At 41.2% G+C, this 109,226-nt stretch overlaps 1 protein-coding gene, 19 non-coding genes and 11 pseudogenes across 20 annotated transcripts; all 31 read right to left on the bottom strand.

The window, feature by feature from the left end:
- Positions 1 to 12,067: 12,067 nt before the first annotated feature.
- Positions 12,068 to 12,186, bottom strand: LOC140869038 (5S ribosomal RNA). The gene has a single exon (XR_012146431.1). It is a non-coding gene; the product is annotated as a 5S ribosomal RNA (ribosomal RNA).
- A 349-nt stretch (positions 12,187 to 12,535) lies between these two features.
- LOC140868718 (5S ribosomal RNA) lies at positions 12,536 to 12,654 on the bottom strand. Its single transcript, XR_012146122.1, has one exon. It is a non-coding gene; the product is annotated as a 5S ribosomal RNA (ribosomal RNA).
- Positions 12,655 to 13,054: 400 nt separating this feature from the next.
- LOC140869709 (5S ribosomal RNA) lies at positions 13,055 to 13,172 on the bottom strand (annotated as a pseudogene).
- Positions 13,173 to 13,522: 350 nt separating this feature from the next.
- Positions 13,523 to 13,641, bottom strand: LOC140868679 (5S ribosomal RNA). The gene has a single exon (XR_012146085.1). It is a non-coding gene; the product is annotated as a 5S ribosomal RNA (ribosomal RNA).
- Positions 13,642 to 13,991: 350 nt separating this feature from the next.
- LOC140869083 (5S ribosomal RNA) lies at positions 13,992 to 14,110 on the bottom strand. Its single transcript, XR_012146475.1, has one exon. It is a non-coding gene; the product is annotated as a 5S ribosomal RNA (ribosomal RNA).
- Positions 14,111 to 14,510: 400 nt separating this feature from the next.
- Positions 14,511 to 14,629, bottom strand: LOC140868932 (5S ribosomal RNA). Its single transcript, XR_012146329.1, has one exon. It is a non-coding gene; the product is annotated as a 5S ribosomal RNA (ribosomal RNA).
- A 402-nt stretch (positions 14,630 to 15,031) lies between these two features.
- Positions 15,032 to 15,149, bottom strand: LOC140869312 (5S ribosomal RNA). The gene has a single exon (XR_012146691.1). It is a non-coding gene; the product is annotated as a 5S ribosomal RNA (ribosomal RNA).
- A 400-nt stretch (positions 15,150 to 15,549) lies between these two features.
- LOC140869753 (5S ribosomal RNA) lies at positions 15,550 to 15,668 on the bottom strand (annotated as a pseudogene).
- A 400-nt stretch (positions 15,669 to 16,068) lies between these two features.
- LOC140869495 (5S ribosomal RNA) lies at positions 16,069 to 16,187 on the bottom strand (annotated as a pseudogene).
- Positions 16,188 to 34,166: 17,979 nt separating this feature from the next.
- On the bottom strand, positions 34,167 to 34,285 carry LOC140869416 (5S ribosomal RNA; annotated as a pseudogene).
- A 399-nt stretch (positions 34,286 to 34,684) lies between these two features.
- LOC140869221 (5S ribosomal RNA) lies at positions 34,685 to 34,803 on the bottom strand. Its single transcript, XR_012146606.1, has one exon. It is a non-coding gene; the product is annotated as a 5S ribosomal RNA (ribosomal RNA).
- A 9,790-nt stretch (positions 34,804 to 44,593) lies between these two features.
- On the bottom strand, positions 44,594 to 44,712 carry LOC140869797 (5S ribosomal RNA; annotated as a pseudogene).
- Positions 44,713 to 45,111: 399 nt separating this feature from the next.
- LOC140868911 (5S ribosomal RNA) lies at positions 45,112 to 45,230 on the bottom strand. The gene has a single exon (XR_012146309.1). It is a non-coding gene; the product is annotated as a 5S ribosomal RNA (ribosomal RNA).
- A 786-nt stretch (positions 45,231 to 46,016) lies between these two features.
- Positions 46,017 to 46,135, bottom strand: LOC140869609 (5S ribosomal RNA; annotated as a pseudogene).
- Positions 46,136 to 46,534: 399 nt separating this feature from the next.
- Positions 46,535 to 46,653, bottom strand: LOC140868259 (5S ribosomal RNA). Its single transcript, XR_012145685.1, has one exon. It is a non-coding gene; the product is annotated as a 5S ribosomal RNA (ribosomal RNA).
- A 402-nt stretch (positions 46,654 to 47,055) lies between these two features.
- Positions 47,056 to 47,174, bottom strand: LOC140868776 (5S ribosomal RNA). The gene has a single exon (XR_012146177.1). It is a non-coding gene; the product is annotated as a 5S ribosomal RNA (ribosomal RNA).
- Positions 47,175 to 47,572: 398 nt separating this feature from the next.
- Positions 47,573 to 47,691, bottom strand: LOC140868011 (5S ribosomal RNA). Its single transcript, XR_012145448.1, has one exon. It is a non-coding gene; the product is annotated as a 5S ribosomal RNA (ribosomal RNA).
- A 502-nt stretch (positions 47,692 to 48,193) lies between these two features.
- On the bottom strand, positions 48,194 to 48,312 carry LOC140868108 (5S ribosomal RNA). Its single transcript, XR_012145541.1, has one exon. It is a non-coding gene; the product is annotated as a 5S ribosomal RNA (ribosomal RNA).
- A 399-nt stretch (positions 48,313 to 48,711) lies between these two features.
- LOC140869498 (5S ribosomal RNA) lies at positions 48,712 to 48,830 on the bottom strand (annotated as a pseudogene).
- Positions 48,831 to 49,716: 886 nt separating this feature from the next.
- Positions 49,717 to 49,835, bottom strand: LOC140868975 (5S ribosomal RNA). Its single transcript, XR_012146370.1, has one exon. It is a non-coding gene; the product is annotated as a 5S ribosomal RNA (ribosomal RNA).
- Positions 49,836 to 50,228: 393 nt separating this feature from the next.
- Positions 50,229 to 50,347, bottom strand: LOC140869145 (5S ribosomal RNA). The gene has a single exon (XR_012146534.1). It is a non-coding gene; the product is annotated as a 5S ribosomal RNA (ribosomal RNA).
- A 258-nt stretch (positions 50,348 to 50,605) lies between these two features.
- LOC140868930 (5S ribosomal RNA) lies at positions 50,606 to 50,724 on the bottom strand. The gene has a single exon (XR_012146327.1). It is a non-coding gene; the product is annotated as a 5S ribosomal RNA (ribosomal RNA).
- Positions 50,725 to 55,109: 4,385 nt separating this feature from the next.
- On the bottom strand, positions 55,110 to 59,717 carry LOC140862445 (uncharacterized). Its single transcript, XM_073265467.1, has 2 exons — positions 55,698 to 59,717; positions 55,110 to 55,499 (listed from the first exon to the last, which is right to left on the bottom strand). The coding sequence occupies exons 1-2, from the start codon at positions 59,715 to 59,717 to the stop codon at positions 55,110 to 55,112; spliced, it is 4,410 nt and encodes a 1,469-aa protein (XP_073121568.1).
- Positions 59,718 to 67,919: 8,202 nt separating this feature from the next.
- LOC140868535 (5S ribosomal RNA) lies at positions 67,920 to 68,038 on the bottom strand. The gene has a single exon (XR_012145948.1). It is a non-coding gene; the product is annotated as a 5S ribosomal RNA (ribosomal RNA).
- Positions 68,039 to 68,435: 397 nt separating this feature from the next.
- Positions 68,436 to 68,554, bottom strand: LOC140869647 (5S ribosomal RNA; annotated as a pseudogene).
- Positions 68,555 to 68,955: 401 nt separating this feature from the next.
- On the bottom strand, positions 68,956 to 69,074 carry LOC140870314 (5S ribosomal RNA). Its single transcript, XR_012147280.1, has one exon. It is a non-coding gene; the product is annotated as a 5S ribosomal RNA (ribosomal RNA).
- A 400-nt stretch (positions 69,075 to 69,474) lies between these two features.
- LOC140869792 (5S ribosomal RNA) lies at positions 69,475 to 69,591 on the bottom strand (annotated as a pseudogene).
- A 359-nt stretch (positions 69,592 to 69,950) lies between these two features.
- On the bottom strand, positions 69,951 to 70,069 carry LOC140869765 (5S ribosomal RNA; annotated as a pseudogene).
- Positions 70,070 to 70,469: 400 nt separating this feature from the next.
- Positions 70,470 to 70,588, bottom strand: LOC140870415 (5S ribosomal RNA). Its single transcript, XR_012147378.1, has one exon. It is a non-coding gene; the product is annotated as a 5S ribosomal RNA (ribosomal RNA).
- A 400-nt stretch (positions 70,589 to 70,988) lies between these two features.
- LOC140868001 (5S ribosomal RNA) lies at positions 70,989 to 71,107 on the bottom strand. The gene has a single exon (XR_012145439.1). It is a non-coding gene; the product is annotated as a 5S ribosomal RNA (ribosomal RNA).
- Positions 71,108 to 71,499: 392 nt separating this feature from the next.
- On the bottom strand, positions 71,500 to 71,618 carry LOC140869737 (5S ribosomal RNA; annotated as a pseudogene).
- Between the last annotated feature and the right edge of the window lie 37,608 nt (positions 71,619 to 109,226).

Raw genomic sequence — 109,226 nt, 5'->3', positions numbered from 1 at the left:
TCCGTTGGAATTTATTTCTGAAGGCAGATTATCGATCACAGCAGTGAGAGCTCTGTTATATCGTAAGTTTTTCTACGATCGGATACATTCTAGTTTTTGGATGTTGTTAGAATCGTTCTAGATTCGAGTTAGTTGTTCTCTACAGAGTTCTGATCGTTTATTATCTGTCAGTTTTGAAATAAAGCGACGTTCGGATTTGTTATGATTTTTGGAAGCCATTTTCAAAAATCATGGTTTTGAGATTTGTTGGTTTTGTCTTGTTGTTGTTGTATTAGCATTGAATTGAGTTGTTATCAGTATTGAACTGCTGTCTGCGTTGCCGGTTTGTTCAGTTATAGCCGTTATGCCGTCGGTTTGAGTTTTTGGAGATTTTGAACCGTTTTTGAGTTTGAACTTGGCTTGTAATTTGATCGTGGTTATTGATCAATCATCTCTTGTATCTGAACAGATTCGTTTAGAGTTGTCAAGCCCAGAGTTAGCAGCTGTTTGATCGTTTCAGAGAATTGGACGAAGAACGGTATAAAGAGTTTTCCTTGAACCGTTGCCTTGTTGTTGTTAGATTGTGTAGTTGTTTATACAATCTCTTTTGTAGCTTATCCAGAGTTGGAGCTACTGCATTGAAAGGTAAAAGCAGTCATCGTAGCGGGATAGCATACTCGGGACTGTGGTTCTCGAGTTTTCCCTTTTGAAATCACATACTTGCATCTACACTTGTTCTAGCATGAGGAACTTGTGTATTGTTTGATTGTATTGGTTTTTGTTAAAAGGATTATGTTTTATGTTTCTGTTATGCATTCATCTTGAGCCAATCTTGTTTCAGCGGGCAGAACCGCCCTTTTTGTTTAGACATTTGGGAACTATGATTGAGTGGCCCAGGTCATAGTCATTTCGTCTGGTCCTAGCATACTCATTATAGTTGCTCAAAGTCTAGAGGAGTGAGATACGTGGCACCACCTCGATTCGGAGAGTCGGTGAGTTGTTACGTGATCTTATCCTCAGGATCCCAAAGGCACAGCAGCAATCCCTCGTTATCAGATTTGATATCCCTGTTTAAAGACATGCATTTCATTACGATGTTATTGATTTCGTTATTGTATTGAAAGCATGTTTGTTACTTGTATTACTTGTTATGTTGCTTTTACTGGGAATGTCGTCCTCACCGGTTATCCGGCTGTTGCTTTGTTTTGTATGTGTACTTGGCAACAGGTGGGGCAGGAACAAGTCAGAAGAGGCATGGTTAGCTTCGAGGGCAAGTAGTAGAAGTGAGACTCGGTTTAGAAGTTGAATTAGCATGTTTATCTAGTTTAAGATTGAAGCATGTTAGAACTCGAACTTGATATGTTTTGTTATTCGAATTAGTGTGTATTCGGATTGTAATCTAAAATCGAAGTATGTTGTTGTTGTATCGATTTAGACCTCTGGTTGTTTTTAGGCCTTCTGAAAGCATGACTTGTTATGGCATGTTTCCCTACACCCTGTTATTGCATATGTATTTGAAGGCATGTCGGACCAAGCGCGGAATCCTTTCTTTATTTTCTGCAGCCTGAGCATTTTCTGCCCGGGCCTTCCGCGCGTGGGCGAGGCGTTCCTCGCGCGCGCGCGAGGCCTCCGTTGGGCCTCTGAATTGTTTGCCCGCGCGCGCGCGAGCTTGGTTCCTCGCGCGGGCGCGAGCCTTTGGTTGGTCTCGGTTGTTGAAGCCCGCGCACGCGCGAGCTTGGTTCCTCGCGTGGGCGCGCGGCGTTTAAAAAAAAAAAAAACCTTGAATTGTTTTACTCTTGGATTCTTGTTCGCTTAATTGTTGTTTAATCCGAGATTAGTGGTTTAGAATCGAGGTCTCACACTTTCAATCATGCAAGTATGTGATTTCTTCGGAACACTCGAATAAAGTCTAATTCGAGTTAATCGTTCCATTCAATTCTAAGTCGTCTTTTACCTTATTCTCTTCGAAGGTACTGAAATCTGAAAATCAATAATAAGGATAATAATCAATATCCAAAACAAATTCATTCGAAACTCAATCAACTTCTTCAATCGATAAATAAGAAAATCGATACTATACCGACTTCAATCTTCCAACTGACCAAAGATGCTACTGCGCAACTCTGCTGACTTCAATTCAATCTATCATAAGAAGTCAATAGGATCAATATCGACTTCCAAAAGCTCAATCAAACTTGATACGATCAAAATATTGAACGATATCCAAAACTCAAACTGACGGCATAACGGCTATAAACTAATCAAACCGGAAACGCAGACAGCAAGATATCAATTCAATAAACTCATAATCATCACAATATCATCAAAAAAAATTCAAATCCTTCAAATCTAAAATCTCCAATTTCAAAATAATCTTCCAAAAATCAAAACAATTCCGAACGACGCTCTATTTCAAAACCGACAGAGAATAAACGATCAGAACTCTGTCAAGAATAACATACTCCAAACTCAATCGATTCTAACAACATCCAAAAATAGAAGTCTAGCTGATCGAAGAAAAACTTACTATAGAACGAAGCTCTCGCAGTCGTGATCGCTAATCTGCCTTCAAAAATAAATTCCAGCGGACGGATCGAGCTCGGGGAGAAATTTGAAAGCTTGAGAAAGCTTGGAGTCGGCTCTAATGGAGGAAGAGGCGATGGAGGTGATGAAGAGTGAAGAAAAATCAAGTCAAACATGCTTAAATATCTAACAAATCCAATATTTGCATTTTAGTCCCTGAAAATTCCAAAAATTGCATTTTAGTCCCTGATCAAAATCGAATCGGCCCTCGACTTCTAAAATCTCTGATTATCTCAAATAACATCCATTAAGATAATTTTGGGGCGTTACAATTCTTCCCCTCTAAGAATCGATTTCGTCCTCGAAATCAATCACTGTTCTATCACAAGGTCGAGGATAAAGTCAAAGGACTGCAATAAGAATTTACATCTCGGAACTAAGTCCAGAATCTGCTTCCAATCAAACTCTGAATCGTTCGTCTCAATTAGTTCGACATCTCAATCAATCAGAGAAGTCAAAAACTCTAGTCGAATACTTCATCAACACTCCGTCCGTCTATCAAAAGTCAACTCATCGTCGTCAGAAAATTCTTCTAAACTCAGTCACAATTCGAATCATCTTACGTTCTAAACCAAGAGACAAAGGGAATTAATCTCAAAATTCAATTCGATCATCGTCTACTCTCGCACGACTTCTATAATGTGCCTCCAATAACTCGTCAAACTCTGTCGTTGCACAAAATTTCCACAAACATCAAGAATTCTATCAACTAGTGCTAAGTCGAGCACTACTACTCAATGCAATTCTTCTAAAGTTCGACTCATCTGATCTGGCTGTTCGTCGTTATGAGGGTATCGAATCGAAAGTAGTTGAATTCAACAACAAATTTCTCTTCGAAGTCTATGCCGAAAGGACAATTACAACAAGGATCTCTATCTAGACTGACAGACTTCGGCAATTACAGACATATGACAACCTCTGACAAGATCTCAATTCTCTGTTCTTCATCAAAATCTTTCTGTACAGAAAATTGTAATGGATCCTATCTATCGGTCAATCAAAATCAGACAGTAGATAAAATAAGAACAAATTCTTCGGTTCTAAACATCAATTGCTGCATTCATTCCTTCTGCTAAAAGATTCAAAACAGAAATCTCAAAAAGAAGAAAACTAAGTACTGCAAGATTGTCAGTACTAAAACTCAGAATACAGAAGAACGAATAATCAGAAATTCCATCATCAGATAAACAGATCAAAGAAATTCATTCGGTTCAATCATAATTTCAAACATCATGATTAGTAAACAACTGATCGGCGTAAAATTCTGAAAAGATTTTTGAAAACTCTGTACGATCAGTACAATTTTCATAGCCAGAAAGCAAGAAATTCATCAATAAGAATTCCTAATTTCAACTAACACTTCTGAGAGATTTGGTCAACAGGAAATTCTTCATCAATACCGGATTATTCATCAAAACAAACGGCCTGTCAAAAGTTCAAACGGCCATACCTCAATTCGGAAACGATTCTGAGAAAGTTCTCCTCACGATCTTCCTGAAGATAAATTCGGATCCCCAATCAGTGTCGAACTCGTTCTGACAATCGGGACCAAACTAGAAGTTCATTCTGAACAACTTCAGTCGTTCAATAACCACTGGCACATCAACCAGTTCAGGTTACAATTCAAAACATCAACTGTAAAGCTTCGAGAGTTCGTTCATACTATTCTGTAACAACAGTCATTCAACAGAATAAATCAAGAATTCTTAGAATCGAGAATTCTTAACGGAGTATTCCATCACTCGCTCAACGATACTCAGATAACATCTCATCTCGAACTCAACAAAGTAGTCTTACTACTAAAATCAACGAATTGTGATCCCAACTCCATTCTGAATCAGAATAGACTGTACAACAGAAAATTGGATCGTTCTTTTTCTGACTGCTGACAGTTCACAACATCAGAAACTATACTTCTAATCTCATACATCATCATCCTCTATTCAATCTGATTCCTCAATTTATCAACAAACATCTTCCGATCATCTAGAAGAACTCTGAATAAACTTCAAAGTGCAAAACTCCTGATACTCTGTCTCAACCCGAAACATCTGGCACAAAAAAAGTTATTCTCTAAAAAGGCATCAATAAAAACCTGAAACTCAGATTATACTCAGATCTGATCTATCTTCATCTGATTCTGAAAGGTCGAATCAGATTCCTCAATCAACTCTAGTTCGAAGTCGAATGAAGGAGTCAAGATAAACGTTCCATCTTATCCAGACTCTAATAAAAGTGCAGCAATCATTTGTCAAAGAAGACAACTGAAGTAGATAAAAATAAGATCAGATCATACAGCTTACCATTGTAGCTGTTACCATCAGTTCCCCGGATAACAATAAAATTCGCAATCAGATTAATCGTCCTCTAAAACTCTCTTTCCCAATTCATAATCAGTTCGGACTGCGACAATAAAAACTTCTATCTTCCAAGATCAGAATAGATTACTGAAATCTTCCAAGCAAATAAAATGATGCTAAATCTTCTGAGCAATAAGATCTCTGTGAGACTCAAATCGGAAACTAATATAGCATCTCAAGCGTCTTCAACTTCTCCGATACTCAAGATAATACGGAGTTATTCTGAACATAAATAAGTCTCAACTCTCAATAAAAAGAAGTGCAAAGCACCGAAAGGTCATCAATACCAAAGAAATCAATAATACTGAGGTTCTATTCAATCTCTCCTTCAATTCAATAAGAACTGGTCTCAAGATACAAACTAAACAGAAGAACATAATCTGCTGAGTATTTGTCTAATCAACAATAAGAATTCTTCAAAGTATTCACGATAGAATTCGCTAAATCCAAAAATCTTCAAATTCAGATAAGGACGTCGATCCAGATCAATTGATAACAGTTCTAGTCTTGAGGTATTCAATAAAATTCCATCTTCTTAGAGAAAATTTATCGAGGAAAAGACAACTCGTTCTCAACAAGATTCAGACATCAAAAGAATAGCATAATTGATCGACATGCAAGTCTGCGAACAATTCTTAAATAATCTGAAAGATCAATACGGATCTTCGAAGGATAAAAGATTCATCGATAAGAATACTCAAGAACTCATCTACAAACCTCTGGAAGATTCGGTTCAAAGGATTCATAAACATTGCAGATGCAATTCCAATTCAATCTGTACGATAAAATTCAAACCGGTCGTACCTCATTCCAAACTCAATCTCTGAAACTTCTTCCCTTCAGATTATCAGTCGATGATGTTTGATCTAAAATAAATGTTGAACACATCATCTCGACTCGGAGGCAAATCTGGAATCTCAACTAGAACAACATCAGCAAACTCAACAACTTTGTTAAATCAACCAACACGGCTGATTTAAGACATCATCTGCATACCTCAAACATTCCTCCGCACCTTTCTGTAACAAACGGTAATCGACAATTAATAAGAAAGGAATTCTTAACTCAGGCATTCTTACCGGAGGAAAAATCCACTCGTCTATCATCTCGGATCCGAATCTGGCAACAATCTGAAATCAACCTCGGTTGCCCTGTACTCGGTTAATATACTACATCGATAATATAATCAAATCTGATAACCGAAGTATAGTACTGTTCAGTACAATCAACTCCCATCGAATCAAAGTTCAAAAATTCAAACTAAACTCACCGCAACTAATTCAGATACTCAAATGTAGAGGAAGTATTAATCTAACTTCTCAATAAGAAGAAAAAGTTGCATCAATATCTAACAGCAAAAGAGTCGAAAGACTAAAATCGAACAATTACCTGCTTCATCATCGTCAAGAGCAGTTAGAGTCTGTGAATCCTCGAGCAAGTACTAAATCCTTGCAGTTGGTAACCAACTAACTGAATCCGTCGTTCGTCGTTGTAGTTTAAAAGAATCAAAAAATTGATCGATCTCTTCTAATCAGCTTTCACACCCAAACTCATTCTCAGAACTCCTCAGATTTGAAGGGTTAACAGACTGAAATCTCATCAATAATGCTTCCATCAGTTCAGTCACAAAACAAATCTATACAATCGGGTTCGCTACTAGTTGAATCCTATTCAAACTTGCCGAGTAGAAAATCTGATTCAAGAGGATTAGGACACAACATCTCAAATACATCTATCCGGTTTCCAACAACCTCAGCTCGACATACTCATTCGATCTCTAGAGTATACAATGTAACCCGAAACAGTTCGTATCTCAATTAATTCATGCTTTAAAATTTAAATCACATATCCAAGTAATTCAAATAATTCTCAATCATAAAGCATGCTCGCATTGAATTTAATAAATCAATTAAATAACTCAAACACATGCGAGAAGCCAATTCAAGCAGACTCGATCTACCCGCTCACTCTAGTTCAGTCCAAGAATCTTATCTCTCTGATACCATTTAATGTGAGGCCTCGATTCTAAACATCTAATCTCGGAATTAAACAACAATAGGGCATTCAAGATCCAAGATTAAAAGTAATAAATTTTTTATTTTTTTTTTAAACAGTGCTCGCTCGATCGGTAGAACTTTACCGATCGAGCGGTCCATCTTAACCAAGTCTCTGCCGAGACTTACAAAAGCCTGCCGCTCGATCGGTAAAAACTTACCGATCGAGCGGAAGAAAAAATCCAAACTTCCTGCCTCAAAACAGGGGTGCTCGCTCGATCGGTGAAAGTCTGCCGATCGAGCGAGACACCTGCCCAGAAAATTCTTTTGGTTTTTCTTTCTTCAAAATCAATCCTCAACTCTTCCAAACATACAACAACATGTATAAATTCATTCAACATGCAATAACAATACCAGGTAGTTCTAAAGTCATACATTCAACCAACTATTAGAACATGCTTCAATACTCGATTACAATACCACAAAATACAAAAGAGTTTGAATGTAGTTCAACTCCTAAAACCAAGGGCCTCACTTCTATTCTCTCAACCACCTAGCCATGCTGCCTCTGACTTGGTCCTGCCCCACCTGTTTCCAAGTACACATACAAACAAAGACAACAGCCTGATAATCCGGTGAGAATATAATTCCCTGTAAAGGAGACAATCATGAAGTATCAATCAAACATATCAATCATGATACACAACAATTCCATCTTATATATCAACTTCAGATATAAATCACGTCAGAATTTCCAAATATCTATCACCTCAAGATCAATTCAAGTAATTCATCCAAGTACTGGAGTAAAATGATATGCATGTCTTTAAAACTTCTAGATTATCAGACTCAGATAATCAAATAGAATTCTTCTTTCTTTCTTTCTTCGGTTTGGGATCCCGAGGTTAAAATATCCAACAATCACACCGAACTCCCTCTCGAGGTGGACGAGGCATATTTTAATCCTCTAGACTCCAGAGCATTATATAGAGTTTATTTGACAAGGTATAAAATCTCCAACCAAGTCACTCAACTACAATCTCTAGATCGTCTAATCAAATTGAAATGAATCAAGGCTCAATATGAATGCATATGTCATCTCATGCATTCTAATATCATTTCAATCATCAGTTCATATAAGCATTCAATCATGCTTTCATTCATCAATTCAAATAATCATTCAAACATGATTTCGTCAATATAAATGCATATATAATCTCATGCATTCAAATAAACATTCAAATATGATTTCAATTAAGCATTCAATCATGCAAGTATGTGATTTCTTCGGAACACTCGAATAAAGTCTAATTCGAGTTAATTGTTCCATTCAATTCTATGTCGTCTTTTACCTTATTCTCTTCGAAGGTACTGAAATCTGAAAATCAATAATAAGGATAATAATCAATATCCAAAACAAATTCATTCAAAACTCAATCAACTTCTTCAATCGATAAATAAGAAAATCGATACTATACCGACTTCAATCTTTCAACTGACCAAAGCTGCTACCTCGCAACTCTGCTGACTTCTATTCAATCTATCATAAGAAGTCAATAGGATCAATATCGACATCCAAAAGCTCAGTAAAACTCGATACGATCAAAATATTGAACGATATCCAAAACTCAAACTGACGGCATAACGGCTATAAACTGATCAAACCAAAAACGCAGACAGCAAGATATCAATTCAATAAACTCATAATCATCTCAATATCATCAAAAAAAATTCAAATCCTTCAAATCTAAAATCTCCAATTTTGAAATAATCTTCCAAAAATCAAAACAATTCCGAAACTCAATCGATTCTAACAACATCCAAAAATAGAAGTTAGCTGATCGAAGAAAAACTTAATATAGAACGAAGCTCTCGCAGTCGTGATCGCTAATCTGCCTTCAGAAATAAATTCCAGCGGACGGATCGAGCTCGGGGAGAAATCTGAAAGCTTGAGAAAGCTTGGAGTCGGCTCTAATGGAGGAAGAGGCGATGGAGGTGATGAAGAGTGAAGAAAAATCAAGTCAAACATGCTTAAATATCTAACAAATCCAATATTTGCATTTTAGTCCCTGAAAATTCCAAAAATTGCATTTTAGTCCCTGATCAAAATCGAATCGGCCCTCGACTTCTAAAATCTCTGATTATCTCAAATAACATCCATTAAGATAATTTTGGGGCATTACAATTGTCAGCCTCTGCCTGCTCCTGGTTAAGCGCAAAGACCTGACCCTAGGCACATGGCCGCAAAGAAGAATGACTCCGAGAAGGAGTCTGAGTAGGCTATCGCTGAGACTGCTGCGGCTGCTAGTGCTGATAAGAATACTGCTGCTGATATGGTGGCTGCTGGTACTGAGGTGGCTGGACAGATGCCTGAGAACCTCCTGAACCACTCGCTGCCCCAATCAGCATCGGACAATCCTTCTTCATGTGACCCTCCTGGCCACACTGAAATCATGCATTGGTCAATTGACCACACTGTCCTGGGGGATGCCTGCGACTGCACTGACGACAACGGTTCGGTCTCTGACCACCAAAATTATGCACTCCACCAGATCCAGATGAAGAAGAAGAAGTACCTCCTGGCTTCTTGAAAGACTGTCCTTTCGGACCCAAAGTACTGGCACTCGCTGACCTGGAACAAGAAGAGAAGAGTCCCCTGTTCCTCCGGATACTGTCCTCCGTCTGGTGACAACAGTCCACCAAGCCCTCGTAGGTCATATCACTGCCCACAGCAACCATCTGATGAATCTCAGGTTTCAGACCCTGAAGGAAATGGTCATACTTCACCATAGGACTATCAGCAATGTGAGGACAATAAGATAGCAGATCAAAGAACTTCTGTTGGTACTCCTCGATCGTCATCGAACCCTGTCGCAAACTCAGTAACTCACTAGCTTTTGCCCGTCGTAGAGCTGGAGGAAAATACAGTCTCTGAAAAGCAGTACAAAACTCAACCCACGTAGCTACTCCTCTCGCTGCTATGAATGGTGCGAAAGTAGATCTCCACCACTTCCTCGCTCGCCCCTCAAGCATGAAGGCAAGAATCTCCATCCTATCCTCGTCTGTTCAACGGAAATCCTGAAAACAGTGCTCCATCCTCTCGAGCCAATCCTCGGCCTGCTCAGGAGTCTCACCTCCTGACAAAGGCTTCGGGATAACCTCCTTAAACCTGTGCATTCTTACTCGTTTGCGCTCCTCAGGCTGTCCACGACGACGTCTGCCTCTGCTATCGTGGCTCTCATCGTAATCTTCCATCTGTTGCATAAGAACAGATAATTACTTAATCCGCTTTACAAAATTCCCAGTGCAATGCGCTCTGATACCAAAAATTGTAGTGACCCATCCCGGATCCACTAATTAATCAGAGTTATAAATAAAGCGCATGCAATAATACTTAAAGCTTAAGGAGCGGATAATTAATATACAACAAATCCAATCGGCAGAATTCAACCGACGATAACACAAGTGTATAAATATCATTATACAACCAAATTGAAGGTTCAAGGTAACAAATCCCTAACCTCTAACCTCGCATTCTCGGATCCTCAATCCTGTTGAGAGCCGCCAGGAACGTTCAGACTCAAACCTGCCCCGCCACAAAGTACACCACAATACCCAAACACAGGGGCGTGAGCGACAACGCTCAATACATAAGCAATGATATATGTACAAATATGCGCACACTGATGATTTAAAATCTCAGGTAAAACACTTGCTCATGGCGCCAGGAATATACAGTACCGGCTAGAGAGCGACTCCGCGGGGTACTCGTATATTCTATATCAGGGCTGAGCCAACCCCATCCTAACCCGAATCCAAAATAGGATACAGATCCCATATGGAAACTGTCATACCTGACTCGAGTCCAACATGAGATCATTGTTCCCTATGGAGACTGTCAATGACTCACATCTCTCAGGAAGCAGTCATACGTAAAATCATGCATGTGCTAAGGCGGTAAAACATGCTAAAACATGATAAGACATATAGCACATACTCATGCAACATACATGCAAATATATCATGCCGGATATCTCGGTCAGTACTTACGTACCTCTAACACTGCAGGTCAAAACCTAGCTCCGCTGGTCTAGACTCCAAGCCTACTAGTCTAGTCTACTTATACTTCAATGAAATTACCCATGCATCAATAATTAAGCTCTAAAAGCCTTAACTAAGCTATTGCATAATCCTAAATAATTTTAGGAAGCTAAATCTATACCTGCGTCCGTCGTTAGCCCTTTTCTGTCGACAGCCTCAAAACTAGGCCACAGCTCCGCTACGACGTCTAGATCGCTATGCCACTTCCGGAATCCGGATAGGACGCCTAGATCTCCCTAGATCTGAGTTAGAAGGCCTAGGAATAGAGAGAGAAGAGATGAATAGGTGCACCTCAAATGAAGTCTCGGCCCTCATATTTATAGGCAAAGTTCGGACCGTCCGAACCCTGTTCGGAGCCTCCGAACACGATCGGATCATCCGATCCTAACTTCGGACCCTTCGAAGTCACATCAGTGATGTCATCAATGATGTAATATCTTAGGACAACTGGCTGAATACTGTTCGGGCCGTCCGAACTGACTTTGGACCCTTCGAACTCCTCGGCCCTCTGATCTATGGCTCTGGTCACGTTCGGATCCTACGAACCCTGTTCGGAGCGTCCGAACCTTCCAAACCAAACCCATCATTTTCGGGTGTCCTGGATCTATTTTCGGACACCGTTAATCCATTTGGAATCTTCTTAATCATGTTTTACTTAATCTTAACATAATAACATGATTAATTACTCATTAATCATTAATTCTGGATACGGGTCACTACACAAACGGACATAACTTTCGATCGGTTGAGAGTTGCTGGAGCTTCAGCCTTCTCACACGAAGCTCGTCTCGATACCTATAGAGCGCATCTCGGTCTAAGAGAAAGAGAAGCACAAATTCCAACCCGGAGATGGTCTTTTGGGTCGTTTTTTCCGTAGGGCACGCTAGGACCCACCGAAGCGGCCCGCGTCACCCAAATCGCATGTCCACGTCGTGTTATTAAGTCTATTGCATATTTTCTATCCGCGGATTGGACTGAAAGAGTCGGAAATAGGACGGCGAGGATTTGGAGAAACAAAAAGTACGAGTAATAAAAAAAATTAATGAAAAAGGGCTGCAACACGAGGATTTCCCAGGGGATCACCCATCCTAGTACTGCTCTCGCCCTAGCACGCTTAACTTAGGAGTTTTGATGGGATCCGATGCATTAGTACTGGTATGATTGCACCCAACAATGAATGAATTCTTTATTGTTTTGTCTCTCGAATTGCGGATCGAAGGAACAGGCGCTGCACTTTCAAACGCGAAGCTCGTCTCGATACCTACAACGCAAATCTCAGTCTAAGAGACGGAGACACTCAAATTCCAACGCAGAGATGGTCTTTCGGGTTGTTTTTGCCGTAGGGCACGCTGGGCCCCACCGAAGCTGCCCGCGTCACCCATATCGCGCATCCACGTCGTGTGATTCTGTCTATTTCATCTTTTCTATCCGCGGATTGGACTGAAAGAGTCTGGAGTAGGACGGCGAGGAATCGAAGGAACAAGAAATACGAGTAATAAAAAATAAATTAATGAAAAAAGGGTGCAACACGAGGACTTCCCAAGGGGTCACCCATCCTAGTACTGCTCTCGTCCAAGCACGCTTAATTTCGGAGTTCTGATGGAATCTGGTGCATTAGTGCTGTTATGATCGCACCCAACAATGAATGAATTCTTTGTTGTTTTGTCTCTTGAATAGGGGATCGGAGGAACAAGCACTGCACTTTCAAATGGACATAACGTTCGATCGGCTTAGAGTTACGGGAGCTTCAGCCTGCTCACGCGAAACTCATATCGATACCTACAGGGCGCATCTCGGTGTGAGAGACAGAGGCGCACAAATTCAAACTCGAAGACGGTCTTTTGGGTCGTTTTGCCCGTAGGGCGCGCTAGGACCCAACAAAGCGGCCCGCATCACCCAGGTCGCACGTCCACTTCGTGTGATTCAGTCTATTGCATCTTTTCTATCCGAGGATTGGACTGTAAGAGTCGGGAATAGGACGACAAGGAATCGGAAGAACAATAAGTACGAGTATTAAAAAAAGAAATTAATGAAAAAGAGGTGCAACACGAAGACTTCCTAGGGGTCATCCATCCTAGTACTCCTCTTGCTCAAGCACGCTTAACATAGGAGTTCTGATGGGATCCGATGCATTAGTGCTGGTATGATCGCACCCAATAGTGAATGTATTCTTTATTGTTTTGTCTCTCGAATTGCGGATCAGAGGAATAGGAGATGCACTTTCAAACGCGAAGCTCATCTCGATACCTACAATGCGCATCTCAGTCTAAGAGACGGAAACACTCAAATTCTAACCCGTAGATGGTCTTTCGGGTTGTTTTTCCCGTAGGGCGCACTGGGACACACCGAAGCGGCCCGCGTCACCCAGATCGCACGTCCACGTCGTTTGATTCAGTCTATTGCATCTTTTCTATCCGCTGATTGGGCTAAAAGAGTCGAGAATAAGACGACGAGGAATCGGAGGAACGAGAAGTACGAGTAATGAAAAAAGAAATTAATGAAAAAGGGGTGCAACGCGAGGACTTCCCAGGGGGTCACCCATCCTCATACTGCTCTCGCCCAAGCATGCTTAACTTTGGAGTTCTAATGGGATCCGGTGCATTAGCGCTGGTATGATTGCACCCAACAATGAATGAATTCTTTATTTTTTTATCTCTCGAATTGCGGATCGGAGGAACAGGCGATGAACTTTCAAACGCGAATCTCGTCTCGATACCTACAACACGAATATCAGTCTAAGAGACGAAGACGCTCAAATTTCAACTCGGAGATGGTCTTTCGGATCATTTTTCCCATAGGGCGTGTTGGGACCCACCGAAGCGGCCCGCGTCACCCAGATCGCAAGTCCACGTCGTGTGAATCAGTCTATTGCATCTTTTATATCCGCGGATTGGACTGAAAGAGTCGGGAATAGGAAGGCGAGGAATCGGAGGAACAAGAAGTACGAGTAATAAAAAAAGAAATTAATGAAAAAATGGTGAAACACGAGGACTTATCAGGGGGTCACCCATCCTAGTACTGCTCTCGCCCAAGCACGCTTAACTTCGGAGTTATGATGGGATCCGGTGCATTAGTGCTGGTATGATCGCACCCAACAGTGAAAGAATTCTTTGTTGTTTTGTCTCTCGAATAGCGGATCGGAGGAACAGGCGCTGCACTTTTAAATGGACATAAATTTCGATCGGCTGAGAGTTACGGGAGTTTCAGCATTCTCACGCAAAGCTCGTCTAGATACCTATAGCGCACATCTCGGTCTAAAAGATGGAGACGCACAAATTCCAACCCAGAGATGGTCTTTTGGGTCATTTTTCCCTTAGGGCGCGCTGGGAACCACCAAAGCGGCCCGCATCACCCAGATCGCACGTCCACGTCGTGTGATTCAGTCTATTGCATCTTTTCTATTTGAGGATTGGACTGTATGAGTCGGGAATAGGACGGCGAGGAATCGGAGGAACAATAAGTACGAGTAATAAAAAAAGAAATTAATGAAAAAGGTGTGCAACACGAGGACTTCCCAGGGGGTCACCCATCCTAGTACTGCTCTCACCCAAGCACGCTTAAATTCGGAGTTCTGATGGGATCCGGTGCATTAGTAGTGGTATGATCGCACCAAACAGTGAATGAATTATTTGTTGTTTTGTCACTCAAATTGCGGATCGGAGGAACAGGCGCTGCACTTTCAAACTGACATAACTTTCGATCGGCTGAGAGTTACGGGAGCTTCAGCCTGCTCACGCGAAGCTCGTCTCGATACCTATAGCGCGCATCTCGGTCTAAGAGATGGAGACACACAAATTCCAACCCGGAGATGGTCTTTCGGGTCATTTTTCTTGTAGGGCGCGCTGGGACCCACTGAAGCAGCCCGCATCACCCAGATCGCACATCCACGTCGTGTGATTCAGTTTATTGCATCTTTTCTATCCGCGGATTGGACTGAAAGAGTCGGGAAAATGGGACGGAGAGGAATCGGAGGAACAAGAAGTACGAGTAATAAAAAAAGAAATTAATGAAAAAGGGGTGCAACACGAGGACTTCCCAGGGGGTCATCCATCCTAGTACTGCTCTCGCCCAAGCATGCTTAACTTTGGATTTTTGATGGGATCGGTGCATTAATGCTGGTATGATCGCACCCAACAGTGAATGAATTCTTTGTTGTTTTGTCTCTCGAATTGCGGATTGAAGGAACAAGCGCTGCACTTTCAAACGGACATAACTTTCGATCGGCTGAGAGTTACGAGAGCTTTAGCCTGCTCACGCGAAGCTCTTCTCGATACTTACAGTGCACATCTCGGTCTAAGAGACGGAGACACATTGATTCCAACCCGTAGATGGTCTTTCGGGTTGTTTTTCCCATAGGGCGCGCAGGGAGCCACTGAAGCAGCCGGCATCACCCACATCGCACGTCCACGTCATATGATTCAGTCTTTTGCATATTTTCTATCCGAGGATTGGACTGTAAGAGTTAGGAATAGGACGGCGAGGAATCAGAGGAACACTAAGTACGAGTAATAAAAAAAGAAATTAAAGAAAAAGGGATGCAACACGAGGACTTCCCAGGGGGTCACCAGTCCTATTACTGCTCTCTCCCAAGCACGCTTAACTTTGGAGTTTTAATGGTATCCGGTGCATTAGTGCTGGTATGATCGCACAAAACAGTGAATTAATTCTTTACTATTTTGTCTTTCGAATTGCGGATCGGAGAAACAGGCGTTGCACTTTTAAATGGACATAACTTTCAATCGGCTGAGAGTTACGGGAGTTTCAGCCTACTCAAGCAAAGCTCGTCTCGATACTTGTAGCGCGCATCTTGGTCTAAGAGACGGAGACGCACAAATTCCAACTCGAAGATGGTCTTTCGGGTCGTTTTTCCTGTAGGGCGCGCTGGGACCCACCGAAGCAGCCCGCGTCACCCAGATCGCATGTCCACGTCATGTGATTCAGTCTATTGCATCATTTATATCCGCGGATTGGACTGAAAGAGTCGGAAATAGGACGGCAAGGAATCGGAGGAACAAGAAGTACAAGAAATAAAAAAATAAATTAATGAAAAAGAGGTGCAAAACGAGGACTTCCCAGGTGGTCACCCATCCTTGTATAGATCTCGCCCAAGCACTCTTAACATCAAAGTTCTGATGGGATCTGATGCATTTGTGCTGGTATGATCGCACCCAACAGTGAATGAATTCTTAATTGTTTTGTCTCTCGAATTGCGGATTGGAGGAACAGGCGCTGCACTTTCAAACGCGAAGCTCGACTCGATACCTTCAACGCACATCTCAGTCTAAGAGACGGAGAATCTCAAATTCCAACCTGGAGATGGTCTTTTTGGTCATTTTTCCCGTAGGGCGCCCTGGGACCCACCGAAGCGGCCCGCGTCACCCAGATCGCACATCCACGTCGTGTGATTTAGTCTATTGCATCTTTTCTATCCGCGGATTGGACTGAAAGAGTCGGGAATAGGACGACGTGGAATCGGTGGAACAAGAATTACGAGTAATAAAAAAAGAAATTAATGAAAAAGGGGTGCAACACGAGGACTTCCCAGGGGGTCACCCATCCTAGTACGTGTAGTGACCCAACCCGGATCCACTATCTAATCAGAGTTATAATTTAAGAGCATTCATAAAACTTAAAGCATAAGGAGCGGATACTTAAAAGTACAACAAATCCAATCGGCAGAATACAACTGATGATAACACAAATGTATAAATACCATTATACAACCAAATCAAAGGTTCAGGGTAAACAAGGTACCTTCACTCCTGCTGAGAGCCTCCTGGACCGTCCAACCTCAAACCTGCCCCGCCACAAGGTATACCACAAATACCAAACACAGGGGCATGAGCGACAACACTCAATACGAAGCAATGATATGTAAACTAATATGCAGAAAACAAATGATTTAAAATCACTGGGTAAAACAGTCTACTCAGGGTGCCATGAACACACAGTACCGTGCTAAGAGAGCTACTCCGCGGGGTACTCGTGTATTACCCTATCCACTATAGCATCTACTCCATCGTCGTGGTCGCTCCTAGTGATAGCAAAACCAGGGGCTGAGTGTCCCCAGACAAGAATCCATAAGGAGTAACTCATCACCGATGGAAACTTGTCATGACTCACATCATACCAGATGCAGTCTACCGTAAAAATATGCATGTGCTAAAGCCGTAAAACATGGTAAAACACGTAGCACATAATCATGCAACATATAAGCATATATATCATTCCGGCTATCTCGGTCAGTACTTATGTACCTCTAACACTACTGATCAAACCTAGCTCCGCTGGTCTAGACTCCAAGCCTACTAGTCCAGTCTACTGCTACTACAATGCAAATACCCATGCATCATTAATTAAGCTCTAAAAGCCTTAACTAATCTAATGCAAACTCCTAAATATTTTTAGGATGCCAAAGTTATACCTGCGTTCATCGTTAGCCCTTTGCTGTCGATAGTCTCAAAACTAGGCCACAGCTCCGCTACGATGCCTAGATCACTGCGCCACTTTCGGATTTCCCGTAGGACGCCTAGATCTCCCTAGATCTAAGTTATAAGGCCTAGGAGTAGAGAGAGAAGAGAGGAATTGGTGCACCTCAAATGAACTCTCGGCCCTCATATTTATAGGCGAAGTTCGGGCCGTCCGAACCCTGTTCGGAGCCTCCAAACACGATCGGATTGTCCGATCCTGACTTCGGGTCCTCCGAAGTCCCATCAGTGATGTCAGCCATGATGTCACATTGCTGACGTATTCGATGACGTAAGCCCTAACCCTGTTCGGGCCCTCCGATCCTGCCGAAGGACCGTCCAAACGCGATCGGAACCTCCGAACGTCACTTCGTATCGTCCGAACGTCTTCAGATCCTCCGGCCTTCTCATCGGGCCATCCGAACATTTGAAATTTAAATATGATTAATTTACTTAATCTCTTTTTTGGGTTACGGTTTACTACATTCTCCCCCACTTAAAAAATTTCGTCCTCGAAATTAAAGTTAGAGGAAAAGTACAGAATTCAACACTAATGTTCTTTATTACAATTGAACAAGTACAAACTTGATATAAAGAAGTACAAAATCTCAAAATAAATCGGGGTGCTTGACTCGCATCCAGCTCTCTAACTCCCAAGTAGCTTCCTCTGTACCTCTGCGTTGCCACTGTACCATCACCAATGGTATACGCTTGTTACGAAGTACCTTGTCCTTCCTGTCTAGAATCCGTAGGGGTTTCTCCACATACGACAGATCCTGATCTAAATATACCTCGGTCGGATGCAAAATATGTGACTCGTCCATCACGTACTGTCTCAACAAGGACACGTGGAACACATCATGGATCCCCGAAAGATCTGGTGGCAAAGCTAGATGATAAGCCACGTCCCCAACCTTCTCGAGAATCTCGAAAGGACCAATAAATCTCGGTGTCAGCTTACCCTTGCGACCGAACCTCCTCACCTTCCGGAAAGGTGACACACACAAGAATACATGCTCTCCTGCCTCGAAGTGTAACGGCCTCCGGTGAGCATTCGTGTAACTCGCCTGTCAATCCTGGGCAGCCTTAATCCTGCGTCGGATCAACTCCATTGCATCAGTCATCTGCTGAATCATCTGGGGACCCTCAACCTGACGTTTTCCAACCTCGTCCCAAAACAAAGGTGTACGACAACGACGTCCATAAAGAACCTCAAATGGTGCCATGCCAATGCTGCGATGGAAACTATTGTTGTAAGCGAACTCCACCAATGGTAAATGATCATGCCACGCTGGACCAAAATCCATCACTGTCACGCGAAGAATATCCTCTAAAGTGCAAATAGTACGCTCGGACTGTCCATCTGTCTCGGGATAATAAGTCGTACTCAGGCTCAAAGTAGTACCATGGGCTCGCTGGAAACTACCCCAAAATCTCGAGGTGAATCTCGGATCTCTATCACTGACAATGCTCAACGGAATTCCATGCAATCGAACGTTCTCCCGCACATACAATTGTGCCATCCTATCAAAGGTATAGTCGCGGTTATAGGGAAGAAAATGCGCTGACTTCGATAATCGATCCACAACAACCCAAATAGCATCAAAATTCCTGGAATACATAGGCAAGTGGGTGACAAAATCCATCGTCACATGCTCCCACTTCCACTCAGGAATCTCTAAGCTATGAAGTAACCCTCCGGGTCGTCTAAACTCTTCCTTGACCTGCTGACACACAAGGCATCGCAATACAAACTGATAAACGCTGCGCTTCATCCCTTTCCACCAAAACAGTGTGCAAAGATCCTTATACATCTTCATGCTTCCTGGATGTATAGAGAATCGACTGCAGAGAGCTTGCGATAAGAACTCATCCCTCAAAGTAGAATCCTCGGGTACCACAACTCGACTAGAAAGACACAACAGAACCAAGAGTATTATCACCCTCAGCCAAAGGGGCCAACTTCTGAGTCTTCAGATCAGAATTCTGTGCTTCTCGGATTCGTTGATACAATGCTGGCTCTGCAAGCACAAAAGAAACACGAATCCCTTGCTGTTCTTTCTTATGACGGAATGTGAATCCCAAAAAACAACACTCCTCCACCGCCTTCGAAACTGAACTGGTACGAAGGGAACTCACATAGACCTTGCGACTAAGCGCATCAGCAACGGGGTTTGAAGAACCTGGATGGTACTTGATCTCACAGTCATAATCTTTCAGCAGATCCATTGAACGACGCTGTCGCATGTTCAACTCAGCCTGAGTGAATAGATACTTCAAACTCTTATGATCGGTGAAGATCTCAAATCGCTCTCCGTACAAATAGTGACGCCATATCTTCAGAGCAAAGACAATGGCTGCAAGCTTTAGATCATGTACGGGATAGTTCTCCTCGTGAATTTTCAACTGTCTGGATGCATACGCGATCACGTGGCCATTCTGAGTCAACACACACCCTAAACCCTGGAGAGAAGCATCAGTGTAGACTACAAAACCACCTGATCCAGACGGCAAAGCATGAACTGGAGCTGTCGTCAAACGACATCTTAACTCACAAAAACTATCTTCACAAGCATCTGACCACACAAAAGAAGCATCTTTCTTCGTCAACCGAGTCAAAGGCCTAGCTATCTGAGTGAAGTTTTCCACAAAACGCAGGTAGTATCCTGCCAAACTAAGGAAACTACGAATCTCAGAAGCTGTAGTCGGACGCGACCAATTCAGAATTGCCTCTGTCTTGCTGGGGTCAACAGATACGCCCTCCTGAGAAATGACATGACCAAGGAACACAACTCGGTCAATCCAGAAGTCACACTTGCTCAGCTTTACGTACAACTGTCTTTCTCTCAAGACCTGAAGTACAGTGTAGAGATGGTAGGCATGCTCATCCATGCTGCGAGAATACACCAAGATGTCATCGATGAACACTACCACAAACTTATCTAGGAAGTTGCGGAATACCCTATTCATCAGATCCATGAAAATAGCTGGAGCATTCGTCAGACCAAACGGCATCACTAAGAATTCATAGTGACCATACCGCGTACGAAATGCTGTTTTAGAGATATCCTCATCTCTAACCCTCAACTGGTGATATCCTGACTGAAGATCAATCTTCGAATAGACAGAAGTACCCTGTAACTGATCTAAGAGATCATCTATCCGCGAAAGAGGATATTTGTTCTTAACTTTCACTTGATTCAACTGGCGTTAATTGATACAAAAACACATCGAACCATCCTTCTTCTTGACAAATAGTACTGGGGCCCCCCATGGCGAAACACTAGGTTGAATATAGCCCTTATCAAGAAGATCTTGCAATTGCTTCTACAGCTCTTTCATCTCTGACAGTGCCAAATGGTTAGGAGCTCTGAAAATCGGTGCAGTCCCTGGCACTAACTCAATGCCAAACGCGATCTCCCTCATTGGTGGTAAGCCTGGAATCTCCTCCGAAAACACATCGGGAAAATCACAAACCACTGATATCTCCTGGATTTCTGGCTCTCCTAAGGATGCTTCAATGGCGTAGATAAGGTAGCCTTCCCCGCCAGACTCTAAAGCATGCCGGACTTTCAGAGCAGAAACTACTGGCATCGGGGGTCGCGCTCCCTTACCATAGAAATACCAAAACTCTCAATCCTCGGGACGGAACTGAACAAATCTTTGATAGCAATCCACTATCGCTCGGTAGGTAGTCAGGAGATCTATCCCAATGATACAATCGAAATCCTCCATGGCTAGAATCATCAGGTTAGCACTAAGCTGATGCCCCTCAAAATCCAAAACACAACCCACAACTAGACGCTTGGCTAAAACCTCGCTACCCATAGGAGTAGAAACTACTGGCAAGACGTCTAATGGAATAAATGGAAACTTATACTTCTTATCAAAACGTGCTGATACGAAAGAATGTGATGCACCGATATCAATAAAAACATATGCAGGAAAACCACATAAACTACAGATACCTGCGATCATCCGATCACTATCAACCTCTGCCTGTTCCTGGTTAAGCGCAAAGACCTGACCCTGGGCATGTGGCCGCAAAGAAGAATGACCCTGAGAAGGAGTCTGAGCAGGCTGTCGCTGAAACTGCTGCGGTTGCTGGGAATACTGCTGCTGATAAGGTGGCTGATGGTACTGAGGTGGTTGAACAGATGCCTGAGAACCTCCAGAACCACTCTCTGCTCCCATCAGTAACGGTCAATCTCTCTTCATATGACCCTCCTGACCACATTGGAAACATGCCCCACTCAAAAGAGGACATGGGCCTGCAGGATGCTTGCGCCTACACTGAAGACATCGGTTCGATCTTTGTCCACCAAAGTTATGCACTCCACCAGATCCATATGAAGAAGAAGTACCTCCTGGCTTCATGAAAGACTGTCCCTTCGGACCCAAAGTACTAGCACTTGCTGACTTGGAAAAAGAAGAGAAGAGTCCCTTGTTCCTTAGGATAGTGTCCTCCGCCTGGCGACAACAGTCCACCAAGCCCTCGTAGGTCATATCACTGCCCACAACAACCATCCGATGAATCTCAGGGTTCAGACCCTGAAGAAAATGGTCGTACTTTGCCATAGAACTATCAGCAATGTGAGGACAATAAGTTAGCAGATCAAAGAACTTCTGCTGGTACTCCTCAATCGTCATCGTACCCTATCGCAAACTCACCAACTCACTGGCTTTCGCCTAACGAAGAGCTGGAGGGAAATACAGTCTCTGAAAAGCAGTACGGAACTCAACCCACGTAGCTACTCCTCTCGCTGCTATGAATGGTGCGGAAGTAGATCTTCACAACTTCCTCGCTCGCCCCTTAAGCATGAAGGCAAGAATCTCCATCCTATCCTCGTCTGTGCAACGGAACTCCTGAAAACACTGCTCCATCATATCAAGCCAATCCTTAGCTTCCTCAGGCGTCTCACCTCCTGTCAAGGGCTTCGGGCTAACCTCATTAAACCTGCGCATGATCACTCATTTGCGCTCCTCAGGCTGTCAACGATGACGTCAACGATCATTCGGATCGCCCCATCGACCTCCACCTCCGCTATCGTGGCTCTCATCGTAATCTGCCAACTGTTTCATGAGAACAGATAATTACTTAATCTGCTTTACGAAATTCCCAGTGCAATGCACTCTGATACCAAAAAGTTTAGTGACCCAACACGGATCCACTATCTAATCAGAGTTATAATTTAAGAGCATGCATAAAACTTAAAGCGTAAGGAGCGGATACTTAAAAGTACAACAAATCCAATCGGCAGAATACAACCGATGATAACAAAAATTTATAAATACCATTATACAACCAAATCAAAGGTTCAGGGTAAACAAATCCCTACCCTCTAAAACTCCACACTCTCGGGACATCACTCCTGCTGAGAGCCTCCTGGACCGTCCAACCTCAAACCTGCCCTGCCACAAGGTATACCACAAATACCAAACACAGGGGCGTGAGCGACAACGCTCAATACGAAGCAATGATATATAAACTAATATGCAACAAACAAATTATTTAAAATCACTAGGTAAAACAGTCTACTTAGGGCGCCATGAACACACAGTACCGTTCTAAGAGAACTACTCCGCGGGGTACTCTTGTATTCCCCTATCCACTATAGAGTCTACTCCACCGTCGTGGTCGCTCCTAAATATAGCGAAACCAGGGGCTGAGGGTCCCCATACAAGAATCCATAAGAAGTAACTCATCACCAATGGAAACTTGTCATGACTCACATCATACCAGATGCAATCTATCGTAAAAATATGCATGTGATAAAGCCGTAAAACATGGTAAAACACGTAGCACATAATCATGCAACATATAAGCATATATATCATGCCGGCTATCTCGGTCAGTACTTATGCACCTCTAACACTGCTGGTCAAACCTAGCTCCGCTGGTCTAGACTCCAAGCCAACTAGTCCAGTCTACTGCTACTACAATGCAAATACCCATGCATCATTAATTAAGCTCTAAAACCCTTAACTAAGCTAATGCATACTCCTAAATATTTTTAGGATGCCAAAGTTATACCTGCTTCCGTCGTTAGCCCTTTGCTGTCGATAGTCTCAAAACTAGGCCACAGCTCCGCTACGATGCCTAGATCGCTGCGCCACTTTCGGATTTCCTGTAGGACGCCTAGTGTTGGAAAACTGGCGAGTTCCCAGACCAATTACGATTGATACCCGGTGCAGCGGAAGTTTAAAAATTTTCATGGAACGTTTCCATGGTATGGGTATCAACCGTTCATCGATTGAATTACGTGTGTGTAAAATTCAAATAACAATTAAATAAATTTTACCTCAAATCTCGCAACGAGATTAATGGACACCAACAGAACAATTCTGCTCTTGTTGTCTCTCCCTGGAACCGATGAACGCCTTCAATCAGGTCCACGAACAGAGGTTTAATCCCTCTGATAGATTGCACTAGAAAATCTATCAGAAGTTTTCTGCGAAGAGATTGAACGAATCTGATTCGTTATTCCTTACTGCGATTCAAAATCACAGACCGGAATTTTCTCGGGCAGAGCAAAGGGAGGGGACGGCCGATCGGTTTTGAGAGGGTCTAGGGTTTTCGAAATTTGCTCTCAAAATTTATGACCTGTTGTGTGTAATTTCTGTACTGAAATAACTTATTTATAATGCAGGCCACTAACACCTTAGGGCCCATTAGTCATAAGCTGGGGCCCGACAAGCAAAGCCCACTCGTTCAGAAATTAATATAAAATTCATCGTGACTCCGATTGATGAAACGATTTCACCAATGTGCACAGAAACCATTTCTGCACGTTTTAAAGTCAAAATAAATTTTCCTGAATCCGAATTCAGTGGTTTCCAAAAATGTCCATCCCTATGTCATTTTAGGAAATCCTACTCCCTTACTCTTATTTAAGAAGTCCAACTCCTTAGTTCATTAAATTTAACTCTTTAAATTTAACTATCTCAACGGGGATTAAAACTCCATTACACTGTGTGACCCTCAATGGTTCAGGGATACAGCTAGCCGTGGGCTCACAACTCCTTGTGACTCGGAACAACACTTTCCGACTTGCCCAACGAATCATGGTAAAGCGCCTAGCAACATCGCCCCATGATTCCCTAGGTATCACTGATAGTGCCTACAAGAACCAGTAGATTTTGGTTAACGTACAGTACGGTCCCTTCATCCATATATCCCGATCGAATCAACAACCATTGGTATATCGAGAGTCGCTCAAGATTCGATAACTATGCAATGCATCTTGAAGATCAAATTAGTGACATCGCATGTGCTACTAAGAAACCATTTCTTAAATCACATCAAGTACTCTGGCCAGAGATTTGTCACACTAATATCTCCTCAGATCGCATAGGATATCCACACTCGCAAGTATGTGGTGAATCCTTGACAACAATGCATTGACTCCTATATGTGTCGTAACTGTACCCAATCTCGACACCTGATGACCCCCTCAGAGTCGGTAAACGAGTCAAAGCACAGTACTAGCATATAGAGTCTCCATGATGTTTCAAGTCGTAAGGACTAATGGTGTACAACCAAAACCGCGGACTTTATCCACTCGATAAGTGATAACCACTTGGAAAGTCCGGATAGGGTAGTTCGATTATTCATCCTATGAATATCCATTTGCATGCTTCGAACATCTCCATGTTCCCTACCAATGAAACGTGGTACTCCGCATCGCAAATGCTAGTCTCAAACTCGAGCGATCCTTATCCTTATTATCGGACGGCTCAATCGACTAGGAACGGTTTTAGAATATACAGTGACTATAAGATGTATTTCATGATAGACATCTCCATGTTCTACCACATCTTACATACACTATAGTATATTCAAGGTCTTTATCAAAACAACAATAGTTATCATAATATAACAATATGAAGTAATATAAAGTCATTGCCATAAAAGTGTAAATAATATTAAACAAAAGATTGTTTATACAAAGAGTCAACAAAGCCCATAGCCACACAGTTGGCTCACTGGGCACCCACTCTTACAATCTCCCACTTGCCCTATAGCCAACTAGTCATACTACGTAGACCCATTGCTTCGCGATGTTTGTCAAACAATGGTCCTGGCAAAGGCTTAGTAAGTGGATCAGCGATATTGTCTGCAGAGGCCACTCGTTCGACACTGATGTCTCCTCTTTCCACAATCTCCCGGATTATGTGGTATTTCCTCAGTACGTGTTTGGATCTTTGATGAGACCTTGGTTCCTTTGCTTGAGCAACGGCACCCGTGTTGTCGCAGTACACCGGGACTGGACCAACAAATTCAGGAATGACGCCCAACTCTTGGACGAAATTCCTCATCCAAACGGCCTCTTTAGCAGCAGCTGATGCTGCAATGTATTCAGCCTCAGTGGTGGAATCCGCTGTGGTGTCCTGCTTGGAACTCTTCCAAGAGACAGCACCGCCATTGAGCATGAACACAAATCCAGAGGTTGACTTCGAGTCATCCACATCACTTTGGAAGCTAGAGTCGGTATAGCCTTCCAGTTTGAGTTCTCGTTCTCCATAAACCATGAACATATTCTTAGTCCTTCGCAAGTACTTAAGAATGTCCTTCACGGCTTTCCAATGCATCTGACCAGGATTAGACTGATATCTGCTCGTGACACTCAGAGCAAATGCTACATCCGGTCTGGTAGATATCATCCCATACATGATACTACCTATAGCTGACGCATATGGTACATGTGTCATATTCTCTATCTCTGCATCAGTCTTGGGACACATAGACTTGGATAGAGAAACTCCATGACACATGGGTAGATGTCCTCTCTTGGACCCATCCATTGAAAACCGTTTCAATATGGTATCGATGTAGGTTGATTGAGTGAGTCCTATCATTCTCTTAGATCTATCCCTATAGATCTGTATCCCAAGAATGTAGGATGCCTCACCCAAATCCTTCATCGAAAATCTACCTGATAACCATATCTTTGTTGACTGCAACATCCCTACATCATTCCCAATGAGTAGGATGTCATCAACATAAAGTACTAAGAATGTCACCGCATCCTTAACTACTTTCTTGTACACGCAAGGTTCCTCCGGGTTCTTGATGAAACCAAAGTCTTTAATTGTTTCATCAAATTTCTGGTTCCAACTTCTTGATGCTTGTTTTAGACCATAAATTGATCTCTGAAGCTTGCATACCTTATGCTCGCTTCCCATGGATGTGTACCCCTCAGGCTGCTTCATATAGATTTCTTCCTTAATGTCTCCATTAAGAAAAGCAGTCTTCACATCCATTTGCCATATCTCATAGTCATACCATGCAGCTATGGCAATAAGGATTCTTATGGACTTGAACATTGCAACTGGTGAAAAGGTTTCGTCATAGTCAACTCCTTGCCTTTGAGTATAACCTTTAGCCACCAATCGCGCCTTGTAGGTCAATACCTTACCATCAGGCCCAAGCTTTCTTTTGTAGATCCATTTACACCCTATTGGAACAATTCCATCGGGAGGATCCACTAAAGTCCAGACTTGGTTAGTATGCATCGAATCCAATTCTGACTGCATAGCTTCAAGCCATAAATTCGAATCCGCATCAGAAATTGCTTCCTTGAAGCTTCTTGGATCACATCCAATGTCGGGTTCATCTTGACCCTCTTCAAGAAGAAGACCATATCGAACTGGAGGTCTAGAAGTCCTCTCGGATCTTCTAGGTGCAGGCGTGTCCAGCAATGGTTCCTGAGGTGTGGGATCGTTATTTTGTATTTCGGGTTCTTCTCGAACTTCTTCGAGTTCCATCATCTCGCCTTTCTTATCCAATAAGAACTCCTTCTCCAAGAAGGTGGCATTCCGTGAAACAAACACCTTTGTTTCAGCAGGATAATAGAAATAATATCCGATTGAATTCTTCGGATACCCTACAAAATAACACAAGCTGGATCGACTATCCAACTTATCTCCCACTGTCCGCTTCACGTAAGCAGGACATCCCCAAATCCTCAAGTACGAATACTTAGGAGCTTTGCCATTCCATAACTCGTATGGTGTTTTGTCCACTGCTTTAGTGTGGACGTTGTTCAACAACAATACCGCCGTTTCAAGTGCATAGCCCCAAAACGAAGGTGGAAGCTCAGTGAAGCTCATCATAGATCGAACCATGTCCAACAAAGTTCGATTACGACGCTCCGATACACCATTAAGCTGTGGTGTCATAGGAGGAGTCCACTGAGAGAGAATCCCATTCTCTTTCAGATAGTCCAAAAACTCGGTACTCAAGTATTCTCCACCTCGATCCGATCGAAGTGCTTTAATACTTTTACCTAGCTTGTTTTCTACTTCAGCCTTGAATTCTTTGAACTTTTCAAATGCTTCAGACTTATATTTCATTAAATATAAATACCCATACCTTGAATAATCATCAGTAAAGGTAATGAAGTAGGTGTGGCCATGTTGAGTCCCTACTCTAAATGGACCACAAACATCTGTATGGATCAAATCCAACAGATTTTGACTACGCTCAGGTTTCCCCTTAAAAGGGGATTTAGTCATTTTCCCTTTTAGGCAGGATTCACAAGTAGGTAGAGAGTTAATATCAGACATATCAAACATGCCCTCTCCCACTAGCTTGTTCATCCTCCTTGAGGAAATATGACCTAGTCTAGCGTGCCAAAGGTTTGCCGGGTTTTGACTATCGTTTTTCCTTTTGTTTGTTGTCGCCGGTTTGTCAATACAATTTACTGGAACGTCTTTTAGTTTTAAATTATATAGATCGTTTTCAAGTTGTCCATTTCCAATTAAACATTCATTCTTGTAAATACTGCAAATCCCATTCACAAAATTACAAGAATAACCATCTCTATCAAGCATAGAAATAGAAATAATGTTTTTAATTAAATCTGGCACAAATAAAACATCTCTCAACAATAATTTAAAACCATTCTGCAAAATCAAACAAACATCTCCAATGGCCGTAGCTTCAACTCTGGAACCATTCCCGAGCCTCAGCTGGGTCTCACCCATTCTAAGCCTGCGACTTCTTGTCATCACCTGCAAATCATTGCAAATGTGAGAACCACATCCGGTATCCAATACCCAAGAAGTTGTATTAAGTGACATGTTTATTTCGATATAGAACATACCCTTTGCAGTTCCCAACTGCTCAAGATACTCCTTGCAGTTGCGCTTCCAATGACCCGGCTTCTTGCAGTAATGGCAAACATCCTTGGATTTTCCATCGTTTGAAGCCTTTGTCTTTTGCTTCTTCTCGGGTTCCACTTTCTTGGGTGGGGCAGAACGTTTCTTGCCCTTCATACTTGGCCCCTTCTTAGCAGAAGATGAGGAGCCCACCAAGAAAGCTGGCTTATCCTTCTTAAGTGTGGATTCATATGTAACGAGCATATTGACCATCTCTTCAAGGGTGGCCTCTATCTTGTTCATATTAAAATTTATCACGAATCCATCAAATGAAGAAGGAAGAGATAGAAGCAGCAAGTCCACATTGAGTTCATGCTCCAACACCAAATCAAGGGTCGCTAACTTCTGTATGAGCCAAATCACTCGTACCCCATGATCACGGACCGAAGTCCCTTCACGCATGCGGCACGTCATCAACTCCTTAACAGTAGAGAACCTTTCAGCCCTCGACTGAGCCCCAAAAAGTTCCTTGAGTTGCGTGTGAATGTCAGCAGCATTCACCGTGTCCTCAAATCGCCTCTGGAGTTCATCAGACATCGAGGCTTGCATATAGCATTTGGTCTTGATGTCATGGTCGCACCATGCATCAAGTTTGGCCAATTCCTCCGGACTTATGTCAGCTGGTGCTTCCTTCGGAGGTGCTTTCTCTAACACGTAGAGCATTTTCTCCGAAGTTAAGACAATCTTCAACTTCCGGAACCATTCCGTATAGTTGGCGCCAGTCAGCTTGTTTTGTTCGAGGATCGAGAATAAAGGATTTCGCGAATTCATTGTATGAAATACTGAAAAGGAAAAACAGACATATATCAATGATTGTTTAACAATTTACTAAGACATAAAATAGGCGAATTTAATTTTATGAATCTCACTCCCACTATTTTAACGATTTCACCACCCTCTAGTGAAAACGGGAAACTTTTTCCTTAGTGAGAACATGGAGTCCAATTGACAAACTTATGGTCCCGAATAATATCAGCCAACCATAATTCTCAAAAGGTAGAGCCCAATTGCTTCCAAAGCAACCCCATTTATTTACCTCATGTCCAATAAGGGCCCAATAATATGACGCCGTTTAAAGTGACATGTCAAGATGACCCATCAATATTAAGTTGTGATGGACGGTCGCCATGTGGATCCCCCAATAATATGAGCCGATCCCATGGGAGTTCCACCCAACTTACAACATTTGTCGATCCAATGTACAGCTTTCCGACGGACGGGCCCCCCCAATAATATGAGCCGGACCGTATCCGCGGGTAGCATCACATACATTGACCGTTGATGGAAGGTAGGAACATTTAAACAATATTTAAATTTCCTTTATTTATCTTGATATAAATTTTAAATCATATTTAAAATGAGGGATTTTTATTTATAAAAATATTTGTCTCATCATATTTAATTTATTGCATGCATTGCCGGATTCACGCAATTTATGTCTAAACATGCATACAATCATAATATCACATATTATATAGGATGATCGATTCCATTTCTAATTGACCCGTGGTTGCCAATCACGGGTCTTAGTCCAATCCTAGGTAATATGCAGTATGCAAATGCAATCCTATTACATATGCTTCCAATTTACATTTCTTCAGTCTTCATTGTCTGCTGGGCCCACCATCTTCAAATCTTGATCTCCCACTATATCTAATGTATTTACAATAAATAACAATGACAAGTAGGGGATACATTTTTAGGGGGTGGGAACGGGCTATAAACCAAGCCCACTTTTATTACATATGACATTCATATCGGGCCATAAACCAGGCCCATTAATAAAACCAACAACAATAAAGACAAAATGTAAATTCCTAACATACACCTACAAAATTGGTCATGGCAATCGATCATCCTTATCCAATAACATTTAATTCAAAATTAATTTATTGGATAACATGCTGTGGCAATTCAAATTTAAACAAGATAAAATCATATTTTATATATAAAATCACATTTCACATATAAAATCATATTTTATCTCCATATCAAATAAAATCATATTTTATCTTATAAAATCCAATTTTACAAATAAAATCATATTTTATCTAATATATCATAAGATCATATCTTATCATCAATTGTACCAAAATAATTGATTTCAAAATTCAATTTACGGATAAAATATTAAAATTTTCCAAAAATTCAAATTTATCCAAAATCAATTTTAAAATTTACGGACTCGAACAATTCGATCCGAAATCTCGTGAACCAATCAAAAACAATTTTTGACCGGACCAAAAATAAAATTTTAAATATTAAAATTAAAAATATAATTTTTTCCCGCGGGCCGCCCGGGACACTCCCGGGCCGGCCCGCACCCGGGGCGCGGGCCGGGGCAGCCCGGCTGCCCCCTTAGGGCAGCAACGTTTGCTGCCCTGGCGGCGCCGTGCGTCGCCCTGGGCGGCGCCGAGCGCCGCCCCTGGGCGGCGCTGTGCGCCGCCCTGGGCAGCGCCGAGCGCTGCCCTGCGCAGCGCCCAGCGCTGCGCTGGGCAGCGCCGTGCGCCGCCCTGGGCGGCGACGGTCGCCGCCCTGGGCGGCGCCGTGCGCCCCCTTTGGGCGGCGCCGTGCGCCGCCCGGGGCAGCAACAATTGCTGCCCCACCGGGCAGCGATCCAATCGCTGCCCGGGTTTTGCCCCGAAAAAATTTTTTTTTATTAAAAATATTTATTTTGTTTCATAAACCGAGACTCAAAAATTTTGTACAATTGATTATTCAATCGATTGATCTGAGCAACCTGGCTCTGATACCACTGTTGGAAAACTGGCGAGTTCCCAGACCAATTACGATTGATACCCGGTGCAGCGGAAGTTTAAAAATTTTCATGGAACGTTTCCATGGTATGGGTATCAACCGTTCATCGATTGAATTACGTGTGTGTAAAATTCAAATAACAATTAAATAAATTTTACCTCAAATCTCGCAACGAGATTAATGGACACCAACAGAACAATTCTGCTCTTGTTGTCTCTCCCTGGAACCGATGAACGCCTTCAATCAGGTCCACGAACAGAGGTTTAATCCCTCTGATAGATTGCACTAGAAAATCTATCAGAAGTTTTCTGCGAAGAGATTGAACGAATCTGATTCGTTATTCCTTACTGCGATTCAAAATCACAGACCGGAATTTTCTCGGGCAGAGCAAAGGGAGGGGACGGCCGATCGGTTTTGAGAGGGTCTAGGGTTTTCGAAATTTGCTCTCAAAATTTATGACCTGTTGTGTGTAATTTCTGTACTGAAATAACTTATTTATAATGCAGGCCACTAACACCTTAGGGCCCATTAGTCATAAGCTGGGGCCCGACAAGCAAAGCCCACTCGTTCAGAAATTAATATAAAATTCATCGTGACTCCGATTGATGAAACGATTTCACCAATGTGCACAGAAACCATTTCTGCACGTTTTAAAGTCAAAATAAATTTTCCTGAATCCGAATTCAGTGGTTTCCAAAAATGTCCATCCCTATGTCATTTTAGGAAATCCTACTCCCTTACTCTTATTTAAGAAGTCCAACTCCTTAGTTCATTAAATTTAACTCTTTAAATTTAACTATCTCAACGGGGATTAAAACTCCATTACACTGTGTGACCCTCAATGGTTCAGGGATACAGATAGCCGTGGGCTCACAACTCCTTGTGACTCGGAACAACACTTTCCGACTTGCCCAACGAATCATGGTAAAGCGCCTAGCAACATCGCCCCATGATTCCCTAGGTATCACTGATAGTGCCTACAAGAACCAGTAGATTTTGGTTAACGTACAGTACGGTCCCTTCATCCATATATCCCGATCGAATCAACAACCATTGGTATATCGAGAGTCGCTCAAGATTCGATAACTATGCAATGCATCTTGAAGATCAAATTAGTGAAATCGCATGTGCTACTAAGAAACCATTTCTTAAATCACATCAAGTACTCTGGCCAGAGATTTGTCACACTAATATCTCCTCAGATCGCATAGGATATCCACACTCGCAAGTATGTGGTGAATCCTTGACAACAATGCATTGACTCCTATATGTGTCGTAACTATACCCAATCTCGACACCTGATGACCCCCATAGAGTCGGTAAACGAGTCAAAGCACAGCACTAGCATATAGAGTCTCCATGATGTTTCAAGTCGTAAGGACTAATGGTGTACAACCAAAACCGCGGACTTTATCCACTCGATAAGTGATAACCACTTGGAAAGTCCGGATAGGGTAGTTCGACTATTCATCCTATGAATATCCATTTGCATGCTTCGAACATCTCCATGTTCCCTACCAATGAAACGTGGTACTCCGCATCGCAAATGCTAGTCTCAAACTCGAGCGATCCTTATCCTTATTATCGGACGGCTCAATCGACTAGGAACGGTTTTAGAATATACAGTGACTATAAGATGTATTTCATGATAGACATCTCCATGTTCTACCACATCTTACATACACTATAGTATATTCAAGGTCTTTATCAAAACAACAATAGTATATCACAATATAACAATATGAAGTAATATAAAGTCATTGCCATAAAAGTGTAAATAATATTAAACAAAAGATTGTTTATACAAAGAGTCAACAAAGCCCATAGCCACACAGTTGGCTCACTGGGCACCCACTCTTACACCTAGATCTCCCTAGATCTGAGTTAGAAGGACTAGGAGTAGAGAGAGAAGATAGGAATTGGTGCACCTCAAATGAACTCTCGTCCCTCATATTTATAGGCAAAGTTCGGGCCGTCCGAACCCTGTTCGGAGCCTTCGAACACGATCGGATCGTCCGATCCTGACTATGGGTCCTCCAAAGTCCCATCAGTGACGTCAGCCATGATGTCACCTTGCTGACGTATTCGATGACGTAAGCCCTAACCCGGTTTGGGCCATCCGATCCTGCCGACGGACCGTCCGAACGCGATCAGAGCCTCCGAACATCACTTTGGATCGTCCGAACGTCTTTGGATCCTCCGGTCTTCTCATCGGGCCATCCAAAAATTTGAAATTTAAATATAATTTCCGTAATCTCTTTATTGGGTTACGGGTTACTACAGTACTGCTCTCGCCCAAGAACGCTTAACTTCGGAGTTCTAATGGGATCCGGTGCATTAGTGCTGGTATGATCACACCCAACAGTGAATGAATTCTTTGTTGTTTTGTCTCTCGAATTGCGGATCGGAGGAACAGGCGCTGCACTTTCAAACGGACATAACTTTCGATCGGCTGAGAGTTACGGGAGATTCAGTCTGCTCACGCGAAGCTCGCCTCCAAAACCTATGGCGCGCATCTCGGTCTAAGAGACGGAGACGCACAAATTCCAACCCGGAGATGGTATTTCTGGTCTTTTTTCCCATAGGGCGCGCTGGGACCCACCGAAGCGGCCCACGTCACCCAGATCTCACGTCCAAGTCGTGTGATTCAGTCTATTGAATCTTTTCTATCCAAGGATTGGACTGTAAGAGTCAGGAATAGGACGACGAGGAATCGGAGGAACAATAAGTACGAGTAATAAAAAAAAGAAATTAATGAAAAATAGGTGCAACACGAGGACTTCCCAGGGGGTCACCCACCTTAGAACTGCTCTCGCCCAAGCACGCTTAACTTCGGAGTTTTGATGGTAACGGGTGCATTAGTGCTGGTATGATCGCACCCAACAGTGATTGAATTCTTTGTTGTTTTGTCTTTCGAATTGCGGATCGGAGGAACAGGCGCTGCACTTTCAAACGGACATAACTTTCGATCGGCTGAGAGTTACGGGAGCTTCAGCCTGCTCACGCGAAGCTCATCTCGATACCTATAGTTCGCATCTCGGTCTAAGAGATGAAGACGCACAAATTCCAACCCAAAGATGGTCTTTCGGGTCGTTTTTCTCGTAGGGCGCACTGGGACCCACCGAAGCGGCCCGCGTCACCCAGATCAGACGTCCACGTCATGTGATTCAGTTTATTGCATCATTTCTATCTGCGGATTGGACTGAAAGTGTCGGGAATAGGATGGCTAGGAATCGGAGGAACAAGAAGTACGAGTAATAAAAAAAAAATTAATGAAAAAGGGGTGCAACACAAGAAATTCCTAGGTGGTCACCCATCCCAGTACTTCTCTCGCCTAAGCACGCTTAACACCGGAGTTCTGATGGGATCCGGTGTATTAGTGCTGTAATGATCGCACCTAACAGTGAATGAATTCTTTGTTGTTTTGTCTCTCGAATTGCGGATCGGAGGAACAGGCGCTTCACTTTCAAACGAACATAACTTTTGATCTACTGAGAGTTACGGGAGCTTCAGCCTGCTCATGCGAAGCTCGTTTTGATACCTACAGCGCGCATCTCGGTCTAAGATACGGAGACGCACAAATTCCAACCCGAAGATGGTATTGTAAGAGTGGGTGCCCAGTGAGCCAACTGTGTGGCTATGGGCTTTGTTGACTCTTTGTATAAACAATCTTTTGTTTAATATTATTTACACTTTTATGGCAATGACTTTATATTACTTCATATTGTTATATTGTGATATACTATTGTTGTTTTGATAAAGACCTTGAATATACTATAGTGTATGTAAGATGTGGTAGAACATGGAGATGTCTATCATGAAATACATCTTATAGTCACTGTATATTCTAAAACCGTTCCTAGTCGATTGAGCCGTCCGATAATAAGGATAAGGATCGCTCGAGTTTGAGACTAGCATTTGCGATGCGGAGTACCACGTTTCATTGGTAGGGAACATGGAGATGTTCGAAGCATGCAAATGGATATTCATAGGATGAATAGTCGAACTACCCTATCCGGACTTTCCAAGTGGTTATCACTTATCGAGTGGATAAAGTCCGCGGTTTTGGTTGTACACCATTAGTCCTTACGACTTGAAACATCCTGGAGACTCTATATGCTAGTACTGTGCTTTGACTCGTTTACCGACTCTGAGGGGGTCATCAGGTGTCGAGATTGGGTACAGTTACGACACATATAGGAGTCAATGCATTGTTGTCAAGGATTCACCACATACTTGCGAGTGTGGATATCCTATGCGATCTGAGGAGATATTAGTGTGACAAATCTCTGGCCAGAGTACTTGATGTGATTTAAGAAATGGTTTCTTAGTAGCACATGCGATGTCACTAATTTGATCTTCAAGATGCATTGCATAGTTATCGAATCTTGAGCGACTCTCGATATACCAATGGTTGTTGATTCGATCGGGATATTTGGATGAAGGGACCGTACTGTACGCTAACCAAAATCTACTGGTTCTTGTAGGCACTATCAGTGATACCTAGGGAATCATGGGGCGATGTTGCTAGGCGCTTTACCATGATTCGTTGGGCAAGTCGGAAAGTGTTGTTCCGAGTCACAAGGAGTTGTGAGCCCACGGCTAGCTGTATCCCTGAACCATTGAGGGTCACACAGTGTAATGGAGTTTTAATCCCCGTTGAGATAGTTAAATTTAAAGAGTTAAATTTAATGAATAAAGAAGTTGGACTTCTTAAATAAGAGTAAGGGAGTAGGATTTCTAAAATGACATAGGGATGGACATTTTTGGAAACCACTGAATTCGGATTCAGGAAAATTTATTTTGACTTTAAAACGTGCAGAAATGGTTTCTGTGCACATTGGTGAAATCGTTTCATCAATCGGAGTCACGATGAATTTTATATTAATTTCTGAACGAGCGGGCTTTGCTTGTCGGGCCCCAGCTTATGACTAATGGGCCCTAAGGTGTTAGTGGCCTGCATTATAAATAAGTTTTTTCAGTACAGAAATTACACACGATAGCTCATAATTTTGAGAGAAAAAAAATCGAAACCCTAGCCCCTCTCTCAGGCTTGGCCGTCGCCCCCCTCCCTCTCTGTCTGAGAAATTCCGGTCTGTGATTTTGAATCGCAGTAAGGAATAACGAATCAAATTCGTGTATTCTCTTCGCAGAAAACTTCTGATAGATTTTCTAGTGCAATCTATCAGAGGGATTAAACCTCTGTTCGTGGACCTGATTGAAGGCGTTCATCGGTTCCAGGGAGAGACAACAAGAGCAGAATTGTTCTGTTGGTGTCCATTAATCTCGTTGCGAGATTTGAGGTAAAATTTATTTAATTGTTATTTAAATTTTACACACACGTAATTCAATCGATGAACGGTTGATACCCATACCATGGAAACGTTCCATGAAAAATTTTTAAACTTCCGCTGCACTGGGTATCAATCGTAAATGGTCTGGGAACTCGCCAGTTTTCCAACAGTGGTATCAGAGCCAGGTTGCTCAGATCAATCGATTGAATAATCAATTGTACAAAATTTTTGAGTCTCGGTTTATGAAACAAAATAAATATTTTTAATAAAAAAAAATTTTTTCGGGGCAAAACCCGGGCAGCGATTGGATCGCTGCCCGGTGGGGCAGCAATTGTTGCGCCCCGGGTGCGGGCCAACCCGGGAGTGTCCCGGGTGGCCCGCGGGAAAAAAATTATATTTTTATTAATTTTAATATTTAAAATTTTATTTTTGGTCCGGTCAAAAATTGTTTTTGATTGGTTCACGAGATTTCGGATCGAATTGTTCGAGTCCGTAAATTTTAAAATTGATTTTGGATAAATTTGAATTTTTGGAAAATTTTAATATTTTATCCGTAAATTGAATTTTGAAATCGATTATTTTGGTACAATTGATGATAAGATATGATCTTATAATATATTAGATAAAATATGATTTTATTTGTAAAATTGGATTTTATAGATAAAATATGATTTTATTTGATATGGAGATAAAATATGATTTTATATGTGAAATGTGATTTTATATATAAAATATGATTTTATCTTGTTTAAATTTGAATTGCCACAGCATGTTATCCAATAAATTAATTTTGAATTAAAAGTTATTGGATAAGGATGATCGATTGCCATGACCAATTTTGTAGGTGTATGTTAGGAATTTACATTTTGTCTTTATTGTTGTTGGTTTTATTAATGGGCCTGGTTTATGGCCCGATATGAATGTCATATGTAATAAAAGTGGGCTTGGTTTATAGCCCGTTCCCACCCCCTAAAAATGTATCCCCTACTTGTCATTGTTATTTAATTGTAAATACATTAGATTTAGTGGGAGATCAAGATTTGAAGATGGTGGGCCCAGCAGACAATGAAGACTGAAGAAATGTAAATTGGAAGCATATGTAATAGGATTGCATTTGCATACTGCATATTACCTAGGATTGGACTAAGACCCGTGATTGGCAACCACGGGTCAATTAGAAATGGAATCGATCATCCTATATAATATGTGATATTATGATTGTATGCATGTTTAGACATAAATTGCGTGAATCCGGCAATGCATGCAATAAATTAAATATGATGAGACAAATATTTTTATAAATAAAATCCCTCATTTTAAATATGATTTAAAATTTATATCAAGATAAATAAAGGAAATTTAAATATTGTTTAAATGTTCCTACCTTCCATCAACGGTCAATGTATGTGATGCTACCCGCGGATACGGTCCGGCTCATATTATTGGGGGGGCCCGTTCGTCGAAAAGCTGTACATTGGATCGACAAATGTTGTAAGTTGGGTGGAACTCCCATGGGATCGGCTCATATTATTGGGGGATCCACATGGCGACCGTCCATCACAACTTAATATTGATGGGTCATCTTGACATGTCACTTTAAACGGCGTCATATTATTGGGCCCTTATTGGACATGAGGTAAATACATGGGGGTTGCTTTGGAAGCAATTGGGCTCTACCTTTTGAGAATTATGGTTGGCTGATATTATTCGGGACCATAAGTTTGTCAATTGGACTCCATGTTCTCACTAAGGAAAAAGTTTCCCGTTTTCACTAGAGGGTGGTGAAATCGTTAAAATAGTGGGAGTGAGATTCATAAAATTAAATTCGCCTATTTTATGTCTTAGTAAATTGTTAAACAATCATTGATATATGTCTGTTTTTCCTTTTCAGTATTTCATACAATGAATTCGCGAAATCCTTTATTCTCGATCCTCGAACAAAACAAGCTGACTGGCGCCAACTATACGGAATGGTTCCGGAAGTTGAAGATTGTCTTAACTTCGGAGAAAATGCTCTACGTGTTAGAGAAAGCACCTCCGAAGGAAGCACCAGCTGACATAAGTCCGGAGGAATTGGCCAAACTTGATGCATGGTGTGACCATGACATCAAGACCAAATGCTATATGCAAGCCTCGATGTCTGATGAACTCCAGAGGCGATTTGAGGACACGGTGAATGCTGCTGACATTCACACGCAACTCAAGGAACTTTTTGGGGCTCAGTCGAGGGCTGAAAGGTTCTCTGCTGTTAAGGAGTTGATGACGTGCCGCATGCGTGAAGGGACTTCGGTCCGTGATCATGGGGTACGAGTGATTTGGCTCATACAGAAGTTAGCGACCCTTGATTTGGTGTTGGAGCATGAACTCAATGTGGACTTGCTGCTTCTATCTCTTCCTTCTTCATTTGATGGATTCGTGATAAATTTTAATATGAACAAGATAGAGGCCACCCTTGAAGAGATGGTCAATATGCTCGTTACATATGAATCCACACTTAAGAAGGATAAGCCAGCTTTCTTGGTGGGCTCCTCATCTTCTGCTAAGAAGGGGCCAAGTATGAAGGGCAAGAAACGTTCTGCCCCACCAAAGAAAGTGCAACCCGAGAAGAAGCAAAAGACAAAGGCTTCAAACGATGGAAAATCCAAGGATGTTTGCCATTACTGCAAGAAGCCGGGTCATTGGAAGCGCAACTGCAAGGAGTATCTTGAGCAGTTGGGAACTGCAAAGGGTATGTTCTATATCGAAATAAACATGTCACTTAATACAACTTCTTGGGTATTGGATACCGGATGTGGATCTCACATTTGCAATGATTTGCAGGTGATGACAAGAAGTCGCAGGCTTAGAATGGGTGAGACCCAGCTGAGGCTCGGGAATGGTTCCAGAGTTGAAGCTACGGCCATTGGAGATGTTTGTTTGATTTTGCAGAATGGTTTTAAATTATTGTTGAGAGATGTTTTATTTGTGCCAGATTTAATTAAAAACATTATTTCTATTTCTATGCTTGATAGAGATGGTTATTCTTGTAATTTTGTGAATGGGATTTGCAATATTTACAAGAATGAATGTTTAATTGGAAATGGACAACTTGAAAACGATCTATACAATTTAAAACTAAAAGACGTTCCAGTAAATTGTATTGACAAACCGGCGACAACAAACAAAAGGAAAATCGATAGTCAAAACCCGGCAAACCTTTGGCACGCTAGACTAGGTCATATTTCCTCAAGGAGGATGAACAAGCTAGTGGGAGAGGGCATGTTTGATATGTCTGATATTAACTCTCTACCTACTTGTGAATCCTGCCTAAAAGGGAAAATGACTAAATCTCCTTTTAAGGGGAAACCTGAGCGTAGTCAAAATCTGTTGGATTTGATCCATACAGATGTTTGTGGACCATTTAGAGTTGGGACTCAATATGGCCACACCTACTTCATTACCTTTACTGACGATTATTCTAGGTATGGGTATTTATATTTAATGAAATATAAGTCTGAAGCATTTGAAAAGTTCAAAGAATTCAAGGCTGAAGTAGAAAACAAGCTAGGTAAAAGTATTAAAGCACTTCGATCGGATCGAGGTGGAGAATACTTGAGTACCGAGTTTTTGGACTATCTAAAAGAGAATGGGATTCTCTCTCAGTGGACTCCTCCTATGACACCACAGCTTAATGGTGTATCGGAGCGTCGTAATCGAACTTTGTTGGACATGGTTCGATCTATGATGAGCTTCACTGAGCTTCCACCTTCGTTTTGGGGCTATGCGCTTGAAACGGCGGTATTGTTGTTGAACAACGTCCACACTAAAGCAGTGGACAAAACACCATACGAGTTATGGAATGGCAAAGCTCCTAAGTATTCATACTTGAGGATTTGGGGATGTCCTGCTTACGTGAAGCGGACAGTGGGAGATAAGTTGGATAGTCGATCCAGCTTGTGTTATTTTGTGGGGTATCCGAAGAATTCAATCGGATATTATTTCTATTATCCTGCTGAAACAAAGGTGTTTGTTTCACGGAATGCCACCTTCTTGGAGAAGGAGTTCTTATTGGATAAGAAAGGCGAGATGATGGAACTCGAAGAAGTTCGAGAAGAACCCGAAATACAAAATAACGATCCCACACCTCAGGAACCATTGCTGGACACGCCTGCACCTAGAAGATCCGAGAGGACTTCTAGACCTCCAGTTCGATATGGTCTTCTTCTTGAAGAGGGTCAAGATGAACCCGACATTGGATGTGATCCAAGAAGCTTCAAGGAAGCAATTTCTGATGCGGATTCGAATTTATGGCTTGAAGCTATGCAATCAGAATTGGATTCGATGCATACTAACCAAGTCTGGACTTTAGTGGATCCTCCCGATGGAATTGTTCCAATAGGGTGTAAATGGATCTACAAAAGAAAGCTTGGGCCTGATGGTAAGGTATTGACCTACAAGGCGCGATTGGTGGCTAAAGGTTATACTCAAAGGCAAGGAGTTGACTATGACGAAACTTTTTCACCAGTTGCAATGTTCAAGTCCATAAGAATCCTTATTGCCATAGCTGCATGGTATGACTATGAGATATGGCAAATGGATGTGAAGACTGCTTTTCTTAATGGAGACATTAAGGAAGAAATCTATATGAAGCAGCCTGAGGGGTACACATCCATGGGAAGCGAGCATAAGGTATGCAAGCTTCAGAGATCAATTTATGGTCTAAAACAAGCATCAAGAAGTTGGAACCAGAAATTTGATGAAACAATTAAAGACTTTGGTTTCATCAAGAACCCGGAGGAACCTTGCGTGTACAAGAAAGTAGTTAAGGATGCGGTGACATTCTTAGTACTTTATGTTGATGACATCCTACTCATTGGGAATGATGTAGGGATGTTGCAGTCAACAAAGATATGGTTATCAGGTAGATTTTCGATGAAGGATTTGGGTGAGGCATCCTACATTCTTGGGATACAGATCTATAGGGATAGATCTAAGAGAATGATAGGACTCACTCAATCAACCTACATCGATACCATATTGAAACGGTTTTCAATGGATGGGTCCAAGAGAGGACATCTACCCATGTGTCATGGAGTTTCTCTATCCAAGTCTATGTGTCCCAAGACTGATGCAGAGATAGAGAATATGACACATGTACCATATGCGTCAGCTATAGGTAGTATCATGTATGGGATGATATCTACCAGACCGGATGTAGCATTTGCTCTGAGTGTCACGAGCAGATATCAGTCTAATCCTGGTCAAATGCATTGGAAAGCCGTGAAGGACATTCTTAAGTACTTGCGAAGGACTAAGAATATGTTCATGGTTTATGGAGGACGAGAACTCAAATTGGAAGGCTATACCGACTCTAGCTTCCAAAGTGATGTGGATGACTCGAAGTCAACCTCTGGATTTGTGTTCATGCTCAATGGTGGTGCTGTCTCTTGGAAGAGTTCCAAGCAGGACACCACAGCGGATTCCACCACTGAGGCTGAATACATTGCAGCATCAGCTGCTGCTAAAGAGGCCGTTTGGATGAGGAATTTCGTCCAAGAGTTGGGCGTCATTCCTGAATTTGTTGGTCCAGTCCCGGTGTACTGCGACAACACGGGTGCCGTTGCTCAAGCAAAGGAACCAAGGTCTCATCAAAGATCCAAACACGTACTGAGGAAATACCACATAATCCGGGAGATTGTGGAAAGAGGAGACATCAGTGTCGAACGAGTGGCCTCTGCAGACAATATCGCTGATCCACTTACTAAGCCTTTGCCAGGACCATTGTTTGACAAACATCGCGAAGCAATGGGTCTACGTAGTATGACTAGTTGGCTATAGGGCAAGTGGGAGATTGTAAGAGTGGGTGCCCAGTGAGCCAACTGTGTGGCTATGGGCTTTGTTGACTCTTTGTATAAACAATCTTTTGTTTAATATTATTTACACTTTTATGGCAATGACTTTATATTACTTCATATTGTTATATTGTGATATACTATTGTTGTTTTGATAAAGACCTTGAATATACTATAGTGTATGTAAGATGTGGTAGAACATGGAGATGTCTATCATGAAATACATCTTATAGTCACTGTATATTCTAAAACCGTTCCTAGTCGATTGAGCCGTCCGATAATAAGGATAAGGATCGCTCGAGTTTGAGACTAGCATTTGCGATGCGGAGTACCACGTTTCATTGGTAGGGAACATGGAGATGTTCGAAGCATGCAAATGGATATTCATAGGATGAATAGTCGAACTACCCTATCCGGACTTTCCAAGTGGTTATCACTTATCGAGTGGATAAAGTCCGCGGTTTTGGTTGTACACCATTAGTCCTTACGACTTGAAACATCATGGAGACTCTATATGCTAGTACTGTGCTTTGACTCGTTTACCGACTCTGAGGGGGTCATCAGGTGTCGAGATTGGGTACAGTTACGACACATATAGGAGTCAATGCATTGTTGTCAAGGATTCACCACATACTTGCGAGTGTGGATATCCTATGCGATCTGAGGAGATATTAGTGTGACAAATCTCTGGCCAGAGTACTTGATGTGATTTAAGAAATGGTTTCTTAGTAGCACATGCGATGTCACTAATTTGATCTTCAAGATGCATTGCATAGTTATCGAATCTTGAGCGACTCTCGATATACCAATGGTTGTTGATTCGATCGGGATATTTGGATGAAGGGACCGTACTGTACGCTAACCAAAATCTACTGGTTCTTGTAGGCACTATCAGTGATACCTAGGGAATCATGGGGCGATGTTGCTAGGCGCTTTACCATGATTCGTTGGGCAAGTCGGAAAGTGTTGTTCCGAGTCACAAGGAGTTGTGAGCCCACGGCTAGCTGTATCCCTGAACCATTGAGGGTCACACAGTGTAATGGAGTTTTAATCCCCGTTGAGATAGTTAAATTTAAAGAGTTAAATTTAATGAATAAAGAAGTTGGACTTCTTAAATAAGAGTAAGGGAGTAGGATTTCCTAAAATGACATAGGGATGGACATTTTTGGAAACCACTGAATTCGGATTCAGGAAAATTTATTTTGACTTTAAAACGTGCAGAAATGGTTTCTGTGCACATTGGTGAAATCGTTTCATCAATCGGAGTCACGATGAATTTTATATTAATTTCTGAACGAGCGGGCTTTGCTTGTCGGGCCCCAGCTTATGACTAATGGGCCCTAAGGTGTTAGTGGCCTGCATTATAAATAAGTTTTTTCAGTACAGAAATTACACACGATAGCTCATAATTTTGAGAGAAAAAAAATCGAAACCCTAGCCCCTCTCTCAGGCTTGGCCGTCGCCCCCCTCCCTCTCTGTCTGAGAAATTCCGGTCTGTGATTTTGAATCGCAGTAAGGAATAACGAATCAAATTCGTGTATTCTCTTCGCAGAAAACTTCTGATAGATTTTCTAGTGCAATCTATCAGAGGGATTAAACCTCTGTTCGTGGACCTGATTGAAGGCGTTCATCGGTTCCAGGGAGAGACAACAAGAGCAGAATTGTTCTGTTGGTGTCCATTAATCTCGTTGCGAGATTTGAGGTAAAATTTATTTAATTGTTATTTAAATTTTACACACACGTAATTCAATCGATGAACGGTTGATACCCATACCATGGAAACGTTCCATGAAAAATTTTTAAACTTCCGCTGCACTGGGTATCAATCGTAAATGGTCTGGGAACTCGCCAGTTTTCCAACAGGTATTTTGGGTCATTTTTCCCGTAGGGCTTGCTGGGACCCACCGAAGTGGCCCGCGTCACCCAGATCGCACGTCTACGTCATGTGATTCAGTCTATTGCATGTTTTCTATCCGAGGATTGGACTGTAAGAGTCGGGAATAGGACTGCGAGGAATCGAAGGAACAAGAAGTATGAGTAATAAAAAAAGAAATTAATGAAAAATGGGTGCAACACGTAGACTTCCCAAGGGTTCACCCATCCTAGTTTTGCTCTTCCCCAAGAACGCTTAACTTCAAAGTTCTGATGGGATCCAGTGCATTAGTGCAGGTATGATTGCACCCGACAGTGAATGAATTCTTTGTTGTTTTGTCTCTCGAATTGTGGATCGAAGGAACAGGCGCTTCACTTTCAAACGGACATAAATTTTGATCGACTGAGAGTTACGGGAGCTTCAGCCTGCTCACGCAAAGCTTGTCTCAATACCTATAGCGCGCATCTCGGTCTAAGAGACAAAGACGCACATTTTCCAACCCGGAGATTGTCTTTTGGGTCATTTTTCCCGTAGGGCGCGCTGGGACTCACCGAAGCGGCCCGCGTCACCCTTATCGCACGTCCACGTCGTGTGATAAAGTCTATTGAATCTTTTTTATCCGAGAATTGGACTGTAAGAGTCAGGAATAAGACGGCGAGGAATCGGAGGAACAATAAGTACGATTAATGAAAAAAAAATTACTGAAAAAGGGGTGCAACACGAGAACTTCCTAGGAGATCACCCATCCTAGTACTGCTCTTGCCCAAGCACGCATAACTTCGGAGTTCTGATGGTATCCGGTGCAGTAGTGCTGGTATGATCGCACCCAACAGTGAATGAATTCTTTGTTGTTTTGTCTTTCGAATTGTGGATCGGAGGAACAGGTGATGCACTTTCAAACGGACATAACTTTCGATCGGCTGAGAGTTACGGGAGCTTCAACCTGCTCACGCAAAGCTCGTCTCGATAACTATAGCATGCATCTCGGTATAAGAGATGAAGACGCACAAATTCCAACCCGGTGATGGTCTTTTGGGTCATTTTTCTCGTAGGGCGCGCTGGGACCCACCGAAGCGGCCCGCGTCACCCAGATCGCACGTCCACGTCATGTGATTCAGTCTATTGCATCATTTCTATCCGCGGATTGGACTGAAAGAGTCGGGAATAGGAAGGCGAGGAATCGGAGGAACAAGAAGTACGAGTAATAAAAAAAGAAATTAATAAAAAAGGTGTGCAACACGAGGACTTCCCAGGTGGTCACCCATCCTAGTTCAGAATTCATTATTGTTTTGCCTCTCGAATTGCGGATCGCAGGAATAGGCGCTGCACTTTCAAACGCGAAGCTCGAATCGATACCTACAATGCGCATCTCAGTCTAAGAGACGAAAAATCTCAAATTCCAACCCGGAGATGGTCTTTCTAGTTGTTTTTCCCGTAGAGCGCGCTGGGACCCACTGAAGCGGCCCGCGTCACCCCGATCTCTTGTCCACGTCATGTAATTTAGTCTATTGCATATTTTTTATCTGCGGATTGGACTGAAAGAGTCCAGAATAGGACGTCGTGGAATCGGAGGAACAAGAATTATGAGTAATAAAAAAAGAAATTAATGAAAAATGGGTACAACACGAGGACTTTCCACGAGGTCACTCATCCTAATACTGCCCTCGCCCAAGCACGCTTAACTTTGATGTTCTAAAGGGATATGGTGCATTAGTGCTGGTATGATCGCACCCAACAATGAATGAATTCTTTGTTGTTTTGTATCTCGAATTACGGATCGGAGGAACAGGCGCTGCACTTTCAAACGAACATAACTTTCGATCGGCTGAGAGTTACGGGAGCTTCATCCTGCTCACGTGAAACTCGTTTCGATACCTACATCGCGCATCTCGGTCTAAGAGATGGAGACGCACAAATTCCAACCCGGAGATGTTATTTCGGGTCGTTTTTCCTGTAGGTCGCGCTGGGACCCACCGAAGCGGCCCGCATCACCCAGATCGCACGTCTACGTCATGTGATTAAGTTTATTGCATTTTTTAAATTTGAGGATTGGACTGTAAGAGTCGGGAAAAGGACGGCGAGGAATCAGAGGAACAAGAAGTACGAGTAATAAAAAAGAAATTAATGAAAAAGGGGTGCAACACGAGGACTTCCCAAGGGGTCACCCATCCTAGTACTGCTCTTGCCCAAGCACGCTTAACTTCGGAGTTCTGATGGGATCCGGTTCATAAGTGCTGGAATGATCGCACGCGACAGAGAATGAATTCTTTGTTGTTTTGTCTCTCGAATTGCGGATCGGAGTAACAGGCGCTTCACTTTCAAACGGACATAACTTTCGATCGGCTGAGAGTTACGGGAGCTTCAGCATGCTCATGCAAAGCTCGTCTCGATACCTATAGCACGCATCTCAGTCTAAGAGACGGAGACGCACAAATTTCAACCCGGAGATGATCTTTTGGGTCGTTTTTCCCGTAGGGCACGCTGGGACCCACCGATGCAGCCCGCGTCATCCAGATCGCACGTCCACGTCGTGTGATTCAGTCTATTAAATCTTTTATATCCGCGGATTGGACTGAAAGAATCAGGAAAATAGGACGGCGAGGAATCGGAGGAACAAGAAGTATGAGTAATAAAAAAAGAAATTAATGAAAAAGGGGTGCAACACGAGGACTTCCCAGGAGGTCACCCATCCTAGTACTGTTCTCTCCCAGACACGCTTAACTTCGGAGTTCTGATGGGATCCGTTGCATTAATGTTGGTATTATCGCACCTAACAGTGAATGAAATCTTTGTTGTTTTGTCTCTCGAATTGCGGATCGGAGGAACAGGGGCTGCACTTTCAAACGGACATAACTTTTGATTGGTTGAGAGTTACGGGAGCTTCAGCCTGCTCACGCGAAGCTCTTCTCGATACCTACAGCGCGCATCTCGGTCTAAGAGACGGAGACGCACAAATTCCAAACCGGAGATGGTCTTTCGGGTCATTTTTCCCGTAGGGCGCACTGGGACCCACCGAAGTGGCCCGCGTCACTCAGATCGCAGGTCCACATCATGTGATTCAGTCTATTGCATCATTTCTATCCGTGGATTGAACTGAAGGAGTCGGGAATAGGACGGAGAAGAATCGGAGGAACAAGAAGTACGAGTAATAAAAAAGAAATTAATTAAAAAGGGTGCAACACGAGGACTTCCCAGGTGGTCACCCATCCTAGTACAGATCTCGCCCAAGCACGCTTAAATTCGGAGTTCTGATGGGATCCGATGCAATAGTGCTGGTATGATTGCACCCAACAGTGAATGAATTCTTTATTGTTTTGTTTCTCGAATTGCGGATCGAAGGAACAGGCGCTGCACTTTCAAACGCGAAGCTCGACCTGATACCTACAACGCGCATCTTAGTCTAAGAGACGAAAAATCTCAAATTCCAACCCGGAGATGGTCTTTCTGGTCGTTTTTCCCGTAGGGTGCACTGGGACCCACCAAAGCGGCCCGCATAACCCAGATCTCACGTCTCACGCAAAGCTCGTCTCGATACCTACAGCGCACATCTTGGTCTAAGAGACGGAGACGCTCAAATTCCAACTCGGAGATGGTATTTCAGTTCGTTTTTCCCGTAGGGCGCGCTGGGACACACCAAATCAGCCCGCGTCACCCAGATCGCACATCCACGTCGTGTGATTTATTCTATTGCATCTTTTATATTCAAAGATTAGACTGAAAGAGTCGGGAATAGGACGGAGAGGAATCGGAGGAACAAGAAGTACGAGTAATAAAAAAAAATTAATGAAAAAGGGGTGCAACACGAGGACTTTCCAAGGGGTCACCCATCCTAGTACTGCTCTCGCCCAAGCACGCTTAACTTCGGAGTTCTGATGGGATCCAGTGAATTAGTGCTGGTATGATCGTACCCAACAGTGAATGAATTCTTTGTTGTTTTGTCTCTCGAATTGCGGATCGGAGGAACAGGCGCTGCACTTTCAAACGGACATAACTTTCGATCGGCTGAGAGTTACGGGAGCTTCACCCTGCTCACGCAAAGCTCGTCTCGATACCTATAGCGCGCATCTCGGTCTAACAGATGAAGTCGCACAAATTCCAACACGTAGATTTTCTATTGGGTCATTTTTCCCTTAAGGCGCGCTGGGACCCACCAAAGCGGCCCGCGTCACTCACATCGCATGTCCATGTCATGTGATTCAGTATATTGCATCTTTTCTATCCGCGAATTGGACTGAAAGGGTCGGGAATAGGACGGCGATGAATCGGAGGAACAATAAGTACGAGTAATAAAAAAGAAATTATTGAAAAAGGGGTGGAACACGAAGAATTCCCAGGGGGTCACCCATCCTAGTACTGCTCTCGCCCAAGCAAGCTTAACTTTAGAGTTTTGATGGGATCCGATGCAATAGTGCTGGTATGATCGCACCCAACAGTGAATGAATTCATTATTGTTTTATCTCTCGAATTGCGGATCGAAGGAACAGGCGTTGCCCTTTCAAACAGACATAACTTTCGATCGGCTGAGAGTTACGGGAGCTTCAGCCTACTCACGCGAATCTCGTCTCGATACCTATAGCGCGCATCTCGGTCTAAGAGAGGAAGATGTACAAATTCCAACCCGGAGATGGTGTTTCCGGTCATTTTTTCCGTAGGGCACGCTGGGACCCACCGAAGCGGCCCGCGTCACATAGATCGCACGTCCACATTGTGTGATTCAGTCTTTTCATATTTTCTATCCGCATATTAGATTGAAAGAGTCAGGAATAGGACGGCGAGGAATCGGAGGAACAAGAAGTACGAGTAATAAAAAAAAGAAATAAATTAAAAATGGGTGCAACAAGAGGACTTCCCAGGGGGTCACCCATTCTAGTACTCATGGGGTCCGATGCATTAGTTCTAGTATGATCACACCCAACAAGGAATGAAGTCTTTATTTTTTTGTCTCTCGAATTGCGAATCGGAGGAACAGGCGCTGCACATTCAAACGCACATAACTTTCGATCGGCTGAGAGTTACGGGATCTTCATCCTGCTCACGCGAAGCTCGTCTCGATACCTACAGCACACATCTCGCTCAAAGAGACGGAGACGCACAAATTCCAACCCGGAGATGGTCTTTTGGATTGTTTTTCCCGTAGGGCGCGCTGGGACCCACCGAAGCGGCCCGCATCTCCCAGATCGCACGTCCACGTCGTGTGATTCAGTCTATTGCATCTTTTATATCCGAGGATTGGACTGTAAGAGTCGGGAATAGGACGGAGAGGAATCGGAGGAACAAGAAGTACGAGTAATAAAAAAAAGAAATTAATGAAAAAGTGGTGCAACACGAGGACTTCACAGGGGGTCACCCAACTTATTACTGTTCTCGCCCAAGCACGCTTAACTTCAGAGTTCTGATGGGATCCGGTGCATTAGTACTGGAATGATCGCACCCAACAGTGAATGAATTCTTTGTTATTTTGTCTCTCGAATTGTGGATCGTAGGAACAGGCGCTGTACTTTTAAACGGAAATAACTTTCGATCGGCTGAGAGTTACGGGAGCATCAACCTGCTCACGCGAAGCTCGTCTCGATTCCCATAGCACGCATCCCGGTCTAAGAGACAAATACATGCAAATTCCAACCCGAAGATGGTCTTTCGGGTTGTTTTTTCCGTAGGGTGCGTTGGGAACCACCGAAGAGGCCCACGTCACCAAGATCGCACGTCCACGTCGTGTGATTCAGTCTATTGCATCTTTTCTATCCGAGGATTGGACTGTAAGAGTCAGGAATAGGACAGCGAGGAATCGGAGGAACAATAAATACGAGTAATAAATTAATGAATAAAGGGGTGCAACACGAGGACTTCCCAGGGGGTCACGAATCCTAGTACTGCTCTTGCCCAAGCACGCTTAACTTTGGAGTTCTGATGGGATCCGGTGCATTAGTGTTGGTATGATCGCACCCAACAGTGCGCATCTCGGTCTAAGAGACACAGACGCAAAAAATTCCAACCCGGAGATGGTCTTTCGGGACGTTTTTCCCGTAGGGCGCACTGGGACCCACCGAATCGGCCCGCGTCACTCAGATTGCACGTCCACGTCGTGTGATTAAGTCTATTGCATCTTTTCTATCCTCGGATTGGACTGAAAGAGTCGAGATTAGGACGGCGAGGAATCGGAGGAACAAGAAGTACGGGTAATAAAAAAAGAAATTAATGAAAAAGGGGTGCAACACGAGGACTTCCCAAGATGTCACTCATCCAAGTACTGCTCTCGCCCAAGCACGCTTAACTTCGGAGTTCTGATGGGATCCGGTGCATTAGTCCTGGTATGATTGTACCCAACAGTGAATGAATTCTTTGTTGTTTTGTCTCTCGAATTCCGGATCGGAGTAACAGGTGCTGCACTTTCAAACGAACATAACTTTCGATCGGCTGAGAGTTACGGGAGCTTTACCCTGCTTACGCAAAGCTCATCTCAATACCTATAGTGCGCATCCCGGTCAAATAGACGGAGATGCACAAAATCCAACTCGGAGATGGTCTTTCTGGTCGTTTTTCCCTTAGGGCACGCTGGGACCCACTGAAGTGGCCCGCGTCACCCATATCGCACGTCCACGTCGTGTGATTCAGTCTATTGCATCTTTTCTATCCGAGGATTGGACTGTAAGAGTCGGGAATAGGACGGCAAGGAATCAGAGGAACAAGAAGTACGAGTAATAAAAAAAAGAAATTAATGAAAAAGGGGTGCAACTGTGGGGCCTCGGGTTGCTAATCTCAAATATTAAGGGGCAATTAATGAATAAACATCATTAATCTAATAAGGAAAGAATAAAGATCAAGAATTTTTTTTTTTTTTTCAAAAGGGGGTGGGCTCGGGCGATAAAAAACTACAGCCCGGGTGCCCCTGATGTTTTTCCAAAACAGAAGGCTCGCGCTCGGGCTGCTAAAAACTGCAGCTCGGGCGCTTCCTGGGCAGAATTTCACCCTGTTTTTCAGCAGCCAATCTTGATCTTTTCCATCCATTCCAAGCTATCAAATTAAAATCTAAGAACATGCATACATTCATATATCAAGTTCTTAACATCAAATCATGCATTTATTACATCAAATAAATAGCTCAAAAGGCATGAAACTACAAGCTACACCAAGTCTCAAAAGTGAGCTTCTAAAACATAAGTTTCATGTCAAGTTTTTCAATTTAAAACCCGAGTTCACACTTGCTAAATCTCGCTCCCGAGCTATCAACGTCCTCTCAGACTAGCTCCTGCCCCATCTGTTGCAATGCACACATACAAAACAAAGCAACAGCCGGATAAACTCCGGTGAGAAATCATCTCAGTATAAGCAACATATCAAAAGCGTTAAATAAATCATATCGACTCTATTTAACTCGACTCAACAAATAGAGTAAATAACGCTTCTTTCGATCGATCGAGAATTGATTCATTCAACTTCATTGCCATCAAGATTCGTATCCGATCTTGACATGAATATTCATCTAACGTAGCCATTCTGGGCTAGAAAATAAGGTTAACCGCAACCTTGGCATAGAATCAATTCAATATAGTCTCGTATCATAATCATATCCACTCAAATCAAAGATCCACTACCTGGGATGGATCGACAACAACAAAATCAAATCAAAACAATAAATACGTATGTGATTTTGGCGGGATAACTCAAGAATAGTCGTTCTTGAGTTTCAATGTCCCTGACTCTTGATGTCGTCATTATACCTTCGTATTTCTTCTGTTTTGAACGCTTCAAATCTGAAACAAAGCATCAAACATTCATATCAATCTTCATTCTATTAAATCATTTCAGAATCGAGTCAAAATAATCAACACATCTTCAATCAAATTCATTTCAAACCTCACTTCTTCTTATTCGGTACAACTAGGAGTCGTGAGTCGTTAGCCTTCGAAACTCATCCAAAACTGAGAAATAAAAATGCTATATCATCGATAACATTTCAAAGAAGGTCTAATCTCAGTCATTGGCTATCAAAACGGCTTCAAAACATCAATCGACGGCGTAGCGATTAAATATCGGTAACCGACGAAATATCGAATTCGACGTTAACTTCTTTAATTTCATTAACATGTGATATCTCATCACTATAACCTCATACACCAGCATATTAAACACAATCAGCTGCTATAACTCTTTATATACATGCTGGAAATCATGACAAGTTCGTTCAACATCAAATCGTCGATTCGGTTTCAATATCGGAATGAATGAACATGCATGAACACAAAACTAACATCAAGTTCTGATCTCTGCTCATAGCTGATTTCGAAATCTATCAAAAATATCATAATACTTACATCAAATTTAAGTTCTCGTCGCAAGGATTCCAGAACATCTTTCGGAATTGAAATTGGACGAGCGGATCAAAAGTAACGAGGATTTAAAAATCGAAAAGCAAATGAAAAGAAAGAGGTTCAAGCTCCTGTGTTCGAATTTCCATATTCGGAAGTTCCTATGCTACAAACATGTTTCATGCCGATAATCTAATGTAAAATCAGATATGTATTGCATATTTGTAATTTAGTCCCTCAAGTCTTCTTTAATTGCAATTCAGTCCTCGGCCTTCGTTTTAATTCAATTTCAATCCAAAATAATTTAAGAATATTAGAATTTAAATCGAAACTATAAATATTCCCAAATTAAATATACTCGGATTAAAATTAAATAAATTTGGATTAAATCAATAATCCCGACCTATTGCTCTTTAGTCCTCGAATCTTCGATATTCTCAAATCAGTCCCTGATCGGGTTGTATCTTCAAAATTAATCTTCTTTAATTTCCGAAATATGGAATTTAATCCCAAATCCCATAATTATACAAATCTAATATTTATTCTATTAATTTAAAAATTATCGGAATTTAATTCTCAAAATCTAGAAAATTCCAAATTAAATATTTTCGGCTCGGAAATTAAATCTATAATTTCTTTCACTTCTTAAATCAATATTAGCCCATAATATGGAATTAAATTCTCAAATCCAATAATTAATACTTTAATATTTTCGGGCCTTACAATTCGTCCCCTCTAAGGATTTATTTCGTCCTCGAAATCATATTCAATCGAACTATTCAATCTGATAGGCTGAATGATTATCTGAAGTTATTCTCACTTCAATCATATAACTCTGATCTTCGTATCTCATCTCTTCATCTCATATCAGATTATTTCTTCAAATCTGTTTCTATTATTCAGTTATACTTCAATTCATTGAAAAGAATTCGTTCTAAGTTGTTTCTTCCCTCAATCAAGGATCTGTCGACTAATCGACTTAACTCAGAATCTTTTCGATAGCTATCTCATCTAGTGACAGTACATAGGAAATAATCGAACTGACATTTCCTTATCTTAAATATGTGGAATGACTCGGATCCATCATATCAAACTGAAAAGAATAAATCAGTCAATCTCATCATCAGATCGGTCCGACATCTCAGTCAATGAAATTCATCTTCAGTGACGACTTGTTTCATTCTCTTTATCATTCTATGCTATGCTTAGAAAATATATCAAGTCTAAACTATCATTCAGTTCATCGTTTCAAGATCAGTATTCAACTTCATATTCTGAATCTGTAAATTAAACTCTGCTCTTTTCTATTTTGAATGGAATGATGTTTCAAGAATAACTTTTCCGCTCTAATCAGTTTCAGCTTCAAAAGTTATATTTATCATTCAATTACTACTTCTGTTACTTCATCTCTGTTTTCATTTTGTACAGATTCATCTTCAAAATCTTTATATGTCTCAAATCAAATCTGATCTGATATCGACAACTCATGTCTGATCTAACGTCGTATACTTCGGTAGTATCATTTCAACACAAAGAAATTTGATTTCTTTTTATCAGATTATCATAACATTTTCTCAATATAAATTCGATAGCTGTTATAGGAATTAAATTCATCCAGTGGCAATACATCAATTCAATTAATACCGAATCAGGTATTAACGTTCTGAGAATATTCTCAATATCTGGAAAATCAACTCAGATAATCCATCAATCGAAAAATAAGATAATGCAATCACATTAACCAACTCTCAGAACATCAATCAATCAATCGATGCCACATTCTGTCGAATAAATCTAAAGTCTTAATCCTGACTATAGATTTTAATCATTCATGTAATTTCATCATATCTCTATCTTCTTCACAGATCTGAATAGATAGCTGTTATTCACATCTCAGACAGTATATTCTGAAAAATCTGATTAGTCTATTCGGACTATTCATTAATCAAATTATAATCTGCTATATCCATAGACTTCAAATTATTCAGAGTTTTTTTTTTCTTTTTAAAAAAAAACACCGCCGGGAGCGGGGGGTTAGGCAGACCCCTACCTGTATATAAACATAAAAAAGCGATACAAATAAAACCTAACGGAGGAGGGGGACTAGGCCAAGACCTCCCCAAAAGGCTATACAAAGGTAATAAGAACATCAGAACAGCTAGGGTATCGAAATATACAACCAAAGCATCCCTAGGAAATAAGTATAAACAAATAACATCAAAGATAACTAACTAAATCAACGTCAGCAGTCATCCTGAGCAGCAAAAGCTAGAAGAGAGCCACAGCTCGGCCCAGCAAAATCAAAAACGGACACTGAGGCGCGAAGAGTGGCTGGTATCAGCCTGTGCAGTAAAACCTAGAGGAGATCCACAACTCCAGGTCAGCAAAATCAAATCCGACATTAAAGCGCGAAAAGAGGCTGGCACCATCCAGAGCTGAACAACAGATCAAAGCTATGCAAGAAATATGTCCAAAAGTCATGATCAGCTGGGAAGTCACTATACATAGGCCGCAAGGAAAAAGAGGAGCGACCGCAAACCAGCAGACCCAGAGCAAAAAAGCAGGAGAATGGCGAAGGAAACTCAAGACATAACCTAACTCCCAAGAATACTGGAAATCCAAAAAGCGAGGGGCACGATAGACCGCCCACAAAACATCCAAACAACAGCAAGAACCCGGCAAGGGGAAGCACAGAGAACGCCTGATGATCCATCACCCTGAAAAAAGCAAAGCAAGCGACAGGGGAACAGACTAACTCCAAAAACTCCGGAAAAGGGCCGGAGAGCTGTACCTGCAAAGAAAAATAAATAGCTACATATATCTAAATCTAGGATGACCTAGACCAAAAAGGAGAGCAAACAAAGAAAAAGAAAGCCCAAGAGAAACGGCTATAAGCGAGCGTGAGGCTCTAAGAAAACCTAGATCTAAGGTAAGGAAGCCCGGAAGAGTCAGAACGGGCCAACGCAGCGATGGGAGTGGTTAAAGAAACACCAATCTCCAACAAACACTGCCTATGATCATGAGCCTGCCGCGCCAACGCATCCGCAACCGAATTCCCTTCCCGATAGATATGCGAGAAATGAACCGGCCTATTCCGCACCAAAACACGCGTCCTCGAAACAATATGGTCCAAATCCCAACGGCACCTCCGAGATCTAAGAATCTGAATAGCAATCTGGGAATCAGTTTCAATCCAAAGGGGAAAAAGGCTAAGGTAAGAACAGAGAAGAATACCCCTCCAAATCGCCCAGAGTTCTGCACGGAGATTGGACCGCAAACCAATGAACTCACTAAAAAATGCCAAGACCCTACCAGAAGAATCCCGGACAACCCCCCCCCCCACAGACGACTCACCCGGGTTACCTCTCGAGCTCCCATCCACATTGAGCTTGAAGGACCCAGGTGGAGGCCTCAACCAACGGACGATCGCAGTCTTGTGAATCCGTTGGAGGCCGACCGAGATGCCCATCTTCCTCGCAGCCTGCAAAGCCCCCAGCCAAAGACGGGGCTTGATAACAGTTGCGGAATGAGCAAGTCTCAAATAAGACAAAATTTGGAACTTAACCTTCTCCGCAGAGTAGGGTAAGTGACGGTGCTTAGTATCATTGCGTGCAGTCCATAGGAACCAAAGCACGACAAAAGGAATCAATTCGCTCACATTACCCCTCGGAGACCACTCGCGACCCCTTTTCCAAGCACTGAGAAACAGACTGAAGTTCTCAGTGGCAGGGATGCGAACTCTAAAGATAGCCCCAAAGAAATGCCACACAGAGCGGGCGATGGGACCGTCGATGAAAATGTGAGTAAATGTCTCCGACATCTCACAGCACTGGCACTTGGACACAAGGGAGAAACCCCACTGCTGGAGCACCTCATCCACAGGCAACCACCGATGCCAAAACCTCCACAGAAAGAAGGACATGGTGGGCCTCATCCAGCGACCCCAACAGGGAGTAAAGATATCCGAGACCGAGCCTCTCGGTCTGACCTGCTCCCAAGCAGATCTCACGGAAAAGGCACCATCGGTGCTGTGGATCCAGATAGTGGCATCCGGTTCATCCACCAAAACAGGAATCTGAACGATCTCCTCCGCCACCGAGGGAGCGACGACAGCGCAAAGGAGATCAAAATCCCAGTCTCCCTCCAAAAGGAAGCTGAAAACATGCACACACCGATCCCCTCTGACATTACACCTGCTCGACAAAGGGGCATCACCCAACCAAGTATCATCCCAAAAAGAGACATCCCCAAGACCAATCCTCCACCGGATACCAGGCTCCGCACGAGGTCTAATCTGGAGCAAGCGCCTCCAAGTGGGGGAAATGGCTCCACGAGAAGGAGCACAAATAGGGCTGACAGTCCGGCAATACTTCCTCGAAAGGAATCTCGCCCAGAGAGAGGAACCCTGCCGGAATCTGAACCACAGCTTCATGGAAAAGCTATCAACAATGTCCTTGAGCCTGCGAAAACCCAGGTCTCCTTCTTTCACAGGGAGACAGGCGCGAGACCAGCGGGCCCAGTGCCACTTCTTTTCTAAGGGTCTGGAGCCCCAAAGAAAAGCATTGAAAATACGCTCCAATTTCTCCAAAACAGCCAAAGGAGGCTGGATCACCTGGCAGAGATAGATCGGGATCGAAAGGAGCACACTGCGGATCAGCGTCAACCTACTCCCAGGAGCAAGGGAACGGGACTCCCAGCCCTCCAGCTTTTTCCGGACCGACTGCAGAAGAGGCTCAAAGAGAGAGCACTTGCGGTTCCCACGGAAAATCGGAGCTCCAAGGTATTTCAAGGGCAGCTGCCCCTCCGCAAATCCAGTGATTTGCAGCAAACGGGAGCGGCGACGAGCGGTCCAGCCCGGAGGAAAGATCATAGCACTCTTGGCCACATTAACGAGCTGGCCCGAGCAATTTTCATAGTGAGCCATAAAAGCTTTGAGACGCTGAAGACCACGGGATCCCCCATTGGCAAAAATAATGACATCGTCAGCATAGGCCAAATGGGAAATCGGCAAATCACACCCAGACCGATACCTCAAATCAGCATGCTGGAGGAACAACCGGTCCAAGCCACGGGACAGATACTCCGCTCCAAGAATAAAGAGGAGGGGAGATAAAGGGTCACCCTGTCTCAGGCCTCTCGAGGAAGCAAAGAAACCAGTAGGGGTACCATTGACATTAACCGAGAAATTGCAAAAAGAAATGCAAGCCCTCACCATTCTCACAACCTGCTCCGAAAAACCAAACCTTCGGAGGACATCCAGAAGAAAAGACCATTGGACTCTATCATAGGCCTTAGCCATGTCCAATTTCAGAATGACATTACCACCACGGGCAGGGAGATTAAAACTGTGAGTGAGCTCATGCGCGAGAAGGATATTGTCAGCAATCATCCGCCCCGGCACAAAGCCACTCTGACTCTGAGAAACGAGTCTCCCCACCACCGACCGCAGACGAGAGTATAAAAGCTTCGAGATAATCTTGTTGGAAACATTACACAAGCTGATGGGACGGAAGTCCGTCCAAGCTTGCGCACCCTCGACTTTGGGGATCAAAGTGATCGTGGTGGCAGTGAAGCCCTGGGGCATAAGAGAGACCCGAAAGAAATCAAGGACAGCGTCCATGACATCATGCTGCACAAAATCCCAGCAGCTCTGAAAGAAAACCGAAGAAAACCCATCTGGGCCCGCCACACTATCCCGAGGGATGGAAAAGACGACAGCACGAACCTCCTCCAAGGAAGGTGCGGCGGCAAAGCTATGGTTCTCCTCCTCCGAAATCTCCGAGGAGAAGCCAGAAAAATCCGGAAGATCCAGGACAAAAGGATCTCCAGTGAGGAGGCACTCGAAATAGGCAGCCCCAGACTGCTTGATGAGACCAAGAGAGGTGAGGCAATTACCATCCTCCCAAATACGAAAGATCTTATTAACCACATTCTTCTTCTTCACCATGTTGTGGAAAAGCTTTGTATTCCTCTCCCCGTCCTCAAGCCAATTACAAGCAGCTTTCTGCTTCCAAAAATCCGCTTCCATAGCGGTGACTCTAGACAGCTCCTCATTGCATCTGGACAAGAGGGTCCAGCTATGCTCAGAGGGATCCGCTTCACAGGCAGCCTCAGCCAGTCTAACCGACCTCTCCGCCTCAGCGATCTTATCAAAAAGGTTCCCAAAAACATCCCGGTTCCACCACTTGAGGTGGCCCTTCAACCGTTTCAGCTTGGCAAAGAGCCTGGGCATGCCTTGCAAAGAGCAGGGCATGTTCCAGTTCAGCCTGACGGTTTGAAGGAACCCCGGGTGCCGAGTCCACATGCTCTGGAACCGAAACGAGCTCAGCCCCCGAGCAAAGACAGGAGCAGAGACCAAAAGAGGACAATGATCCGAAACCGTGCGACTGAGGTGTTCAACCCTGATAGAGTTGAAATGGTCACCCCAATCCACAGAAACAAAAACTCTGTCAAGACGCTTCCAAATGGACTTATTCGTCCAGGTGAACGAAGAGCCCTCAAAACCAGCGTCAACCAGCGCAGACTCCAAAACAAAATGATTAAACTCGTCCATGGGGAGCTGCCTCCCACCAGAAGAGCCAAGACACTCGGAGGCATCCCTCACGACATTAAAATCCCCCCCGACAAGCCAAGGACCACCAACAGGCTTGACCTGCAGCAAAGAAGCCCACAAGTCGCGTCGTAAAGTGTAGTCACACTTGGCATACACGAAAGAGCAAAAAACATGGGTCGGCAAAAAGGGAGGCGCCACGCGAAGATGGAGGAACTGAGCGTGATCAAGGACACACTCCGCCTTCACATCGTCCGCCAAAAAAACCCAAATATGACCAGAGACATTCGACAGAACTCTCTGGAAACCAAGGCGACGGGTCATGAAGCGCTGGTCAAGTGCAATCATCGGCTCCAAGATAGCCAAGATCTTGACACGCTTCTCTTTCACCAAGGCATGAAGCCTCTCCTGGGACTCAGAGCTCCTGAGTCCCCTGATGTTCCAAATTAGGCACTGCATTTGGAACGGGTGGAGTAAGGCCCCGTCTTCTTTCTAGACTTCTGGCGAGTCTGCTGTCGCTTCATGTCAGAACGAAGCGTTCTCTTAGAGGGTGAGACAGAGAAATCAAAATCCTCATCATATCTCCCAAAATCTCTCCCATCACACGATTCAGTCCCATAGAAGGAACTTGAGTCGTCCTCGCTGACAAACTTAGTGATCGGATCAACGTCCTGACAATAAGTACCCTGCTGAGAGACAAGCCCCTCAAAGGACGGGGCGGAGGACTCCACAGGAAGTCCCAGGAAGCGAGGGGATGGAGTGGCTACTATGATTCAGAGTGCAGGTATCAGTAGCCTCCAAGGAAGGCACAGGAACAGCTTGCGGAAAACCAAGATCCATCTCACCGACCCCTGAGGAAGCACCAACCTCTTCCTCCACCTGACGAGCCCAAGAAAGGGCCAAGCCGAGGTCAGGTCCCTCGTGGGGAGCGACAACTGACTGCGGGGCGGGAGCACCAGCATCACCTCCCATCGTAGCATCACTACACCCAGAAGCAAGGTCCTTAACAACATCTCCATCCACAGGGAGATCTGGACTCTGCTCAGCAGACTCAAAAGGAGCCTCAGTCCTCAACTCAGAGCGACAAAGATCAGGCTCCTCAGGTAAAGACTCAAGAACTTGGAAGACATTCTGAGTACGCGGGGCAGCCTGAGGAGGTGGCCGCCGCTGCTGGTTACGTCTTCTCTTTTTTGTGGTCGAAGTGCCCGCACCAGGGGCAAAAGGAGCAGGGCCACCCGGGGTCACTGAGGGACCTGCCTCCTGAGGCTGCGGAGGAGGGTTATCGGTCACAACCTTTTCCTTCCCAACGGAGGGCTTTGGACGAGGAGGTCTTGGGTTTTTCCCATGGGAATAGCACACAACGGTAGAATGACCCAACATCTTGCAATCAGTGCAGAAGGACGGGACCTTCTCATAAACTACCTCAATCTCTTTGGTGTGCTCACCCCATCCAACCCACACGTGCTTAATTCGCTCGTCAAGCACGTTCATTTCCACACAAACCCGGGCAAAAGCCCCTCTCGATCTCTCCGCCGTATGCTCATCCAATTTAATTGGATTCCCAAGAATTCTGGCGATAGCATACAGACTCTTCTTGTTATACAAGTGCAAGGGAAGCTCAGGAAATCGGACCCAGACTGGGGCAATAGGTGACTCAGCCTCGAACTTGAATTCAGGGGTCCACTTGGAAAAGCGGATCCCAACTGCTCCCACAAAAATCCCTCCCTTCGTCCAAAGACGAGCAAAATCCTCTTCACAAGAAAGAGTGATGACCAAATATCCCCGAGGGAGGAATTTCAGAGTAAAAGAAGTCTTAAAACCCATTTTAGAGAAAGCAGTGGAAATCATGCTATTGGGAGCAGTGGACCGATTCCCCGTAATTTTGCCCACCAAGGCAAACTTAAAAGGCTCAACAAGGGATGAAATTACCTCATCCGGGAATTGAATACCCGGTTTTCCATCCCGAAAAGTCGGCTCCGGAAGATCCTCCATCGAATTGATCACATCTGCAAAGCTCTTCCTCGAAGCTCGAGGAGATGGAGGCGCTAAAGCATCCCGAAAAGAAACAGGGACAGAATCAGCAAATTTGGAGCTAGAGTTGACTGGCTGGTCAACAATTTTGACTTGAACATCACCAATTTGGACTTGAGGATCCAAGTCAACCATTTGAAGGTCAACATCATCAATTTTGACTTCAGAGTCAACAATTTTGACCGGGTTGACCACATGGTCAATAATTTTGACTGCGTTGACCGAGGGGTCAACAATTTTGACCGAAATGTCAAAGTCAACCATTTGACTTGTCTCAACTCCAAATTTGACCGCTGAGTCAACGATTTTGACTGGGTTGACCACGAGTTGACCAGCTGAGTTGACACAGTGAGTACGAACGTATGACTCGTCCGAGTTGACTCTCGAGTCACCGGTCGGAGTACCACCGAGGGCCGGCGAGGTGGTGGAGAACACGAATTTGGGGTCTATGTGTGCAGACTCGGGCATTTGAGGGGTAGGAAATGAGTGACTCGGTGCGTGACTCACCGGAAAACCTTGGAATTGGGCGTTTATCATCGACGGCGAGGATCCAGAAATTGAAGGCATGGAAAGGAGCGTAGGGGATAATGCAATCTTCGGCTGAGAAGGATTGAAAAAAGGTTGAGGCACGGTTGAGTAATTGGAGAAGAAGACCATCGGAGCTAGGGTTTCAGACCCACGATCAATAGATCCAATTTGCAGCTCCGATGACGAAGGAATAGGAAACGGGCCTGGGTGCATCTGGAACGAAATTTGATGAGGATTCCATATCGGGGCTTCATTTGAACAATAGACGCCTGAGCTTGCCGGAAACTGGGAAACAAATAACGGGCTCGACGTGAATGGTGGTTGCGGGCATTCAGAAGCAGATTCCGACAAGCACAGGGAAGAAGGAGGAACGGGGGAGGTCGGAAAATGATCAAGAGGAAAAGGCGCTTCAAATGCATGGATGGGAGTGCCGGAAAAATGGTTGGCCGTGAAACTGGTCGGAGAAGGTGACGGATCCGTAACTTCAGGTGACGATTTGGCCGGCCAAATGACGTCCGATTGGCCTGAGATTTTGAGCGTAGCTTCGTCTCAACGAGGCGCTTTCGGTGGTGGGTCGGGCCGGCCGGGAACCGGCGGCGACATGGCGACGACGGCAGCTGCTATTTTAGGAAAGTTGAGGGGCAATTTTGGGAGAAAAAAAGGCTAGAGAGAACATTTTTTTTTAATCGAAAATAAACATATAAAAACACGTTAGGTATCATGTCAGATAAAGTTCAGTCTCAAAAATTCGATTCATCTGCTCTGACTATTCTTTAATTCACAAATAACATCTCGTACTTTTACATCCAAAAAGTACTCAGAGCCTTCTGATTGTCTGCATTACAATTCACTAGTAAACCTAATGTCTCAATTGAAACAATAATTCTTGGCTTACTGTGACATCTCACACCGTTCTAATCACAGATCAGTGATTCATTCGTACAGACAAATCACCTTAGTCAGTAAATTCAGTCAATTTAATCATGACTACCACCTGTTTACCTCATATATACTGCTTCATCATGGTAGTTTCACAAAATTATTCTTTCAAATAATAATCTCGTTTCAATTTCTGGAGTTTCTAAACTATCACTGAACTCATCTAATCAGCAAATTTCCAACTTCATCAGAAACTCTCTATACATTTAACTTCGAAAACGTACTGATTCTGTTACATCTATTTGCTTTATCTTCTGATAAAACAATTAGTGAACGAATATTGAATTCATTGTTGTGCAATTCTTCAAATTCTGATATCTCTTTTCGACAATATCAAGCACAAGCAGATAATCAAGTATAATAAAATTCATCCATTCTGGTCTGAGACTTTAATTCATATATCAATATGACATTCTTTACTGAATTCTCATCGCTTCAGTTTACTTTCTGTGTTTCTTTCATCTTCGTATCAATTATGATGCATTTCCAATTGAACATCATTCTGATTGGTTATATATTCATCAGAATATTCAAACCAGAATACACATAAATCTGAAATCAATTCATCAAATGTCTATCTCATTCCTCATTCCTATTTCTCAATCGAATTCTAATCACGTGATTTCATCTCCATATGCTTTAATCTTTCCCAATCAATTCTAACTGAGCTTGAATTATAGTAATTCTGCTTGTGTAAGTATCTATCTCGACACTCAAGCACATAAATCAAAGATTAATAAATCAAATATTCATCTCGTCTCTTCGTTCTATTTTCCAATTCTCAGCAAATTATATCATCAACTCAAAAGTTTGCCGATAATCAGAATTGGAAATTCTATCAGTTACGAGCCAAAACATCAAAATATACTGAATGTATACATCAAACAATCAACAATTCTTGAAATTCATAATCAAAGGAACTCACTCAAGTTAAGATCATCCAAAGAACAATAGTATGAATGACAATCTGCTAAGTGAAAACAACTCACTAGCATCTCAACTCAAGACGAGTAAAACAAGTCAGACTCTACCAAAGAATAAGAGTCCATCAAAATCAATTGAGATCGAATACAAAACCTCAGAATCGATATCAAGAAATTCAAAAATCATGATCTTATGATGTAATAACTTCAGTAATATCAGAAAAGACTCATTTGCAACTGATTTTTCATATCATCATCTATTCTATAAACCTCAAAAGCAGCATTCAATTCATCAATTCATCCAGTCGCTATACAATTCTAATTCACAACTTAAACTAAAGTCGAATTCTTATTGGAATCTATCTGTCATCTCTATTCATTGACATATCTATCAATGCTGATTTAGATCTTGAACATATCTAGTGCATCGAATATACTGATTTTGGAATATTTCTGTAATCAAACATCATATATCAAACCGAAATCACAGAATCTTAATTCAAGATTCTATTTCATATCATCATATTCATATGCACATTATGTTCTTGCTGATCTAATTTTATAGCTTCTTATCCTCAATTCTTCTGCTCATCTGTATTCTATTAGTGCATCATCATCTATCATGCAGCATAAACAGATATTTCAATATGAACACAATCAAGTTCAGTTTCAGTTCATCGAAGCAATAGTTCCATTCGCCAGTTCAATTCACAAATTCTCTTTTCTGATATAGAGATCATCATATAATAAGCTTTTCGCTATCATATATCTCTTACACCATTTAACATAAACAGGTTAAAACAAAATAAATCTGTTACCTGCAATTTCATTCTCAGGTGCATTTTCATTCTCTTACTCTGTATATTTATGGAACTGTTCTTTATTCAAATCAACTTAAAACCTGATTTGCTTCAAATATAATCTACCACACAGCTTGTCTAGATAACTCCCTCTACAATGTATGTTATCTGTATCGGTCTACTAGAGGTAAAGAACTACTTTCATATCTCTTGTGGAAGGAAAATTGCAGCCAATGGTGATTATCTCATACACTGTGGCATATCTACAATTTCATTCATTCTACTTCATCAGTCAATTTCAGTTCTCTTAGTCCTGTCTATGTCTTTCATAAAATGTTTCAGTCGTCAACATTTAATCAGACATAATCTTCAAATTCAAGCCATTAAATACTTCACTCAATCTTGAGCTTTTTCATCATCTACAATTCAAAGAATTATAGTAGGCTTGAAAATTCTAATAAAACATTCTTCAATATTCAAAATATTCAACTTCGAGATGGTATATTTTTCTTTCTCATCATTTCTATCTGTTGTGGCAAAGAAAAATAAACAAAAATCATGTTCTAAGCACTTACCAACAAATTAATATACCTCTGTTCTTTCATCATTTTCTCCGTCAAAATCTATCAGCTGGTTGTTAGGTCTTGAAGTTGGTAGACAGTCAATCTGATACGATATTCATCTATATCTTTCAGGTAAGTGAACAACTGATCAAGTACTTCAGGCCAACTTCTACCTGCAATAACATCTATTCATTCGCTGATATTCTGTTATGTTCAATCAGAGATACTTCTTTCAGCTGAGCAATACTGTTCTGTTCAATCTGACCATACCAATCTGTTTCGTCTTGCCATACTATTCTGTCAGTTTGGGGTGCTTACGCCACCCAAAGAACAATGTTCTCTTCGATTCTGGGTGCTTACATCACCCGAGAAAAATCTTATAACAAAATCAGTAAGAAATTAAAAAATTTACAAATCAGTAAATCAGGCAGTTGAATTTCAAAGATAGATCACGCTCACATGCAATTTATCAAATCATTAAATCAAGTAATGCACAATCATGCAATACTATAAATGCATGTGACTCAATCTATCCCGCTCAGCTTCTATTTCAGTCCAAGAAACTTACGCTCTAATACCACCTGTTGTGGGGCCTCGGGTTGCTAATCTCAAATATTAAGGGGCAATTAATGAATAAGCATCATTAATCTAATAAGGAAAGAATAAGGATCAAGAATTTTTTTTTTTCCAAAAGGGGGTGGGCTCGGGCGGTCAAAGACTACCGCCCGGGCGCCCCTGATTTTTTTCCAAAACAGAAGGCTCGCGCTCGGGCTTCTAAAAACTGCAGCTCGGGCGCTTCCTGGGCAGAATTTCACCCTGTTTTTTAGCAGCCAATCTTGATCCTTTTCATCCATTCCAACTATCAAATTCAAGTCTAAAACATGTTATAAAATCTAAGAACATGCATACATTCATATATCAAGTTCCTAACATCAAATCATGCATTTATTACATCAAATAAATAGCTCAAAAGGCATGAAACTACAAGCTACACCAAGTCTCAAAAGTGAGCTTCTAAAACATAAGTTTCATGTCAAGTTTTTCAACTTAAAACCCGTGTCCACACTTGCTAAATCTCGTTCCCGAGCTATCAACGTCCTCTCAGACTAGCTCCTGCCCCATTTGTTGCAATGCACACATACAAAACAAAGCAACAGCCGGATAAACTCCGGTGAGAAATCATCTCAGTATAAGAAACATATCAAAAGCGTTAAATAAATCATATCGACTCAAAAAATAGAGTAAATAACGCTTCTTTCGATCGATCGAGAATTGATTCATTCAACTTCATTGCCATCAAGATTCGTATCCGATCTTGACATGAATATTCATCTAACATAGCCATTCTGGGCTAGAAAATAAGGTTAACCGCAACCTTGGCATAGAATCATATCAATATAGTCTCGTATCATAATCATATCGACTCAAATCAAATATCCACTACCTGGGATGGATCGAAAACAACAAAATCAAATCAAAACAATAAATACGTATGTGATTTTGGCGGGATAACTCAAGAATAGTCGTTCTTGAGTTTCAAAGTCCCTGACTCGTGATGTCGTCATTATACCTTCGTATTTCTTCTGTTTTGAACGCTTCAAATCTTAAACAAAGCATCAAACATTCATATCAATCTTCATTATATTCAATCATTTCGGAATTGAGTCAAAATCATCAACACATCTTCAATCAAATTCATTTCAAACCTCACTTCTTCTTATTCGGTACAACTCAGAGTCGTGAGTCGTTAGCCTTCGAAACTCATCCAAAACTGAGAAATAAAAATGCTATATCATCGATAACATTTCAAAGAAGGTCTTATCTCAGTCATTGGCTATCAAAACGGCTTCAAAACATCAATCGACGGCGTAGCGATTAAATATCGGTAACCGACGAAATATCGAATTCGACGTTAACTTCTTTAATTTCATAAACGTGTGATATCTCATCACTATAACCTCATACACCAGCATATTAAACACAATCAGCTGCTATAACTCTTTATATACATGCTGGAAATCATGACAAGTTCATTCAACATCAAATCGTCGATTCGGTTTCAATATCGGAATGAATGAACATGCATGAACACAAAACTAACATCAAGTTCTGATCTCTGCTCATAACTGATTTCGAAATATATCAAACATATCATAATACTTACATCAAATTGAAGTTCTCGTCGCAAGGATTCCAGAACATCTTTTGTAATTGAAATCGGACGAGCGGATCAAAAGTTACGAGGATTTAAAAATCGAAAAGCAAATGAAAAGAAAGAGGTTCGAGCTCCTCTGTTCGAATTTCCAAATTCTGAAGTTCCTATTCTACAAACACGTTTCATGCTGATAATCTAATGTAAAATCAGATATGTATTGCATATTTGCAATTTAGTCCCTCAAGTCTTCTTTAATTGCAATTCAGTCCTCGGCCTTTATTTTAATTCAATTTCAATCCAAAATAATTTAAGAATATTAGAATTTAAATCGAAACTTTAAATATTCCCAAATTAAATATACTCGAATTAAAATTAAATAAATTTGGATTAAATCAATAATCCCGACCTATTGCTCTTTAGTCCTCGAATCTTCGATATTCTCAAATCAGTCCCTGATCGGGTTGTATCTTCAAAATTAATCTTCTTTAATTCCCGAAATATGGAATTTAATCCCAATTCCCATAATTATACAAATCGAATATTTATTCTATTAATTTAAGAATTCTAGGAATTTAATTCTCAAAATCCAGAAAATTCCAAATTAAATATTTTCGGCTCGGAAATTAAATCTATAATTTCTTTCACTTCTTAAATCAATATTAGCCCATAATATGGAATTAAATTTTCAAATTCCATAATTAATACTTTAATATTTTCGGGCCTTACAGCAACACGAGGACTTCCCAGGGGGTCACCCATTCTAATACTGCTCTCGCCCAAGCACTCTTAACTTCGGAGTTCTGATGGGATCCGGTGCATTAATGCTGGTATGATCGCACCCAACAGTGAATGAATTATTTGTTGTTTTGTCCCTCGAATTGCGGATCGTAGGAACAAGCGCTACACTTTTAAACGGACATAACTTTCGATCGGCTGAGAGTTACTGGAGCTTCAACCTGCTCACGCGAATCTTGTCTCGATACTCATAGCGCGCATCTCATTCTAAGAGACGGAGACACACAAATTCCAACCTGGAGATGGTCTTTCGGGTCATTTTTCCAGTAGGGCGCGTTGGGACCCACCGAAGCAGCCCGCGTCACCCAGATCGCACGTCTACATCGTGTGATTCAGACTATTGCATCTTTTCTATCCGAGGATTGGACTGTAAGAGTCAGGAATAGGACGGCGAGGAATCGGAGGAACAATAAATACGAGTAATAAAAAAATTAACGAAAAAAGGGGTGCAACACGAGGACAACCCAGGGGGTCACCCATCATAGTACTGCTCTCGCATAATCACGCTTAACTTCAGAGTTATGATGGGATCCGGTGCATTAGTGTTAGTATGATCGCACCCAACAATGAATGAATTCTTTGTTGTTTTGTCTCTCGAATTGCGGATCGGAGGAACAGGCGCTGCACTTTCAAACGAACATAACTTTAGATCGGCTGAGTGTTACGGGAGCTTCAGCCTGCTCATGCGAAGCTCGTCTCGATACCTACAGCACGCATCTCGGTCTAAGAGATGGAGACGCAAAAAATTCCAACCCGGAGATGGTCTTTCGGGTCGTTTTTCCCATAGGGCACTCTGGGACCCACCGAAGCGGCCTGCGTCACCCATATCGCACGTCCACGTCGTGTGATTCAGTTTATTGCATATTTTCTATCCGCGGATTGGACTGATAGAGTCGGGAATAGGACGGCGAGGAATCGGAGGAACGAGAAGTACGAGTAATAAAAAAAGAAATTAATGAAAAAGGGGTGCAACACGAGGACTTCCCAAGGGGTCACCCATCCTAGTACTGATCTCGCCCAAGCACGCTTAACTTCGGAGTTCTGATGGGATCCGGTGCATTAGTGCTGGTATGATCGTAACCAACAGTGAATGAATTCTTAGTTGTTTTGTCTCTCGAATTGCGGATCGGAGGAACAGACACTGCACTTTCAAACGGACATAACTTTCGATCGGCTGAGAGTTACGGTAGCTTCACCCTGCTCACGCAAAGCTCGTCTCGATACTTATAGTATGCATCTCGGTCTAAGAGACGAAGACGCACAAATGCCAACCCGTATATTGTCTTTCGGGTAATTTTTCCCGTAGGGAACGCTGGGACCCACCGAAGCGGCCCGCGTCACCCACATCGCACGTCCACATCATGTGATTCATTCTATTGCATCCTTTCTATCCACGGATCTGACTGAAAGAGTAGGGAATAGGACGACGAGGAATCGGAGGAACAATAAGTACGAGTAATAAAAAAAGAAATTAATGAAAAAGGAGTGCAACACGAGGACTTCCCAGGGGTCACCCATCCTAGTACTGCTCTCGCCCAAGCCACTTAACTTCGGAATTTTAATGGGATCCGATTCATTAGTGCTTGTATGATCGCATCCAACAGTGAATTAATTCTTTATTGTTTTGTCTCTCGAATTGTGAATCGGAGGAACAGGCGTTGCCCTTTCAAATGGACATAACTTTCGATCGGCTGAGAGTTACGGGAGCTTCAGCCTGCTCACGCAAAGCTCGTCTTGATACATATAGCGCGCATCTCGGTCTAAGAGACGGAGACGTACAAAATCCAACCCGGAGATGGTAATTCGGGTCATTTTTCCCGTAGGGCGCGCTGGGAGCCACCGAAGCGGCCCGAGTCACCCAAATCGCACGTCCACATCGTGTGATTCAGTCTATTGCATATTTTCTATCCGCGGATTGGACTGAAAGATTCGGGAATAGGATGGTGAGGAATCGGAGGAACAAGAAGTACGAGTACTGCCCAAGGGGTCACCCATCCTAGTACTGCTCTCGCCCAAGCGCGCTTAAGTTCTGAGTTCTGATGGGATCCGATTCATTAGGGCTGGTATGATCTCACCCAACAGTGAATGAATTCTTTATTGTTTTGTTTCTCGAATTGCGGATTGGAGGAACAAGCGCTGCACTTTCAAACACACATAACTTTCGATCGGCTGAGAGTTACGGGAGCTTCAGCCTGCTCACGCGAAGCTCGTCTCGATACCTACAACACGCATCTCAGTCAAAGAGATGGAGTTGCACAAATTTCAACCTGGAGATGGTCTTTCGGGTCATTTTTCCCGTATGGCACGCTGGGACCCACCGAAGTGGCCCGCATCACCCAGATCGCACGTCCACATCCTGTGATTCAGTCTATTGCATCTTTTATATCCGAGGATTGGACTGTAAGAGTCGGAAATAGGACGGCGAGGAATCGGAGGAACAAGAACTACGAGTAATAAAAAAAGAAATTAATGAAAAAAAGGTGCAACACGAGGACTTCCCAGGGGGTCACCCATTCTAGTACTGCTCTCGCCCAAGCATGCTTAACTTCGGAGTTCGGATGGGATCTGGTGCATTAGTGCTGGTATGATTGCACCCAACACTGAATGAATTCTTTGTTGTTTTGTGTCTCGAATTGCGGATCGTAGGAACAGACCCTGCACTTTCAAACGGACATAAATTTCGATCGGCTGAGAGTTACGGGAGCTTCAACCTTCTCACGCGAATCTCGTCTTGATACCTATAGCGCGCATCTCGGTTTAAGAGAAGGAGACACACAAATTCCAACCCGGAGATGGTCTTTTGGGTCCTTTTTCCCTTTAGGACACGTTGGGACACACCAAAGCGGCCCGCGTCACCCAGATCGCACGTCAACTTTGTGTGATTCAGTCTATTGCATCTTTTCTATCCGAGGATTGGACTGTAAGAGTTAGGAATAGGACGGCGAGGAAACGGAGGAACAACAAATATGAGTAATAAAAAAAAATTAATGAAAAAAGGGGTGCAACACGAGGACTTCCCTGGGGGTCACCCATCCTAGTACTGCTCTCGCCCAAGCACGCTTAACTTCAAAGTTCTGATGGGATCCGGTGCGTTAGTGTTGGTATGATCGCACCCAACAGTGAATGAATTCTTTGTTGTTTTGTCTCTCGAATTGCGGATCGGAGGAACAGGCTTTGCACTTTCAACCAGACATAACTTTCGATCGGCTGAGAGTTACGGAAGCTTCACCCTGCTCACGCAAAGCTCGTCTCGATACCTATAGCGCACATCTAGGTCTAAGAGACGAAGACGCACAAATTTCAACCCATAGAATGTCTTTCGGGTCATTTTTCCCGTAGGGTGCGCTGGGACCCACCGAAGCGTCCCGCGTCTTGCACGTTCACGTTGTGTGATTCAGTCTATTGCATATTTTCTATTCGCAGATTGCACTGAAAGAATCGGGAATAGGACGGCGAGGAATCGGAGGAACAATAAGTATGAGTAATAAAAAAAGAAATTAATGAAAAATGGTGCAACACGGGGACTTCCCAGGGGGTCACCCATCCTAATACTGCTCTCTCCCAATCACGCTTAAATTCGGAGTTCTGATTGGATCCTATGCATTAGTGCTGGTATGATCGCACCTAACAGTGAATGAATTCTCTTTTGTTTTGTCTCTCGAATTGCGGATCGGAGGAACTGGCGCTGCCCTTTCAAACACAAAGCTCGTCTCGATACCTACAATGCGCATCTCAGTCTAAGAGATGGAGAAGCTTAAATTCCAACCCGGAGATGGTTTTTCGGATCGTTTTTCCCATAGGGCACGCTGGGACCCACCGAAGCAGTCCGCATCACCCAGATCGCACGTCCACGTCGTGTGATTCAGTCTATTGCATTTTTTCTATCCGTGGATTGGACTGAAAGAGTCAGAATAAGACGGCGAGGAATCGTAGGAACAAGAAGTATGAGTAATAAAAAAAAAATTAATGAAAAAGGGGTGCAACACGAGGACTTTGTTAGAGTAGGTGCCCGTCGAGCCAATGTGTTGGCCGATGGTCCTTGAGAGAACTCTTGTATGACAATCTTTATTTTAATAATATTTGACATTATTTAATTTGGCAAATCTTTATCTGTATACCCATGCAAGCTGCATAGATAAAGCCCTTGAATATACAAATAGTAGAAAGAATATGAGATGGTCATGTGATGACTATCATGAAACCCATATTTGGAATACTGTATATTCTAAAATGTTCCTAGTCGATTCAGCCGCCATAAAGAAGGATAAAGGCCGCTCGAGCTTGAGACTAGTATTTGCGATGTGAGTACCATGTTTCATTGGTAGGGGACATGGAGATGTCCAAGCATGAAAATAGGTGCTCCTTGTAAAGTGCACTGAACAACCCTTCCTAAAGGATTTTCCAAGTGGTTCTCACTTATCGAGTGGAGAAGTCCTAGTTTATGGTTGTACACCATTAGTCCTTATGACCCGGGACAACATGGAGACTCTATATGCTAGTGCTTCACTTTGACTTGTTTACCGACTCATCTGGGGTCATCAGGTGGCAATGTTGGGTGTTGTGACAAAACATATAGGAGTCAATGCATTGTAGTCAGGGATTCAGAGCTTACCTACGAATATGGATATCCTATGTAATCTCATGCATACGTAGCTTGAAATCTCTGATCAGAGTATATGGTAATTAAGAAAGGGGTTTCTTGAATTACACCTTCGATGCAACTACGGCATGACACATAGTTATTGATTCAATGACAACTCTCGATAAACCAATGGTTGTCGAATTGGTCTTGATATATGAGTTGAAGGGACCGTACAGTACGCTAACCATAATTGATTGGTTCTTGCAGGCACTATCATTTGATACCTAGGGAGTCATGTAAGCGATGCTGCTAGACGTTTAACATGACTGGTTGGGTACTATCAGACTTGAGTTTTCTGACGTTCTTATTATCAAGGAGTTGATCAATAAGAATGGAGCTATATGGGGTATCCTCACATAGGGGACTTGTTGATCCCGAATCACATGGAGATGTGAACCCACTGCTAGTTGTATCAGTGAACCATTGAGGGTCACACAAGTACTAGCTTTCTAGATCCCGTTGAGATTAAAATTAGTTCAATGTGTTGAACAACTTGTAAAGGAGTTTATAAGTAAAATAAATTAGAAGTTTGACTTCTAAATTGGAGATTAAATGAAAAGTAAATTTTAATTTGTGAATGTGTTCCAAGATTACAAGTTGACTTAAAATAATTAGTTTGTGAAAATGTTGATTTTCTAAACTATTATTTTGAACTTAATTAATTAATTCAAGAGTTGAATTAATTTAACACTAGTAGACTTTGTAATGTACAAATAATTAAATTAATTCAAGTGTTGAATTAATTAAAAACTATTGAGTCTAGTAGAGCTCAAATTAATAAAGTGTTGAATAATTATATACTAGTGGACTTGAATGAGTTCAAGTTAGAATTAATTAATTATTTAAACTTAATTGGGTTAAGTTTAATGTTTAATTAAATTAAATAAGTTCAAAATCATGTTTATATATTATATATATATTTGAAATATATATATATATATATATATTCATGTTATATATATGTGTGATGGAATTTGAAGGGTTGGAAGAAGGGTTGCAATTTTCCATGCAAGTCTTGCACTTTTCCATGCATGGTTTAATTGTATCCAATTAATCTTTTACCTTTAATATATTATTATGAATAATATACACACATTATTCATTCCAATTTGGAGGAGAAGTGGCCGAACACTTCTTGACAATATTCTCCAAGTTTTCTTTCAATTTTTGAGGAAGAAGAAAAGGAAAATCTCAATGCAAAATTCTCTAAATATTCTAGTGCATATTTAGAGCGGATCTAGATCGTCTAGTCTTGGACCCAATTCGATGGCTTGAAGTATTGAATCCATTTTGAGCAAGGTGTGATTTGAAAGCTTATAGATAGTATCTACCACTTCAAGAGCCTAGTTGTTTATCAACTTGGTTGGAGCCATAAATCAATCTTTGAGATTGATAGGTAAAACTTCTAAACACCTTATGGTTGTTTTATTTTGAATGCTACACAAGTGCTCGGATCTCTTTTGTTAAAAATTTTAATATTTCCGCTGCGTTTCCGGGCACGAGTTAACCGATCACCTACAGTGGTATCAAAGCCTAGGTTACTCTTTTGTGTAGCATTTGTTTGATATTATGTTGAGGTCAATTTCTAACCGCATGAGAAAATCAAGATCTATCAATTTGGGGCTGTTTTTTGGAAAAATCTTTTTATAAAATGTTGCTGCCCATTTCGGGCATCAGGGGCAGCTCACTTTTAATAAAAAAAATATTTTTTTTTGGGTTGGCCAGAATCCGGCGACGGTGCTCTAGCAACGACTATGACGAATTTGGTTTCCAAAAGGTGTTTTGTGATATCCAAGTGTCATATTTTATGAAAATTTGAAATTTTAAAAATGTGTATTTTCTCATAAAATAAATAATTAAAGTGGGACTTTGATTATTTATAGTAAATGGTGATTTACAAAAAATTGGATTATAAATAAATTAATTAGAAAGTAAATAAAGGTGTTTGTTTATTTTGTTAATTTAATTTATAATTGTGGTGGTTAGTGATTGGACCAAGAAATATAATATTTAATCAATTGATTATTGTGATAATTAATTGATGGTGTATGATATGTGATATTATGCATGAAGGATGATCAAAAGCCCAAGACCAATTTTCTAGGTGTATGCTAGGATATTTTGTGTTGAATGGTTGTAATAATTATCAAATTATAAAGTAGTCTTGGTTTATGGCCCGTTACCACCCCATGAGATGTATCCCTATTTGTCATGGATATTTTAATGTAAAATATTTGATAGTGGAAGTTCAAGATTGGAAGATGGTGCGTCATGATGAATTATGAAGATCCAAGACATGTAAATATTGGAAGCTTATGTAATTGTTGCATTTGCATCCCATGCATTCCCTAGGAATTGGACCTAGACCCGGGCTTGGCTCACACGGGCCGAATAGTTTTGGGGCGATTGATCATCCTTGTTAATTTACTGTTTATAATATATGCATGATATATTATAAATAATTAGTATGTGCGTTATTATTTTATAATAACAAAGTTGCATGAATTCGGCAAACATACGATCAAACATGGCGAGTTTTTAAAATTAACGATGAGACCATTTCAAAATTAAAAACCCTCATTTTGAATTAGATTCAAAATTTATATCAAGACCGAAAAGGGGAATTATAAATTTGTTTATAATTTCCATAGCTTCCATCGACAATGGATGCATGATGAACGCTACCCGTATTCAATGCTCGGCTCATATTATTGGGGGCGTTTGGATGCCGAAAAGCTGTGACATCCATTGACATGGTGATGTGAACTACGTGGAACTCCCATGACTTCGGCTCATATTATTGGGGGAACTCATGGCGACCGTCCATTAAGGTTCGATATAGATGGGTAAGGCTTGACACGTAAAGATGAACAACGTCATATTATTGGGTCCTAATCAAGCGTGAGACAAAAGTTTACGTAAGCGTTGCATGGAGATGCAATTGGAAACTACCTTTTAGAAATTATGATTGGCTGATATTATTCAGGATCATGATTGGCTAATTGGAACTTATGTACCTACTGAGGAAAGGAGTTTTCCGTTTTCACTAGAGGGTAGTGAAAATGTCAAAAACAGTGGGAGTAAAAATTTATAAAGTTAAAGTCCATACTTTATATCTTATTAAATATATTAAAATATTCATTGACATTGATCTGTTATTATTTTTCAATACAAAGTTTTTGACAATGTCATCAATTCGCAATCCGTTATCTGCAATACTCGACAAACATATACTGACTGGTCCAAATTACCTCGATTGGCTAAGAAATCTGAAAATTGTCTTAAACTCGGAAAAGATTGCATATGCACTTGAAAAGTCTGAAAGAGTGGGTGCCCGGTTAGCCAACTTGTGGCTAAGGGCTTTTATGACTCTATGTATAAACAATCTTTGTTTAATATAATTTACATTCAATAATGGCATTTTCTTTGTCTTTCTTCATATTGTTATATTGTGATATACTATTGTTGTTTTGAAAAAGACCTTGAATATACCATAGTGTAAGTAAGATGAGATAGTGAATAAAGAGAGATCACTATTATGAAACACATCTTATAGTCACTGTATATTCTAAACAGTTCCTAGTCAATTGAGTCATCCGCTAATAAGGATAAGAATCGCTCGAGATTGAGACTAGCATTTGTGATGCAAAGTACCATGTTTCATTGGTAATGGACATGGAGATGTTCAAAGCATGCAAATGGATATTCATATGATGAATGATCGAACTACCCTATTCGGACTTTCCAAGTGGTTATCACTTATCGAGTGGATAAAGTTCGTGGTTTTGGTTGTACACCATTAGTCCTTACTACTTGAAACATCATTGAGACTCTATATGCTAGTACTGTACTTTGACTCATTTACCGACTCTTTTGGGGTCATCAGGTGTCGGGATTGGGTAAAGTTATGACACATATAGGAGTCGATACTTTGTTGTCAAGGATTCACCACATACTTGCGAGTGTGGATATCCTATGCGATCTGAGGAGATATTAGTGTGACGAATCTCTGGCCAGAGTACATGATGTGTTTTAGGTTACTCGTTTTTCCTAGTAACACATGCGATGTCACTATTTGATCTCCAAGATGTAATGCATAGTTATCGAATCTCGAACGACTCTCGATGCACGTTGTTGATTCGATCGGGATATATGGATGAAGGGACCGTACTGTACGCTAACCAAAATCTACTGGTTCTTGCAGGCACTATCAGTGATACCTAGGGAATCATGGGGCGATGTTGCTAGACGCTCTTACCATGATTCGTTGGGCAAGTCGGAAATTGTTGTTCCGAGTCACAAGGAGTTGTGAGCCCACGACTAGCTGTATCCCTGAACCATTGAGGGTCACACAAGTAATGGATTACTAAACCCCTTTGAGATAGTTAAATTTAAAGAGTTAAATTTAATGAAAGAGAAGTTAGACTTCTTAATTAAAGGGAGTGGAATTTCCTAAAATGACATAGGGATGGGCATTTTTGGAAATCACTGAATTCGGATTCAGAAAAATTATCTTGACTTTAAAAGATGCAGAAATGGTTTCTGTGTACATTGGTAAAATCAGTTTATCAATAAGATTCACGATGAATTTTATATTAATTTCTATAATAACAGGCTTGGCTTGTTGGGCTTAAGTTATGGATTATGGGCCCTAAGTAGTTAGAGTCCTAATATAATCATAACTTAATCTAGTCTAGAAATTTTCTATAAATATATGAGTAGTGTTCGAAAATCATAATAATTCCTCCTTGCAATTTTCGAACACTACATAAAATTTCTAAGGGATTTTTCGAAAATTCCCTTCTCCCTTTTGAGAAAATTCGGTCTGTGATTTTTCCGAAAAATCACTTTCTGAATTAACATATCAATCTGTTTATTCTCATCGATAAACATCTGATTGATTTCTAGTGCAATCAATCAGAGGGTTTATGTTTTCTGTTCGTGGACCTTATTCCGGAGATTGATCGTGAAGCCATCGGTTCCCGGGATATACAAGAAGAGCAGATTAAATTCTGTTGGTGTCCATAACCAAGCCGTTGCTTGAAGAGGTAAAATATTATTAATTGTGATTATTATTATTTTACTTGTATAATTTAATCGTAAAGTTTTGATACCCATGATATGGAATTGTTCCATATATAAAAATAAAATTTTTAAACTTCCGCTGCACCGGGTATCAATTCTTAATTGATCTGAACACATTTTTCCAACAGTGGTATCAGAGTCAGGTTGCTCAGATCAAACGATTAAATTAATCGATTGTACAAAATATTTGGCCTCGGTTTTTTGAAAACAAAACGAATTTTAAAAATTAAAATTTTGACAGAACAAGGGCATCGGGGCAGCGATTGTCGCTGCCCTGGGCAGCGCCGTGCGCTGTCCTTTGGCAGCGATTTGATCGCTGCCCACGGGCAGTGACGAAGATGCCCGCCTCCACGTGGGCAGCCCTGTCTCACGTGGAGGAGGGGGCTGCCCGGGAATGTCCCGGGCAGTCCGGGAAAATTAAAATTTATTTTTTAATTAAAATTTTGAAATTTTGAAATTTTAATTTTTGGTCCGATCGAAAATTGTTTTTGATTGGTTCACGAGGCATCGGATCGAATTGTTCGAGTTCGAAATTTTTAAAATTGATTTTTGGATAAATTTGAATTTTTGGAAAATTTATAAATTTTATCCGTTAAATTAGACTTTATAAAATCAATTATTTTGGTACAATTGATGATAAGATATGATCTTATGAAAGGATAAGATAAAATTTGATTTTATCTTTTTAAATATGATGTCATTGCATGTTTTCCAATTATTTAATTATTGAATTAATTATTGGATAAAAGGATGATCGATTGCCATGACCAAGTTTGTAGGTGAATGTTAGGTTATTTACATTTGGTTTTATTGTTGTTGGGTTTTATTAATGGGCTTGGTTTATAGCCCAAATTTGAATTGTCATTTGTAATAAAAAGTGGGCTTGGTTTATGGCCCGTTCCCACCCCTTAAATATGTATCCCCTACTTGTCATCGAAATTTATTGTAAATTTGTTAGACTTAGTGGGAGATAAAGATTTGAAGACAATGGTGGGCGCAGCAGACGATAAAGACCAAAGAAATGTAAATGGAAGCTCAATGTAATAGGATTGCATTGCATACTTGCATATCACCTAAGATTGGACTTAGACTCGTGATTGGCAACCACGGGTCGATTAGATAATGGGATCGATCATCCTTAAATAATATATGATATTATTGATGTATGCATGTTTAGACTAAATTGTATGAATCCCGCAAACATACATAAATTTCATGATGAGACAGATTTTCAAAAAAATTAAAAATCCCTCATTTTAAATATGATTTAAAATTGATATCAAGATAAACAAAAGGGAATTTAAATATTGTTTAAATATTCCTACCTACCATCAACGATCAATGTATGAGATGCTACCCGCGGGCACGGTCCGGCTCATATTATTGGGGGGGCCGTTCGTCGGAAAGTTGTACATTGGATCGACACATGTTGTAAGTTGTGTGGAACTCCCATGGGATTGGCTCATATTATTGGGATCCACATGGCGACCGTCCATCACAACTTAATATTGATGGGTCATCTTGACATGTCACATTAAACGGCGTCATATTATTGGGCCCTTATTGGACATGAGGTAAAAACATGGGGGTTGCTTTGGAAGCAATTGGGCTCTACCTTTTGAAAATTATGGTTGGCTGATATTATTCAGGACTATAGTTTGTCAATTGGACTCCATGTTCCCACTAAGGAAACAAGTTTCTCGTTTTCACTAGAGGGTAGTGAAATCGTTAAAATAATGGGAGTGAAATTCATAAAATTAAATCTCGCCATATTTTATGTCTTAGTAAATTAATTAAACAATCATCGATTATTGTCTGTTTCATCTCAGTATATCATTATGATGAATCTTTGTAATCCACATATTTCAATTCTCGAACAAAACAAACTTTCTGGCGCAAACTATACGGAATGGTTCCATAAGTTAAGATTGTCCTGAGTTCGGAAAAGATTTTCTAAGTGTTAGAAAAGGCTCCTCCGAAAAATAGCCCCGGCTGATGTAACTTCAGGAAAGGTTGGCCTAACTAGAGAAATGGTAGGACCATGACCTCAAGGCCAAATGTTACATGCAAAGATGGACAAGTATAAATAAGTTTGCCATCACTGCAAGAAACCCGGTTACGGAAAGCGCAACTGCAAAGAATGTATATCGAGTAGTTTGTTAGAGTAGGTGCCCGTCGAGCCAATGTGTTGGCCGATGGTCCTTGAGAGAACTCTTGTATGACAATCTTTATTTTAATAATATTTGACATTATTTAATTTGTCACATCTTTATCTTTATACCCATGCAAGCTGCATAGATAAAGCCCTTGAATATACAAATAATAGAAAGAATATGAGATGGTCATGTGATGACTATCATGAAACTCATATTTGGAATGCTGTATATTCTAAACTGTTCCTAGTCGATTCAGCCGCCATAAAGAAGGATAAAGGCCGCTCGAGCTTGAGACTAGTATTTGCGATGTGAGTACCATGTTTCATTGGTAGGGGACATGGAGATGTCCAAGCATGCAAATAGGTGCTCCTTGTAGAGTGCACTGAACAACCCTCCCTAAAGGATTTTCCAAGTGGTTCTCACTTATCGAGTGGAGAAGTCCTAGTTTATGGTTGTACACCATTAGTCCTATAACCCGGGACAACATGGAGACTCTATATGCTAGTGCTTCACTTTGACTTGTTTACCGACTCATCTGGGGTCATCAGGTGGCAATGTTGGGTGTTGTGACGAAACATATAGGAGTCAATGCATTGTAGTCGGGGATTCACCGCTTACCTACGGGTATGGATATCCTATGTTATATCATGCATACGTAGCTTGAAATCTCTGATCAGAGTAAGTGGTAATTAAGAAAGGAGTTTCTTGAATTACACTTTCGATGCAACTACGGCATGACACATAGTTATCGATTCAATGACAACTCTCGATAAACCAATGGTTGTCGAATCGATCGGGATATATGAGTTGAAGGGACCGTACTGTACGCTAACCATAATTGATTGGTTCTTGCAGGCACTATCTTTTGATACCTAGGGAGTCATGTAAGCAATGCTGCTAGATGTTTACATGACTGGTTGGGTACTATCAGACTTGAGTTTTCTGACGTTCTTATATCAATGTGTTGATTAATAAGAATGGAGCTATCTAGGGTATGCTCATATAAGGGACTTGTTGATCCTGAATCACATGGAGATGTGAACCCACTGCTAGTTGTATCAGTGAACCATTGAGAGTCACACAAGTACTAGCTTTCTAGATCCCGTTGAGATTAAAATTAGTTCATTGTATTGAACAACTTATAAAGGAGTTTATAAGTAAAATAAATTAGAAGTTTGACTTCTAAATTGGAGAATGAATGGAATAAGTAACTTTTAATTTGTGAATGTGTTCCAAGATTAAAAGTTGACTTAAAATAATTAGTTTATGAAAATGGTGATTTTCTAAACTATTATTTTGAACTTAGTTAATTAATTCAAGTGTTGAATTAATTTAACACTAGTAGACATTTTAATGTACAAATAATTAAATTAATTCAAGTGTTGAATTAATTAAACACTATTGAGTCTAGTAAAGATCAAATTAATATAGTGTTGTATAATTATTGATACTAGTGGACTTGAATGGGTTCAAGTTAAATTTAATTAATTGATTAAACTTAAATGGATTTAGGTTTAATAATTAATTAAAAATAAGTTCAAATTACATTTAAATATATATATTTATATATGTATATATATATAGGCGTGTATATATATATATATATATATATATGATATATATATGTGTGTGTATGGAATTTGAAGGGTTGTAAGATGGTTTGCAATTTTTCATGCATGCCTTGCAATTTTCCATGCATGGCTTAATTGTACTCATTAAACCCTCTCCTTTAATATATTATTTGGAATAATATATACATATACACAATTCATTCCATTCCATTCCAAGGGTTGAAGTGGCCGAACACTCCAATTATTTTCTTCCAAATTTTTCTTTCAATTTTTGTGGAAGAAGAAAAGAAAAATCTCAATGAAAAATCCTCTAAATATTCTAGTGCATATTTAGAGTGGATTTAGATCGTCTAGTCGTGGACCTAATTCGGAGGCTCGAAGAGTTGAATCCATTTTGAGCAAGGAGTGCTCTTGGAAGCTTGTAGATTGAGTCTACCATTTTTCAAGAGCCTAGTTGTTTATCAACTTGGTTGGAGCCATAAATCAATCTTTGAGATTGATAGGTAAAATTCTAAACACCCTATGGTTGTTTGAGTTTTTTGAATACTACACAAGTGCTCGGATTTCTTTTATTAAAAATTTTATATTTCCGCTGCGTTTCCGGGCACGAGTTAACCGATCCCCTTCAGTGGTATCAAAGCCTAGGTTACACTTTTGTGTAGTATTTGTTGGATATTATGTTGAGGTCAATTTCTAACCGCATGAGAAAAACAATATTTTAACATTTAGGGGAAATTTTATAAATTATTTTTTTTTATTTTCGGGCAGCCCTTGGGCTGCCCGAAGGTGTCCTAGGGGCAGCCGTGGGCTGCCCCATATTTTTAATAAAAAAAATAAAAATTTGGCCGGTATCCGGCGACGGAGTTTCGGTGACGACTATGACGACTTGAGTTTTTCAAAAGATGTTTTGGAATATCATGTGTCATAGGCCCTAAATTGTTAAATATATTATAGTTGATTTTTATGAAAAATTAAACTTTATAATATGTGATTTTTCTCATAAAATAAATAGTTAAAGTGTGACTTTGATTATTTATAGTAAATTGTGATTTACAAGAAATTCAATTATAAATAAATTAATTTGAAAGTAAACAAAGGTGTTTGTTTATTTTGTTAATTTATTTTATAATTGTGATGGTTAGTGATTGGACCAAGATATATAATATTTGATCAATTAATTATTGAGATAATTAATTGATGATGTATGATATGTGATATTGTGCATGAAGGATGATTAAAAGCCCAAGACCAATTTGCTAGGTGTATGCTAGGATATTTTGTGTTGAATGGTTGTAATAATTATCAAATTACAAAGTGGGCTTGGTTTATGGCCCGTTTTCACCCCATGAGATGTATCCCTATTTGCCATGGATATTTTCATGTAAAATATTTAATAGCGGAAGTTCAAGATTGGAAGATGGTGGGCCATGATGAATTATGAAGATTCCAGACATGTAAATATTGGAAGCTTATGTAATTGTTGCATTTGCATCCCATGCATTCCCTAGGAATTGGACCTAGGCCCGTGTTTGGCTCACACGGGCCAAATAGTTTTTGGGGCGATTGATCATCCTTATTAATTAGTATGTGCGTTATTATTTTATAATAACAAAGTTGCATGAATCCGGCAAACATACGATCAAACATGGCAATCTTTAAAATTAATGATGAGACCTTTTCAAAATTAAAAACCCTCATTTTGAATTAGATTAAAAATTTATATCAAGCCCGAAAAGGGGAATTATAAATTTGTTTATAATTTCCATGTCTTCCATCGACAATGGATGCATGACGAACGCTACCCGTATTCAATGCTCGGCTCATATTATTGGGGGGCTTGGATGCCGGAAAGCTGTGATATCCATTGACATGGTGATGTGAACTACGTGGAACTCCCATGACTTCGGCTCATATTATTGGGGGAACTCATGGCGACCGTCCATTAAGGTTCGATATCGATGGGTAAGGCTTGACACGTAAAGATGAACGACGTCATATTATTGGGTCCTAATCAAGCGTGAGACAAAAGTTTACGTAAGGGTTGCATGGAGATGCAATTTGAAACTACCTTTTAGAAATTATGATTGGCTGATATTATTCGGGATCGTAATTGGCTAATTGGACCTTATGTACCTACTGAGGAAAGGAGTTTCCCGTTTTTACTAGAGGGTAGTAAAAATGTCAAAACAGTGGGAGTAAATATTTATAAAGTTAAAGTCCATACTTTATATCTTATTAAATATTTTAAAATAGTCATTGACATTTATCTGTTATTATTTTTCAGTACAAAGTTTTGACAATGTCATCAATTCGCAATCCGTTGTCTGCAATACTCGACAAACATTTACTGACAGGTCCAAATTACCTCGATTGGCTAAGAAATTTGAAAATTGTCTTGAACTCGGAAAGGATTGCATACACACTTGATGAGTCGCCCCCTGATGCGGCTCCGACTGATTGTAGCCCTGAGGAGCTACAAACTTACAAGGATTGGTGTGACCATGACTTGAAAGCCAAGTGTTATATGCAGGCTTCTATGAATGATGAGCTTCAGCGACGTTTTGAGAGTGAAAATCATGCTGCTGACATTCATTTGCATCTCAAAGAACTTTTTGGTGAACAAACACGCCCTCTTCGACATGCGATTGTCAAGGAGCTAATCACTTTGCGCATGCGAGATGGGGCTTCGGTCCATGAGCATGGCATGAAGTTGATTGGGCTCGTGGAGAAACTCGTTAGCATGGATCTTGTGCTACCAACTGAGTTGACCACAGACGTGTTGCTCTTGTCACTGCCTAGCTCATTTGATCCTTTTGTGGTGAATTTCAACATGAACAGGTTAGATCCAACCCTTGAGGAGTTGGTTAACATGCTTGTTACGTTTGAATCCACAATCAAGAAAGAGAAGCCGGTTCTTTATGTGGGATCTTCATCTGGTTCAAAGAATAGACCACATGGGAAGGGAAAGAAGCGTTCCTTCTATGCTCCCAAAAAGAACGTGCCCTTGAAGAGGCAAGCTCCGAGTCCCGTTGTGGTAGCCACACCAGTTAAGGCTAACAAGACTAATGACGTCTGTCATCACTGTAAGAAACCTGGACATTGGAAGCGTAATTGCAAGGAATATCTTGACCAGAATGGTTCTGGAAAAGGTATGTTCTACATTGAAGTAAACATTTCACTTAACTCTTCTTCTTGGGTATTGGATACCGGCTGTGGCTCACATCTCTGTAATGATTTGCAGGTGATGGCAAGAAGTAGGAGACTCAGAGATGGTGAGACCTTCTTGAGGATGGGCAATGGGGCAAGAGTTGCTGCCAAAGCTATTGGAGATTTTTACTTATTGTTGGACAATGATTTTAAATTATGTTTGAGAGATGTTTTTTTTTGTACCAGATTTGGTGAAAAACATTGTTTCCATTTCTATGCTTGATAAAGATGGATATTCTTGTTTATTTGGCAAAGGTGTTTGCAATATTTACAAGAATGAATGTTTAGTTGGTACAGGACAATTGGAAAATGATCTCTATAATTTAAAATTAAAAGATATTCCTATGTATAATGTCCAAGAGATATCAACAACATCCAAAAGAAAACAAGATACTCTAAATCCAGCACACTTATGGCATGCTCGATTAGGTCATATATATTTTAAAAGGATGAACAAGCTAGTGGGAGAAGGCATGTTTGATATGTCTGATATTAATTCTCTTACTACTTGTGAACCCTGTCTAAAAGGAAAGATGACCAAAATTCCCTTAAAGGGCCATGTGGAGCGAGCCAAGGGACTGTTGGATATGATCCATACAGATGTGTGTGGTCCACTTAGCATCACCACTAAGCACGGACATTCTTACTTCATTACCTTTACCGATGACTTCTCTAGGTATGGGTATGTGTATTTGATGAAATACAAATCTGAAGCTTTTGAAAAGTTCAAAGAATTCGGAAATGAAGTAGAAAAACAATTGGGACAAAGCATCAAGGCACTTTGATCGGATCGAGGTGGTGAGTACTTGAGTACTGAATTCCAAGAGTATCTTAGGGAGAATGGGATTCTCTCACAGTGGACTCCTCCTGGTACACCTCAGTTGAATGGTGTTTCAGAACGTCGTAATCGAACTTTGATGGACATGGTTCGGTCTATGATGGGGTTCACGGAGTTGCCGCCATCCTTTTGGGGATATGCACTTAAGACAGCGGCACTGTTGTTGAACAATGTCCATTCAAAGGCAGTTGATAAGACACCATATGAGATATGGATGGGAAAATCTCCAAAGTATTCTTATCTAAGAATATGGGGATGCCCTGCTTATGTGAAGCAGATAGTGGGAGATAAATTGGATGCTCGATCCATTTTATGCTACTTAGTGGGATATCCAAGGAATTCGGTTGGATATTATTTCTATCATCCCAAAGAAACAAAGGTGTTTGTTTCTAGGAATGCAACCTTCTTGGAGAAGGAATTTCTATTGGATAGAAAATGGGAGATGATAGAACTCGAAGAAGTTCGAGAAACACCCACGATTGTGGAACCCACACCCGAACAGCCAAGAGAGGAGACACTAGCTCCTAGAAGATCCGAGAGGATCTCAAGACCACCTATGAGGTATGGTCTACTTCTTGAAGAGGGCCAAGATGAGCCTGACCATGGATGTGATCCAAGGACCTTCAAGGAAGCATTGTCTGATGCCGATTCATCCAAATGGCTTGAAGCTATGGAATCTGAGATGAATTCCATGTATTCGAACCAAGTGTGGAATCTTGTGGATCCACCTAAAGGAATTGTTCCTATAGGGTTTAAATGGATTTACAAGAGGAATCTTGGGACGGATGGGAAGGTTCTGACCTTCAAGGCTCGATTGGTGGCAAAAGGTTATACTCAAAGGCAATGAGTTGACTTTGAAGAAAATTTTTCTCCAGTCGCAATGTTCAAGTCCATAAGGATATTGCTTAACATTGCCGCATGGTATGACTATGAAATATGGCAGACGGATGTGAAGACAGCTTTTCTTAATGGGGATATTAAGGAAGAAATTTACATGTCTCAACCTGAAGGGTTCACATCTATCGGAAGTGAGCATAAAGTATGCAAACTTCAGAGATCTATCTATGGTCTCAAACAGGCATCTAGGAGCTGGAACCTCAGATTTGATGGTACAATCAAAGAGTTTGGGTTTACTAAGAATCCTGAGAAACCATGTGTGTATAAGAAGGTCAGTGGGAGTGCTGTGAGATTCCTAATACTTTATGTTGACGACATTCTACTCATTGGGAATGATGTAGGAATGTTGCAATCAACTAAAGTATGGTTATCGAGTAAGTTCTCGATGAAGGACTTGGGTGAAGCATCTTTTGTATTGGGAATACAAATCTATCGGGATAGATCGAAAAGATTGCTTGGTCTCACCCAGTCCACATACATTGATACCATCGTGAAGAGGTTCTCGATGGATGAGTCTAAGAGAGGACATCTACCAATGTGTCATGGCGTGTCTCTATCCAAGTCCATGTCTCCCAAAAATGATGCAGAGATAGAGACGATGACACGCATTCCATATGCATCTGCAATTGGTAGTATCATGTATGCGATGATATCTACACGTCCTGACGTGGCCTTTGCACTTAGTGTTACAAGTAGATATCAATCGAACCCTGGTCTTCCACACTGGAAAGCTGTGAAAGACATTCTCAAGTATTTGAGAAAGACTAAGAATATGTTCTTGGTTTATGGGGGTGGAGAACTAAAATTGGAAGGCTATACCGACTCTAGCTTCCAAAGCGATGTTGATGATTCGAAGTCAACTTCCGGTTTTATATTCATGCTCAATGGTGCTGCTGTTTGTTGGAAGAGTTCCAAGCAAAATAGCACTGCGGATTCAACCACTGAGGCAGAATATATTGCTGCAAAGGAAGCTGTTTGGATTAGGAATTTCGTCCAAGAGTTGGGCGTTATTCCTAATGGAGTTGATCCAGTCCCGGTGTACTGCGACAACACTGGTGCAGTTGCTCAGGAAAAAGAACCAAGGTCTCATCAGAAATCCAAACATGTACTGAGAAAATATCACATCATCCGGGAAATTGTGGAACGAGGAGATGTCTTGTTAGACAGAGTCGCCTCCGCAGATAATGTTGCTGATCCACTAACTAAGCCTTTACCAGGACCATTGTTCGAAAAACATCGTGAATCAATGGGTTTGAAGAATATGGGTAGTTGGCTCTAGTGCAAGTGGGAGATTGTTAGAGTAGGTGCCCGTCGAGCCAATGTGTTGGCCGATGGTCCTTGAGAGAACTCTTGTATGACAATTTTTATTTTAATAATATTTGACATTATTTAATTTGGCACATCTTTATCTTTATACCCATGCAAGCTGCATAGATAAAGCCCTTGAATATACAAATAGTAGAAAGAATATGAGATGGTCATGTGATGACTATCATGAAACTCATATTTGGAATACTGTATATTCTAAACTGTTCCTAGTCGATTCAGCCGCCATAAAGAAGGATAAAGGCCGCTCGAGCTTGAGACTAGTATTTGCGATGTGAGTACCATGTTTCATTGGTAGGGGACATGGAGGTGTCCAAGCATGCAAATAGGTGCTCCTTGTAGAGTGCACTGAACAACCCTCCCTAAAGGATTTTCCAAGTGGTTCTCACTTATCGAGTGGAGAAGTCCTAGTTTATGGTTGTACACCATTAGTCCTATAACCCGGGACAACATGGAGACTCTATATGCTAGTGCTTCACTTTGACTTGTTTACCGACTCATCTGGGGTCATCAGGTGGAAATGTTGGGTGTTGTGACAAAACATATAGGAGTCAATGCATTCTAGTCGGGGATTCACCGCTTACCTACGGGTATGGATATCCTATGTTATATCATGCATACGTAGCTTGAAATCTCTGATCAGAGTAAGTGGTAATTAAGAAAGGAGTTTCTTGAATTACACTTTCGATGCAACTACGGCATGACACATAGTTATCGATTCAATGACAACTCTCGATAAACCAATGGTTGTCGAATCGATCGGGATATATGAGTTGAAGGGACCGTACTGTACGCTAACCATAATTGATTGGTTCTTGCAGGCACTATCATTTGATACCTAGGGAGTCATGTAAGCAATGCTGCTAGATGTTTACATGACTGGTTGGGTACTATCAGACTTGAGTTTTCTGACGTTCTTATATCAATGTGTTGATTAATAAGAATGGAGCTATCTAGGGTATGCTCATATAAGGGACTTGTTGATCCTGAATCACATGGAGATGTGAACCCACTGCTAGTTGTATCAGTGAACCATTGAGGGTCACACAAGTACTAGCTTTCTAGATCCCGTTGAGATTAAAATTAGTTCATTGTGTTGAACAACTTATAAAGGAGTTTATAAGTAAAATAAATTAGAAGTTTGACTTCTAAATTGGAGAATGAATGGAATAAGTAACTTTTAATTTGTGAATGTGTTCCAAGATTAAAAGTTGACTTAAAATAATTAGTTTATGAAAATGGTGATTTTCTAAACTATTATTTTGAACTTAGTTAATTAATTCAAGTGTTGAATTAATTTAACACTAGTAGACATTTTAATGTACAAATAATTAAATTAATTCAAGTGTTTAATTAATTAAACACTATTGAGTCTAGTAGAGCTCAAATTAATATAGTGTTGTATAATTATTGATACTAGTGGACTTGAATGGGTTCAAGTTAAATTTAATTAATTGATTAAACTTAAATGAGTTTAGGTTTAATAATTAATTAAAAATAAGTTCAAATTACATTTAAATATATATATTTATATATGTATATATATATAGGCGTGTATATATATATATATATATATATGATATATATATGTGTGTGTATGGAATTTGAAGGGTTGTAAGATGGTTTGCAATTTTTCATGCATGCCTTGCAATTTTCCATGCATGGCTTAATTGTACTCATTAAACCCTCTCCTTTAATATATTATTTGGAATAATATATACATATACACAATTCATTCCATTCCATTCCAAGGGTTGAAGTGGCCGAACACTCCAATTATTTTCTTCCAAATTTTTCTTTCAATTTTTGTGGAAGAAGAAAAGAAAAATCTCAATGAAAAATCCTCTAAATATTCTAGTGCATATTTAGAGTGGATTTAGATCGTCTAGTCGTGGACCTAATTCGGAGGCTCGAAGAGTTGAATCCATTTTGAGCAAGGAGTGCTCTTGGAAGCTTGTAGATTGAGTCTACCATTTTTCAAGAGCCTAGTTGTTTATCAACTTGGTTGGAGCCATAAATCAATCTTTGAGATTGATAGGTAAAATTCTAAACACCCTATGGTTGTTTGAGTTTTTTGAATACTACACAAGTGCTCGGATTTCTTTTATTAAAAATTTTATATTTCCGCTGCGTTTCCGGGCACGAGTTAACCGATCCCCTTCATAGTTACGAACTACAAAGGATATATTTTATAAATGTTTTACTTAATATTATTTCTTGGGTATTGGATACCAGATGTAGATCTCACATTTGCAATGAGTTGCAGATGAGGACAAGAAGTCGTAAGCTTAGGATGGGTGAGACCCAGTTAAGGCTCGGGAATGGTTCCAAAGTTGAATCCAAAAGCTATGGGAAACATTTGTTTAATTTTGCAAAAACAATTTTAAGCTATATTTTGAGAGAGATGTTTTTATTTGTACCAAGATTTCATTAAAACATTATTTCTTTTTCTATAGAGAAGATATTTCTTGAAAATTTGCGAATTGGATTTGCAATATTTACAAGAATGAATGTTTGATTTGAAATGGACAATTTAAAAATGATCTATATAACTTAAAATTATAAGACGTTCCAATTAATTATGTTGATAAACCGATAACAACAAATAAAAGGAAAAATGATAGTCAAAACCCGGCAAACCTTTGGCATGCTAGGCTAGGTCATATTTCCTCAAGGAGGATGAAAAAGCTAGTGGGAGAGGACATGTTTGATATGTCTGATATTAACTCTCTACCTACTTGTGAGTCCTGCCTAAAAGGAAAAATTACTAAATCTCCTTTCAAAGGAAAGCCTGAGCGTAGTCAAAAACTGTTGGATTTGATCCATACAGATGTTTGCGGACAATTTAGTATCGGTACTAAATTTGGTCACACCTACTTCATTACCTATACTGATGATTATTCAAGGTATGGGTATTTATATTTAATGAAATATAAGCCTGAATCATTTGAAAAGTTCAAAGAATTCAAGGCTGAAGTAGAAAACAAACAAGGTAAAAGTATTAAAGCACTTCGATCGGATCGAGGTGGAGAATACTTAAGTACCGAGTTTTTGAGCTATCTAAAAGAGAATGGGATTCTCTCTCAGTGGACTCCTCCTATGACACCTCAGCTGAATGGTGTCTCGGAGCGTCGCAATCGAACTTTGTTGGACATGGTTCGATCTATGATGAGCTTCACTGAGCTCCCACCTTCGTTTTGGGGCTATGCGCTTGAAACGGCGGTATTGTTGTTGAACAATGTCCACACTAAAGCAGTAGATAAAACTCCATACGAGTTATGGAATGGCAAAGCTCCTAAGTATTTGTACTTAAGGATTTGGGGATGTCCTGCTTACGTGAAGCAGACAGTGGGAGAAAAGTTGGATAGTCGATCCACCTTATGTTATTTTGTAGGATATCCGATGAATTCAATCGAATATTATTTCTATCATCCTACTGAAACAAAAGTGTTTGTTTCAAGGAATGCCACCTTCATGGAGAAGGAGTTCTTATTAGATAAGAAAGGCAAGATGATGGAACTCGAAGAAATTTGAGAAGAACCCGAGATACAAAATAAAGATCCTATACCTCAGGAACCATTGATTGACACACCTATTACTAGAAGATCCGAGAGGACTTCTAGACCTCTTATTCGATATGGTCTTCTTTTTGAAGGGGATCAAAGTGAACCCGACATTGGATGTGATCCAAGAAACTTCAAGGAAGCAATTTCTGATGCGGATTCAAATTTATGGCTTGATGTTATGCAATCGGAAATAGAATCGATGCATACAAACCAGGTTTGGTCTTTAGTAGATCCTCCCGATGGAATTGTTCCAATAGGGTGTAAATGGATCTACAAAAGAAAACTTGGGCCTGATAGCAAAAGGTTATACTCAAAGACAAGGAGTTGACTATGATGAAACCTTTTCACCAGTCGCAATGTTCAAGTCCATAAGAATCCTTATTGCCATAGCAGCATGGTATGACTATGAGATATGGCAAATGGATGTGAAGACTGCATTTCTTAATGGAAACATTAAGGAAGAAATCTATATGATGCAGCCCGAGGGATTCACATCCATGGGAAGCGAGCATAAGGTATTCAAGCTTCAGATATCAATTTATGGTCTCAAACAAGCATCAAGAAGTTGGAACCAGAAATTTGATGAAACAATAAAGGACTTTGGTTTCATCAAAAACCCGGAGGAACCGTGCGTGTACAAGAAAGTAGTTAAGGATGCGGTGACGTTCTTAGTGCTTTATGTTGATGACATCCTACTCATTGGGAATGACGTAGGGATGTTACAGTCAACAAAGATATGGTTATCAGGTAGATTCTCGATGAAGGATTTGGGTGAGGCATCCTATATTCTAGGGATACAGATCTATAGAGATAGATCTAAGAGAATGATAGGACTCACTCAAGCAACCTACATCGACACCATATTGAAAAGGTTTTCTATAGATGAGTCCAAGAGAGGACATCTACCTATGTGTCATGGAGTTTCTCTATCCAAGTCTATGTGTCCCAAGACTGACGAAGAGATAGAGAAAATGACACACATACCATATGCGTCAGCCATAGGTAGTATTATGTATGAGATGATATCTACCAGACCGGATGTAGCCTTTGCTCTGAGTGTCACGAGCAGATATCAGGCCAACCCTGGTCAAATGCATTGGAAAGCCGTGAAGGATATTCTTAAGTACTTGAGAAGGACTAAGAATATATTCATGGTTTATGGAGGAAGAGAATTGAAATTGGAAGGCTATACCTACTCTAGCTTCCAAAGAGACGTGGATGACTCGAAGTCAACCTCTGGATTTGTATTCATGCTCAATGGCGGTGCTGTCTCTTGGAAGAGTTCCAAGCAAGACACCACAGCGGATTCCACCACTGAGGCAGAATACATTGCAGCATCAGCTGCTGCTAAAGAGGCCGTTTGGATGAGGAATTTCGTCCAAGAGTTGGGCGTAATTCCTGAAGCTGTTGCTCCAGTTCCGGTGTACTGCGACAACACTGGTGCCGTTGCTCAGGCAAAGGAACCAAGGTCTCATCAAAGATCCAAACACGTATTGAGGAAATACCATATCATCCGGGAGATTGTGGAAAGAGGAGACATCACTGTCGAGAGAGTGGCCTCTACAGACAATATTGCTGATCCACTTACTATGCCCTTGGCAGGACCATTGTTTGACAAGCATCGCGAAACAATGGGATTACGTAGTATGACTAGTTGGCTTTAGGGCAAGTGGGAGATTGAAAGAGTGGGTGCCCGGTTAGCCAACTTGTGGCTAAGGGCTTTTATGACTCTATGTATAAACAATCTTTGTTTAATATAATTTACATTCATTAATGGCATTTTCTTTGTCTTTCTTCATATTGTTATATTGTGATATACTATTATTGTTTTGATAAAGACCTTGAATATACTATAGTGTAAGTAAAATGAGATAGTGAATAAAGAGAGATCACTATTATGAAACACATCTTATAGTCACTGTATATTCTAAACAGTTCCTAGTCAATTGTGCCGTCCGCTAATAAGGATAAGGATCGCTCGAGATTGAGACTAGAATTTGTGATGCAAAGTACCATGTTTCATTGGTAATGGACATGGAGATGTTCAAAGCATGCAAATGGATATTCATATGATGAATGATCGAACTACCCTATTCGGACTTTCCAAGTGGTTATCACTTATCGAGTGGATAAAGTCCGCGGTTTTGGTTGTACACCATTAGTCCTTACTACTTGAAACATCATTGAGACTCTATATGCTAGTACTGTACTTTGACTCGTTTACCGACTCTATTGGGGTCATCAGGTGTCGGGATTGGGTACAGTTACGACACATATAGGAGTCGATACTTTGTTGTCAAGGATTCACCACATACTTGCGAGTGTGGATATCCTATGCGATCTGAGGAGAAATTAGTGTGACGAATCTCTGGCCAGAGTACATGATGTGTTTTAGGTTACTCGGTTTTCCTAGTAACACATGCGATGTCACTATTTGATCTCCAAGATGTAATGCATAGTTATCGAATCTCGAACGACTCTCAATGCACCAATGGTTGTTGATTCGATCGGGATATATGGATGAAGGGACCGTACTGTACGCTAACCAAAATCTACTGGTTCTTGCAGGCACTATCAGTGATACCTAGGGAATCATGGGGCGATGTTGCTAGACGCTCTTACCATGATTCGTTGGGCAAGTCGGAAATTGTTGTTCTGAGTCACAAGGAGTTGTGAGCCCACAGCTAGCTGTATCCCTGAACCATTGAGGGTCACACAAGTAATGAATTACTAAACCCCGTTGAGATAGTTAAATTTAAAGAGTTAAATTTAATGAAAGAGAAGTTGGACTTCTTAATTAAAGGGAGTGAAATTTCCTAAAATGACATAGGGATGGGCATTTTTGGAAATCACTGAATTCGGATTCAGAAAAATTATCTTGACTTTGAAAGATGCAGAAATGGTTTTTGTGTACATTGGTAAAATCAGTTTATCAATAAGAGTCACGATGAATTTTATATTAATTTCTATAATAACAGGCTTGGCTTGTTGGGCTTAAGTTATGGATTATGGGCCCTAAGGAGTTAGAGTCCTAATATAATCATAACTTAATCTAGTCTAGAAATTATCTATAAATATATGAGTAGTGTTCGAAAATCATAATAATTCATCCTTGCAATTTTCGAACACTACATAAAATTTCTAAGGGATTTTTCGAAAATTCCCTTCTCCCTTTTGAGAAAATTCGGTCTGTGATTTTTCCAAAAAATTACTTTTTGAATTAACAGATCAAATCTGTTTATTCTCATCGATAAACATCTGATTTATTTCTAGTTCAATCAATCAGAGGGTTTCTGTTTTCTGTTCGTGGACCTTATTCCGGAGATTGATCGTGAAGCCATCGGTTCCCGGGATATACAAGAAGAGCAGATTAAATTCTGTTGGTGTCCATAATCAAGCCGTTGCTTGAAGAGGTAAAATATTATTAATTGTGATTATTATTATTTTACTTGTATAATTTAATCGTAAAGTTTTGATAACCATGATATGAAATTGTTCCATATATAAAAATAAAATTTTTAAACTTCCGCTGCACCGGGTATCAATTCTTAATTGATCTGAACACATTTTTCCAACAAAGTCGCCCCCTGCTAAGGCTCCGACTGGATGTAGCCCTGTTGAGCTACAAATTTACAAAGATTGGTGTGACCATGACTTGAAAACTAAGTGTTATATGTTGGGTTCTATGTCCGATAAACTGCAGAGGCGTTTTGTGGATGCTAAGAATGTTGCTGACATTCATTTGCATCTCAAAGAGCTCGTTGATGAGCAAGCACGCCTGCTTCGGCATGGACATTATATGCGTAGCTGCAAGGAATATCTCGACCAGAATGGTTCTGGAAATTATACGTTATACATTCAAGTGAACATTTCACTTAACTCTTTTTCTTGGGTATTGGATACCGGTTGTGGCTCACATCTTTGTAATGATTTACAATTGATGGCAAGAATTAGGAGACTCAGGGATGGTGAGACCTTCTTGAGGATGGGCAATGGGGCAAGAGTTGCTGCCAAAGCTATTGGAGATGTTTACTTATTGTTGGACAATGATTTTAAGTTAATTTTGAGAGATGTTTTGTTTGTACCAGATTTGGTGAAAAACATTGTTTCCATTTCTATGCTTGATAAAGATGGATATTCTTGTTTATTTGGCAAAGGTGTTTGCAATATTTACAAGAATGAATGTTTAATTGGTACAGGACAATTGGAAAACGATCTCTATAATTTAAAATTAAAAGATATTCCTATGTATAATGCCCAAGAGATATCAACAATATCCAAAAGAAAACAAGATACTCTAAATCCGGCACACTTATAACATGCTCGATTAGGTCATATATCTTTAAGAATGATGAACAAGCTAGTGGGAGAAGGCATGTTTGATATGTCTGATATTAATTCTTTTACTACTTGTGAACCCTTTCTAAAAGGAAAGATGACCAAAATTCCCCTTAAGGGCCATGTGGAGCGGGCCAAAGGACTGTTAGATTTGATCCATACAGATGTGTGTGGTCCACTTAGCATCACCACTAAGCACGGACATTCCTACTTCATCACCTTTACCAATGATTTCTCTAGGTATGGATATGTGTATTTAATGAAATACAAATCTGAAGCTTTTGAAAGGTTCAAAGAATTCAGAAATGAAGTGGAAAAACAATTGGGACGAAGCATCAAGGCACTTCAATCGGATCGAGGTGGTGAGTACTTGAGTGCTTAATTCCAAGAGTATCTTAGGGAGAATGAGATTCTCTCACAGTGGACTCCTCCTGGTACACCTCAGTTGAATGGTGTTTCAGAACGTCGTAACCAGACTTTGATGGACATGGTTCGGTCTATGATGGGGTTCACGGAGTTGCCGCCATCCTTTTGGGGATATGCGCTTGAAACAGCGACACTGTTGTTGAACAATGTCTATTCAAAAGCAGTTGATAAAACACCATATGAGATATGGATGGGAAAGCCTCCAAAGTATTCTTATCTTAGAATATGGGGGTGCCCTGCTTATGTGAAGCAAACAGTGGGAGATAAATTGGATGCTCGATCCATTTTATGCTACTTCGTGGGATATCCAAGGAATTCGGTTGGATATTATTTCAATCATCCCAAAGAAACAAAGGTGTTTGTTTCTAGGAATGCAACCTTCTTGGAGAAGGAATTTCTATTGGATAGAAAATGGGAGATGATAGAACTCGAGGAAGTTCGAGAAACACTGTAGTGACCCTTACCCGGATCACCTACTAAACAGAACTTAGGCATGCAATTAACTTAATTAAACAGATATCAGAATAAACTGCGGAAACATTACAAATACTACAATCCCAAGGCAAGGAATCTCTAAAAATCCAATTACATTATACAACCATATCGAAAAGCTGTATCAATCCGATAACAACAGAAATAAAAACCTAAGCGAAGCTCCAGCTGACCAACCGCTGCCTAGCCCCTCCTGGAATCACCCGCCTCGTCCAATCGCAAACCTGCCCCATGGAATAGGGTGTCCAAAAACACAAAGTACGAGACATGAGCATAAAACGCTCAGTACGAGAGTATGACTATACATGCATGCAAAGTGAACTCCCTATAACTCGAGGTCAAAGATCAGATAACAGAGACAGACCGGGCCCTGGTATGTAGCACGTTGTGCCGTCGCTGCAGGAGGTGGCTCCCATACCAATATACCAGTGGAAATGCTGGACCCAAATCGATGGAAGTCCATCCACTAACAGGATAGGGTACAACCCTACTAATATACATCTCGAAGGAGATAGCTCAATATGAAGATGAATGCAGCATAAATCAATGACATATAAATCATGCAGTCACATAATACATGCATACTCAGTCAGGATATCTCGAACAGTACTATCGTACCTAACACCGAAGTCTGAACTAAGCTGGAAGAAGACAACCCCTAGCTGCCTTAGGTCCAAGTCCCGACCCGACCTGGTCTCAAGACTGACCCGACCTGACCTCTCCCTTCAAGCCCGACCTGAACTGCTCCTGGTCAAACCCGACTTGAACTGCTCCTGGTCAAGCCCCGAGCTACTCCTTCTCGAGCACCCGAGCTACTCTTTCCCGAGCTACTCTTTGATTCGAGTAGAACTATGAAGTGAGATGAAATGGTGTACAAATGACCGAACTCTCAACTCTTATTGATAGAGGATGAGCTGGGACAGGTGTCAATCGAGTGCATGACACCTAGCAGGACACTAATCGTGTTTTAGCTCCAGCCACATGTCCATTCCCGACCTGAATACCATGTGTTCTTCCCATGACCGAACACTACCCTGGCCTTGCACATCACTTTCTTGAGCACCCCAAGCCCCGACCCGACCCGAGCCAAGCACAAACACATTCCCGAGCCCTAGCTCCAAGCCCGAGCTCTTGCTCAATGCCCGAGCTATTGTTGAACAACCATGACCAACCCGAGCTACTCATGACCGACCCGAGCTACTCATGTCATGTTTTCTTGATCTTAACTTGTGCTCTTGTTAATAAAATATAATTAACCAATTAATCTTGTAAATTGGAATTGGGCTATTACAAACACCCACGATTGTAGAGCCCACACCCGAACAACCAAGAGAGGAGATACAAGTTCCTAAGAGATCCGAGAGGGTCTCAAGACCACCTATGAGGTATGGTCTACTTCTTGAAGAGGGCCAAGATGAGCCTGATCATGGATGTGATCCAAGAACCTTCAAGGAAGCGTTATCTGATGCCGATTCATCCAAGTGGCTTGAAGCTATGGAATCTGAGATGAATTCCATGTATTCGAACCAAGTGTGGAATCTTGTGGATCCACCTGAAGGAATTGTTCCTATAGGGTGTAAATGGATTTACAAGAGGAAACTTGGGACGGATGGGAAGGTGGTGATGTAAGAGTGGGTGCCCAGTGAGCCAACTGTGTGGCTATGGGCTTTGTTGACTCTTTGTATAAACAATCTTTTGTTTAATATTATTTACACTTTTATGGCAATGACTTTATATTACTTCATATTGTTATATTATGATATACTATTGTTGTTTTGATAAAGACCTTGAATATACTATAGTGTATGTAAGATGTGGTAGAACATGGAGATGTCTATCATGAAATACATCTTATAGTCACTGTATATTCTAAAACCGTTCCTAGTCGATTGAGCCGTCCGATAATAAGGATAAGGATCGCTCGAGTTTGAGACTAGCATTTGCGATGCGGAGTACCACGTTTCATTGGTAGGGAACATGGAGATGTTCGAAGCATGCAAATGGATATTCATAGGATGAATAGTCGAACTACCCTATCCGGACTTTCCAAGTGGTTATCACTTATCGAGTGGATAAAGTCCGCGGTTTTGGTTGTACACCATTAGTCCTTACGACTTGAAACATCATGGAGACTCTATATGCTAGTGCTGTGCTTTGACTCGTTTACCGACTCTATGGGGGTCATCAGGTGTCGAGATTGGGTATAGTTACGACACATATAAGAGTCAATGCATTGTTGTCAAGGATTCACCACATACTTGCGAGTGTGGATATCCTATGCGATCTGAGGAGATATTAGTGTGACAAATCTCTGGCCAGAGTACTTGATGTGATTTAAGAAATGGTTTCTTAGTAGCACATGCGATGTCACTAATTTGATCTTCAAGATGTATTGCATAGTTATCGAATCTTGAGCGACTCTCGATATACCAATGGTTGTTGATTCGATCGGGATATTTGGATGAAGGGACCGTACTGTACGCTAACCAAAATCTACTGGTTCTTGTAGGCACTATCAGTGATACCTAGGGAATCATGGGGCGATGTTGCTAGGCGCTTTACCATGATTCGTTGGGCAAGTCGGAAAGTGTTGTTCCGAGTCACAAGGAGTTGTGAGCCCACGGCTAGCTGTATCCCTGAACCATTGAGGGTCACACAGTGTAATGGAGTTTTAATCCCCGTTGAGATAGTTAAATTTAAAGAGTTAAATTTAATGAACTAAGGAGTTGGACTTCTTAAATAAGAGTAAGGGAGTAGGATTTCCTAAAATGACATAGGGATGGACATTTTTGGAAACCACTGAATTCGGATTCAGGAAAATTTATTTTGACTTTAAAACGTGCAGAAATGGTTTCTGTGCACATTGGTGAAATCGTTTCATCAATCAGAGTCACGATGAATTTTATATTAATTTCTGAACGAGCGGGCTTTGCTTGTCGGGCCCCAGCTTATGACTAATGGGCCCTAAGGTGTTAGTGGCCTGCATTATAAATAAGTTATTTCAGTACAGAAATTACACACAACAGGTCATTATTTTGAGAGCAAAATTTCGAACCCTAGACTTTCTCTCTCAATATTTTCGGCCGAACCCCCTCCTTGCTCTGTCAGAGAAAATTCCGGTCTGTGATTTTGAATCGCAGTAAGGAATAACGAATCAAATTCGTGTATTCTCTTCGCAGAAAACTTCTGATAGATTTTCTAGTGCAATCTATCAGAGGGATTAAACCTCTGTTCGTGGACCTGATTGAAGGCGTTCATCGGTTCCAGGGAGAGACAACAAGAGCAGAATTGTTCTGTTGGTGTCCATTAATCTCGTTGCGAGATTTGAGGTAAAATTTATTTAATTGTTATTTGAATTTTACACACACGTAATTCAATCGATGAACGGTTGATACCCATACCATGGAAACGTTCCATGAGAAAATTTTTAAACTTCCGCTGCACCGGGTATCAATCGTAATTGGTCTGGGAACTCGCCAGTTATCCAACAGTGGTATCAGAGCCAGGTTGCTCAGATCAATCGATTGAATAATCAATTGTACAAAATTTTTGAGTCTCGGTTTATGAAACAAAATAAATATTTTTAATAAAAAAAAAAAATTTTCCGGGGCAAAACCCGGGCAGCGATTGGATCGCTGCCCGGTGGGGCAGCAATTGTTGCTGCCCCGGGCGGCGCACGGCGCCGCCCAAAGGGGGCGCACGGCGCCGCCCAAGGCGGCGACTGTCGCCGCCCAGGGCGGCGCACGGCGCCGCCCAGGGCAGCGCTGTGCGCTGCCCAGCGCAGCGCTGGGCGCTGCGCAGGGCGGCGCTCGGCGCCGCCCAGGGCAGCGCACGGCGCCGCCCAGGGGCGGCGCCAGGCACTGCCCTAAGGGGGCAGCCGGGCTGCCCCCGGCCCGCGCCCGGGTGCGGGCCGGCCCGGGAGTGTCCCGGGCGGCCCGCGGGAAAAATTATATTTTAATTTTAATATTTAAAATTTTATTTTTGGTCCGGTCAAAAATTGTTTTTGATTGGTTCACGAGATTTCGGATCGAATTGTTCGAGTCCGTAAATTTTAAAATTGATTTTGGATAAATTTGAATTTTTGGAAAATTTTAATATTTTATCCGTAAATTGAATTTTGAAATCAATTATTTTGGTACAATTGATGATAAGATATGATCTTATGATATATTAGATAAAATATGATTTTATTTGTAAAATTGGATTTTATAGATAAAATATGATTTTATTTGATATGGAGATAAAATATGATTTTATATGTGAAATGTGATTTTATATATAAAATATGATTTTATCTTGTTTAAATTTGAATTGCCACAGCATGTTATCCAATAAATTAATTTTGAATTAAATGTTATTGGATAAGGATGATCGATTGCCATGACCAATTTTGTAGGTGTATGTTAGGAATTTACATTTTGTCTTTATTGTTGTTGGTTTTATTAATGGGCCTGGTTTATGGCCCGATATGAATGTCATATGTAATAAAAGTGGGCTTGGTTTATAGCCCGTTCCCACCCCCTAAAATGTATCCCCTACTTGTCATTGTTATTTATTGTAAATACATTAGATTTAGTGGGAGATCAAGATTTGAAGATGGTGGGCCCAGCAGACAATGAAGACTGAAGAAATGTAAATTGGAAGCATATGTAATAGGATTGCATTTGCATACTGCATATTACCTAGGATTGGACTAAGACCCGTGATTGGCAACCACGGGTCAATTAGAAATGGAATCGATCATCCTATATAATATGTGATATTATGATTGTATGCATGTTTAGACATAAATTGCGTGAATCCGGCAATGCATGCAATAAATTAAATATGATGAGACAAATATTTTTATAAATAAAATCCCTCATTTTAAATATGATTTAAAATTTATATCAAGATAAATAAAGGAAATTTAAATATTGTTTAAATGTTCCTACCTTCCATCAACGGTCAATGTATGTGATGCTACCCGCGGATACGGTCCGGCTCATATTATTGGGGGGGCCCGTCCGTCGGAAAGCTGTACATTGGATCGACAAATGTTGTAAGTTGGGTGGAACTCCCATGGGATCGGCTCATATTATTGGGGGATCCACATGGCGACCGTCCATCACAACTTAATATTGATGGGTCATCTTGACATGTCACTTTAAACGGCGTCATATTATTGGGCCCTTATTAGACATGAGGTAAATACATGGGGTTGCTTTGGAAGCAATTGGGCTCTACCTTTTGAGAATTATGGTTGGCTGATATTATTCGGGACCATAAGTTTGTCAATTGGACTCCATGTTCTCACTAAGGAAAAAGTTTCCCGTTTTCACTAGAGGGTGGTGAAATCGTTAAAATAGTGGGAGTGAGATTCATAAAATTAAATTCGCCTATTTTATGTCTTAGTAAATTGTTAAACAATCATTGATATATGTCTGTTTTTCCTTTTCAGTATTTCATACAATGAATTCGCGAAATCCTTTATTCTCGATCCTCGAACAAAACAAGCTGACTGGCGCCAACTATACGGAATGGTTCCGGAAGTTGAAGATTGTCTTAACTTCGGAGAAAATGCTCTACGTGTTAGAGAAAGCACCTCCGAAGGAAGCACCAGCTGACATAAGTCCGGAAGAATTGGCCAAACTTGATGCATGGTGTGACCATGACATCAAGACCAAATGCTATATGCAAGCCTCGATGTCTGATGAACTCCAGAGGCGATTTGAGGACACGGTGAATGCTGCTGACATTCACACGCAACTCAAGGAACTTTTTGGGGCTCAGTCGAGGGCTGAAAGGTTCTCTACTGTTAAGGAGTTGATGACGTGCCGCATGCGTGAAGGGACTTCGGTCCGTGATCATGGGGTACGAGTGATTTGGCTCATACAGAAGTTAGCGACCCTTGATTTGGTGTTGGAGCATGAACTCAATGTGGACTTGTTGCTTCTATCTCTTCCTTCCTCATTTGATGGATTCGTGATAAATTTCAATATGAACAAGATAGAGGCCACCCTTGAAGAGATGGTCAATATGCTCGTTACATATGAATCCACACTTAAGAAGGATAAGCCAGCTTTCTTGGTGGGCTCCTCATCTTCTGCTAAGAAGGGGCCAAGTATGAAGGGCAAGAAACGTTCTGCCCCACCCAAGAAAGTGGAACCCGAGAAGAAGCAAAAGACAAAGGCTTCAAACAATGGAAAATCCAAGGATGTTTGCCATTACTGCAAGAAGCCGGTTCATTGGAAGCGCAACTGCAAGGAGTATCTTGAGCAGTTGGGAACTGCAAAGGGTATGTTCTATATCGAAATAAACATGTCACTTAATACAACTTCTTGGGTATTGGATACCGGATGTGGTTCTCACATTTGCAATGATTTGCAGGTGATGACAAGAAGTCGCAGGCTTAGAATGGGTGAGACCCAGCTGAGGCTCGGGAATGGTTCCAGAGTTGAAGCTACGGCCATTGGAGATGTTTGTTTGATTTTGCAGAATGGTTTTAAATTATTGTTGAGAGATGTTTTATTTGTGCCAGATTTAATTAAAAACATTATTTCTATTTCTATGCTTGATAGAGATGGTTATTCTTGTAATTTTGTGAATGGGATTTGCAGTATTTACAAGAATGAATGTTTAATTGGAAATGGACAACTTGAAAACGATCTATATAATTTAAAACTAAAAGACGTTCCAGTGAATTGTATTGACAAACCGGCAACAACAAACAAAAGGAAAATCGATAGTCAAAACCCGGCAAACCTTTGGCACGCTAGACTAGGTCATATTTCCTCAAGGAGGATGAACAAGCTAGTGGGAGAGGGCATGTTTGATATGTCTGATATTAACTCTCTACCTACTTGTGAATCCTGCCTAAAAGGGAAAATGACTAAATCTCCATTTAAGGGGAAGCCTGAACGTAGTCAAAATCTGTTGGATTTGATCCATACAGATGTTTGTGGTCCATTTAGAGTAGGGACTCAATATGGCCACACCTACTTCATTACCTTTACTGACGATTATTCAAGGTATGGGTATTTATATTTAATGAAATATAAGTCTGAAGCATTTGAAAAGTTCAAAGAATTCAAGGCTGAAGTAGAAAACAAGCTAGGTAAAAGTATTAAAGCACTTCGATCGGATCGAGGTGGAGAATACTTGAGTACCGAGTTTTTGGACTATCTGAAAGAGAATGGGATTCTCTCTCAGTGGACTCCTCCTATGACACCACAGCTTAATGGTGTATCGGAGCGTCGTAATCGAACTTTGTTGGACATGGTTCGATCTATGATGAGCTTCACTGAGCTTCCACCTTCGTTTTGGGGCTATGCGCTTGAAACGGCGGTATTGTTGTTGAACAACGTCCACACTAAAGCAGTGGACAAAACACCATACGAGTTATGGAATGGCAAAGCTCCTAAGTATTCGTACTTGAGGATTTGGGGATGTCCTGCTTACGTGAAGCGGACAGTGGGAGATAAGTTGGATAGTCGATCCAGCTTGTGTTATTTTGTGGGGTATCCGAAGAATTCAATCGGATATTATTTCTATTATCCTGCTGAAACAAAGGTGTTTGTTTCTAGGAATGCCACCTTCTTGGAGAAGGAATTCTTATTGGATAAGAAAGGCGAGATGATGGAACTCGAAGAAGTTCGAGAAGAACCCGAAATACAAAATAACGATCCCACACCTCAGGAACCATTGCTGGACACGCCTGCACCTAGAAGATCCGAGAGGACTTCTAGACCTCCAGTTCGATATGGTCTTCTTCTTGAAGAGGGTCAAGATGAACCCGACATTGGATGTGATCCAAGAAGCTTCAAGGAAGCAATTTCTGATGCGGATTCGAATTTATGGCTTGAAGCTATGCAGTCTGAATTGGATTCGATGCATACTAACCAAGTCTGGTCTTTAGTAGATCCTCCCGATGGAATTGTTCCGATAGGGTGTAAATGGATCTACAAAAGAAAGCTTGGGCCTGATAGTAAGATATTGACTTACAAGGCGCGATTGGTGGCGAAAGGTTATACTCAAAGGCAAGGAGTTGACTATGATGAAACCTTTTCACCAGTCGCAATGTTCAAGTCCATAAGAATCCTAATTGCCATAGCTGCATGGTATGACTATGAGATATGGCAGATGGATGTGAAGACTGCTTTTCTTAATGGAGACATTAAGGAAGAAATCTATATGAAGCAGCCTGAGGGGTTCACATCCATGGGAAGCGAGCATAAGGTATGCAAGCTTCAGAGATCAATTTATGGTCTAAAACAAGCATCAAGAAGTTGGAACCAAAAATTTGATGAAACAATAAAAGATTTTGGTTTCATCAAGAACCCGGAGGAACCGTGCGTGTACAAGAAAGTAGTTAAGGATGCTGTGACATTCTTAGTACTTTATGTTGATGACATCCTACTCATTGGGAATGATGTAGGGATGATGCAGTCAACAAAGATATGGTTATCAGGTAGATTTTCGATGAAGGATTTGGGTGAGGCATCCTACATTCTTGGGATACAGATCTATAGGGATAGATCTAAGAGAATGATAGGACTCACTCAATCAACCTACATCGATACCATATTGAAACGGTTTTCAATGGATGGGTCCAAGAGAGGACATCTACCCATGTGTCATGGAGTTTCTCTATCCAAGTCTATGTGTCCCAAGACTGATGCAGAGATAGAGAATATGACACATGTACCATATGCGTCAGCTATAGGTAGTATCATGTATGGGATGATATCTACCAGACCGGATGTAGCATTTGCTCTGAGTGTCACGAGCAGATATCAGTCTAATCCTGGTCAGATGCATTGGAAAGCCGTGAAGGACATTCTTAAGTACTTGCGAAGGACTAAGAATATGTTCATGGTTTATGGAGGACGAGAACTCAAACTGGAAGGCTATACCGACTCTAGCTTCCAAAGTGATGTGGATGACTCGAAGTCAACCTCTGGATTTGTGTTCATGCTCAATGGTGGTGCTGTCTCTTGGAAGAGTTCCAAGCAGGACACCACAGCGGATTCCACCACTGAGGCTGAATACATTGCAGCATCAGCTGCTGCTAAAGAGGCCGTTTGGATGAGGAATTTCGTCCAAGAGTTGGGCGTCATTCCTGAATTTGTTGGTCCAGTCCCGGTGTACTGCGACAACACGGGTGCCGTTGCTCAAGCAAAGGAACCAAGGTCTCATCAAAGATCCAAACACGTACTGAGGAAATACCACATAATCCGGGAGATTGTGGAAAGAGGAGACATCAGTGTCGAACGAGTGGCCTCTGCAGACAATATCGCTGATCCACTTACTAAGCCTTTGCCAGGACCATTGTTTGACAAACATCGCGAAGCAATGGGTCTACGTAGTATGACTAGTTGGCTATAGGGCAAGTGGGAGATTGTAAGAGTGGGTGCCCAGTGAGCCAACTGTGTGGCTATGGGCTTTGTTGACTCTTTGTATAAACAATCTTTTGTTTAATATTATTTACACTTTTATGGCAATGACTTTATATTACTTCATATTGTTATATTATGATATACTATTGTTGTTTTGATAAAGACCTTGAATATACTATAGTGTATGTAAGATGTGGTAGAACATGGAGATGTCTATCATGAAATACATCTTATAGTCACTGTATATTCTAAAACCGTTCCTAGTCGATTGAGCCGTCCGATAATAAGGATAAGGATCGCTCGAGTTTGAGACTAGCATTTGCGATGCGGAGTACCACGTTTCATTGGTAGGGAACATGGAGATGTTCGAAGCATGCAAATGGATATTCATAGGATGAATAGTCGAACTACCCTATCCGGACTTTCCAAGTGGTTATCACTTATCGAGTGGATAAAGTCCGCGGTTTTGGTTGTACACCATTAGTCCTTACGACTTGAAACATCATGGAGACTCTATATGCTAGTGCTGTGCTTTGACTCGTTTACCGACTCTATGGGGGTCATCAGGTGTCGAGATTGGGTATAGTTACGACACATATAGGAGTCAATGCATTGTTGTCAAGGATTCACCACATACTTGCGAGTGTGGATATCCTATGCGATCTGAGGAGATATTAGTGTGACAAATCTCTGGCCAGAGTACTTGATGTGATTTAAGAAATGGTTTCTTAGTAGCACATGCGATGTCACTAATTTGATCTTCAAGATGTATTGCATAGTTATCGAATCTTGAGCGACTCTCGATATACCAATGGTTGTTGATTCGATCGGGATATTTGGATGAAGGGACCGTACTGTACGCTAACCAAAATCTACTGGTTCTTGTAGGCACTATCAGTGATACCTAGGGAATCATGGGGCGATGTTGCTAGGCGCTTTACCATGATTCGTTGGGCAAGTCGGAAAGTGTTGTTCCGAGTCACAAGGAGTTGTGAGCCCACGGCTAGCTGTATCCCTGAACCATTGAGGGTCACACAGTGTAATGGAGTTTTAATCCCCGTTGAGATAGTTAAATTTAAAGAGTTAAATTTAATGAACTAAGGAGTTGGACTTCTTAAATAAGAGTAAGGGAGTAGGATTTCCTAAAATGACATAGGGATGGACATTTTTGGAAACCACTGAATTCGGATTCAGGAAAATTTATTTTGACTTTAAAACGTGCAGAAATGGTTTCTGTGCACATTGGTGAAATCGTTTCATCAATCAGAGTCACGATGAATTTTATATTAATTTCTGAACGAGCGGGCTTTGCTTGTCGGGCCCCAGCTTATGACTAATGGGCCCTAAGGTGTTAGTGGCCTGCATTATAAATAAGTTATTTCAGTACAGAAATTACACACAACAGGTCATTATTTTGAGAGCAAAATTTCGAACCCTAGACTTTCTCTCTCAATATTTTCGGCCGAACCCCCTCCTTGCTCTGTCAGAGAAAATTCCGGTCTGTGATTTTGAATCGCAGTAAGGAATAACGAATCAAATTCGTGTATTCTCTTCGCAGAAAACTTCTGATAGATTTTCTAGTGCAATCTATCAGAGGGATTAAACCTCTGTTCGTGGACCTGATTGAAGGCGTTCATCGGTTCCAGGGAGAGACAACAAGAGCAGAATTGTTCTGTTGGTGTCCATTAATCTCGTTGCGAGATTTGAGGTAAAATTTATTTAATTGTTATTTGAATTTTACACACACGTAATTCAATCGATGAACGGTTGATACCCATACCATGGAAACGTTCCATGAGAAAATTTTTAAACTTCCGCTGCACCGGGTATCAATCGTAATTGGTCTGGGAACTCGCCAGTTTTCCAACAGGTGACCTTCAAGGCTTGATTGGTAGCAAAAGGTTATACTCAAAGGCAAGGAGTTGACTTTGAATAAACTTTTTCTCCAGTCGCAATGTTCAAGTCTATTAGGATAATGCTAGCCATTGCCGCATGGTATGACTATGAAATATGACAGATGGATGTGAAGTGAGCAACGGAATACTAACACTTAAATTTTCTTTAAAAATCTCTCAAATACAGTCGATAATAATCGCAAGTGCAAGATTCAAGTTATAATAAAATGTACTGAGTACGAGTATCGTCCTCAGGGACTAACAATAATAATTTGTCTCGTTGATTTTCAACTACACAAAGTATCTCAAATTTGATTTTGGAATTATCTAACATTTAAAATTAATTAAGAACTCAACGTAAATAAAAGTGGATTTCACAACCAAACAATCAATTCTCAGACTGAAGAACACCAATTCAAAATGATTTTGTTGGAATTTCGGTTCACCTTTCCCCTAATTGAACTGGACGATTGGAATTTAATTTATTCTTATAAATTTGACAGAAATTCCTGTAACATTGACACTCTCTCTTGAGGTGATGTCAAACTAATCAAATCAGTGAAATAATTAAATCTCTTTAATTATTTATCATGACTGATTGCTTTGCGTACTATGAATTCTACAACTTTCAACCTGGTGGTCTATGGCTATCAACATGTACTAAATATCATATCTCTATGCATATTTTAAGTCCATGGATTCTATCATTCGTCCTAATTAGGAACCTATCTCTCGATAGCTATTCACAATTTACGAATCTATGTTAAGGGTAGCTAATCATCAACATAGAAAGAAAACATGATAAAATCAATTATAAACATAAATCAAATCTCAATACGTCTGGTGATTCAATCACACTACAGTGTTTCGGGGTTAGGATCCCCTCGATTCCAACAAAATAAAAACTTAGCTACTGGAATTCATTACAAAAATTCAATCTCAAAAGTGTTTAACATAAAAATTCAGAATAGAAGAAAAGAAAAACTCCCAACGGAGAAGAGAAATCTTGAATTGCTCAGCCGTCGTCTGCCTCCTGATGTGCGTCCGTCTCTCCCCTCAAAAACTAAAGAAAGAATTGTATTTAAAGTCCCCCAAGAATCCTTCTCGAGATAAACTCTCTAAAAAATTAAAAAAAATAAAATTTCACGTCAGCGCATCGCGCCCAAGAGGTAGAATATTACCGCGTGGGCGCCTGAAAATTTGGCTACTCCTGTTTCCCAAGTTCGTGGTTGCGCCCGCGCGGTAGAAAATTGCCGCGCGGGCGCCATGCCTTTCTGTCAGCTACTATTTTACAAATGATGAGTGCACCCGCGCGGTAGAAAATTGCCGCGCGGGCGCCTCGTCTTTTTCCAGAAATGTGCTTTTCTTCTTGCGCTATCCTCACCGCCTCAATTGTGCATCACCTTCTCACCAAGTAT

Source organism: Henckelia pumila, chromosome 4 (genome assembly GCF_033568475.1).
Source record: "Henckelia pumila isolate YLH828 chromosome 4, ASM3356847v2, whole genome shotgun sequence".
In the NCBI taxonomy this organism is placed as follows: domain Eukaryota; kingdom Viridiplantae; phylum Streptophyta; class Magnoliopsida; order Lamiales; family Gesneriaceae; genus Henckelia; species Henckelia pumila.
Note: the sequence above shows the minus strand (reverse complement) of the source record. Positions and strands in the feature narration are given on the sequence as shown.

Excerpts from the sequence above, each read along its gene's own strand:
- LOC140862445 (XM_073265467.1), bottom strand. The coding sequence starts at position 59,717 with ATGCAGTGCCTAATTTGGAACATCAGGGGACTCAGGAGCTCTGAGTCC. Across the intron at positions 55,500-55,697 it reads AGTGTTTGTTGGAGATTGGT|GTACAGCTCTCCGGCCCTTT; the intron begins GTTTCTTTAACC and ends TTTTCTTTGCAG.